This window comes from Schistosoma mansoni, chromosome 1, assembly GCF_000237925.1.
Source record: "Schistosoma mansoni strain Puerto Rico chromosome 1, complete genome".
Taxonomy (NCBI): Eukaryota; Metazoa; Platyhelminthes; class Trematoda; order Strigeidida; family Schistosomatidae; genus Schistosoma; species Schistosoma mansoni.
Window position 1 is genome coordinate 24,085,307 of NC_031495.1, and position 144,179 is coordinate 24,229,485.

Here is a 144,179-nt window from a genome sequence, read left to right on the forward strand (position 1 = left end):
AACATATTCTAGATCTTCTGTCTATATGAATTACTTTACCTGTAAGTTTTCTAGACTCTGGAATAATTTACCTCAAACTATCCGTATGTTAAACTTTCTCCCATTGTTTGTTCGCTCAATTAATGCCTTTTGCTCCTCTGAAAGTGCATTAAATGCTCTAGCGCCTGTAAGTGTATCTTACTCCACAAGTGAGATTATCGGAACTTTAAATGTTGAACCTCTTACTTGCTATCATTGTTTTGTTGTTCCGTTCTCTTTGCTTTCATCTTACTTTCTCTAGTTGTAGATAATTATCAACAACTCGCTCTGGCACTGGAAATAACCTTACAGAACAACGTTCATAAATCATCAGGCTATCCACTTAGGAAAAAATGAAAATTTCCCTGGTGTTGCATTGGCTTGCCGTGATATATGCCATATATAAACTACTTATCAATTACTAAACCAGCAAACACAAAACTTGCTTATATTTCATGTTTGTTCTCTACATTAAATGTTGCTTTTTATATCAATCTGATCATGCGTGTAAACTGGTGTGAATTCTGTAAGTATTATTTTCAGAATATATATTAATATTAACTGCATTTACCACTTTCCATGTACGTGCCAAAGCACATACACTGGAAGAACCGAGTGAATAGTACATATTCGCATTTCTGAGCATGTTTCAAAGAAACCGAGGCTGCGAGAGACCAGCTCGGCATTTACTTGACACCGGACACACCATTGACATCTCTCACGCTTTCAAAATTATTAACAGACAAAAAAGTACGGCTGCTCTCCGGTTTGATGAAGCGATCGCGATAAAAAACCCTAAACCGAATCTATGTATTGAAAATGAGACAGTAATAAACTTATTACTACCCTGATAATCCAATTTTCCTATGGATCTACTCTAGACCATCGGTTGCACGTCGCAACGCAACCTTCATAAAGCGCGCCAACCGTGATATTGACAATACGTTTCCCACTAAAACCATCTACATTCATATCTTCTATAATGTCAACCCAGTTGGGTAATTTATTACAGTGAGAATTGTAACTTCTGTAAAGATTTGATCTTGCCTGTTGACTGGCATGTCTCATGTAACAAGCTATCATTTGAGAATAAATTATTGTCGTTTTTATTCAATGTATGAACTCTCCAAATTCTATTAAATCATCGCGTAACCCATCTTATCTGTCTTTAATTCTATGAATCCTTTATTACCTCTAAAATTGTCACACAATTTATTATTATTATTCACAAACACCTTATGGATACATAAGTGCTGTGAAGAAACCATTTCGGGTTTCTTCAAAAAAACGCAATAATACACAATTTTCAATAATGTTAACATTACATATGCCATGTTTGAGAAAGGAAAGAAAAGGAAAATAAAATATTAATAATAGAATAGTAATAACAGTAATAATAAATCAGGTTCTGCGTAATTAGCAAGAATTTTGAATTGATTTTGAAGAAGGAAAGGAAGAAACTAAGGAAATAGAAATAAAGGAGACGCGGAATACGTAAATATCTTAACGCAGAACAAGACCAAACAACTATGTATGTATAGCAAAACGAGTAATAAAAATAAAATAAAACAGAATAAATTGATAAGTAAATAACTTATTATTGCAGTAAGATATCACGTTAGAATAAGTGTTTGTGCGTGTACAGTCATAGTTTTGGGTGATGCTATGAAAGTCTCAATTAAGCGCAAAAGATAATCAATATGTATGAGGTGTATATACATAGTGAAGATAAAACGAGTCTGATAAGTTGAATTCAGCGTAACACAAGTTCTTGTCTTAATCCAAAGCTTCGCAATCTTAAGAATAATATTTATTTAGAAGGGGAAAAAAAAGAGAGAAAAGAAATGAACACATGGTGAAAGGGTCCAACCATGATCATAATAGTGTAATGGATATAGACTTTTGAGATAAACGAATAATTTAAAAATAATAGTAATAACAACAATAATAAACCCTTACGGATAAATACGTGTAGATTTATGTAACAGTATACAGAGTGAAACCGGGTATTAGTATAAACATTAGTGCAATAATATCTTATCTTATCTGTTTCTGAACTCTGGTCAACTTTTACACCACTCATCCTTAATGTTTCTTTTATTCTAATACCTAATAACCTCTGACCTGTTCTTGCATATATATATATATAGTTGTCAATGATAATCTTTTCTCATTCCAATCTTTTACATTCACTTATGTCAATTTTCCCACACTATTTGTTATCTCAATGTAAAATTCTAATACATATTTCGTTGTGAGCAGCTGCATTAATATTTGTTCTGGCCTTATTTAAATTGAAATGTTGTTGAAAAAGGTATAAAAATCAAAAACAAGAACTGCATGATCGCTCATACCTAGGCCTTTCATATGACCGAGGTTTATGACGTCATCCTCTTAATGGGTCTATGTGATATGTGATGGACTGTGGAGTCCAGAGTGAAACATGTAGGAAACCGATGTACTCAATAAACGTACCTATGTAAAATTACTTCTGGTGAAATCTATACCCCCGTTTTTGGCCGAGTTGAAATAATTTCAATAAAGCTGATAACGATGGTCTTGATGACTAGTAGGCGGTCAAAATTCTGAATGTCGCTCTCTCCCTTTGTCCTCATGATTAGTTCGCATAAACCATTAAATTTATTGACGTCAGCTTCTTAAGCTCAAGGTAAATATCTTGGCCCTTATAATCATGTAATGTGTGTGGTGCAGTCACTTCAGGACACTAGTTCAGGTGAATCTGTCGTCTAGTTTGCATCTGTTCCAAGGATATTCATTTATTTACTTATTTAAACACATAAACTATGATACAAGTAGGCACCAAACAGATATGTTCTACATAAACCAATTGATTTGTGTCAGGGTTGTGGTACAACTGAAAATAATGGTCTTGGTGAGTAGTAAGTGATTCAGTAAGGATTCAGATCTACATTCGCCACATTGAGATCGAATCGACTGTTAATTTATACTTTATAAAATCACAAGATAAAACAGTTGTGAGAAGAGGGATCATGATCATTCAGTAAGAAATTAAACATGTGAACAGATCGAAAGTTTTGCAGAATAACGGAGGTTATAGTAAATAGTATCATGAGGAGGAGTTACTGATAAAAGGCCACAGTAATGAATACACTACGTGACATATGAACATGACGTCCATTTCCTCTTTAATTGACACAGTAATAATAATATATTTCTGCAAGAGCAGGTACACACCATTTTTACAGGCATGATCAACAAGTTACAACATATAATGGTTCGCAGTATGCATCCCAAGCAGGGTTGTTTGGTAAATATAATCTATAAAAGTTAATAGCGGTTCATTCGTTCAGACATACTGTGTATTCTTCAAAATATTTTCTAAAGGGGCATCGCATCCACGTTACACACCAGATCCAATCTCGTCAAAAATTGTACTAGGATTTTGGTCGTGCTGAGTATTTACGTAATGCAGCTTTTTAAGTTTATAGTTGTTATAAAGTAGACTTGTGGAGCGCCTGATGCGAACTATGACCTCGGTAAAGTGCCTACGTTGAGTTTGTTCCATTTGTTAGGAGTTCCTCAACTTCAACCTCAGGGCAAGATTCTGAAGAGAAAAAAAAGAGAAGAAGAGAAAAAAGAAACGAGGAGCGCAAGGCATTTGGATATGAACGATAAACAATGCCTAACATTTAGTAGTGGAACAGACAGAGGTATGGTAAATTATTAGATTAAATTGATACCAGCTCATGTAGCTAAAGTGAAATGTGATCATGGGCTCCAGATGACAGAGTGAAGTACTAAAGCATAATGAGTTGTGATATTTATCAAGGTGGAGTAGGTTCGAATAAAGGAAGGGAATTCAAGGTTGGAATGAGGAAGACTGTTTATTAGAACAGAAAGTGCATAAAGAGAGTAGAGTGTTAAGTAAAACAACAACCATATCCTTAACCGTCTGTTTTTTCATCATCCGATGCTGACACACAGTTTTCATGTAAAAGTCCGAGTTAGCATTCTTACTGTTCTAGTGACATTGTCTGCTAAGTTAGCTGACGGACCTGACAAAATTAAACGTAAGCTATAGACTGACAAAGCTTGATTGGAGTGTTAAGATGAACAGCTTCAGTTGTTAATAATTGGATGGGGAAGTCAGCAGTTAGCTGGTGATCAATGTATTCCAGCTTTGTGAACTTTTATAGTGTCCATGTTAATTCTGTTACCGAAAACAGGTGGCGTGGGCTATGTAAGATTCACAATCATTACTGAACATTCCCTCAATTCTTTTGTACTATAGAAATTGCAAAACAAAAGTTTCAACGTGGGTCAAATAGTATTTATCCTTTAGCTCTAGTCTAAACGCATATCAAGTAGACAGTAGTCCCCTTAATATAAAATGTAATGAAAGAGTTTGTCACTAAGTAAAGTTGCAAACAAAAACGGGAGTTGAATCTGGGTAATTCTGAAGTCTAGTTATTTAACTTTCTGAAAAAACTTTATGACTGGACATGAAATGTTTAGATGCGGAATATTGATGGTAATAAACACCTGTTAAACCAAGGGAAGTGGTGTTCAGATACTTAAGTGTCTCCTGAAACGTGCAGTTACCTGAATATAAATTATCATCATTAAACAGTGCGATGCCTAGACCATTCGGGAACAATTAAGAAAACAACGGATAACTTTGGAGATAAATTATAATTAAAAACACGAAGTTCAGCGAAGGGATCTCTTTTCAACGAATTTATTATCAAGCTGTACAATCATATATATATATATATATATATATATATATATATGAAAGTGTTTTTTTTTAAGTACTAATTCCGTGAGGAAATGTGAACACTAATAACCAAGATTTTAATACTGGATTACGTAATACGAATAATAACAATAGATTTAGTGAATATAATAAGATCTTTCATGGATACACTTCCGCGTTTGGTCGCCTCCATGTACATCTACCAGTTCACCTACTCTTGTGGGGCAAGGTACATCGGCCGTAGCCAGCGCTCGCTTTCAACTCGGATACGAGAACATATACCAGTTTGGTTCTACAATGGTGAAAAGAAAGCAGTTAGAAGTCCTATACTTGAACACCTAATCGACTGTAATCATTCGACGAATCCACAGTCTGATTTTAAGGTTGTCTATATGATTCGTTCAAATCTACCAAGATTTCTTCGTATCAAACTCCTAAAAACAGCCGAAGCTCTTACCATCCGTGGGCTCAAACCAGAACTATGCGTACAAAAGAAGTACGTTTTATAGTTATCGTTACCATGGCCTTATTATCATTGTCATTCTATTATTATTATTATTACTCTATTCCCCTTTACTTATGTCTTATATTCTCATTATTTTATTCATGAATACTCATCATATCACCTTATTTACTTTACACCTCTATGACCTTTAATGACTTTTAATTATTGTAACCGAAACATCTTATTCATCTTATTCTATTAACTAAGTCTATTGTTATTATTCGTATTACGTAATCCAGTATTATAATCTTAATTATTAGTGTTCACATTTCCTCACGGAATCGGTACTTTAACAACACATTTTCATATATATATATATACGATTGTACAGCTTGATAATAAATTCGTTGAAAAGAGATCCCTTCGCTGAACTTCGTGTTTTTAATTTTAATGTTTAAATGGGAATTATATGCCAGATAAATTATATTTTACTGACCCTTAGCCAAATTATTGTAGTGGCTGAACGAACTGGAAGAAAGATCAGTTATTATTTCAAGTCCTCAACATCAGAAAAATATCAGCATGCTTTAGTACAGTATGTATCCAGACCAACACGTTCTGGATTTATCAGTCTTTCGTGAAATCGGTCCACATATTTGTGCAACGTGACCAATAGTGATAGCCGTGCTTTGTTATTCATGCTATTAGTTTGCAATATGTTCTGTGATCTGGTTTAGCCTCATCCAACTGAATGTCAAGCAAACACTTTGCCCGTCAAGAAGAGGGCAGAACAATATACTGTGGACTGACAGTTGCTTTGAAAATACCCCCAGACTCTTATTTAGCGGCATAGCCATCATGAAATTTGCACATAAAACAACCAGTTTGACTTACGAATAGTATTGGAACAACAGCGTAATCATTTGTCGAACACAAAAGTAAGTAGCATGTACAAAACTATCCTCCAAGATGGGGAATAATTTACTTATCCAACGACACCAACAAACTGGACAAAGCACTCAAAAACCATCCAAAGGTGAGTGACTTCCGAAAATGCAGTAGTCAAGAACTTGTAAGATCAGTATCTGTGTTGATGCACTTTCTTTTCTAACAATCAGCCTTCCTTGCTATAACTTCGACATCCCTTCCACCATCTGAACCCATTCACCCTGTTAAATATCACAACTCATTGTTCTTTATTTCTGTATTTCCTTATCTAGAGTCTCTAACCACATCTCAATCTAGCAACAGCAGCTAGAATGAGTTTTGTCTTCTAGTCCATCACACCCTTGTCTGTCGCACTACAAACTCTTAAGCATTGTTTAGGTTTTATGTCCTACGAATTGTTGCTCTTGTGCTTTTTACAGCATCACGCTTTTAATGCACAGTTATGGAGCCTCTTTGCCTCGAACGAACCTGAAACCAACTTACTGAACGCATTTCTCAAGGCCACAGCACATACCATTCACCTCATATGTTTACTTCACAAAAACTACAAACTTTTTGAAAAGTCGTATGGCATGAATGCTTAGCAGGACTGGAAATCTAACACAATAATTCTGAGTTTGGACTTGATGTGCGAAATGGTGGTCGCAACGTGGACGTCATGCCGTTTTTGAAAAAGACTATAAAACCGGAACTCCCAGTGAAATACGCAAACCTAAATATTAACTACCTGCGCCATCTGCACCAACTTGCTACCCTTTATTTTTATTGGTATCATCTATTTATCAACCTCACTTGGGAAGCATCTTGTATGCGAACCAATGTTGTAAATTACAAAGCATGCCTGTAAAAATGACGTGTGCTTGCCTTGTCAGAAGAAGTTTACTATATTATATTATGCTCACTCATCATGTGAAAGTCAGTAATAACCTCTCTAGGCCTTTTGAAGTACACACTCGGGCTGGGGATGGAATTATGTATTTACATAAAGGGAAAGAAGTTACAGAGAGTGACCGTAACTGCATGACTGAGCCACGCCATACCGATTAAGCATTCCCTCACTCACCATATCTGATCTTCTGTAAGTGTTAAATGTTGGACATAGAACCTCTCAGTTATCATATGTTTGGCTTCCGAGATTGTGTGATTGAAAACCAAACTACTACATGGTCACTCTGCCTTGAGATACTTTTTTTCACACTGCAAATTAATAGACAGCACTCTGTCCAAAACAACCTCCAGGGCCACCAAGAGTATCAGTAGTGATAAACTCAGAAAGCTATTCATTACTGAGACTCTTAGCACTTAGTAGATCCTAACATTTTTAAAGACTTGAATCGTCATATCTCCATATCTCCTGGTCTTTATCAACCGTTGTTATTCGACCTTTGTCGAGATTTATCTGTGGTGTCCCATTTATTTGTCTCAAAACGCTGTACAGTTTATAATAAGGTCTTATCTGGATAAACTAAGGATCAAGTGGTGGAGTGATTGCTTGACTGCCAAACGAAAGTATTCGTTTTTTGGTTCGATCCGCGTGCACAGAATTCGAATCTCACTTTTCTTGACAGTATCGTTGTCTATTCAAAGGTATTTATCAGTCGTACTAAAAAAAGATATTCTTTGCAGTACTGTGCGTCACTTTCTACCAGGGAATCATTTTAATGCATAATGGGTGAACAGAAACGTATTTTGTGTCTATGACATAATTCGTTATGATCGAAGAGTGCAGTAAACTTTGCTCGAAAACACATGTTCGGTTATAACAGTTGTTATAACAGCGACTAAATATAGCTTCGTATTTAATACAAAAATACACAGTGGTTTTAACTAGTCTAACTGACACCGGCTTTGCTGGTTTATCACACTTGGTAGAAAGAAATATTCAAATTTCGGACGCTAATCATTCGTCAGTTACCATTGACTAGGCAACTAGAGGAAATTCTTCTGAGGTTTTGGAACTGTTTAATACAGTATCATCCGCATTCACACTATGATTATCGCCAGTTATGCTTAATAACTGTTGATCATCAAAAAAATATGCTAATAAACTTCTAAGTGGTAGAAAAGACACTGGAATACGTCCATCTTCAAAAGCTCTTGACAGGTTAAACCTTGTTACTTCAAGACTGAGAATTCATACAAAGTCCTAATCAGTAAGGCTAAGTCATCTTACGAAAAACAACCTGTCCGGTAGGCTATTTCTCTTATAATAAGAACGAAACAGAAAAAATCTACAGGATCCTGCCACTTTTATCTTCAAAAGATCTTTTAGCATTAGCAAGTCGTATAGTCATCAAGCTGGATTGATAATGAACCTACTTCTCCGCCTCGACTTAAAAATCAATTTTTCCTACAGTTTTTCACTGGCTTCTAGGTCGAACTATGTATGATGTTAAAAAACACAGAAAGGTTTTTATTTCTTAACTGTATTCGCATCTTTTTTTCATATAACATGTAAGAAGAAAGCTTTTATGAGGGAAATGACACATCAGATGATTCCAAAAAGAGGTAAGACATTAATGTACTGATGATCTTGAGCAACCAATTCAAATTGAGCTATTTACTGCGCGAATTTAGGACGTTGTTGCATGAACTTCTGGATTCGTAGTTAGAAGGGTGTAGATGCAGTTTTTCGTTCTTGGATCAGTGTACACTTCAATTTCGCTCGACCCATGGAATGTCCTAACTCCGCCTGAAGCCCCTGCGGGGGCTACTGCCAGTCTCAAGCCCGGATAAAGGAGGAGGGTTGGGCATGGTGTTGGCGAACTCATCCGATAGAAAAACAACTCGTCAATAAAACGCTGACCAGAAAAAAGTCATTCAAACTATGTAAACTCTGCTCCAATAGTCTGATGGTCTTCATTTAGAAGAATTATGACTCCTCATAGTGAAAGCAAAACTCCTTCGGAAGCTACGAGGAAGATGCTCCTTCTAACAACCAGAGCAACCACTTAACTAGGTAAATGGAATGTCCGGACAATATGGGAGACCGGAATAGTCTTCCGAATTGTTGCAGAAATGAGGAGATACAACCTGAAATTACTTGGGATCAGTGAAACACATTGGTCGCAGATTGGACAACAAAGATCAGCTTCAGAGGATCTTCTGTTCTACTTCGGCCATGAATAGGAAAATGCCCCACATGCACAAGGAATTGCACTTATGCTGTCCAAACAAGCACAAAATGCACTTATTGGATGGGAATCTCATGGACCAACGATCATCAAAGCATCCTTCAAAACAAAGAGGGAGGGCATTACAATAAACGTCATCAAATGCTATGCGCTTAATAACGATCACAATGAAGACGTTAAAGATCAATTCTATTATAGGCTGCAGTCAATTTTCGAGAAGTGTCCAACAAAGGACTTGACTACTCTGGTTGGAGATTTAAATATCAAGATTTGGATGAACAACATCGGATATGAAGACACCATGGGATGACATGGAGAAAAGAGAAAAAATGGTGAGAGATTTCCAAATCTATGTGCCGTCAACAAAATGGTCATAAGTGGTACTATGTCCCCACACAAACGCATACACAAAGCCACATGTACTTCACCGGATCACACTACGCAGAACCAAACCGACCATATCTGCATCAACAAAAAGTTCAGGAGGACGATGGAGGATGTGAGAACCAGGAGACAAGCCAGTATAGCATCAGATCAACACTTGTCGGTCGCCAAGATGAAATTGAAACTTAAGAAGCACTGGACAACGGGGCAGACAACATAACAAAAGTTTAATACGGCTTTTCTCCGAGATACTGACAAACTCAACAAATTCAAGATAGCCCTCAACAACAATTCCAGGCCTTTCATGACCTACTGAATGGAGCGGGAACTACTATGGAGAGCAGCTAGAAAGGGTTCCTGGAAGGGAGTTTCTGGGCCATAAGAAGCGCCATCACAAGGAATGAATATGTTGAAGACTTAGCAATGACGGCGGAAAAGGCTGCAAGAGAACGAAAAAAGGGACAATTGTATGGTACAACAGAGAAACTCGATGAAAATTATCGTAAGCCCGAACGACCAATGTAAAGCAAGAAAGGCAAGGTAATCACCAACATTGAAGAACTACGGAACGGGTGAGTAGAACACTTTAAAGAACTCTTGAATCGACCAGCTCCACTGAACTCACCCAACATCGAAGCAGCACTCACGGACCTCCCAATTGATGTTGTCTCACCAACAATTGAAGAGATCAGCATAGTCATCAGACAAATCAAGAGTGGCAAATCATCTGGACCAGTCAACATTCCAGCAGAAGCTCTGAAAGCAGACGTAGAAGTAACTGCCAAGATACTCCACATTCTCTTCAGTAAGATTTGGGACGAATAACAAGTACCAATAGACTGTAAAAAAAGGACTTCTGATCAAGATACCAAAGAAAGGTGATCTCAGCAAGTGCGATAACTACGGGGGCATCACTCTTCTCTCAATACCAGGAAAAGTCAGCAGGATATCGTTAGACAGAATGGAGAACTTCGTAGACGCCCAACTTCGAGATCAAGAGGCTGGATTCCATGGTGGATTAAACTGCCAAATGGTTCCTGGAGGACAGCTCCCTGACTCGTCCGAAGTAAAGACCGGTGTCAGGCAAGGATGCTAACTCTCACCCTATCTCTTTCTCCTGGTGACCGACTAGATCATAAAGACGTCAATATCTGGAGGGAAGCACGGGATACAATGGACAGCAAGGATGAAGCTGGACGATTTGGACCTCGCAAATGATCTAGCTCTTCTATCGCACACGCAACAACAAATATATGATGGCACGACCAGTGTAGCAGTAGCCTCATCAGCAAACGGAATAGCAAGATTCTCCGGTACAACACAACATGAACCAATCGAATCACACCTGATGGGAAAGCTTTGAAGGATGTGGAAACCTTTATATATTTGGGCAGCATCATTGGTGAACACGGTGGATCAGATCCAGATGTGAATGTGCGGTCGGCAAAGCAAGAGCAGCTTATTTACAACTGAAGAACATCTGGAACTCAAAACAATTGTCAACCAACACCAAGATTAGAATTTTCAATACAAATGTCAAGACAGTTCTACTGTATGAGGGCGGAAACCTTAAGAACTACGAAAGCCATCATCCAGAAGATACAGGTGTTTATTGACAGTTGTCTACGCAAGATACTTAGAATTCGTTGACCAGAAACTATCAGCAACAACCTACTGTGGAAGATAACAAACCAGATTTCAGCGGAAGACAGAATCAGGAAGGAGCGCTGGAATTGGATAGGACACATATTGAGGAAAGCAGCCAACTGCCTCACAAGGCAAGCCCTCGCTTGGAATCCTGAAGGCCAAGAGAGAAGAGTAAGACCGAAGAACACATTACGCCAAGAAAAAGAAACAGATATGGGAAGAATGAACAACAGCTGGAAAGGACTAGAATGGAAGGCCCAGGACAGAGTGAGTTGGAGAATGCTAGTCGGCGGCCCATGTTCCATTTGGGGTAACAGGAGTAAGTAAGTAAGTATGGAATGCCATAGTAGGGTTCCCCCAGTGTTCGGTACTAGGATCCCTTTTCTGGATTTATGTAGACGATCTTCCACAGCAGATATCTTCAGACTTATTACTTTTTGCCAATGATGTGAAACTTTGAATAGAAAAACGCAACCAAAAGGACATACTGGCACTTCAGGAGGATCTGACCCGACTTCAAACCTGACATATTCTCAAGAACTAAGGGTAGTATCTTACTATGACTTTTCTTTTTTTCTTTTTCCTCTGTTATCGATAATATGCCTAGGTTCCTTCCTGGAGGTATCAGTGATCCACTGCTATTAGATGCGGAAGTTCGTTAAGCGAAAGCTCCTATTACCAGTGGTCTGTCCTTCAGATAATTTACCGCCTCACGTAAACATTTTATCGTCATACAAGGTCACTTGTGATTTCTTGTCATTAGTCATTCTTGTCATTACATCAGCATTTTTCTTAATCTTGACTTATAATCCTAAAAACATTGTTTATGAAATTTTTTCATATAAATTTCGTAAGATGACTCACTCATGAAACCCAAACAAATCAGAAAAGGGGAATAAAATCGAACACGGAAAAGACATATTCCTTAATATAATGCGGGAGAATGGGACGAAAATGACCCCGAAAGTTCCGTTTTTCATCGGCAGCGGGAAACTAGAACGATATATACCCTTCTAGTCGCCTTGGGGTTGAAATGTCTCTGAATTCACAACGAATTGTCTACTTCTCACCAGAATGTACGCAGAATTGTTTGCCTCTGATCTGTGTGATGAATTAAGTCGTAATATCACAAATCTGTTCCACCCCAAAATAAGCGAATAAAAAAGAGAAATAAATGAAAACCTTGGGGAAATGCTAGGGAACTTCCTTAAGTAAATCGGTGTGAATGTAGACTACAATCCACTAAGTTTCCGTCGTTTTCTTCAGTCTTGGGCATGTGCGAATTTTCCCCTAAGTTTCGCCATTATGAATGAGTGTGCTGAGTTTGTTACCTTCCCCTGTTTTATCGCAAAACTAACAAAATTGTCTACTTTCTCCCAATATTAAAACATCAAATAGTCAGCCTATCGCAAAAACAGTCAATAATCTGCTATTACTTCTACATCACTTTCCCCCTTATTTCTTTCTTTTTGGCTGCTTGGGATATGCTCTGATCTTATATTTTTTTCATTGTTTTAAGGTAATGTCCTGAATTCAAATTCCTTTTCTCGTTGGCCAGAATAGAAAATGATCTGTAGCTTTTATAAAAAAGTATAAAATAGCTGATAAGAAATTCGATATTGGATTACTATCTCCTTTTTTTTTGTTTACCTCAATTGTTTGTGCTGTTCAGGTTTACTCCCTTTTCTCTGCGATATCTCCCTGTGGAAACGTTTCTTTTTGATGCAATCTTAGCATTTTACGAAATATTTCCAAATAACATATACTACAGTCTCCAGAGAATCTACATTGCATAGTAGTTTCACAACAAGTATCAGTAAACACTGCTTTTCCTGACTCAATGATTTTTTTGTCAGCAAGACTCCTGTAAACATTGCCTTAAGAGTAATTTCGGGATTCTCCCTAAGTTGTGCAAGAATTTTGTGGATTTCTCAATGAAGTTGATTACATTTCCGCAGAATTTCTGAGAAAACAATGACAATCTCAAAATTCCTAACACATTTTGACGATTACATAATAGTATCAGCTTATTCCCGTGGAAAACCCTAGGTCAGTAGGCATTTCGATATTCTTAGTTCTATTTTCCCCAAAGTTACTTAAAGCATTTTGATGGGACTTACCCTAAATTGACGAAAGTGTCACTGAGACCGGAAATTTGAGAGCCACTATAGCCTAAACACTGGACCCTTGAGTATACCTCTACTCATTTGATAACCATTATTATATTATCGACTCATAATCAGGTCTGCAGTTTTATCCACTCATATATACCACCTTCACATGTTCGAAATACTTTTCATAACTTAAAGTTATCCGGTCTTCAATAGCTAAGCGTTGAAAGGTTACTCCATTCAAATACATAGCCATTTAATGATATGAAATGATAGTTTTAGGGACAAGCTTGTGCATTTTAATTTCTCGAGTTTTATTTGAACACATAAATATTGGTACAAAGGGGCATCAAATACAAATGCGCTACACAAATCATCCGATTTGTGTGTGGGCCATGATACTACTTGGGTGCCCAAACAAAAACAGGTAGTTTTCTTAAGAAGACACACCCAGAGTCTTCGGTCTAAAGGTCTGATCTACAAGGCAGTAGGGCAACATCAGGAGATACAGTTCAATGGTAACCGGTGACCAATAACTGGTTCATACGCCATTTATTCCCTCAGGATCCTGGAGCTCATGTGGACTGTTGGTTTGAAATCAGTGTTTTCCAACTCCCCTAGGCGGACCCTCCATGTCCACCAACCCGGTTAAATCGCTGGACATTTGCTTTTCGTCCTCTCAATTTCGTAAACAACACCCCTCCATGAGAAAGTAGTGAGTAGGACTTCCCTTGCAGTTTTTCGTATGCATTGTTTCTGAGGTTCTCGTAATTAGCTTCATCGTTGTTGCGTTAATATTCACTTTAGCAGATATAATTTCCCTTATCTCTTATACTTACTTACGCCCGTTACCCCTTACAGAGGAGCACAGGCCACCCACCAGCATTCTCCATCCAACTCTGCCCTGAGTAATCCTTTCTAGTTGTTTCTATTTGCTGTTAATCCTTTCGATGTCTGCTTCCAATTCTCGGCGCAGTGTGTTCTTTGATCTTCCTCTTTTCTGTTTCTCTTCAAGATTCCAAGTTGGCACTGGCTTCGTGATGCAGTTTGATGGTTTCCGCAGTGTACATCCAATCTACCTCCAGAGTCTTTTACTAATTTCTTCATTCGGAACCTGGTTCGTTCTCTGTCACAGTAGGTTGTTGCTGATAGTATCCAGCCAACAGAAATTCAGTATCTTGGGTAGACAATTGTCTATAAATACTTGTACCCTTTTGATGATAGTTGTGGTAGTTCTCCAAGTTTCAGCTCCTTACAATAGAACTGTCTTGACGTTCGTGTTAAAGATCCTCACTTTGATATTGGTTGACAGTTGTTTTGAGATCCATATGTTCTTCAACTGTAGAAATGCTGTCCTTGTTCTGCCAATCCTTTCCTTTTCGTCCGCATTAAATCCTCCTTGTTGATCAATGATGCTGTCCAGGTACGTGAAAGTTATCATCTCCCATATGGTTTAGATTTTTCCTTGTCCAACTTTCTGTCCTCTGGTCTCGCAATAAACTATGCTCTGACACTGATATCAGGTTTTGGTTTATTCATTCAAACAATTGATAGTCATTTTTTACGCACTTATCAACATAGATTATTCGTGGTTGGCATTTATTGCTTTGTATTTTAACCAAGGTTCCCATATTTTATCAACTAAATACGTACTTGTGAAGTATCACCTCATCATTACCACTTCACTACTCTTTTTCCCTAAACCATTTGTCATAGTTTTTCTTTATATTTATTGACTACACTTTATGTTTAAAAGTGTTTTCCATCCTCAGCAGATCAATAAGGAATAAAGATGAAGTGTTGCTGCGAAATAGCTTTCAATAGAAATCGCAATGCGTGTATTTGCAGTGATTAATGACTGCTGGCTAAATTACTGAAAATTTGTAGAGTTAACGTTGCTTGTTAAACTTGTTTTCAGCATGCCCTCACATACCCTTCAGCAATACCAGTAAATGTCTTAAATTCAGTTTCGTAAGCAGACAAGTTGCAAAATTGGTGTTTTTCACTTTGCTCTAGAGTGTGTACATTAGCAGTGAGAAGCTATGTTGTGACGTATGCTTTAAACGGTTACATCAGGTTTCCTACTAATGGACATTGTCGAGAGAATTTATAGTAACTTTAGCCAGTACCAACAGACAAAAATCCACAACTAATGAGTTGAATTTCAAAGCTTTAGTTTTATGTCAGCCCTTTGCTCGGGTATTACATGCTTCATTCTCAGTTTTTAGTTTCCACTACAGTCGACCTTATTACTTCACTCCGTATGATTTAATCCTGTTAATTTCTTTCCATTATTAATATATGAAGTGTGAATACTTAGGTCGATGCATATTTGGTTCAGGTCTTAGGCTTTTGAAGGATGAATGGTAGTGAACAGAGTTTTACCAGCAGTGGTTACAAAAAACACATTTTTTTCGGAATTCCTAGTTTAACGACAAACTCACTCATACCATAGTCTGTCCAAATCTTCTTTGCTTATATAAGCACATTTGTCTCCTGCTTGTACAGAGATTTATTCTGAAATTCAATATTACCTCAGCTTATCTTAAGGTGCTATTAATAAAGACTATATTTTAATTGAATGCAGTTATTCACTTCATTAAATCAAGTTCTCTGTTTGTTTTAGGAGCCTTGTGTTTGCGAGATTTCGCATCCCAATTGGAGTTTAACAATTCTAAGCCTTTTTAAGCATGAATAATCAATATAATTATCAAGCCGATGATCGAATTCGTCAGCAACAGGCTAAAGTTCAGGAAGTAAGATTTCTTTATATTTGTTTGCAAATTACTTTATTTCAGGTTGTTGGTATAATGAAAGACAATGTGAATCTCGTATTGGAAAGGGAAACTCGTTTAGCAGAAATTGACACTCGAGCTGGTACGTTAATCTATCCACTTTATGTCTTTTGCACATCTAATCTCTTTCCATATAGTTCTCTCGTTTTCATGAAAGGTTTTTGGATTTGTAAATTGTACTTTTGAGCATACCTCATTTATTAAATCTCCTAAAGTATTTAGGAGATTGAAATAGATTAATATTCATATGATCATTAATTAACATTAATTTCCATACAGAATTTATTTATTATCATCAATGTCAAACCACATAAATGTCAAAATAAGCTCCAAAGATGTAATATGTCTTTACTCTTCATTTGAAAACTAGTTAAATAAGTGTACAATGTTTATTTATTTATTTATTTACACACATAAATATTGGTACAAAGGGGCACCAAATACATATGCGCCACACAAACCATCCGATTAGTGTGTGGGCTATAATACTGCCCGGATGCCAAAACAAAAACAGGTGGTTTCCTTAGGGGGCCACACTCGGAGCATCGTGAGGAGATGCAGTCCCATGGTAACCGGTGACCGACAATTGGTTCATACGCCATTTATTCCCTCAGGATCCTGGAGCACATGTAGACTGTTAGTTTGAAATCAGTGTTTTCCAACTCCCCTAGGCAGACCCTCCATGTCCACCAACCCGGTTAAATCGCTGGACATTCGCTTTTCGTCCTCTCAATTTCGTAAACAACACTCGTCACGAGAAGGCATTGAGTAGGACTTCCCTGACAGAGGCTATATACACGTGGCCATGTGAAAGCATTTGGAGAGGGAGAGCTGACTTTCCCCACTCTCGGCCGTACCAGGGCGTTTGGACGCAAGTGTTCTAACTAAACGTAGTTTAAATTTACGAGAATTCGTGTTATTTATTTCTCTAATCTTTGCATTTCACTGTTGGAGTTTGAATTATCTTTCTAGCCAACCAGTCCGTGATAATCAACATAGAGCCTGACATCACCCACAAAATTTCCTAAAGAATGCGGTTGAATATCATCTTTGGAACACGTTTCAGCAGTAGCAAAAAGAATGCATTAGACAAACTAAATACTTTCATTCATCCGGACACTGAAAAGGTATCAAAGATTACGAAATATCTAAGCTTAAGTCAGTGGTTATGGATAACTTCGGACACTCATTTTACTAAAATGACTTAATTGTTGTATGAAGCAAACAAAGAAGGCTGGATGATTTTTGAAATTTTGACAATCAAGGAATTAGTAACCAACTGATGTATTAACATACACTCATTCCCTCAACGAGGGTTAAAATGATAAGCAACTAACACTTGAAGAACAACAAAAATAAGTCTTCAGGTTAGGGTAACACAATTACTGATAACGACCAATCATATCCTATGTTTACAGAATAATTTGTTAATCATCCATGATTAAACTCTCGTGTCTCACTTTTTAAAGTTTTTAATGACAATTTCGTCTAGAGAGGTAACGCAAGATAGAATCGACAAGCCAAGAATCCAGCATCATTGAAACAAACATAAATAATTTACTCATAAATAAATATGCGTTTTTATGAGTTCACCTAAGTGAAAAGTAAGGTAGTAATTCAGTGATGATACTAGATGATTATCGTAGTATATTAAAAACAGTTAGATTTGGCTCATAATGGTATGTTCGCCGCGAGACCTAAATTTGTCGCGTGAGTTCGTCGATAGATAAAGTTGACGGATCTGAACGAGATAGATATCTGATACTTACTGAAATGATGTTAGTCAGTTGTGAAAGTCTCTTCTAAACTGTACTGAATTATTGTAAATCTACCTCATTTATTTATTACCAAAATTTCCGTAAATCTAACAGAAAATAGTCGAACAAGTTTTAGAGTTACTGCTACCAATTTTCTTAACATGCTGCTTATTATCTTTTTCGTAAATCTTAGTCATGTACGTAGTCAATTGTTTTCTCAAATTTGTTGTTTTTCACGTTCTACCGAATTCGGGATTGGAAAAGATTGGTTAAAATGAATATAACTTCATGGAATGGTATATAACCTTAAGTGTTTTAATTTCTCTTATTACGACCCAGCTATTTCGATTGCTTAGTATTCTTGGACACCAATTCACTCGACAAGTTCCCATATCAGAACACGGTTGAACAGGAAAGAATATATATATACCTAATAACAAGGGTAAATGGAAGCAAGAAGCACAATAAGAAAAAACGTTAGTATATTTATAGTTTTTACACAGGAAAATTCTAGAGTGTTTTCCAAGCACCGGCTAGCGCTGATTGGATAAGAATTAGCCAATCAGCGTGCACCAACACGATCGTTCATGGAACATGCTTTAAGCCAATCTGTTTCCCACTAATACCTCTCCTTTGAGTAGATTCGTAGGATCTGGTGCTAGGGTACAACTGCGACCGAGTGACTGGCCTGTGCTTTCGATTTGTCTATCGTTTAGGTAATAAGGAAGTTATATCACTCTTTGCTTGAACAAAAACGGACCTGTCTGTTCCGGACGTTTTGATTTCAAAGGTGTCTAGTAGAGCGTCAATAGGTATCCGATGTCGAGTCTCTTTGCTGGCTATCGAAGTTGCTTTCAATCGGCTAGCATGACGTACCCAAGCCTGAACCTAAACAAATATCTTTAGCAAATTCTGTAATAAATTATGTTTAACTCTAGGGTTAATGATAATCTTATTTTAGGTTTGTCCTTCAATGGCCATTTCTAATAATCTAACCGTTTGTCAGTGATTAGATCACATAGTTCAGATAATGTTTTTAATTTTATATATACATAGTAATGTCTCATTACATTCTTAGCCATAAAAACTAAATGTTGGTAATGAGAATTTGGCTAATGACTTACATATTTTTTTCTCTTTACAACGCTGTATTATTTGTTAGTAATAGTAGTTATTAGCCGAATAAGCGTTCACGATGAGTCATTTCCACCCTCTGAGCCAGTACTACAATTTTTGTTGAAACACTAATAAAATCAATCAAGGTGATCTTCAGTAGTTCAGATTTATGTTTAATGTTTTTTGGAAGAACATAAAATAGCCTACAAGATAGTTGTTTGTATAGGTTTAAGCGATGTCTTTCGTAATATCATTCCATCTAAGCCGCAGTTGGACGTATTTTCTGACCCGGTTATTGTTCTATATATTGTTCCTCATAAAAAAACTCATTTTATCACTGTCGGTTTATTATGTTGCCAATCCCTCCGTAGTATATAAGTTTTTGTGCTTCAACTATGTTAAGTTTCTACAAACTAGGTTGTTATTTATCTACTTTAATTCCTGGTTGTATTTATTTATATTTATTTATTTGAACAAATAAATATTGGTACAAAGGGGCACCAAATACATATGCGCCTTACAAATCATCCGATTTATGTGTGGGTTATAGTACTGCCCGGATGCCCAAACAAAAACAGTTGGTTCCCTTAGGGAGCCACACCCAGAGTCTTCGGTCTAAAGGTCTGATCTACAAGGCAGTAGGGCGACATCTGGAGATGCAGTCCCATGGTAACCGGTGACCGACAATTGGTTCATACGCCATTTATTCCCTCAGGATCCTGGAGCTCATGTGGACTGTTGGTTTGAAATCAGTGTTTTCCAACTCCCCTAGGCGGACCCTCCATGTCCACCAACCCGGTTAAATCGCTGGACATTCGCTTTTCGTCCTCTCAATTTCGTAAACAACACTCGTCACGAGAAGGCATTGAGTAGGACTTCCCTGACAATGTCTGTATACACGTGTCCATGTGAGAGCATTTGGAGAGGGCGAACTGTTTCTCCCTACCTTCGGCCGTACCAAGGCATTTGGTAGCAATAATGCCCAAATTTTCCTAGTAACACTTTATATTTCCCAGGTTTTGTTTTATTTATTTCTTCTCATAGGGGATTTCCGGGGATTGTGGGATTTTCACAGTTTAAATCACGAGCTGATCTTAGCTAGACCACCATTGCAAATCTGGAATCTGTGTCTAGTGTAAGACAGTTATCCACCTCAGGCAATGTATAAGGGTTTTACATTATCATGATTTGATTGAAGTTCGAAATTAACAACATTGGATGTCGGTTCAGTGATCTAGAGGTTTAGCGTTTGCGGGCGAGACCGTAGGTCCTGCGTTCGCTTTTTGGATACGAGGTCGTGGATCCACGTAGCTGGGGAGTCCCATACTAAGACGAAACGCCCGTTCAATTATTTCGAGATTTCGATGGTGATCTAGCTTAGACCAGTCAGTTTGTGATCTAAATTACGAGAATAATCCATGTATGTTATTTTCACTGCTAGCCACGTAGCTTCAAGTTAAAAGTACGATGTCTTTTATGAACTTAAGTGCATGAACGACTTGTATTTCATTGAAACTGATATATCCCTTATACTTCCCTGTTATAATTTGGAGAACTAAAGTGATACTTAATAGAACAAAAGTAATTTCATGATCCAATTCCTATTTATACTAGGATATGTCGTTCATTAATATATACCTTGGAACACCTAATAAATAGCGCTGGCCCAAACAAGTACAGATTTATCTGCTCAAATTTCACTAATACTATTTGTGTGAAGGAGAGTTTTATGACATTGCTACACATACCAGAATACGTGGAGCAAACCCCTGACCTTTGACTTGTTGATTAATCAATTATTTCTTTAGCCAATTGTTTCCCTATTCATTATATTTTTTAATCATTTAGTCCTCTAGTACGTGATCTGTCTCTATGATATTTGTTCACTTTAGTGTGAGGATAAATGGATATTGCTAGTTCAATTTGTCTTATAATACTTGAATGAAATTGGTGAGATATCGTTTTTTATTGTATGTAAACTGTGTTGTATCTTACCGAAGACTATATTCTGGTCACCTTCTGCACAGTAATTTAATAAATGTCGTATATTTTTCTTCGAAACATCTCATTCCTACATTGTCTTTTTAACTGAACTCATATGTATTCACTTAGTTTTTTTTCACGATTCCTTGTAGTTGGACATGTACTGTAGTTTTGTCTCTTGATTGTACTGTATGCTTAATTAGTATTCTTTTTCTTTTTTTAATACAAACTAATTTCCCTATACTTGAAAGGATTAGTTTTAATTTTACACTTAATAATCGGCTGTTGATGTTCTTCCCATATATTATATCATTGTTTATTATTTATTTACATAGTCTGTTGACGTAGATTAACTGGAAAAGTTTGTAGATGTATTAAGCAGTGAAGTTTAACCGAGTGCAAGAAAGAAACAAAACAGTAGTTGCACCTTATTCGTAACATTATCATTATATACATAACTCTCATTTTCTCCACTTCATACGCAATCAATTAGCAGGGGAAATGTTCACTTATTTGTCTCCTCAAGGCATGTTGCAATTAGTCTCAAAACTTTGAATTTCAATGCATCTTTAACGGTATACTATTACTTAACCTTTTCCTCATATTGCTTAAAATTAAAAACTGAAACTGTGAGTATGGAAAGATTATGCAAACTCGAATTAAATTCTACGTGTAAATATTGTTATTTTGAAATCCAGTAAATTGATTATTTCTTGATGTAGCCTATGAATTGTGACTCGTGATCATATGATGAATATATTTTATACTCAAAAAATGTATTCTGTACTCATTAAGTACCTACTACTTTATGAGAATCAGGAGTAGTCTCTTGTTTCGCTGAAGACCCGTTGTCTATGGCACTTCTACTCTTGACGGTAAATTACTCTTAAATGTAACTTATTTCTTCAAAAAGTTTGACAAATGCTATAGAAAAAAAAACGAATACTCTCTGAACCTACTTTTAGCTACTTCATAAGTAGTTTATGAAAACTTTCTAATTATTTCTAAGTATTTTATAAAATTGGAAGTTGTTTAAATCTAAATTTTTCATTTTCTGAATCAATAGAATACATGGTTCTTCAAAGTTTCTGTACTTCGTACCAGTTGGTAATAACGTTAATCTCTGAATGTGAAGTTCTTTTTTAAAATTTGCCTATACGATTTGATTAATGATCTTAAAAGTGTATTCAGAAATAAAATGATTGAGACCTATATTTTCTTTGTAAGCTTGTTCACTTTTAAGATATATTTCAAATTAATTTCCAGTTAATATTAAAGCCTGTACCTATCACCAACTAGTAAAAAATGTCTAATGTCAATTGGTATAGTTTATTAATACCTTTTCTGTATGTATGTAGATTTTAAAAGGTATTTTATGTAGACAGAATTATGTTGAACCTCTTATGGTAACCACAGTTTCCCATAAAGCGACATTTTTTCCCTTTAAGTTAAACATATGTAACCCTTCCATTGGAATCCCGCAAAAAATATTTGTCGTATGTTCATTTCCATGTTAGTAAGCAATACATTTTGATCAAAATACTTGGAAATTACTTCAGCCATTGTTTTTTTTCGTAACAATGTATCCAGTTTGTGTACAGACATCTAGTGGACAATTTGAAAATCATGGGTTAGTTCAGTAGCATATTACTGTTCAACCTCAACGGATCACCTCCATATACGTAATTCATAAAAGAAATTAGCTGTGAACTAGTATCAACTCCTATGCTTATATCATAACTGGTTGTCGAAGTATATTAATCACTGATTCCTGTACGGTCATTAAACTAAATGCTCAATTTTAATGAGGGTTAATTATAATGTCCTTAAATATCTTCACTCTGAGAAGTCCCTTAGAGTTTTCAGCATTAATTTTCTAAGGAAAGTCAACAAAGATGATGCACAAATTAAGTTTGTAATTTTCAACTGATTGACTTTGAACGTCTTGTATCAGAAAGAAATTTACAGTGTAACGTTACTCTACTTGGTCGCTTCAATGTATTTTAGGATTGGTAAACTAAGCTTTGATCAGTGCTTGAAACAGTTTTGGCTAGTATCGAGAAGTCACTTCATGTCTCAACCGCGTTAAATTCCATGAACACTGTTATTTTTAGTTGTTAACGGTGCAGTCAAATAATCTGTTTGAAAATAGATGCTTTCTTGTACGTACGTATGTTCGGAATCACTAACATTTACTCAACAGCAGTCATGTTATGGCAACTAAATTCTAGTATCCCATGGCACATTTTAAATGACAACCTAGTTTAATTATTAGACCATTCACGCTATTATGTATTGATCAGTACTGCTTATCTCATTTATTCACGAAATAGCATAAAGCGTTCATCCAATATACAGAACTCTCATTTTAAAAATATTTTTAGTTATTTGTAATATCCAAACTCATTTATTCGTCAGTATGAATTGTAGAGATTGTTAAATTTCATTGAAATTATGAGCGGATCAATGTTAGGCCCTGGGCTCGAGTCCAGTGCGCGGTATTGTGGATGTGCACTACTGATAAGTCCCATACTAAGACTAAACAGCCATCCAGTGCTTCCAGGTTTTCAATGGTGGTCTCACATTAATCGGTTTATGATTTCATTCATTTATATTTTGTAAGTCGTGTTTTTTTAGCGTCACAGAACAGTTACCGAAAATCAAAGAGCTCTCTGTGTAATGACTCACTTCACTGAATGATGATATAGTTGGCTAGTCAAACATCGACCAGATGATAAGCAAACGCTATTGACCAAGTTTATATTCCCTTTCCTAAGGAGCGAAATACTCCACTGGTTGAAAATGTGACCTTTTTGTGAAGGGGAAAATATGTTTGTTTATGAATAAGTTTACATATATGCTCTACTCGGTTTAATCAATAAAGCTTTCCTCTAACTGGATGTCCTCTCACCCAAATAACCGGTTGGGGTTGTGTGTATGAAGTTTATGTATCAGCGTCATAATCGGATACCCCGTAACACAATAGTGACTTTCTCCAGGCTTAGGGTCGTATTATAATGCATCTTACTGTCAAACTATTGAATTTCGATTCCATGCTTCCTGTTTATCTACCTCAAGGTGTTTGTAACCCTTTGATAAACCGAGCTAAGAACTTAAACAGGTGCATACCGATAAGTTTCTTAAATTTAGAAAACACAAACTTCTGGATCCTAACATAGTCAAATAACAATAATGCTTTCAAAATAAAAAATGAATATCTCAGTGTGAATGACAAAAATTAGTATTTCATTCAAAGTTCTAATTAAGAATAAAATAATTGTTTCGGTGTCATTAATGTCTGTGTCATGTATTTTTGCACTAAAAAACTTGATTCGTTATTTGGCTATAATAAATAAATTGCGTCGATAAGCCACTCTACCTGATAACTTGTTTGTAAATTTCTTACTAAAAAGGATGTATCCTATCATAATCTTGTTCTTTGTAAAATACACCGATTTCTAGGTAAAATAATTATTATTTTGATTTGACTTCTGACCATTCTTTTAGATGAATTACAAGTTCAATCCAAACAGTTTCAGGCAGTTGCTGGTCGTGTACGAAGAAAATACTTTTGGCAAAATATGAAGGTAAATTGATAGGGAGAAGAAAACCCAAAAGTTGTGTTAACCATAAGTTAATTGTCTGCTGAAGCTTTCTAATTTTTTACCATTTTAATAGAATGTTCCAAACCGAAATGTATCATTAGATTATAAACATTTTCTATTTGTCTCGAAAAAAAGTAGTCACTCAATTACAACGTAGAACTCCGTACGTACGTACATCAGTTCGAGTTGCCATACCACATTAGCACAGAGATCCAGTTGTCGACTCAAATGCCATAATGGTAAAAGAAGTAAGAATGTAAGCAGTAATCGGAAAGATTAGAGTTTGAAGATGTTATTCAAGGAGTATAATCCAGTGAAATAAATTTGGGAAGAGAAGAAAGATAGAGACATGAAGAATTCAGAAGATTAGAATTTGGTAGAACACAAAGAGTGTATGCACCTTCGCCATTGCAAACGGTTTTGAGCCATGTCATTCAAGGTCTCTAACCATCGATTGCTATCATCTCGCGGATCCCAGCCAGGTAGTATACACCTACCAACATGGCTCAATCCACTTGTCAGTGATTTCATGGATTTGTGCCACGTTTTGGTCTGGCTGCCCCTAGCTTTCTTCCAACCTATTCCTACACCATGAAACATTGCACGTCGGGGCAGTCGGTGGTTGGGCATACGTAACACGTGTCCCAGCCATCTCAACTGACGAAGTTTCGCTACTTCACCAATCGACTTGCCATTCTTACCTAATACCCTTTTCCTAACAACCGCATTACTTACCCGGTGGTCCCAGTATATACGAGCAATGCTTCGAAGACACCTATGATCGAATACTAGTAGCCTACGACTATCCTCTACTCTTACCGCCCATGTTTCACTGTCATAAAGTAGGATGGAACTAACTGCTGCGCAGTAAACCCGTCCTTTGGTTGCTAGACAGATATCTCGCCTACGCCTTAAATAACGCAATTTGGCGAAAGCTAGACGAGCCTTCTGTATCCGTGCTGAGATTTCGTCACACACCAGACCTCTGGGGCTGATGAGACTCCCAAGCTAAGTGAAGCGGTCAACACTCTCAACTACTTCACTCCCTATCATTAGTTCAGGTATCGATGCAACCCAATCCTGAAGTAACATTCTGCACTTCGAGGGAGAGAATCGCATACCGAACACGCCTGCATTGTTGCTTATAGTGGTCAGAAGACTCTGCATTTTGTCAGCGTCTTCACCAAATAGAACTATGTCGTCGGCGTATTCTAAGTCAACAAGTGAGTCTCCCGGTAAAAGTTCAACTCCTGGAGATTTAGATGATGAAAGTGTTATCTCTAAAAGCATGTCAACGACAAAGTTAAACAAGAATGGGGAGAGTGGACAATCCTGACGAACACCATTTGAGGTAATCAATTCTGATAACGGTTCGCCATAAGCTCTAACTCGACCAGTTGTGTTCGAGTGGAGAGCCTTTATGAGGTTAATGTACTTCTTTGGTACTCCTTTCAGTGACAAACACTGCCATAGAACCTCACGATCAACAAAGTCAAATGCCGCTTTAAGGTCGAGAAATACTACGATTGTGAGTCGTCTGAATGTGTGTCTATGTTCTAGGACACGACGTAGTGTGAATATCTGGTCTACATATATATGGCTGAGATCCAGTGTTTCTCCCTAACCTTATGGTTTACCGTAGTAGCAGATATCACTGCTGTTTCAACAGTTTTTTGGATGTCATTCCACGCTGCCTCGGGGTGGGCACAACTTACATGGCTGCCTAACTGTTTTTCTAGTTTTTCCTGAAATATATTCTTAGCTTGGCTATCATTAAGTAGAACCCTAAGAGGTTTCCTTGCAGTGTCTTTCCTACGTCCACTAAGACGCAGACAGATACGTGCTCGCACTAAAGCATGATCTGAATCTACACATGTGCTCCAGAATGAGCGACAGTCTTCTATCGAGCCCCCCCCATCGGTGGCTGATAGCGATGTGATCTAGTTGGGTCCAACGTTGGGACGAATTCGTGGGTCGCCATGTCAAAAGATGTTTTTCCTTGTGTTTAAAGTTGGTATTTGCAAGAAACAGGCGGTTATCTGAGCATAGCTGCAACAGACGGTCGCCGTTATCTGTTCTTTTAGCCATGACACCATAAGATCCACCTAGGTGTCTTTCCCTTTCGCTTAGTTTATGCGCTTAAGCATTGATGTCATCAGTCGCTATGACTACATCAGAGCGCCTGACTTTTAGAAGCAGGTCAGAACACTTTCTGTAAAGCTCGTCTTTTACCTCACCTGAGCTGCAGTCAGTGGGAGAGTAGGCAGAGAAGACGAAGAAGCAACGACAAGTGTCCCTCTCTTTCCGAGTCCTTACGATTCTATTTAATCGGAAAGCGTACAATTGATTGTCTACTGGGATCCAGTCTTAGAGAGCTAGTTCTTCCCTAGAACTAAATGCTATACCTACGGCAGCGAGGCCACGGGAAGCAGCATCAGGGCTTCCAGATACACGAAGTGTCGATCAAGTTGGTTCGTTATTATGAAATGGTGAGGTCAAATAAATGACGCTACTCGGATCCTGTATGCGCGTTTCGAAGACGCAGCACACATCTATGGTGTAGGATTCTAAAGTCCTAGCTAAGGAAGCCTGTTGTCCTATTTGGCACAATGTTCGGACGTTAAAAGCTCCTTCATGTAGTTTAGAGCGTGCTTTCAGGAGACCAGGAATAACGTTTCGTGTACTCGGATCGTTTGCCCTAGCGGTGCGAGGTGATAAAAGAACATGAGGAGGGTTATTCGTGAAGATAAGAGAGTTATTAGGAGGTGTATGAAGGATTTGAATGTGACCAACTTGATCTCGTGTGTTGTTACGGGTATGAGAGCTAATATCACTTCCCGGCTGGCCACACCGTGTAAGGGTATTTCTTGAGGGACCTGAAAAGGAAGTTGGATTAATATTGGTCTTAACGACCTGGGAGCGTGACCGCAGAGTTCAAGGGACAACTGCTTGAGGCCGGTCACGCACGAACTTTATGTGGGAGGTTTTTAACGTGTTAGCTCCGTTCTTCAAAGGGCTTTACCGCTGTATACGGAAATCCGTGAGGTAAGGTGAGGCGTGACATTTTTAGGGGTGACCTTTTCTAACCCCTTCCTTCCTTATGAGAGGGCAGCATCGCTGCAGATGCTGGTTTTCCTAGGGAAACACCTGCTGCCACACCCCTCTACAGTCAGCAGTACGACTTCGCCCTCAGACCTTGAGTTGCTGCTTCTAGTCATACCGTTCTCCTATCGACCTGCCTGACATGGTAGAACCTACAGGAACATATGTTCTGGCCAGTATAGCTCGGTTGGGTCATCACGACAGGCATACCCGACCACCACGTCAAGGTAGCAGCTACGGTCGAGCGAAAAAAGTATTAGATATTCTAGTTCCGTACTGTCTAACAAAAGTATTCTAGGCTACAGTTACTACACGATTAGGTACTACCATTGCCAGAAAAACGAGATCGTAAAAGTAGATATGATGCATCGACTGGGTACCTGGACACAAAGAATTCGACTGGTAAGGTTATCGAACTCTGTTCCAAATAAGTATCGGATATTCGCCTTAATGTTCATAACAAGCTATTAGTGTTTAAACGTTTTATGGCTGCTGGTTATCACAGATCTACTTTTTTAAAGGGTACGTCATTGCCTTATGCACAAATGGTTTCATTAAAAGTCTGCAAAGGCTATCATTTTTTTGGGAAGTAACCAATTCAGTTTTAACACCCCGCTATTATCTTAACCTTCACGTAATGTATAACATTTGGGAATAAGAAATTTAAATGACTCGCTTTTCAAATATATCCTTACGGACTTCAATAATTTTATTTTAAACATGATTTCTGTTATCACCTTATACATTTGCACGATTCTATGTGGACTTCGTTTATGCTCTTTCTCATCTTAATTTCAGTCTTTAGCTCTGTAGCCTGTATCTGTTGAATCTCCGATTCATCTAAAAAGTTTACAATTAGTTTCTTTCTGAAGGTAGTATTTCATTGGTGTAATCGACGTTCTTATTCTTTAGTCATATGTATCGTTGAAACTTTTCACTGATTCCGAAAATACCTCGGAAATTTACTGATATCTTGAAACCCCCATAAAAAGTAAATCAGGTAAACTGATCACACACAACCACTTCACCCGCATTATTTCAAATCATGAGTCAAATTCTGTTGGGCTATTTAGTCTGACCATTCCTTCTCAAATTTTCATCGATAGCATTGTGAAAACATCTCCAAATAAAGTATGCGGTAATGGTTTAGTTTTGTTAACAAAGTATGTAGATGACAACTTCTTACTGTGCAATGTTTTGTAGCCCATATCAATCGTATTTTATTAGCTGACAATAACCGTCTATGAATATGAAGTATACTCTGTTATATCAAAATGCTTCTAAATAGAAGGGATGAAGCTGTGTCTGTTCTTATTCTCAAGAATAAACTATGATAAATAGTTGTTAATGGATTGTTGTTATGAGTTAATGCATTTGAGTAGCTGTATGGACAGGTAATGTAGCAGAAGGCTTTGGTCTACGTTTATCGAAAAAATGAGCATCTCATATCAACTTGAATCCTCCTTGATGTTGTTCCGAAGTCAGTTTGAACATAAATCATCGGGTACATAACACTGCCTTACAAGTAGATTCGCTCTGTGACTATGAAGCCTATTCTTTCTAGACTGAAAGTGTTCAAAAAAATCTGTTCCCAATTATCAGTTTTTTTAAGTAATAATCTTGATCAGTGACAAAATTTTTAGTAATCATGAAATTCACCAACTAGTTTTCGTCAAAAATAAATATCATTATTCTGTCGGCGATATCATCATGAAGTCATTTAATTCATGACGTTCTAGCGGCTTGAAGATCAACCAAATGCTCTGGTAGGGCCAAGAGTGGGGAGAGTCAGTTCGCTCTCTCCAAATGCTCTCACATGGACACGTGTATACAGCTATTGTCAGGAAAGTCCTGCTCACGTCGGGGTGTTGTTTACGAAATTGAGAGGACGAAAAGCGAATGTCCAGCGATTTAACCGGGTTGGTGGACATGGAGGGTCCGCCTAGGGGAGTTGGAAAACCCTGATTCCAAACCAATAGTCCACATGAGCTCCAGGATCCTGAGGGAATAAATGGCGTATGAACCAATCGTTGGTCACCGGTTACTATGGGACTGCATCTCCTGACGTTGCTCCACTGCCTTTTGGATCAGACCTTTAGACCGAAGACTCTGGGTGTGGCTCCCTAAGGAAACCAACTGTTTTTGTTTGGGCATCCGGGCAGTACTATAACCCACACATAAATCGGATGATTTGTGTGACGCATATGTATTTGGTGCCCCTTTGTACCAATATCTATATGTTCAAATGAATAAATAAGTCTGATGATTCTGGGAATGGAGTGAAGAGACGAGCATACGGCAAGTCTATCAATACAGTATCTTAAAATGAAGGTTAGATGTATTTGTTTTAAAATCTGTTGTATTTTCGTAACTAATTGGTCAGAGTTGTGGAGATCATGCTACTCAGTCGTTTGAGATATTATCAAATACAACCGAAAATCATCAGTGGTTATCATGTTGAAGTTGCTTTTGTGTTTAAAACAAAGTGTAAGGACTACCCTTTTTAGGGAAAGAAATCAATCTCAATTGCCTACGCACATAGATTGTAGTCTTTTTGTTCCTTTTAATTACTTTATCATCTCTTTTTCATTTGTCCTTAAATCTGCAACTTCTTTTTTGTGTTAGGCACACTTTAATAATATCATAATTTTGATATTTCATGAGTATCATAAGTAAAGTAACCAAGGACTGACTTAATAATTTCAAATAAACTGAGAATTGAGTACAATATTAGTAATCAAATAATAGTGTATTTGTAATATCTCAATGAGTACAAATTTAGATTTCTAACGTTTCACAACTGTTTAAGTAGCTTCTGCAGAGTATATTTAAATTAGCTTGCAAAACATCAGTTATTCTAGTTTCTACTCATTAGAATATCACAAATCAATCCTTATTCGATTATTGTATAGGTGTTATTCGGTAAATTTTTGAGCCATGATTTCAATTCGGAAATTGCTGCGTCACTAACACCTCAGTCAGTTTATACTTATGCTTGATTTGTCTGTTTCAGATAGGGTTTTTATGTGATCTTTAAACAAGCAATTAACGCATTATTTCAGACTGAAACTTTTTCATCAGATAAAAAGGCTGATTAGTTAATTCGATAAATATATCGTTTGATTGTCTTACTTAAGGGTTCTTGTGGAAATATAAAGCTACTAATTACTAGATCACAGCAAATACACACCTCTGTCCTTGGTTCTGTTTCACCATAGTGTCATGAACTTACATGTCACCTTATATTGATTTGAGTAATTACTTTTCAATTGTGAGTTCGAAAGCCTATATCATAGATTCTTTCAGACGAGAAATTATTATCCCTTAAGCAATGAGCAAACCTCTTAGTCCGCTACACGAACCCTTACGTGCTCACTGACTCACTAATTTTTAAATGTAAGCTTAAGTTACTGCATTTGTGAATAATATACGATTCTGTTTATTTAGTTATAAGTAAGTATGTTGTACAGTTTGACATATTTCCTTCAACAAACCGATGTTTTGTACGTTTGCGTTTCTTAGAGTTATCATTTTATTTTTGTTTTTGACGATTATTGATCATAAATATCGTCACTGAACCAATAAACAGAGAGCGTTACAGTGTAAAATTTTGCGATGATTGGTTTATTATGTAGAATGTTTTAATTGATTTATGTGTTTGTCTATAAGTTGCGTATGTATCTGCTATTCTAATTTACTTTTCATGTTAGTATGCTTAAATAAACTATTTAGTTTATTTAGGCGCCAGATTCATAGCTTTTTCCTAATTTAGTAAAAGCAGACCGTACATGTTGATTGAATCATGTTAAACCGTAAAATGTCTAGTTACATAGAAACTTGGTTATTTCTGTTTGTGGATAAAAATTAGTTGGACTGTTCGGTTTTTAGGTTTATGTGGTGTAAACTAATGTTTTCTTCATATGTATTAAAATGTTCTCTTTACTGAAAATAATTTCCTGCTAGATTAGCCTCATAGGACATCTTAATGCGTAATGGAGTCGTCGAAACTAATTTTATGAATTATGGTGGATTCTCCCCTACTGGGGAGATCTTAGTTTGTTGGAATCAATTTTAAGCATACTTTCTTTTCAACCGAACGGATTCGGTATTGAATAAAATGTTCCTTTTTTATTTAAAAATAAAACATATATACTTCAATAGAATGCTGTAACTCAATTAATTCTGTTTCTACTTCGTATTCCCTTACAAGTAATAATCAGTATATCATAATAACTTAAGCAGTACAACAAATACGGCTAACAGAAAAATTGCTTAAGTGCAATTAAAATCACTTATTTTGAATTCATCGGGCTCGGCAAAAATCTTTCCAACGGTAAGTGTGCGTGACTGGCCAAAAGACGGCTAGATTTCTAAGGAATGAGACATATATATATATATATACTATATGAGTAGGTATACTTCTTAATTCAGTTAGTCGGCTGTACCAGTTTGTTTCTTATCTCAGTATCAGACACTGCACATCACAACTTTCTTCTAGGTTGTAGATTTTAGCCAATTATATAACCATAGAAATTGCTCCTTATCTAGTATCAGTTACAAAACTATTTTGTATGCTATAAAAAATATCTTGTCTCAAAAATTAACATCAATCGTAAGTTCCCCAACTAACAAGATGTTATCATATATTACAAGCTGTACGTAATTTCAAAAGTATTCACCGAAGCATTAAGAACTTGTTTATGATTCATAATTCCCTGCCACAGTACATACGTAATAATAAGAACTGATAACTTAGAAAATATGTGTAAATCCTATTTCTACTACTATTTTCATGCTCATGGATGGATAAACTAAAATGTAGATTATTATCAGAAGGGGTTTTGTGGATATTGTAGTAATTTTAATAGTTGAGATCATGAATCAATTGAAGCTAGACCACCATGAAAAACCTGAAAGCACTGAACGGTCGTTTCGTCCTATTGCGGGACTCCTCGGCAGTGCGCACCCACAATCCCACCTCGTGAGATTCGAACCCAGGACCTACCAGTCTCGCGCCAGAGCGCTTAACCACTAGACCACTGAGCCGGCATCCGATGGTGTTAATGTCTAACTTCAACCAATCCACGATGTTGAGCACCACTAGTGTCTGGTTCTCCTATGGGGCGGGATTGAGCTGTACTGTTTGGGTTGTCACGTGAAAGTCTGGATGGTGTCTGGTTCTCCTGAAAACCAGTGCAAATTTACCCTGGCCCACAAGGGTATATTATATAACTGTGAAATGTGGCCACTTTTAGACCGTTTAAAAAATCTACTTTCATTTGCATTTCGCTAGAGAAAAATAATTATTTTTGCAATAGAAAATAAAAGTGGTTAAAGTGTACGATCTTTAACACTGATGTTATTGTATAAATAAGTTCAAAAACCACCCTTCTAACATTATGTAAGAGAATTCCACCATTTAAAAACGGAAGACAGTACATTGCCTTACGAAATGTCGACTAGTCTTTAAAACCTCTCGAACTTGTGAAATTCACTGTAATATGATTAAAAACGTAAAATTCTATTATCTAACCTGTTTCTAAACTTTCTTATAAATTAGTCCTCTTGCACTGCAGTTTTAAACTTAAAAAATACAACTTCCATAGATATTTTGGTCAACAATGAAATTTTGCAGAAACATTTCCTGTTTTATTTTATTGTAGATGTGGTTTGTTATGGGAGGATTAGCTGTTGTAATTGTTGTGGTTATTATTGGTGAGTTAGATATGTGCTCTTTCAATAGGTCAATCAATTTTTGTGACTAGGTATGTAATATTTCAATGTGAGGATCTCAGACTATTTGTAAATTGGAAAATAGGCTAATTTGAAAAACTCTACAAGTGTCATAACTCAGCCTGTAGCCCTTTTAGGGCTACTGACGGTCCCGAACCCGAGTAAAAAAAAGGAGGGTTGGGCGTGGAGTCGGCAGCCCGACCCCGTAGAAAACACCCTTGCTAAAACAAACGCTAACCAGAATAAACAATTTAAACCACTTATACTGTCCTCTCACTTGAACGAAGAATTATGACGCCTCATGATAAAAGCAGAGATTCTTCGGAAGTCAAAAGGCCGATGCCCCTTCTAACAACCAGGACAACAGCCTTTGTAGGTACATGGAACGTCCGGACAATGTGGGAAACCGGGAGGATCAACCAAATAGCAACGGAAATGAGGATATACATCTTGGCGCTCCTCGGAATAAGTGAAACACATTGGACCCAAGCTGGACAGCAATGACTAGATACGAGAGAGATGCTGCTGTACTCCGGTAACGCAGCGGAAAATGCTCCACACACTCACGGAGTTGCTCTGATGCTGTCAGAGAAGCACGAAATGCACTTGTAGGGTGGGAATCTCACGGGTCTAGAATCATCAAAGCATCATTCAAAACGAAGAAGGAAATCACAATGAATATTATCCAGTGTTATGCACACTCCAATGATATCAACGACAACAATGAAGATCAGTTCTACGAGAGGCTGCAATCAATCATAGCGAAGTACCCAGGAAAGGATCTGACAATTCTGATGGGAAATCCAAAAGTCATAGTCGGAATGAACAACACTGGATATGAACATATTATGGGACGACATGGACTAGGAAAGAGAAACGAAAATGGGGAGACATTTTCAAACCTATATGCATTCAATAAAATGGTTATAGGCGCACAATATTTCCACACAAACGCATACACAAAGCTACATGGGTCTCACCAGTTCACACTACGTAGAACCAGATCATATTTGCATCAACAAAAAATTCCGAAGGACAATGGAAGATGTGAGAACCAGGAGAGGAGCTGACATAGCTTCAGATCACCGCCAACTAGTTGTGGTCAAGATGAAACTGAAGCTAAAGAAACACTGGGCAACTGGAGAAACAGTATTACAAAGGTTCAATACAGCCCTCCTTCAACATACTGACAAACTCAACGAATTCAAGATAACTCTCAACAACAGGTTCCAAGCCTTACAGGATCTACAGAAAGAAGAAACGACGATAAAGTGAAGGTATCAAAGAAGCATTAACTTCAACGTGTCACGAGCTGCTGAACCGCAACAGGCATCATCATAAGGAATGGATCTCTATGGACACCGTGGACAAGATTCAAGAAAGGAAGAACGAGAAGACAGCAATTAACAACAGTCGAACAAGAATAGAGCACGTCAGGGTACAAGATGAATACACAGAAGCAAACAAGCAGGTGAAGAAGAGCATTAGATCTGAAAAGAAGAAATACGTGGAAAACCTAACAACGACGGTGGAAAAATCTGCAAGGTAAGGAAATATGAAACAACCATATGACTCGAGGAAGAAACTGGCAGGGAGATATAGTAAATCAGAGAGACCCGTCATAGACAAAGAAGGGAAGACAATCACAGAGGTTCAGGAACAGAGGGAAAGATAGGTAGAACACTTCGAGGAACTGTTGAATGAACCGGCCCCATTGAATCCACCGGACATCGAGGGAGCACACACAAACCTTCCTATAGCTGTCACTCCACCAACGACCGAAGAAGTCAGGATGACCATCAGACAAATTAACAACGGGAAAGCAACAGAACCTGACAACATACTAGCTGAAGCACTGAAGTCCGACATATAAGTAACTGCAAACATGATTCACCTCTTATTCAAGAAGATTTTGGAGGAAGGACGAGTAGCGCCGACCGACTGGAAAGAAGGATACCTCAACAAGATAACAAAGAAAAGATATCTGACCAAATGTAAGAATTACAGAGGCATCACACTCTTGCCAGAACCAGGAAAGGTTTTCAATGGAGTGCTGCTAAACCGGATGTAAGACGCAGTAGGCGCCCAACTTCGAGATCAACAGGCTGGATTCCGTAAGGATTGGTCGTGTACAGACGGAATCTCGACACTACGGATCATCATTGTACAATCAATTGAACGGATCTCGTCACTACACATCAACCCGTTTAATTGTAAGAAAGCATTTGACAGTGTGGATAGGAAGACTATAGGAGAAGTTCTTCGACACTATGGTGTACCTAAGAAGATCGTCAATGTCATACGGAATTCATACGACGGACTAGACTGCAAAGTCGCGCACGGAGGACAGCTGATAGACTCATTCCGAATGAGGACTGCATTCAGACAAGGCTGCCTACTCTCCCTCTTTCTCCTTCCTCTGGTGGTTGACTGGATTATGAAAACCTCTACATCTCAGAGAAAGCATGGAATAAAATGGACAGGTCGGATGCAACCGGACGATTTGGACTTCGCAGATGACCTGGCCCTTCTATCCCATACACATCAGCAATGCAGGTCAAGACAAACAGTGTAGCAACAGCCTCTGCATCAGTAGGCCTCAACATACACATGGGAGGAAGGAAGAGCTTCAAATTTGACACAGAGAACACCAACATACAAATTAATAGTAATGTGACAGGTGTACTGGTGGTAATAAGAATGATAAAAACAGTTTGAATAGATAACAAAGAAAGTAGGTAAGAGCGGTTAAATGCACATCAAAATAACAATTGGTGGAAATTACGTTGTAAGAAAAGAATATGTGAATAATCATTTTAACTTATATACATATATCCCTCTGTTTGAGTAAATGCCACTGGTCGATCAAAAATGACAAAGACTAGCTGCCTAGAGTGTGTGGATCACAACACAAAATTAATACTGACCTACCGTATATTAGCAGTGGTTATATATCAGACGTACGTTAACAGTTCGCCAGCAGTGCAATTGGGGTTTCTTTTTATTATTTTGCCTCGTTTTTCCGAAAACTTCGAATGTCTTGGTTGATCCTCTTACCAGTAATGCTTATATAGCCAGTCTTGGTATTATTCTTTGTTTACGATCCGGTATCTTAAGTTCTAGATTTTCAGATAATCAAATCTTGTCGATGATATCATTTACTTAAGCTGTGCAACCATATTCATAGCTGACTAACAAATAAAACAATCTGTTGGAAAATAGGAGGACGATTACATTATATCATGTGTAAAAGAAGACTCCATAATGATCGCGAATTTGATAATAATAATAATAAACCGAAATGTGTGAAGATGATAGAGCACTTGACGAGTATGAGAAATAATTAGAAACGTATGTAACCAACTCAGATTTAAATATTGTAATTCATCCACCCTATCGAGTATGATGTATATGTACACAGTCTTGTGAAGGGCATTGATATTACTATGCCGCACAAACTAGTGTAGTAGCAGCGCGTCCTCCGTTGTACCATCAAAACCTATCACATAGTAGATGAACTTATTACGAAAAGCACAATGACAAATGTGCGCACCATTTCACCAATACATCTGGGAACTGGACTGCTACATACTAGAGTCTGTATACACTGATTTGTTTTTTCATAGGGCTTTAGTTCATCGTTTATATTTTCCGTACCAATTATGATAAATACTTTGATCATTTTATAAAATTACTTAAACGTCATAAAAATAAACTATAACCAATATCTTAACTGGTAACTGTTATTCCGTTGGTAAACTAATATTAAAAGTAATACACCTGGAAGAAAACAAACTTCCCAACAACTAAATATACATATTGTGTAAATTTATGATATATTGTCTCATTTGCTTCTGCCTTTCAGTTTGGTCCGTATCTAACAAGCATAGTTGAATTAATACATCCCCAAACTGCCCGCGAACTGAATCTGGAACATGAGCTTTGATTATGATTGCTTTATTTATAAAAAAAATAACTTATGATCTCAGAAACACTTTTTAGTCTTTGAAATGGGAGATAAATGCAAATTATTGATCTTCAAATTAAATGTTCTTTGTCTTCTTATGAAATTTCGACGCAGATGGACAAATTGATAGATTTAAACATTCTTTACAGTTTGGATTCACTGGGCGACAAATTTGTTGGCCAAAACCGACTAGTAACCAATTAATTTCATCCCAGTGTTCCCTAAAAGCAATTGTAATTAGATAATGAGCGTTTATGCTTGATCATAGAGTCTAATAATTTGAATTTTAACGCGAATTCCTGGTTTTCTGTATTACATTTCCATGTAAAGATCACTGGATTTAATCATTTTGCCACATCTTCCTTTCATGGTTCATACAATAACAACAAAAACATATAAGTGCCAAATCATTTAGAAAATTTATGTGATTACTCCAGCTCTGAGGCCTTTTACTCAAAAATAATGGGATACCTTGGAGAGATTTAAGCTTGCCAAAGGCTGCAATATCAGTTACTTTTGTCGTACATAACTGAAGAGGTCAGTACTCTTTAGTTCCTGGACTAGTTCTTAACGTCTAAAATTTCACGAGACTAAAACAAAGATAAGTTATCTCCATGCATTCTAAATAACAAAAAACTCAGTTGTCGAGCGCTTGGTTTATGGTTATTTTTAACCCTTGATCAGTGTTATCAACCCTCCTAGGACCAATATTTTTTTCCATCATCTAATACTTAACAGCACAAAAGTTTTAACCATAAAGAAATCCCTGAAACAAAATGATTCCATCTGTCATGCAAAGATGCATCAAGTTGGACCTTTTAGGCAAAATACCATCGTAACCTCCGTCTAATGTTGTATTGCGGAGAGTGATTAAGGCAGCTAGCAGTGTGTGTGGTGAATCTTTTTGGGTTACTATTAATATGGTTGCGGATAGACATCTAAAGTCTTGCAAACTCCTGGCAGGTGTTATCTTGTCAGATACTAACCACCCACTCCATTCATATTTTTCTCCTTGTAAATCTGGTAGGATGAGATGTCATTGCATTAGAATTCGTGCACGCAAGCAAAAGTATAAAACCTCTACAATACCTTATCTGGCAAATATACTATGTGACGAACAGGTCGTTAGAGTTGACCTGGCCAATAACTTGTATTATTGAACATGCTTCTAGTTGAAGATGTTGTACAGACTTAGCTCTTAAAAAACATTTCATTTAATCACAGGTAGTTCACCTACTTAACTTTCGTGTATATATATGAAGTTATCAGTCTCTTCCAATTTATTTTTTAAAAATCTTATTTAAATACCTTGTGTTGATAATCATATATTTTACCGAAAATATGGTATTGAATGAAGCCGTCAATAGTAAAACCATAATAATTGTTAATCCAAAATGTGCTCGACTTATTTATTTTATAATGTTTCACCAAGCCACGTAGGACTGGTAATACTAACCGCCTGCTAAAACGCGAAGTAAGTGCAGCAGGTGGGGCCCGCAACTATTATTTTCCGTATCCACTTTGATGTGTAAAGAACTTTGGATACGCTCAACTGGTGTTTATATATTCCCAAATAACAAAACATATTAGTAAAATAATCAAATGCTCAAGTTTCGTTTTGACTTGATGCCTCCCTACTTTTAATCATCTATCTACTTGTCCAGATTAAAGCAAAGATAAAATTCTAACGAAAAAAATAACAGGTTAGCGCGATACGGTTTCCCGCATACATAAATTACAACTCTTTAGGCATTCACCGATTATATTCCAATTACTACCTTGGAAACCATTCCTCAATAGCCAAACGAGTTTCTTCTGGAGTTTTGGTTGGTTTTTTGCACCATTTCAAACGATTGACGATTCGATGTACATGCGTATCTACACCGATTCCAGTCACTTTTTTCCACGCACACTGCATTGCTAAATATGCCATTTTCGGACCGACACCTAGAGCGGTCAACAGAAAATGTAAACACAGTAACCAGGCAAGGTGCATAACTCCTCAACAGTCTCTGGTATGTCTGAGTTGTATTTTTCCTTCAAGATCTCGCACGTTTTCTTTATATTCAAAGCTTTTGTCTAGGAAAAGCTCTGGTGAACTTAGATGCTACCTTATAAAATCCCACTGGGTATATCAAATCCTGCAATTCTCCCGTCTTCATACTTGTCAATGTTGTAAGCGTGCACCCTCTCAACTTTAAGCGCTCCATTGCAGCTGACGTAACTTGATCTTTTGTCTGGCTTGACAACATAAGACTTATCAGCACTTGTAATCTGAATGTCTGCGATTTTAAAAATATTTAGCAAATGTGATCATACTTTAGGATGTTCTGTCTCATCAGCCAATCTTTCGCAACCCATTGAGTCTACTGGGGCGTCGCGACTTTCGCGCATTTTTCGAATATTGCTGAGTTGGACCCGCCAGTTAAGTGGTTCCCACTTACGTTTCATAGGCTCCGAGACACCGTCTTCAATATCGCCTACGCCAACTTGCTCTTGAGATCGGACTCTCTTCGTCATTCACCTTATGATGGGTTACCTGTAGTCACAAATAATACTCTCTTAATCGATTGTTAAATATGCATACTATCGAGTAAATGGAATTAAACAGCCACTAGTTTTAATAAAGGTTGGTCAGATAAGATTATCCAATCAATGTTTTAAAATGGCACCGACAACATTTCAGTACATTCGTGGAATTATGAATACACATGTACAACGACATAACGGTAGGCTGACGTTACGTACGAATTTAACTACAGTTTAGACATTATTTGTAGTTGTGATTTGTCAAAGTAGCTTTGTCACTTAGTGATGAACGACCAGCAAGTACTTTAGTGAAAGGTGTGTCATGACGTCTCGTATCGTTCATGATGTAGTAATTTACAGTACGTATAAGCTCGATAAGTAGCACTCACCGAGGCCGTAGCTACCAAGTGTTTTAAGGAATTGTGATTCAGCACATTGCGGAATCCTATACAAATGACTTGGACTCTATCTATCTAGTGAATTTTCCATTATAATGAATTACCCGGGACGAGTACTTACTCGTGTTTTCGTTTTCTAAACAACTGGAATTATTGTAGTTACTTGGATAGACATGCATTCTTGATGGGTCATCAGTCGCCTATGTTAGGGTGTACTTTTTCAGTAAGACATTGAGCAAGTATCGGTGGTTTCACTGGTCAATAAGCCAGAATATATTCCATATGGTTACTGTTGAACAACTACATCCTGACACAAAACTGGACTGAAACACGAACACAATGAACAAATATGATACTTGAAAAGTTTCTTTGGTCATAAATTATCTCATACTGTTTCACATACAATTCAAGTCGGATAATACTGAAACAGGACACTTAGTCGTGAAGCGTATCGTAAGTTTCGAAAAGAGAACGTTGTTATGCAGATCTCATTCCTTGTTTGACTTTAATTCCAGTTACTGCTTACTATAAAACACAAATTAATTAGGCCACTTCAGAAATCTGTATCAACGTGAAACTGATAACAAACAACAACGAACGGTGAGATTTATAAGTGTGAAAAAGATCACCCAATTATTATGTCATTTCATAAGACATCATGAAGTCAGTAAAAATTACTAGCGTGATTTTAGTTTAAGACAATTTGTCACTAAAGGTGGCACTTTTACTTTAGCCTCAAGGATTCGTAATCGGACCACGCTTCCTGGATCAGTTTAATGAATTTTAAAAGCTGTGACCCAACTGATAACTGAATAGCCCAAGGCAGAAGTAGCTGATAATTTCTTGTTGCCGATATATTACAAATAAGAAATAAAGACGCAGAAAATTGGATGAAAAGCTTGCGATACAAAATGTAATTCAACGCGAGCCAGCGCTAGCGGAAGGCTCACGGCGACGCATCCGCACCAGGTCACCATTGAGTACGTCTTCCTGCGAATCCATCGCAACGAGTAGCTAGTTTAGATTGAACACTTATTAACACAACGACTATCTTCGGAATATATCTTCGAACTCCTTCTTTCCTGACTTGTGATTCGACCGAATTTGGGATTATTCGATCAAAAAGGCGTCACATACAAACGTTTTGTCAGTCACAGAATGTACATGACGTGTTGAGTGATGAAATCGACGTGGTCTGTTACAGTCAGTCATAAACAACATCAGACGAAGAAAAAAACATATGCATCGGCTCAAGCTGCTACACCTCAGTAACACAATAAGATGAACACCAAATTCACAGAAGTAGTTACTTCGATGGTAGTAAATATATGTATACGCATACACAAAGATTGGATATTGGGATATTATAAAGCGAGAAAGAATTACTTTGTAGAAAGAAAGGTATAAAGGAATTTTAATCTCATGGTTTAAGGGAAGACAAAGGATGTATATGCCTATATCATTGTGATCCCTTCTGAGACGTCACCAAGCGACGTTAACCCCTGGTTATGATAGTTGCACGGACCCCAACCAAGCAGTCTGCATCTATCAGCATGACTCGGACCAGAGGTTAGTGACCTCAAGGACTGATGCCACGTTTTGGTTTGGCCGCCCCTAACTTTCAACCATTTCCAACACTAGTCAGCATTGCGCGTCATGGTAATCGGTGGTTGAGCATGCATAATACGTGCCCCAACCATCTCAGTCGGTGAAGATTTACAACTCCACCAACTGACTTACAATCATTCCCTAATACTCTGTGTCCAACCTCACTATTACTTACCCGGTGATCCCCGAAGATACAAGCAATATTCCTAAGACACCTGTGATCAAAGCTAGTAACTTACGAGCATTCTATACCCTGAATGACCACGTTTCGCAGCCGTAAAGTAGAACAGAACGAACTGCTGCACAGTATACTCCTTCCTTAATTGATAGACGGATATCTCGCCTTCGCTATAGGTAACGTAAGTCGGCAAAAACCAAATATGTTTTCCGAATCCGTGCAGCGATTTTGTCAGACACCAACTCATTGGGACTGATCAGACTTCCAAAATAAGTGAAGTTTTCAACGCGTTCGACTACTTCACTCACTATTCAAACAGTATTGTAGCTGTAAATAATTCCCCAAAATCAATAGCTCATTAAGTGTTCGACATTGGATGCTGACCACGTTGTTTAAGTGGACTTGTTTAGCTGAAGGCTTTCGGTCATGCATCCGTACCAGATCACGTTGCAACACGGCGTGGGACACAGCTCCTACGTTCATTAACCAGCTTATAGTTAAGGTTCCTCGATATATTGGAAACGAATCAAATATATCTTTCCTGCCCCTTCTCGTCTGACTTCTGGTTTCTATTTGACTGGGAACGAACGATAATAGAAGATACTACTGGTGGCTAGTTGTAAAAATAGAATATCCGTGGTATCCTCAGTGGTGAGACCGACGTGATCTGGTACACCAAGTTAATATACTGTGAGTCTGTTCCATTTTGGAATATTATTATTCATTGTTATTCTTTATTTGAATTTTATATATTGTGATATACTTTTTTTTTCTCGGATATATTTTAATTAGACATTTTCCGTCATCTATATTACTATGACGGAACACTCTCCTAAGGTTCTTAAGTTTAAGTCTATTCCCCCTATTTCGATTCAGTTAACGCCATTTTGGCCCGACAATATCGAGTCCTGGTTCTGCTATGCAGAAGCCGATTTTTGTATGCACGGAATCACGGACTCGCGCACACGATTCCTCGCGGTAGTTAAGGCGTTACCGCGCGAGTTTAACAGGTACGTAACACCTAGTATGTTTACTAGTGATGTTCCCGAACCTTACGAAACGCTTAAGCTATCGATTTTAAAACGAGGAGACCTAACTGATCGACAACGGTTAGACCAACTCCTTAACAATATCGGCTTGCAACATGGTTCTGCGACGGACATGTTGCTTAGAATGAGAGAAGTCATCGGCCAACGAACTTTCGATGATGGCCTATTTAGACAACTTTTCTTGTCTAAACTCCCTCAACAGGTGCAGGCAGTGCTTGTTTCATTTCAAAACAATGCCATAGATGAACTAGCTGCATCTGCCGATCGAATCTTGGAAATCACCAAATTCTCTAAGGCCGAGGGTTTTTCCATCAAAGAAAAACCCCAATCGACCTCGACTGACATGGCCGAACTATGTCACACGCTTACAAGATATCTTAGAGTTCGTAATGACCGTAGTAGGTCGAAATCCTCACGTAGGAGCGTTTCACGTAAGAGATCTGTCTCTCGTGGTCCAGAGACAGACAACCCCGACTGGTGCTGGTATCACAACCAGTACGGTAAATTCTCTAGAAAATGCAGGAAGCCCTGCAATTACCCGAAGTCTAAGGCGACTGACACGAATAAGATTTCGGGAAACTTCCCAGCCGGCACGCGTTAACGGCAACCGTAGCCGGCGAACATAGCCGTCTGTTATACGTCACAGATGTGACAACGAAAGTTCGCTACCTCGTCGACACTGGCGCAGAAGTTAGCGTTCTTCCAGCAAATCCCGACGACAGACTTCGCGAGTCTGTTTTAAGTTTACAGGCGGCAAACGGAAAACCGATCGCTACTTACGGTAAAAGGTACGTCTACCTTAACGCGGGTTTACGCAAACCCATACACTGGATTTTTGTGGTTGCAGATGTCTCTATGCCAATCATTGGTATAGATCTGTTACAACACCACAATCTACTCATCGACACACGCTCACGAAGGTTAATAGACGGAAACACTAAGTTATCTGTTTGCGTAACTGCTTTTTCTGGTTGCAGGTTATCCCCAGTCACGATTAAGCACACCATAGACCCCTTGTACCAATCAGTACTCGACAAATACCCCGGGATATACCAATCGCAATCGAAATTGCCTTGTGTAACCAGCAATGTTACACATCACATCTCGACTACAGGACCACCTGTATTTTCGAAAGCCCGTCGACTCGCTCCCGAAAAACTTAGGTTAGCCAAAAACGAATTCGACCATATGATAGACTTAGGTATAATTCGACCATCGAATGGTCCATGGTCATCCCCATTGCACATGGTCCCTAAAAAGGACAGCAATGATTGGCGGCCAACTAGTGATTATCGGCGTCTGAATGCTAAAACCATTCCTGACCATTACCCGCTGCCTCACATTCACGATTTGACAGCTACCTTGAAAGGTACAACTGTCTTTTCGAAAATCGACTTGGTTAAAGCTTATAACCAAATACCGATGGCACCTGACGACATTCCTAAAACCGCCATCATCACTCCTTTCGGTCATTACGAATTCTTGCGAATGCCTTTTGGTTTAAGAAATGCGGCTCAAACCTTCCAAAGGTTTATAGATGACGTCTTCCGAGGTCTCAACTTCGTACATGCATATGTTGATGACTGCCTCATAGCACGTCCGGACAGAGAATCACATCGCAAGCATCTGGACATTGTTTTTGATCGACTCCAAAGGCATGGCATTACTGCCAACATTCAGAAATGCCAAATCGGAACAAACTCTTTAGACTTCTAAGGGCACACTATTGATGCTCAAGGCATCCGACCCCTTAGGAGCAAAGTGGCGGCCATTCTGGATTACCCAGAACCGACCACGATCAAGCACTTACGAACTTTTAACGGACTTGTAAGTTTCTATAGACGGCTCATACCCAAATGCGCATCCCTTATAAAACCGTTAACCGATCAGCTTCGTGGAAATGCAAAATCAATTAGTTTAGACGACACAGCCCGTAAAGCATTCTCCACAGTTAAGGAACACATCGCTAAGGCGACCCTGCTTGCTCATCAGGACATTTAAGCGCCCATTAGTATCGCCGTAGACGCATCCGACTCAGCAATCGGAGGAGTCTTACAACAATGGGTTAACAACTCATGGCAACCTTTAGGATTTTTCTCGAGACGGTTGCTAGACGCGGAATCTGGGTACAGCACGTTCGGTAGGGAACTCCTAGCTATGTATTGTGCTGTACGGCATTTCCAAAATTCCATCGAAGGAAGAGAATTTACACTTTTTACCGATCACAAACCTCTTACCTTCTCTTTAAGTTCATCTTCAGACAAGTACTCACCGCGAGAGTCTCGACAACTCGACTACATTTCGCAGTTTACTTCAGATATACAACACATTTCTGGAGCAAATAATGTAGTCGCAGACGCCTTGTCTCGAATAAGTTCCTCGAACAGTTTCCAAGGAATCGACCTTCCTAAACTCGATCAGCTTCAAAAAGAAGACATTGGTCTTCAGCATGAGTTATCCTCGACAACTCTTAAACTAAGTATTAAGCAGATGGGAACAGGTAAGGAAACCTTACTCTGTGACACATCTACAGGTAGGGATCGTCCAATAGTACCAAAACATTATCGACGCAACGTCTTCAATACGTTGCACAATCTTTCTCATCCAGGTGCTCGTGCAACAGTCAAACTTATAGCCGAACGCTTTTGTTGGCCTGGCATGAATAAAGACGTGAGGGAGTGGGCACGCTCCTGTGTAAGCTGTTAGAAATCTAAGGTCATAAGACACAACAAATGTCCCTTAGGCTCTTTCAAAACCCCTGACGCTCGTTTCGACCACGTCCATCTAGATTTGGTAGGACCCTTACCCGACTCAAACGGATACTCATATCTCCTAACATGCGTAGACCGTTTTACTCGATGGCCAGAAGCAGTACCGATTAAGGACATAACTGCTGAAACCGTGGCTCGCGCTTTCGTCGAACGATGGGTAGCAAATTTCGGCTGCCCTTCCACAATCACTACAGACCGCGGACGCCAGTTCGAATCTGGACTTTTCCGTTGTCTGACCACACTATTAGGAATCACGCGCTTCCGAACGACCGCCTACCACCCACAAGCAAACGGGTTGGTAGAACGTTTTCATCGACAACTAAAAGCTTCATTACCAGCTTCAAACGTTTCACAGTGGACAGACGCCCCTCCACTCGTCTTGCTAGGTATCCACAATGCAGTGAAAGCTGACATTGGATACACGACATCTCAACTCGTTTACGGAACGACACTCCGACTCCCAGGAGAATTCGTGGATCCTTCAGCTTCTTCATTGAACATGGATCTAAACTCTTACACGAGTAGGCTTTCAAACGCTATGCGTTCAGTTAAACCTGCTCACACTCGACCTCAATCAACTGATGTTTTCGTTCAACCCGAATTACGACATAGTACACACGTCTTCATTCGTCGAGACTCACATCGACGACCCCTCGAATCAGCATACGAAGGACCCTTCAAAGTTCTTCAACGCGAACCTAAGTACTATGTAGTCGATAGGAACGGTACGAACGATAACATCAGTATCGATCGACTCAAAGCAGCGTACTTAGAAGGAAACCCTAGCTACGTCGATTTTCCTTCGGTACAAGCAAACGACACAGCTACTACACTCGTAGTATCCTACACGACAACCGACACACAACTTGATACTTCGTCAACGTCGATAGATAAACCTAAAACAACGCGTTCTGGAAGACAAGTGAGATTTCCAGAACATCTTAACGAATATTGCACGTAGGACATAAGCTTTATCTTGAATTCCCCTTTCATAGTTTATTATAAAAAATTTTTCCTAATATGCTCATTTTGTTTATTTATATAAAAAAAACAAAAAAAACAAAACATTTTTATTTTTCTTTGGCGTATATATATTTTTTTTTATATATTAAAAAAACCAAAAAAAACCCATTTTTTTCCAATCGCTTTTACGCTGTTTGTAAGTGTATTAGTTTATTCATTTTTTTCCGCTCATCTTGTGTCCTTACACAAGTACGAGTGTATTTTCGACATGCACTCACACGTTTTATTTTTCCTCTTTTCCAGGACGGCTGGAAAAGAACGAGGAAGTTTCCCAAGGAACCGAAATTTTCATTGTACTATATTTCTTTATTGCTATGTTGTACATTTTGGTCCCATAGTTTAAGGAAAGACGACCAGACGCTGCTAAACGAAGCAAGCTATCAGAAGAGTGTTTACCAACGACAAACTCGTTGGGTTTAAACTTCTGGCTGGTCACGTCTTAGGGGCATCACTACCTCACTAGGGGGGGGAGTGATCTGTAGCTGTAAATAATTCCCCAAAATCAATAGCTCATTAAGTGTTCGACATTGGATGCTGACCATGTTGTTTAAGTGGACTTGTTTAGCTGAAGGCTTTCGGTCATGCATCCGTACCGGATCACGTTGCAACACGGCGTGGGACACAGCTCCTACGTTCATTAACCAGCTTATAGTTAAGGTTCCTCGATATATTGGAAACGAATCAAATATATCTTTCCTGCCCCTTCTCGTCTGACTTCTGGTTTCTATTTGACTGGGAACGAACGATAATAGAAGATACTACTGGTGGCTAGTTGTAAAATTAGAATATCCGTGGTATCCTCAGTATGAATGGTACATGTGGTTTCATGAAGACTTTTTCAGTATTCGTATTCGGTGGTAGCATTCAACTTTCGACCAGTCAGTGACTAGATATTGTTTAGATAGAACAAGTTGCCTATCATAAGCGAGCTGCTATATAAGTTGAAAAATAAAAATACATAAAGTGAGAATAAAAGAGAGTAGATAAATGATAAGCTTTCTGAATACGTTTAGAGAATTCGTTTGAGGTTTACGTTTCGATGAAAGACACTGCCACAAAACCTCTCGGTCTACAGAGCCAAATGCTGATTTGAAGTCAACAGAAACCATCCTTGTCGGACGTTGAAAAGCATGTCAGTGTTCTAGAACCTGACGAATAGTATATATGTGGTCGATGCAACCACGACCAGGTCTGAAGCCAGGCTGATTTCCTCGTGTTTGTAGTTCACGAGTCTTAGGCGCCCGATAATTAGTGAGGCTAGTATTTTAGATACTACGTTGGTCGAACTAAGCCCTCTATGGTTATCACAGGATCATTTGGACCCCTTCTTATTTATTGGGACAATCAGTGGTTGAGACCAGACAGATGGGATTTCGTCTGACTCCCAGATTTAAGCTAAGATATTGGACAACGTAATCGCTAAAACTGGACCACCATCCTCAAAGATCTCTGTAGCTAATCCATCAAGACCAACTGTTCTTCCTCGTTATATATTAGCTATAGCACTTTGAACTTCAATGAAGTCAGAAGGCCTCCTTCAATGTTCCATTCAGGCTGTTTGGGAATGGTGAATAGTTGTAGAGTAGCTGAAGACCAGCTGAACTGCCACTTAATGTGTCCCACACACCGTTCTAAACGTCTGGACTGAAAGCAGATAAGTGTCGTCTTTATCCGAGATCGTTTCACTTACACTTGACTTCTTAATTCCGGTTTTTTTGTCAGTCTGAAGAGTTGTCTGGTGTCACCTACAGCTTCCACCTTTTCCATCTCTTTTGCTTTAGTTGCCCACCACTGCTAATGGTCGTTCCTTAGACTTTTGGTTAACCTAGATCTGATTTGCTTTTGCTCATTATCGTGTTCGGAGCTAGATGGAATGAATTTACGAGAATCCATCGGTGCAATAGACTTAATAAGTATCCACTGGTTTTTCGTGACTCTTTGGTTCAGATCACTGATAAATGTGGCTGCTGTTTTCACAGGTGCTTGTATATCTTTCCAAGCAACATCTGGGTCAGCCTCGTTTTCAGAACTGCCCAAGTGTGACCCCAGTTGTCCCTAGAATCTACTTTTGGCTTTCTCGCCATTGAGTTAAACTCTGATGTGGTTTTTCTGCGTCCAGTTAGAAGCAAGAAAATACGTGCTCGTATTACAGCATGATCGGCGTCCAACCAGGCAATGCAGGTGTGACAGTCTTCTATGGAGCCTCTCCAACGATGACTTATGGCAACGTGGTCTATTTGAGTCCACCGTTGGTTTGGTGCAGGTGGTAGCCATGTTAGACGATGTCTCTCCTTATGCTTAAAATTAGTGCTTGATAAAAATAAACGATCATCTGAGCACAGTCGCAGCATACGATCACCATAATCTGTTCGTAGAGCCAGAATACTAAAATACCCACCTAAATGTCCTTCTGTTTGATTCATGCTACCTAATTGGGCATCAAAGTCAGCCACTACGAGAACTATGTTTGAGCGCTTAGCTTTTTGAAGAAGTTTCAGAGAGGTTTCTGTAAAAGCTATGTCTCACTTCATCCGGGCTACATCAGTGGGCGCATAGGCAAAACGACGAAAAGGCAACGACGTGTGTCCCTATCCTTCCGAGTTCTGATGGAGCCATTTAGCCGGACAGTTCATAGTCGACTGTTGACGGGGATCCATCCTAATAGTGCTTGTCCTGCCCTCGTACTCAGTGCTAGTTGCCCACACCGTGGGAGAGTTCTTCTGGAGGTACCTGAAAAGGCAATTGGATTAGAGTTAGTCTTGATGACCTTGTAGCATAACCCCAATGCCAAAGGTACAACTGCCTGAGGATGGTCACATACGGCCTTTTGGGGTAACCTTTTTGCTAACTACGTAATTATTGAGAACTTACCGCCAGAGATGGACATCAGTAGGATGAAGCGTGCATTTATAGGGTTGACCTTTTATGACCACACCTCTCCCTTGTAAGAAGGCAGCATCGCTGTTATGCTGGTTGCCCGAGGGAAAGGCCTTACTGTCTCACACATCTGTGTAGTCAGCAGTACGTCTTCAACTTTAAACGTTGGACTTGATCATTTTAGTCTTATCGCTATTCAACTGACCTACCTGGCATAGTAAAGCCTTTAGGAATTGCTGTTCCGGCCAGTATAGCTTGGTTAGTTTATCACAATGACCAAGCCTGACCTCTAAGTCAAGGCAGCATCAACGGGCGGGATCTGTTAAACGAATGATTTTCCATTGTGTTTTATTACAACTCTGGGAGCTCTTTCCAATCATGTTCATCTTGGTTTAATAGGACTCTTACTGCATTCAAATGGATGTCTCACTCCTTAATGTGAATGAACAACTCTGTTGGCTGCCAGTAGCTGTACTTATCAAAGTGAATACTACTGCATTGGTGGACCGCGGATCCGCCGAACAGTGACCAGCAAACTCTGACTCTCCTTTCACTAATATACCGACCATGGATGTCCGTTGAAATCTGTGCTTTTCCGTTGTTATGATAAACTACTAGAAACCATAGGACCCCAAACAACCACCTACCTACTACAAGTTTACGAGTCGGTGGGACGATTTCGCCGATAATTTGAGAACTTTTACTTTGAGCTTTAATCGCAACCCATTGTACTGACATCTTTACACTTGTGTTGCTTGGAATATTCTGTTCAGTATGGTTGACGTCGGGTTCGTTGCAGTCGACACTTCGATTTCCAGGAGAATTCGTGATCTGTCCGTCTTCTTCAATGAATGTGGTTCAGAACTGCACAAACGAGCTTACAAACGCTATCCGTTCACGTACACTTGTTTTCATTTGACATCAGTCAACTGATGTCTTCATCCAACCAGACTTAAAACTTAACACACGCCTTCTTACGATGCGACTCATTACGCAGACCTCCGTAAGCCGCATGAGAAGGATCCTGGGGAGTTTTTTATTGCAATGCTGGACACTATTTCACCGATAAGAACGCTGGGACGCTTTTTTGATTCCTCACATATGTCAGAATGATTGATAATTCTTTCACCGATAAACTTCTTGTGTGTGTTATGTGTTACGTCCAATTATTTGTTTTTGCCCATTCCAACTATTGAAGTACTGGCCGTCGATATTCGCAAATTACGAACCCAAGTAGGCAAGAGAACCAAAACTCCAAATTTGATACCAAGTTTATTCGCAATTCACAAATAATCGACCAAAGTCGTTCTAACAACAATAATTATAACAATTACAAAACAAACCTTCAATTTTGTAGGTTCCCGGAGCAAAAACTCCCAAATACCAAACCAATGACAAAAGAAACCAAAATGTCCGAAAAGAATGATATAAACAAACAAGTCCAAAGGTTAAGTAAAACAAACACATCCAAAAAACACAGTAAATTGATGTACAGTAAAAAGGTTTTATTCGGCCAAATGTCTTCAGTTCTCCCGTAACATTATGAGCGGATTTTTGCAAAGTGTGATGCATCAAAACTGATGTTTTCGACCGAACAGTTATGCATTTGTCAAATGACTGTGTCGCAAACAGCTCTGGACCGGATTTGCTTTATTCCCTGGTTTCTAGTTGTTCATTTCTTTTCAGTCCACGTAAGGCACGTCTGTAGTGGCATTGGTCCCTAATCACAGTCCTAAAAGCTGGGCATGAGATAACTGAGAAAATATGCTTTCAACACGTATCACTAAGAAAAGGTCAATAATGGCGAACACGTGAACACTCATTAGAAATCCACTTCACCGGACGGCATAGTTCGGCGTTGCAGGCGTGGTCATTCTTGTGTGACTCATTACTATATTCATAATAAATGTGTTGTTGTATCTCCAGCATTATACGTCCTCCATCGTATTCTGGTGATTGTTACGATACGATGAGTCAATGGAGAAAATGATGTGACTTCCACTTATGATTTCAAAGATTGGGCAGTTACATCATGGCAAATCTACAATTTTAGGATTAGGTCTATTGTTGTAGCAGTACTGATAATGACATAGATCATAATTTTACAGGTCTACCCGTACATAGAGTACTTCAGTTTAACCAACAAACATATTCTTAGCCACTAATATTTGCTTCTCTCCTCCCTTATAACTGTGTTTTGTTACGTATCTGCCTAAGGGACTTGTCACGGTGAATCCTACAACATTTGAAACATTTTGATCTCGCCTTTAAATTGGTACAGCAGGTGAAATCATTGTTATTCGTGTATAACTTATTGTTATTATTTTTTTCAGTATGCTGACAATACTAAAAGCGTAAACATTAAGGAACAAGCGGTGATATTTTAAATGCAATATCATTTTTTATGAATGTATTACCCATAGATACCTTTAAATACACATTTGAGAGATCAAAAAGTAGAAGGTATAATTCTTGTTCGCATCATTAAAAGGTTACTACTGAGGCCTATTACTGACGTAAAATTCAGTACTGATGAGGAAATATATCGGTGAATTGATGGTGCCTTAGGTCATTGATCATCATGTCACATATTGACCGAAATCTTTCTAACTATACTAGAGAACTGAGTGCTGACGAGTTCTCATTCCAATTTAGACATATGTACAATACGCTTGTTATTTGTAAGGTCCACAATGACCTCATGAGAATATTGAAGAATCCAGTTAGGCTCACCCATCAAGGAAGTTCACAGCAGATGAAGAAAATGGGTGAAGAGTTGTCTTTTAGACGACTTACAAACAAAAAAATTTAGGTCTTTTAGAGGAAACTCAAGCATGAAGGGGTTAGGAACTGGCCGATGCACAAATTTAACTAGTTTCGTCTCCTGTGATATATAAAAGATGTTGTTAAGGCATTCGAGTATGTAGTCGAGGCTATAAACTTCGTAGACGCAGTTGTGGAAGAAGCGAATTCATGGTGTTACACTTCAAATGTGACTACGTATCCCAGAAAGTTTTCAAACAAGTATTTGGTGAGAAAAGTGAGGCAAATATAATTCTTGTGACCAAACGTCCCCATTTATACATTTCAAATGTGATGCACCCAGCGAAGTGGCTATGCCTAAATCGCAAGGAGCAATCTAAATGACCAGTAATGCAAGGATACTGTAATTAGTGTTATCTACGCGTCCGATCATCACTTTGAGGTTGGAACGGGATTACTCAATGCAGCCACTTAGTTTTGTATTTGTCAATTTGACGGCTCTTTTAAAGTGAGTTATATCAACTGATATTCCTCCTATTCGCAAACGCCTCTCAGTGTCATTCGGCAAATGTACACTCAAGAATAAAAACGGCCTAACCCCATTCTATTTAGTACATAGGAGCATCCATTTGAACCAGGTTGGAATCCTACCAAATCAAGATGAACACGTCTGGAACAAGCGTCCGGAATTACGATAGTGGAAGGGAAATTGATTGCGACCAATCATACTTGATTGCTGAGAGCTCACACTAAAACGTGCCTCACTCCTTCACGTCCTTATCTTATCAAGGTCAGCAAAATCATACTGCGATCAAGTTGATGCTCGCTCAAATATCTAAGTGAGTACGATCGTGCGACGTATTGAAGACATTGCGCTGGTGATGCTTCGGCACAAGTGAGTGACCACAACTTCTAGATATGTTACATCGTAAAGTACACTTCCTTTTCCCTATATGCTTGTACTCTTACTTTTAAGACTGTCGACGACAATTCGTGCTGAAGATCGATGGTTTCTTTTTGAAGCTGAACGAGTTTGAGTAGGCCGATTCCCTACAAATTTTCCGAAGTTATATGAAACAAGGCATCTGTGACTGCATCGTTCGAATCGGAAATATGCTGCACATCTGTAGCGAATCGCAAAATGAAGTTCATTTATCGAGACTCATGGAGAGAGTACTTGTTTGATGAAGACCTAAGAGAAGAAGTTGTAGTTTTAGGATCAGCTATGTGACTGGATACTTGGTCTTCAACTGGGAGTTAAAAGGACCGTATATCACCTTGTAAAACTGGCAGTTCTCTCCGGAAAGCGCTGCATGTCTGCTTACTGTCCCGCGGCCATATCGATATGAATCCCAAGGGTTTCCAAGTACTTTTCACCGGTTGCTGCAAGAGTCCTCTGATTGCTGAGTCGGATGTGTCTGTAGCGATAATAATGAGTGTTTTCTTATTGAGGTGTCCAGGGATAGTTGACTTGGCGATCCTATTCTTCACTGTGGAAGGTGCTACCCTCACACTAGACCACAAATGGTGCAATATTCCTTCCCATGAAATTGTTCTGTCAATGTTCTCATGAGAGACGTGCAATTCGGTACGAATCGTAGATCAGAACTTACTATGCGGTCAAATGTGCGTAATTTACGGAATGAAGTTGGTTCTGAGTACACCAAAACAACTATCATTTTATTTTCGAGAGGAGTATCGATATTATGGCCACGAAAGTTAAAAAAGTTAATTACGATTCGGCAATTCCGAATGTTTACATTGGTGCCGCGTTTTTGAAGCCGTTGAAAAGTAACGTCCAGATGCTGATGATAGTATTTCTTATCCAGATCTGCAGTTAGATATCATTGACATATGCGTGCATAATGTTGGGACCTATGAATGGATAGCTGACAGATTTTTTCAAAGTTTAGACAGAATCTCTTAAGACAAAAGACAGAAAAAATATTCGTAGAGTTCACTTGACTAACGCAATCGTAAGTACATTCAAGTGTTCCTACTAACTAATTTCGTTCGAAATCATTCACAGAAACTGACCATTTTCCAGACAATATTAGGTTCAAATTGTGATGAGCGGGGTTTTAAAACTACTCGGTACTAGTGATGTACACCTGTGAGCTTTGTGGTCTTTCATTTAAAACAGAACAGGTATACAGGATTTATTCTGGTCGATATTTTTTAACAGGAAAGTTATGAACATGACATTAGTGAAAAACACCACAAAAAGTTTGAGGAAAATGAGTTCAATTATGGACGGCAACCGTTAGTATAAATCTAGTCTTATTTAAGTTTAGATCTCATTTTTGTTCTATATGCTATTGTGGAAACATACAGGGCTATAAGTGCTGGATCAACCACACACAGAATTCTCGTCATAAAGCAAATTTGAAGTATTTCTATGAATTTTATGGAACTGAGTGAGTCCTACTTTTTATCAAGCACCAATAGTTTTTCAGAATTTAGTTTTTAAGGGGATTCATGGGTAATTACAGCGTGCTTTTGTGAATAACTTTTCAAAGGTTGAGTACGTAGTCTAACGACGAATGGAATTTTGTTGACTTCATTAATATAGAACCCACTAATATATGAGATATGTCCTCACTGTATTACAAAATTCACTCACAGAGACTGACTTTTGGAGGAATCTTTCCATGGTGTGAAAGTTTGTGGCTTAACATACCGATACCATGATTGCGGTAGCATTTTGCTCAGCCACTGAGTCAACCATCGATGAACCATATGACCAATTACTGGAATTTTAAATAGTATATCTTTGGTACCTGAATCTTGTTGCACCTTACATGGATGTTTTCCCACAAAAATAAGTGAATAGTGCTATTATTCGTATCGGTAATGCTATGGGCGCCATTCTGGCTGAAAATTTCGGTGAGACTATAATGTGGACGAGTCAATCAAATTTAGGTTAACAGGTCTTGGATTTTGGCACGGGATTCACTCACTCATTTGGTTAAATAAAGTTTTCGCATTTAGCTGATTTTCGTTCGTGATGAAAAACCCAATCTAATGCCTAACCCTAACCATCAACTGCAAATCATTATCTCTATTCTTCCCACAGGTTCATAACCCTCATTTGGCTTTAGTAAATAGGTGGACATTTTCAAGGTCACTCTGGTGTTGTGTAAAGGTCGTCCATATTTCATAGTCTCACCAACATTTCGTCAATGTTTAACCCAGTAGAAGTTGCTGTTACATGAACTGTCTAACATATAGTACAAAATTTGGGTTGGAGTGTCTTTTGTTATGTGAAAGCAGATACTTTAAAGACCTAGATTCTTCTAACCACTTTAAAAGCGGTGGTGACACTTCACAGTAACCTCGAATATCATTTTTCGGTGATCAAGAGTATCAAAATTGACTTACATATTGTGGGTAAACAAAAAAAGTTAATGGCTATTTTGTAACTGGCGATTTCGAAACTGCTTGTGATTGCCTTTCGAGATTCAATGAATATTAAATTCGTGTTTTCCTTGTGATTGAGCATCATTGTTATCTATATCAATGTACTCAGATTTAAATTAACTTGTTTTGACTGTCTAATTGATATTGTTTGGATACTATTTTATAGCCCCAAAACTGTGTTAGTACAAGAACCAGTTCAGTCCAGTCGCGAACCTAAAACATGTAGGTTTCTTTATGTTAATAAATTTAACCTTTATTATATACTTGCTTAACATCTCGTAATATTTATACCTCATGTTCAGAAATGATAACAAAATGTTCCGTTATACCGTATTTCTCTTAAGGGTCTCGCAATTGCATTACCTGAAAGATAACATGGTACATCTGTAAGAGAAGTCTCCTCTTCATTTCAAAACTGTTGTATAAACTACGTTTATATTCCTTCCTGAGAAATTTGTTCTTACTGCATACAAATAGGCTTGTTCATAGAAGTCGGGTGGCAAGAATAGATATTTGGCGTTGAGTACATTAAGAATATCCACCTAGACAAGTCGGTAAATCTTGATCCTATACCGGAAATAAACAAAGCTGTACTCATTTAGCCTTATCCAACTTATTTATTTGAACATAAATATTGATACAAAGGGGCATCAAATAAATATGCGCCACACAAATCATCCGATTTATGTGTGGGTTATAGTACTGCCCGGATGCCCAAACAAAACAGGTGGTTTCCTTAGAGAGCCACACCCAGAGTCTTCGGTCTAAATGTCTGATTGACAAGGCAGTGGGGCTACATCAGGAGATGCACTCCCATGGTAACCGGTGACCAACGATTGGTTCATACGTCATTTATTCCCTCAGGATCCTGGAGCACATGTGGACTATTGGTTTGGAATCAGGGTTTTCCAACTCCCCTAGGCGGACCCTCCGTGTCCACTAACCCAGTTAAGTCTCTGGACATTTGCTTTTCGTCCTCTCAATTTCGTAAACACCCCGCCATGAGAAGGCAGTGAGTAGGACATTCCTGACAATGGCTGTATACACGTGTCCATGTGAGAGCATTTGGAGAGGGCGAACGGACTCTCACCATTCTTGGCTGTACCAGGTCATTTTGGGGCATCTAATACAATTCTCGGCGTTGTCATAAGCTGAGACAGCATATCGCCATAGCGAAATAAAATCGACATGAGTACTAAAATAGTCGGAATAATTCGAGGCTAATAGTCAACATGGGCTCCAGGATCCTGAGGGAATAAATGACGTATGAACCAATCGTTGGTCACCGGTTACCATGGGAGTGCATCTCCTGATGTAGCCCCACTGCCTTGTCGATCAGACATTTAGACCGAAGACTCTGGGTGTGGCTCTCTAAGGAAACCACCTGTTTTGTTTGGGCATCCGGGCAGTACTATAACCCACACATAAATCGGATGATTTGTGTGGCGCACATTTATTTGGTGCCCCTTTCCACCAATATTTGTTTAAATAAATAAAAGTTGTAAATGCGTCTGGCTTTCAGTCAGTATATTCCAGGTTGAAACTCGGCTCCACCTACTTCGGTTTAGGCAACCGAGTAATATCACTAGCTTTCATATGGGAAGCGTGACTCAGATCTAGGTACATGGTGAATAAGTTCAAAAAAGGGATATATTTTACGTAGATCCGTCAACTTGTAGATTATGATTTTAGATCTAGGGCCCTAAGTATGATCTTAGGGAAGTGCATATTATGGTTTAGGAGCCTCAAATGTCACTATTTCCACGCAAGTCATAATTCAAAAGAGTGAGTAACTCACTTTACAAATACATACCTGCAAATTTTAAATTTTATCGTTTACTAGTTTATTTCCCATCAGTATATATCTCACATGTTGGACGATGTTGGTCAGTGGAACAGAAGCATTCAATTTATTTTCTAAATCCTGAGCTTCAGTAGGGACATATTTGCTAGGTTGTGCGTTAATTATGACCAATTGCTGATCTAATTTAAGATTACAGCCTTTAAAACTGCAATTTTCTAAAGTTCTACGATGCTTTTGCTTTAATCAGGTCAAAAATCTGACCTAGTCAGCAACGGTTTTCGCACACACAATGGGAAACGTTCGTCTGATACCTTCCAATCATCACATAACAAGTGTAATAGAAATATTTCTTCTACTCAGTTATCTAAGAAATCAAAAATTTCAAACTGTTCTGATGTTCATGAGGGTGGGATGATGTTAAACATTGTAAGTAATTTCCTTAGTGTAATTGTTAAGTGTCAGCTGCACTCAATTATAATTTCCGTTGCATATTTTTATGACAAAGTAATGACAATTTCTGATTCAAGTTGAATTCTTGTTGTGCTTAGGTCACTCTTGTTACATCTATTCTCTCTTTTCAGTTAGAAACTATTGATAAAGATTCAGTAAATACACGTAAGCAAGAGAAGCAAACTCAAAAGATAACCACTATTAACTCTAAAGGTAAACATCAGAGTGTATCAAAGCGGTTGACTAATGAATCACGCTACAAAGTAAGTAAATCTACTAGTTTCAACCGTTGTGATTCTAAAAAAATGAAATCTGGACGGGAGACTTATTCCCCTGTTTACCCCGAAACACTTGAGTGCCTACCAACCTCTGTAAAACCAATTACAATTCAACCTCCTAACGAAGACACAAATAAAACTGGAGAACTCCAGTGTATGGAGAAAGCATTAATAATTTCTCAAGAACTTCAATCACTTAAAATCAAACAAGATGAACTGGAGGAAAAATTACGGACTACTGAAACTGAGTTAAATTTGGTGAGTGTTAGTTGCATATATCTTATCAAAGTTTTTATTGTGTATCTTAGTTACAGTTTTTATCTCATTCTGGGTCCAGATCAATTGCTTCTTTACAATCGTGTCGTTTATGTAATTTTACAGATAATATGTATACTAAGTGTCGAATTTTTCCGTAGTAAAACGGGACAACTGTGTTTTACTGTCGCACTATAAAATGCCTATTTCCATTGTTTCAGCAGTCGGAGTGTTGAGCTTTAATCATAATATCTGAGTCGTCTCTACTTTATAACTTCACAGAAATGAAATCTGAGTTCTAATCTATTCTACTGTGAACTGGACCTTAAAGTTAAACTCAACAGAAGTAGTATCACACAAATTATCACCTTTATGTGATATTTCTTCCTCTTTAAATGCTTTAAGGTAAACAGAACACATCAACGCTTCATTTAGTGTTATTATTTTCAGAGTTTAGTTCAGATGATAAAATTACTTTGAGGAACTCAGACTCTTCTATCTGTTTGCTCAGTTTTATTATTTTTCGCGACGCCAGTGTATAATATTTTTAATATGAGAATAGTTTGGGATTTCTCAAAATTAGTATCTAACTACCTTCACACTTCAATTGTATTCTCTTCTTAGGAAAAGATTTTCCGGTCAGACTTTACTGGCTGTCTATATTATAAAAAGACGAACTATAAAAGCGAAATGTCTTTCATTTCACACCTAAACAAATTTATCGTTCTTCAGTATTTTTGTGGCTTTTTCTAAAGATTTAAAATTCTACTTGTTTATAAATTATAACTACTAGGAAATTATCTGCCGCATATATTTAAATTGAAAAGAAATAGATAAGCTTGAACTTAACTTTTACCATGTTCAGCTTGTAATATCCAAGTCGTTTTTTTAGCTCTATGATCATACTGTAATTGATCGATATATATAATGGTATTTTATTAAAGTTACTTAAAAAGAACGGTATTACTAAGTTAATTATATTTTTTCCCATATAAAGATGGTCTAACCTTGACTTTAATCAAGACATTAGGTGGGAAGACCACTAATTGTCATGTATGAGCGTTTTGTAAAATTTTATGTTACATTCATTTCATTCTAGTTTATCTCTACATTGCTCTCATCACTACTTAATTTTTGTTACGACCCTACTTTTTAATATTCATGCTTGGTTTCGGTATGGAATATGAAAGGAAATCGTAGAAAAAGACAATGTAGCAAGAAAGCTATTGAGTTGTGAATAATAAGTAGTGTTATGGAAGTTAAGCAATAAGTTGTAATCTGAATATGATTTAAGGTACGCTTGCCTTCGACGATTGTCTGTTTATAACTACATATGACAATATTCCAATTGTTTTATATATCTATTTCCTTGCTCTTAATCCAAATTTTTACATTTTAATTTAGGTCAAAGCTAAAAGGCGTGAGTTGAAACAGGAACGATCCAATCTACTACAAGGTATGTTTTGGATTTTTTTTGAGTGTGAACATATTGCTAATTTATTTAAATGCACATCTGGTTCTGTGAAATGAACCAATAATTTTTATGTTTAAACAAACAAAATGACAGTTTCTTAGTAATACTTATTTTTATCGATTGTTTCATTTCTTCAAGAATTTCTCAAGCAAAAACAATAACGGTGCCGTTCTAATTAGAGTACATCAATAAAGTATTGTTTGTCAGTTGGTGCATAATCCTACCACTATGTGCCATGAATTTATGTATCATCTTAATAATGCGCATTTGATACGATACCAAACGATTAGACCTAATAGTCGGATCTTAATTAAATGGAAAATGAGTGACATAATTATGCTATTTTATCATGCTTGTTCTGTACCATAAGCCGGTCACTTTATTTCTTGAAAGGTGATTCATCTGGCTAGTGATCTTGTCTTTGATTTCTGATCGTTCGGGGCCTACATCAATAATTCACTTTCGTGAATAGCAATCGCCCCCGAATGCCCTGGTATGGCCAAGAGTGGAGAAAGTCAGCTCTCCCTCTCCAAATGCTCTCACATGGACACGTGTATACAGCCATTGTCAGGAATGTCCTACTCACTGCCTTCTCATGGCGGGGTGTTTACGAAATTGAGAGGACGAAAAGCAAATGTCCAGAGACTTAACTGGGTTAGTGGACACGGAGGGTCCGCCTAGGGGAGTTGGAAAACCCTGATTCCAAACCAATAGTCCACATGTGCTCCAGGATCCTGAGGGAATAAATGACGTATGAACCAATCGTTGGTCACCGGTTACCATGGGAGTGCATCTCCTGATGTAGCCCCACTGCCTTGTCAATCAGACATTTAGACCGAAGACTCTGGGTGTGGCTCTCTAAGGAAACCACCTGTTTTGTCTGGGCATCCGGGCAGTACTATAACCCACACATAAATCGGATGATTTGTGTGGCGCATATGTATCTGGTACCCGTTTGTACTAATATTTATGTGTTCAAATAGATAAATAAATAGTATAGCAATTATTTTACTACCCTATACCGTTTCGTTTATCTGTCGCTTAACCTTTTATACGTCGATCTTAACAATCGACGATTCGTTCGTCGGATCATCGAAAAATCTCCTCTATAACATAGCCGTAACTGATTTCCGAGATTTTGTCTAACCATGAGGCATATGTAATAATCCAGTGTTTGGGGTTTTATGTGAAAAATATTTATTAGATGATAATTGGTAATCTCCGTTGTTGTCTTTGACCAGTCATCAAGACCCTGGGATTCTTTATTGGGTCCTATCCAGGTGGACTGTAGTAGACGTCGAAAAATTTTGGTGGAGTTGTTTACTTTCTTCTGAGTTGTCTTTAAGTCCGAACTAAATCGTGACGACCTATAGAGTTAGTAGAAATTAGAATCGGTTGTAATTGTCACATCCATTTACTACTTATATTTTTCTTCGTCATGGATATCTTCTTGTACCTACATTTGTTCACGCTTTTTATTGTCATTCTTACCAGGTACAGATTTGTGTACTTGACTTCAAGCCATATTCTAAGTGTGGAGGCTATTGACACTATCTAGTTGCCCATACCAATTAGGTCAAGCTAGGTTCGAACTTGTGGCTTAACATCTGAAAGTCGAATGCTTTACCCATTGAGCCACCTTTCTCTAGTGTTATTTCTTTATTTTTGTACACGTGATGTCTTTTATTGCTATAACCCATCAAATTATTTAGATTATGACTATCTGAAGCATTTGTCGCTCGTAAAATAGATTTGATAAGTTTGATTCTTAAATAAAACAGATGTTCGATATCTTAATCACAGAAATCTATATCTACCACAAACTGCTAGCCATATCAATTACTATTACAGTTCCATACTACAGTATTGACAAATGTGGTTTTGATCTGGTAGTTTTTTATATGAATTCGTTGAAACTAACAGTTGTCTAAATTATAAAACGTTCTTCAGCACGAAATACCAATGCAGTTTATCTAACTCTCTTATTACTCGCTGCAGTTTTCTAGTTCTACGTTTTCTGTTGTAGTTTGGGGGACAATTAAACCAAAAGGTAAAAGGTCGCATCAGTCCATGAAGTTATAAACCACTTAGCTGAGCCATGTTGGTCGATGTAGAGTACCTGGTTGGGTCCGCGCTATTTAACTAGTATCGATGTATTGTGTAAGTTTGCAACATCATAAAGTCAGAAGCAAAGCCTGTCTTCTGTGCTACAGAAATGTGTTGTGTCCATTAATATAGTGGTTGCCAATGGCTTGTGTTTCGTACGAAAAATATAGTACCTGTATTTGTAAAGCGTTTCAAATTACTTTTGCCACTGATCATCAGTTTATATTATCACGTTAACCAATAACGTTTCTTCTAAACAATCTTCTTTTCCACATAACTTTTACTCAATTCGTTGTCAATCTTGCGGTATGCTGTTCATGCATTTAGTTCATAAATCTAACAATCAGATTGGCGTGTATTTATAATTTAGTCATATTTTTAATTCCATCATGGCTACCCAATTGTCTTATCTTAATCATATTTACCCAGTGATTATTTTATCAAGTATTCATTGTTTATCTTCTTTTCCGATCACTTACGTAGCCACACGGTTAAGTTTTTTCCAGTAAATGTTTCTTTCATCTTTCGTTAAAATAGGACTTAATCATTCGGACTCTGACATTGAGAGTCACGTGAATACTTCTCGTTCTAAGCCAACCGATATACGACAAAATGTCTCCTTACCAATTCAAAAATCGCATGTGAAAGTTGTTGCTTCTATAGCTCCTTTGGATACACCTGATGTTGGAACATCGCATCCTACTCATTTCATGCCAAATCCAAAAGCAGTAAATAAACAACAAATTGATATACCGTCAAGTTTATCGTCCGATGTAACAAGCAATCAACAACCAGGTAAACTTTAGTTTCCTATTTTGTAATTTATGAGCTACATGTGTCAGTGTATGCACTTTATATAGATAAGAAGTTTGTGAGTTTTATTGAGTAGTTAAAATGGGATCTGTTTGCTTTTTATTCTTTTTTATCCCGATGTTACGAAAACTTCCATCTGTTCATCTGTCTTTTTAATAATTAGAATTAAACCAGTCTAAAAGTGCTATCACATCCTCGCCATCAGTCCCTGAAACTACTTTCAATGTTCCTACAACCTTACGTGTTCCTCCGAGTGATGCCTCTGCAGCTCAACAAGAAACAGTATCTGATCCATTTAATCCAATACCTACCAGTTCAAATTCTAATGGTGTTGATTTAGAGCGTCTAGCTTTAATACGTCAAGCTCTTCAATCACCAAACAGCTGGCAGTTCACCTTTGATGAAGTTGATCAAATGCTAAAGCAAGCAGCAGCTAAGAATTCCGCCAAGACGGTTAATCAAAATGTTGGATCGTTAGGACACCTATCTCAAACAAGACCTACTTCAGACTTACCACTGACAGTCGAAGGTATACTAATTATTCTTAATAGCCTCATTGTTATACTAAGAATTCTTTCTGTGTACTTGCTCTCTCCCAAAGACCTGAATAAATAGGGTTTTTTTCCATTCTTTACTTTAGATAAAATCACACCTCCGATAAAAGGTGAGCCAGTCATCTACCCAACAGCAAAGATTAAAGAGCAATCAATAAATTCGAATGAAAAAACTCACACCGTCACATTCGATTCATTTAAAACTACCGACCCTCCAAGCCTACCACTCGTACCCTCGATTCTTCGCATGTCACCTCCAAAACAAGTGAATAAATCCCATATATCTTCTTCCTCTTCGACATCATCATCATCATCAGATGATGATGGTGGTGATAACGATAATCATGAGAAAACGTGTAAAGACAAGAAAATTTCATTTCCTTTTAGAGCTAAAGTTGAAACTGATATGAGTTGTCCTCTTTTGAAATCAGAATCCAAATCTTCAGGAACATTATCCAATAAGGGTAATATTAAAATAGGTGAATTTCATGCTTTTGGTGGCTGTGCTACTGCTGTGATTGATATGGCTATAAACCCGATTACAAATGTGGCTTATATTGGAGGACAGAACGGTACTATTGTTGAATGTGACCTAAAAGTAGGGAACTAAACCTGAGTATTTTTTTTAATGAGTATTTCGAGTTGTAGTTTATATTGATGTATTATATACTGTGTGATAAAATGTATTTCGTTTCCTTTATTTTCATATATATTATCTCATTACTATTTTTCATTACACAAAGACTATTCCCCAAATGCCCTGGTACAGCCGAGAATGGGGAAAGTCAGCTCTCCCTCTCCAAATGCTCTCACATGGACACGTGTATACAGCCATTGTCAGGAATGTCCTACTCACCAATCGTTGGTCACCGGTTACCATGGGAGTGCATCTCCTGATGTAGCCCCACTGCCTTGTCGATCAGACATTTAGACCGAAGACTCTGGGTGTGGCTCTCTAAGGAAACCACCTGTTTTGTATGGGCATCCGGGCAGTACTATAACCCACACACAAATCAAATGACGATTACTACTGAAAATATTATTCACGCTTTAATTAACATTCAGACAAATCACAGAGACAATTATTTGATAACATTTTGGAAGTCTGATCAGTCCCAATGAGTTGGTGTCTGACAAAATCGCTGCACGGATTCGGAAAACATATTTGGTTTTTGCCGACTTACGTTACCTATAGCGAAGGCGAGATATCCGTCTATCAATTAAGGAAGGAGTATACTGTGCAGCAGTTCGTTCTGTTCTACTTTACGGCTGCGAAACGTGGTCATTCAGGGTATAGAATGCTCGTAAGTTACTAGCTTTGATCACAGGTGTCTTAGGAATATTGCTTGTATCTTCGGGGATCACCGGGTAAGTAATAGTGAGGTTGGACACAGAGTATTAGGGAATGATTGTAAGTCAGTTGGTGGAGTTGTAAATCTTCACCGACTGAGATGGTTGGGGCACGTATTATGCATGCTCAACCACCGATTACCATGACGCGCAATGCTGACTAGTGTTGGAAATGGTTGAAAGTTAGGGGCGGCCAAACCAAAACGTGGCATCAGTCCTTGAGGTCACTAACCTCTGGTCCGAGTCATGCTGATAGATGCAGACTGCTTGGTTGGGGTCCGTGCAACTATCATAACCAGGGGTTAACGTCGCTTGGTGACGTCTCAGAAGGGATCACAATGATATAGGCATATACATCCTTTGTCTTCCCTTAAACCATGAGATTAAAATTCCTTTATACCTTTCTTTCTACAAAGTAATTCTTTCTCGCTTTATAATATCCCAATATCCAATCTTTGTGTATGCGTATACATACATTTACTACCATCGAAGTAACTACTTCTGTGAATTTGGTGTTCATCTTATTGTGTTACTGCCTCAGCAACATCGATCAGACTGTGCGTCCACTCTTTGTGTTGTACCAAATTCTAATCTTCTGAATTCTTCATGTCTCTATCTTTCTTCTCTTCCCAAATTTATTTCACTGGATTATACTCCTTGAATAACATCTTCAAACTCTAATCTTTCCGATTACTGCTTACATTCTTACTACTTTTACCATTATGGCATTTGAGTCGACAACTGGATCTCTGTGCTAATGTGGTATGGCAACTCGAACTGATGTATGTACGTACGAAGTTCTACGTTGTGTCTGACTGACTGACAAATTATACCGTATATCTTTGTCAGGCCATATTTTTAATTCATACTGAGCGAATGGTTATTAATATTTAATAAGCAAATCATAGGAAAACGACGTCGAGGAAGTAACAGTGACTTCTATGAGCAACAATATTGTGCTATGTTGTCTAGATACGATAAGTTAACAAATGTCATGTTGATTCTGTGAGCGAATTCTAAACGGGAGTGGTTGTCACTTTCGGCTACCCACACCGTGGAAGAATATTTTTTCAGGCATCCGGAAAGGCAAGTTAATTAATGGTGATCCTAATGACCTAAGATGATGACCACAGAGCCCAATGGACAACTGCTTGAGGCTGGTCAAATACGACCTTTACATGGGAAGCTTTTGATGTGTTGGTTCCGTAATTCAAAAGCCCTTGGAAGTCGGAAACGGGGATCCATGGGGCAATATGAGGAGTGATATGTTTAGGATCGACCTTTTGTAATTCCTTCATTCCGTAGCGAGAAGGCAGCATCTCTGTATATGTTGGTTGTCCGAGGAAAAAACCTTATTGCCTTCGCACCCCTTTGTATTCAGAAGCAAGACGTCGCCATCAGACCTTAAGTTGCCGCTTCTAATTTAACTGTTATTCAATCCATTTTCCTACCATGGCAGGACCTAAAGGAATATGAGTTCCAGACAATATAGCTCGGTTGAATCATTGAAATAATCAAGCCTGACCACCACGTTAAAGTAGCAGCTACAGCCAGGTACCAAGAGAAAATCATCTGCTTCAGTTTAGGGACCCAAGCAGTACCTTGGCCTACACAAATCAAATGACGGTCTGACCTGAAAAAGCACTGTCTCTCAAATTCGTATTCTCACAAATTGTATTTACAATTATTTGGTAACATTTGTTTATATCTCATATACTATCATTTATCTATTCCCTTGAATTCCCAATTTCGGACTTCCTTTACTATTCAACGCATAAAGCAGGTAGACCATAATGGGAATCCTGTCCTATCCGAACATTTTCAAGTCAATGAATGATCGGAAGTTGAATGACGACGACTAATAGGAATTCCGAATCAGTCTTTATAAAACCACATATGGCATTCATACTACAATCTGTTCCTGGCTAGAACTAACTACCGACACACTCATCGACGATGTGCTACATGGCGCCCTTCCCTTACATCTCAAGCATTGACTCAGATTGATCACATCACGATCAGCTACCGCTGGCATGGTTGTGTACAAGACTTCTGCTACTTTTGGATTACTTATTTGGACTCTGATCACGCTATTGTCTGCTTTAATCTTACGTTTCAGTGGCCAGTAAATTCATCATCCTAAACGGATCAATGTCAGCAAATTAGTTGCGGCTTCTGTTGCAACTAAATATCAAACCGAGCTAGGTTCAAGGTTAGCTACCAGCTTACCGAAAAGTATAGATGAGCATTGGTTGTAGTTGCGTGACGCCGTCAAAACGGCGAGTAAGTTTGCTTGTGGCTTCGCGAAACGTCCCGCTTATAAGCGCTGTGTTTCTTCGGGCTTCTCACAGCTCATTGAAGTCCGTCAGTCTACTCCAGGTGACCGCGAGTTTGACCACACACGAAGACTGTTACGTAATGAACTTGGGCGAAGCTTGCGTAAGGACCGAGAAGCCTGCTGGTCGAGACGTGCCAGCGAGTTAGGAGCAGCAGCTGCATCTTGTAACTTCCGGAGGCTCTTTCAACTCATCCGAGTCACTGACAGCGAGAAGTTTGGTGTAAGTGAAACAAACTGTGAAGACGATGGGATGCCAATCATTAACATCTATCGACGTCTTGGACGACGGGCAGTTTTTCGATGAGCAGTGCAACCGGTCTGCTGCCTCAGCAACATCGATCAGACTGTTCTACCCTCCATGGCCTGTGACGACTGATCAACCAAATGAGGTGGGAGTCCTCAAGGAACTCGACCCCTTGAAGCGTCACAAATCACCAGGCCCAGATGACTTACCTCCGACCTTTTTTAAAGATGGTGGCGACTTTCTGGTTAAGAAGCTAACTGAGTTGTTTACAAAGGTCTGTCGATTAGAGAGTGTACCAAAATTGTGGAATGAGCCAATAGTCGTCCTTATATTTAAAAGGGTTCATGACGTTTCGCTAACGACTATCGAGGGATAAGTCTTCTTCTGATCGCGTCCAAACTATTGGCTTCCATCACTCTTCGTAGATTGTTCAAAACCCGAGACAGATTGGCTTGTAAGGATCAGGCTGGTTTTCGTTCTGGTCAAAGATGTTTTGGTCATACCTTCACCCTCCGCCCAATGTTAGAACACCATCATACTTATCACAAGCCAGCAATCGTAGTGTTTCTTGACATTAGGGCCGCCTTCGATTCATTGGATAGGACTGTTCTCTGGGATTGTGTATTAAAGGAGAGTGTGTCTGAGAAGCTTATTAACATCTTAAAAACCTCATACACAAACACCTCAGACAGAGTGAGGACATACAACCACCTTTCCCCATTGTTACATTCAAGCAGTGGGGTTAGATAGGGTTGCACAATCGCACCATTCCTCTTCAACTTTGGTAGCAATGACGTTCTGGAGACAGCTCTGATGGACGTAGATAACGGTAGTATGGATCTGTTGCCTGGAGAAAGAGTTCTCGACCTTGAGTATGCAGATGATAATGTCTTACATTGCGACGACATCCAGGTCATGTAATTCGCACTTAACTAGTTGTTAATCATTGTCCTTAGCTATGGTATGTGCTTTCAACCTTCTAATTGCAAAGCACTTTCACGAGACTGGCAGGACCCTGATCCTGCGCTCGTCGTGGGTAGTGAGCGGATAGGAGTAATCGATAAATTCGTGTATCTGAATAACTGCATAAGTGCTGGTGGTGGAGTGAGTGATGAGATCAATTCACGTAAAGTAAAAGCCAGAGAGGCTTATGCCAATCTGAACCATCTTTGTCACCTTCGTGATGTTAGTGTAGCTGTATAAGGTGGAATCTACAACGCGTCGGAAAGAGCAGTTTTGCTCTATGCTCGTGAAACCTGGTCTCTTCTAGTTGAGGATGTTGGACAACTCTCTGTGTTTGATAATCGTTGTCTCCGAAGGATTGCTGATATCCCATGGCAACATCATTTTGATAATGCAGAGATTCGGCAATGCATGTTCGGGGCCCAGTGACGATAATTCAATTGGTATTACCATTTTGAAACACTGACTTCGGTGGCTTGGGTGTGTCCTACGAGTGTCGTCCCAATGAATTCCACGTTGTGTATTATTTGCCGACGTTGAGACCGGTCGCAGAAAGCAGAGGTGGTCATTGTATGACATGGTGTCGTGGTATGAAAAAAAGCATTAGAGGACTGGCTTCTGTTGGTCCTTCACGACTCCCTGGTTGAGGTCCTAGAGATGGTGCAACACAGTGACTCGTATCAAAATAGAAGCTAGTGGCGATCCTTCTGTAACTTCCCTTTACTTTTTTCATAAAAAAGAAACTTCTTTGCCTTGAAGAATTCTTTCTGTTTGTAAATCTCCTCTCCCACTATTATTCTTTCCCTGTCGTACACTTATTTCTTTTCGTTGTCCCCTTTTTTCGTATACACACTTTACATTCCCTATCTTTTCAAAACCGCATTGTTTTCTTGTGGCGCATATGTATTTAGCACCCCCTTGTACCAATGTTTATGTGTTCAAATAACATAACTAACTCTTAGTTTTGAAATATCACTTGATGAGCGTTAGTATGGAATAAACATCAATAAAATTAATATTCTTTTGGTAATAACATTATCACTTAATATAGATATTGATAGCTAAACTGTTTGATTTATTCTTCTTATCTCTTATTTTGACATATGTGGTACATAATACATGCATCATATCACTTCCTCTTTTGATTTTCGTATTTCTTTTCAATAAAATAATAAACTACTAATTGGATCAGTTTTTAACGTAAGGGTCTCAGTTTTCCACTTTATTGATTGATATTATGGACTGCATTGGGACAGTCTATCGACTCAATGCTATCAGCTTTTCAACTAACTTCAATATTCCTGATAAACTATCATTACTGCTTATTCCTCAGCATAAATTTCAGGAGTTTTCTTTCAACCTAATCAAATTTCTAAGAGTTTGATTGTACCAAACTTATATCTTTTTTGTAAAATTAATATTCTTAGAATCAATTATTCTGTTATTTTGAATTTTATTTCTCACTTTACAGACTCACCACTGTATATCTAAACTTCCACCTAGAGATGCTAGCATTACGAAATTGTGCTTAGATCCTAATGGTGAATCAATTTATGTCGGCTATTATGACCATTATTTTGGTGAATACAGCTTACAAGTTAGTAGTTATTTATTTGTTTCTCTATAAAGGATTTTTATGTAGGTTTTCCTGTTTTCTGTTTTTCTTGTAAGATAGACACAAATTATCTTGATTATTTAACACTCTACCTTTGCTATAGAAAATTTTATTAAAATATGTAGTCTTCATTTATCATTGTTGTTGTTTTAATGAATTATATATATTTTTTTCATTCTAATCTCACATCTGGGTAAAATTAAATCCAAAGAAGTGCTTCGAGAACATTCATTTACTTCCCTCTTCTTTTCACTGGGATATCAATATCAAACGAATATAAGCTTCATTTTTCTGTCCGTAATTGTACTTTGAGAGGAAGCGTCATTTGATTTCTGTGACTTCTGTAATGACATGAAATTATACATGAAGTCGAACATCTCTTGAAATACTACCTTGTTTGACCTTTGAATGGACCATTGACAATGGTTTATTTAGTTTGCAAGAGGGATGCTGAAGTATTCTGTTCAATAGTCAAATGACCTTTTATTGAATTAAAAATGAACTGATTCTGCTCACTTTTTTCAAGATTGTACAATATTGTATACTCTGCTATTGATAACCTGTAACAGAAGTCAGTAGGTCATAGTCATCCCAAAGCCCGGGATAAATGTGAATCAGTTGCACCACATCAGCACCGCAAGTTAAAGTGACGAAAGTCGATTCTATATTTCTCACAATTATGAGCTGCTGACACTGAAGGTACCACATAATCCTTATCTATTTCATTTTGTGTTTTGTTTTTCTACAGACCAGTTTGCTGGTACATAAGAATATTTTTTCTAGTCGTATCGCGGCACTAGCAGTTGCCCCATCACCTGAAGTTCCATTTATATTTTTGGGCCTTTTTAATGGTGACATATTGCGTTATAATCTTGGGACACATGCAATTGGTTTTCTATGCCGACACACAACTGGTTGCTACCAATCTGATTTTCCAAATGATAAAACAAAAACTTGTTTAAAACAGCAATCACAAACTCCGGACTCAAATGAATCGGCTGGTATCACTTCACTGTGTCTTGTTCAGTCAGGAATCTCTTTACTATTAATTGTTGCTGGTTTAGTAAGTTTTCTTTTTTTACAAATTTGACTAAGTCCTCTGTAATTGATCATTTCATTTCTTCTGTGTAAGTTAAATGAGTATTTATTCGAATGAACAGCTAGGTCGAATTGTGTATTTTATTTTTGGAGGTAAGAACTTCTTATATTTGGAATTAATAGAACAATAAATTATCATTCTAATTACTACCGTAACACTATGCAGCTTGTGATATTTTTCCCAACTTCTGTATACCAAAACAAAATATGGGAGTTAATTTCGAATACGTCACTCTACATGGTAATAACAGCCTTTTAAATAATTAATCTTATTCCATCTATCTTTTTTATTCCAAATTTTAGGACCGATCTATTTCTATTCGTTCAGCCAGCGATGGTACATTGATGTGTTGCATCCAGAGTTCTGTCCAAAAGGGACCGCCACAAGGTATATCATGTTTACCCAAAGGTTCATTCTTCTCATCCTATTCTGATCGTTCCATACGCATTTATAATTGGAAGGTAATTATAAAAGTGGATGAATTAAGATTATGTTTGACTATTGTCAGTTATTCTGTTGCAAAAATTTTCATCCGGCAGAACATTAGTAAATTAATCAAAGAAATTGCATGTTTAACAAAAATGAACAAATTTGCCCTTACGTAGTAATATGTTATTTTCGTTGCTCTACTAAACTTGCAGTTCCTCAATGACTTGAACATTATTTCTATAACAAGTGAAGTGAGTTGAAGTCTACTGAGTTTGTAACTGTGAGACTTTATTCTGCTTTTCACATGAACTGCAATCAAACTTGAGTATCTCGTAAGAATATACTCCAGTAACCTCAGTTGATATAACTTAATAACCTAATCTTGTTGTATGCTTCTTAACTCGAAAGTGATAATAATTTTGTCTGTTGCTGGTGTTTTTTTTATTTTTTGCCACAGCAAAGATGTTAAACAGTTAGGCCACGCTTTCTGAAGACTGTTTACTAGTATAATCCTATTCAATTCTGTCATAGATATCATATCTAAAAAAGAAGCCCCAGTTCATTTTTTTATAATTTAACTTAGATAATGTAATCCACTAGGATATACAGATGGTGTTGTTGTAGTAGATGAAGACGCTGGTTAAATACAGGAACTTCTGAACATTTTGGGTGGTAACATGAGAGTGTTGATACCTAGTTTTACGGTAAATAAAAGCATTCGATCATTCTAGATGGTTCACTTATTTATAATTTTTAGATCAACTCTAGTGAATGATGAAATTTGCCATGTATACACAACTGAGCCATTTAGCCTTTTTCAAGTATCAGTTACAGGATATTCTAAGATGAGGTCAATTTTCAGTGCCTCTTGAAGTTTCCAGTTGACAAGAACTTCACAGTTTTCCTCACTGTCAAACTGAGTTTTTGAATGGCTTCGAAAATACTGAAGTAGTATGAACAGTCTTGTCGGCATTAGGGCATTACCACGAAAACTATAGGTTAACGATTATTTAATGCTGATATTACACAACTTCTCATTCGTTTATGGGATGTATTTCAAAGTATCGTAATATGTTTTAGTTTCATTAATCAATAAAGCTGTATTTTAGTACCTAAAGGAGTCGACTTTCTGGTTCTCCGATTCGGGTTCGAATTCGGTTTTGCTTACTTTGAACCGGAGATAGTATATTGTCAATAACTATATCATTAAAAGTATGTCTGATAGTTCAGTGTAGAAACTTGAACCTGGTTACTAAATTATGTTGAAATTATTGGTTAATTTTCGTCTTTCATTGCTACCTGTTCGTTGAATCATATATAGTATCAAGAATTGTCTTGTTTTTATTTTATTGTTCTTTTTCTTTTATCTTTCAAGACTGGATCTTCCGAATTGACTTTCCATGTTCATAAAATATCTAGTTCTTGTGTAATGCAACGCTATATTGCTGTAGGTGATTCAGAAGGCGCAGTTCGTGTTTACAAATTTCAAGTAAGTTGAAACAGTTGATGAAAATTGATTTGGTTTAATAATGCATTTCATTTAATATATTCATCCTACCACTAAATCTCAAATAATAGTATTTCCTATTGGTTCTACCAACATCAAACTTTGAAAATTAAATAAGCTTTTTGATTGGTTAACCTTGACTCCCTTAACCATGTAGTATTCATGGTGGATTACTTTTCCTACTCAACTATTTTCCCATTGTGCTCATCTTCTAAATTAGAACAATATATATAAGCGAACAAGATTGTTTTCATTTCGATCCTCATCAAATTTCACTCTAATATATATACATATACAAAATTACTAGACCAATCAAGACACTTTATGAGTCAATGATATATAGATAGATAGTGATAAATTACATAACTGAACATGATAAGTAAAAAGTACAAATTGATAGTGTAATGACAGGTGTACTAGTTGTGATAAAAATAACAAAGGCTTGAAACCATGTCTCATCATGAGAAATAGGTCAATAACTTGAAAACTATAGATGCTGAAATAACACTCATAAAAACCATAAGATTACGTAATAAAAAGTGTTCACATGATAGGACAATGAAGCGTATTTTCGAAAAAAGGAAAAAAAGCGGATGAAGGAAAATAAACTAACAAAGAACATGAAAAATAATAATGAAACGTTTTATTAAAACTAATTCAAGCAAGGAAGAGATTAAGATGTTACAAATTTCTTATAGGTACAAAGACTTGAATCGCTAGCTTGAATTCCTATAGCTTTTGTTGTGTGCGAGAGTTGAGATCAAACCCCTTATGGAAAACTAGTAGGAATACGATAAATCACCGTGAATGACCTATTTCTATCTACTTTTAGTGGCCCAAGATCTGACTCCAGTTATATCGTATGTTGATTGTTATTAAAATATACATACCGTCAACCCTAGTATAAAGTTATCGACTCAAGTCGCGTTAGTGAATAACGGAATTAAGTAAGTCAAATACGAGAATGGATTTTTGAATACATATATTTTGTACGTTCATTGGTTTGAACAGACAATCAGAGTAACAAAGCGAAGAGAAGAGAGCGAAGCGAAATAATGCTTAGTGAAGGGGTGTGAGCCAACTAGATTTAATAAAGCGTTAATCAATGTCTATAGTCAGACAAAAATAAGCTGCAGATATCTGATGAGTAAGATCAGATTTGCACATACATACGCTCATATATAATCAGTCAAGATTGATAAGCTAATAATTAATATGGTCAAAATTTGACTCAAGAAGGATGAGTAAATTGGCTTGTCCAGAAACTGCTGCAAATGCCCTGGTACGGCCGAGAGTGGGGAGAGTCTACTCTCCCTCTCGAAATGCTCTCACATGGCCAGCGAATATATAGCCTCTGCCAGGGAAGTCCTACTCACTGCCTTCTCGTGGCGGGGGTGTTGTTTACGAAAGTGAGAGGACGAAAAGCGAATGTCCGGCGCTATAACCGGATTGGTGGACACGGAGGGTCCACCTAGGGGAGTTGGAAAACCCTGATTCCAAACCAATGGTGCACATGGGCTCCAGTATCCTGATGGAACGAATAGCGGACGAACCTGTCATTGGTCAACGGCTACCATGGGACTGCATCTCCTCACGATGCTCCACTGCCTTGTGGATCAGACCTTTAGGTCAAAGGCTCGGGGTGTGGTCCCCTAAGAAAACCACCTGCTTCGGTTTGGGCACCCGGGCAGTATCACAGCCTACACATAAATGAATGAAATGATGAACTCTATTGATGATACTATTCCTGCTCATATTAGAAGCAAGACAATTTACATTATTATTATTATTATTATTACTTACCATATCGCTAATTCACCCCCTTTTATCCCCAATTTGTGTAACCTTACTTTTCAACTTATGCAGCAGCTCGCTCTTGGTGGAAAATCTGTCCTATCTAAACGATCTCCAGTCACTGTCTGGTTGAAAGTGAATGCTTCCACCGATAATGAATGCTGAAGCAGTCTTTCTGAAACCACGTACGCCGTTCAAGCTGGCTTCCTTCAACGTTCTCACACTAATGCAGATCAGACAACAGATAGGGCTGGCTATGTCTTTGGAAGGTCTTAATGTTGATGTTTGTTGTCTATCCGAGACCCGTATTCAAGACTCTAGTGAAGTACTACAAATCCGCTCTCCATCTGTCGCCTCGAAAAGCTTGTTCCACGTGCGCTTATCCGGGGACCCTGTGGCATCTTCGTCTGGTCTTGCTGGCGTTGGTGTCGCACTAAGCGCTAGGGCTGAGGCAGCACTAATCGATTGGATCCCCATTAACAGTCGGTTATGTGCTGTTAGATTAGAAAGTTCCATCAAAGTGAGAAGAAACCGGCGTGAGAAACGGTGTCTTTTCGTCATCTCCGCCTATGCCCCGACAGATTGCAGCCCGGATGCAATCAAGGATGAGTTTTACCATCAGTTAACTGTTCTTCTCCAGAAAGCGCGTTCGACAGATATTGTAGTATTAGCCGGAGACTTGAATGCTCAGGTCGGGCGTCTAGGCACAGAAGAGAGTCGTTTAGGTGGCCGATGGGGACTTGTTGGTCGCAGGACAGATAACGGGGACCGTTTGCTGCAACTGTGCACAGACCACAACCTGTTTCTGGCCAGCACTAACTTCCGGCACAGTCATCGCCGGTGTGCCACCTGGCGTCCTCCCTCTGCATCCCAAGCCTGGACTCAGATTGGTCACATCGCGATCAGCCACCGCTGGCGTGGTTGTGTACAAGACTGCCGCTCCTTTTGGAGTACCTATCTGGAGTCTGATCATGCCCTGGTCTGCGCCAATCTCACCTTACTTTTCAGTGACCGAAGGATTGACAGCCATCAACGGATCAATGTTAGTAAACTGGCTGCAACTTCTGTTGCAAGTAAGTATCGAGCGGAGCTAGCCTCTAGGCTAGCTACCATCCCACCGAAAAGTATAGATGAGCATTGGTTGCATCTTCATGACGCCATGAAAATGGCGAGTAAAGCCGCTTGCGGCTTCGCGAAACGTCCCGCTTACAAGCACTGAGTTTCTTCTGGCTCCTTACAACTGATGGAAGGCCCGTCGGTCTACTCCGGGTGACCGTGAGTTTGACCACAAACGAAGGCTGTTACGTAGTGAAATCGGGCAAGGCTTGCGTAAGGACCGAGAAGCCTGATGGTCGGAGCGTGATAATGAGATGGAAGCAGCAGCTGCATCTGGTAACTGCCAGAAGCTCTTCCAACTCATCCGAGCCACTGGCAGCAAGAAGTCTGGTGTGCGTGAAACAATCTACGAGGATGACGGGATGCCAACCACTAACATCTGTCGACGTCTTGGACGATGGGCGGAATTTTTCGAAGGGCAGTTCAACTGGCCTGCTGCTCCGGCAACATCAACCAGCTTGTCCTGCCCCCCATGGCCGGTGACGACTGATCCACCAGACGAGGCGGAAGTCCGCAAGGAACTCCAACTCTTGAAACGTTACGAATCACCGGGCCCAGATGACTTACCTTCGGCTCTTTTTAAAGATGGTGGTGACTTTCTGGCTAAGGAACTGACTGTGTTGTTTGCAAAGGTTTGGGAGCTAGAAAGTGTTCCAACATCATGGAATGAGTCAATAGTCGTCCCTATATTTAAAAAGGATTCACGTTGTTCCTGTAACAACTATCGGGGGATAAGTCTACTTCCGATTGCGTCCAAACTATTGGCTTCTGTCATTCTTCGTAGGTTGTTTAAAACCCGAGAACGATTGACTCGCGAGGAGCAGGCTGGTTTTCGTTCTGGTCGAGGATGCATTGATCACATCTTCACCCTCCGCCAAATGTTAGAACACCGTCATACTTATCGCAGGCCAACAATCGTAGTGTTTCTTGATATCAGGGCGGCCTTCGATTCGTTGGACAGGACTGTTCTCTGGGATTGTCTATTGAAGAAGGGTGTGCCTGAGAAGTTCATTAACATCTTAAAGGCCCTGTATACGAACACCTCAGGCAGAGTGAGGGCATACAACCACCTTTCTCCCTTGTTCCATTCGAGCAGTGGGGTTAGGCAGGGTTGCCCGATCTCACCATTCCTCTTCAACTTTGCTATCGACGACATCCTGGAAACAGCTCTGATGGATGTAAGTAATGGCGGTGTGGATATGTTACCTGGAGAACGACTTCTCGACCTCGAGTATGCGGATGATATTGTCTTACTGTGCGATAATGCTCAAGCCATGCAATCCGCACTTAATCAGTTGGCAATCAGTGTCCGCAGGTACGGCATGTGCTTTGCACCCTCCACGTGCAAAGTACTCCTACAAGACTGGCAGGATTCTCATCCTGTACTCACCCTGGATGGTGAGGAGATCGAAGTAGTTGAGAAGTTCGTGTATCTAGGTAGCTATATAAGCGCTGGTGGTGGCGTGAGTGATGAGATTGATGCACGTATAATGAAAGCCAGAGCGGTTTATGCCAATCTGGGCCATCTTTGGCGCCTTCGTGATGTTAGTCTGGCTGTAAAAGGTCGGATCTACAACGCGTCGGTGAGAGCAGTTTTGCTCTTTGCTTGTGAAACCTGGCCTCTCCGAGTTGAGGATGTTAGACGTCTCTCTGTGTTCGATCATCGTTGTCTCCGAAGGATTGCTGACATCCAGTGGCAACACCATGTTAGTAATGCAGAGGTTCGGCATCGTGTGTTCGGGCGCAGAGACGATAATTCAATTGGTGTCACCATCTTGAAACACCGACTTCGGTGGTTTGGACATGTTTTACGAATGTCGTCCCAGAGACTTCCACGTCGTGCATTATTTGCCGACCCTGGGACTGGTTGGAAAAAGCGGAGAGGAGGTCAGTGTATGACATGGTGTCGTGGCATGAAAGAAAGCTGCAAAGGGATAGCTTTCGTTGGTCCTTCACGACTCCCTGGTTGGGGTCCGAGAGATGGTGCAACACAGTGGCTCGAGACGTTATCAGATATGGCTCAGAATAGAAGCCAGTGGCGATCCTGCTGCAACCTTTTTTTACTCTCTACATAAAGAATGGTTCTAACTTTCCTAACTGAAAGAGTCTTCTGGTTGTACACTTCAGTCCGCCTTATCTTTTCATCCCTTCTCTTCCTACTTTCATTATTTTCTGTGGCGCATATGTACCTGGTGCCCTTTTGTACCAATATATATGTGTTTAAATAAATAAATGTCCAGAAACTAGAATAAGCCATGTGAGCTTAACATGGCAACCGACACTACAACCACATGACCGCTATCGATAAAGTGGAATGGAACAGAGCTGCGTATTGTTTTGATGATACCCTATCCTGATCACGAAGGGAGATGTTCACTGACTCGTGGACTCAGTTATCTGGTTGTACGTCCGATAGAGATTTCTCCATAGAATCAGATGAAATCATAAATACACATAGCTGTCGCGGAACCAGGTAACTTATCCTTTAGCAGAGGAGTTACTATGGCTTAGTTTGAAAACGATAGATAGAGGTTAGTCGCGCCAAACCTTGTCTTCATCGTTCTACCCAGTCTATCTAGTAACAGCTATACCTCCACTAAATTACAGCCTCACGAAGAGAAATTTCATACTGGTCGTTGGTGTCTCTAATTTCCCGTTCATTACATGTTAGTATTTCCTCATAAAACCTTGTGGATAATTGTTCTCAATCAACCTATTATGAAGCACTTTTCCTATGCACGCTTCTAGTGATAGAAACACTTTCTTTTCTGTTTAACAAAACATTGCAACTTTCTCATTAATACGACTTGGACTGTTAGCTTGAATTCCTATAGTCTGTGCTATGTGTAAGATTCGAAACTTATTATTTTTATTTATGTAATCTATTCCACTGTTATCACTGATTCATAATTTGCCATGATTGGTCTAATAATTTCGTATATGCATATAATATTATTGTATATTAGAGTAAAATCTGATGAGGATCTAATTGAAAGCAATATTGTTCGCTTATATGTGTTGTTCTAATTCACAATATGGGAATTAAAAAAATATTAATATAAGTGGCCGTAGAGGATTTCGAAATAAACCCCATGAAAAACAAATATTAACATGTGTAATATGAGAATTTTCAGAACATTTTTTCTGGCGAAAAGTAACTGAATTTTGTAGTGAATTACTTGTAAGGTATTAATTGATAATTTTAGAAATCCCATTACATTCATGTTATTACTTACTTACGCCTGTTACCCTTCGTGGAGGCCGCTCACCAGCATTCTCCATCCAAATCTGTCCTGGGCAATCCTTTCCAGTTCTTTCCAGTTGTTATTCATCCTTTTCATATCTGCTTCTATTTCCCGGTGTAATGTGTTCTTTGGCCTTCCTCCGCCTGTAGCTCTTCTAGAGTTACTGCCGGTCCCAAGCCCGGGTATAGAGCAGGGTTGGGCATGGGGTTACCGACCCCATCCCGTAGAAAAACTAACTCGCTAAAAAAACGCCAACCAGAAAAAAATTCATGTTATTACTCGCTTCATTTTAAATGACAAGTATCCTTACCTATAGTAGCAAAACTCATCACTTTTGCTACGTGACATATTGTTAGACGAACAAATTATTGTTGACGGGATATAATCTCTCCGATTGCATTAGGATACATTTTTCCATTCATGAATCGAGTCAAGTGAAGCGTTCATGGAATATTACACAAGGGACATAGCAATAATCTTTATTTCATGTAAAGTTTTATTGTCCAATATCTAGTACATTTCTTTGAAGTAATGGAAAAGATCTGTAGCTCGTCTGGTTGCTCGCAGTAGTATTGTGTTCTTTAAGTTGAATGGTTCAATTGTAAATTTTTATTATTGTCAGAAATTTTTATAATCTTCCCCACCTCTTTTCATATATATGTGTTTATGTATCACTATTCTGATACTAATTAGTTTTCATAAAAAAAAGAATTCCCTCTAATATTTGAAAAGATCCATTGTTTATTCTTATAAACGTAAATTTGAAGTTTAGTGTAGACATAAAGATTTGTCAATATTTTTCTACCTTAAACGGAGTGAATTAATAACAATTTTTCTATCCAATTATGAAATAAATCGTTAAGGTCATGACATGAGATTACTACAGTGAAAAAAATGTTTGTCCGTATTAAATATCATGAATTTTTTGTCCCCGTAAACTGTTTAAACTTGTATTAAATTAAAAAGGTTGCTTATTCTCCGAAGGATCAACTTACACGAAATCATGAAACGTCTGAATTTCGATTTCCTACTGGGAATACTGCAAAAATATTATTAATCTAAAAGATTGTGTTTAGTTATTCATCTTATTGTGATATAATGCAACACAATCATGTCTTCTAAAAGGCGAACTTTCTAAAAATCTAATTTTGAAAAGGTTAGATTTTAACCTGGGAATTCTGAGATTCCTCTTCAATGAGTAGGTAGGTAGTTGCTATCAGGTCACGGCGTTTGAAACTTCCTTAGCTTTAGTAAACTAGAGCGTAATTTATTTACTTATGTAAAAATATAAACATTAGATATCGTCGCAATGTAAGACATTATCATCTGCATACTCAAGGTCGAGAACTCTTTCTCCAGGCAACAGATCCATACTACCGTTATCTACGTCCATCAGAGCTGTCTCCAGAACGTCATTGCTACCAAAGTTGAAGAGGAATGGTGCGATTGTGCAACCCTATCTAACCCCACTGCTTGAATGTAACAATGGGGAAAGGTGGTTGTATGTCCTCACTCTGTCTGAGGTGTTTGTGTATGAGGTTTTTAAGATGTTAATAAGCTTCTCAGACACACTCTCCTTTAATACACAATCCCAGAGAACAGTCCTATCCAATGAATCGAAGGCGGCCCTAATGTCAAGAAACACTACGATTGCTGGCTTGTGATAAGTATGATGGTGTTCTAACATTGGGCGGAGGGTGAAGGTATGACCAAAACATCTTTGACCAGAACGAAAACCAGCCTGATCCTTACAAGCCAATCTGTCTCGGGTTTTGAACAATCTACGAAGAGTGATGGAAGCCAATAGTTTGGACGCGATCAGAAGAAGACTTATCCCTCGATAGTCGTTAGCGAAACGTCATGAACCCTTTTAAATATAAGGACGACTATTGGCTCATTCCACAATTTTGGTACACTCTCTAATCGACAGACCTTTGTAAACAACTCAGTTAGCTTCTTAACCAGAAAGTCGCCACCATCTTTAAAAAAGGTCGGAGGTAAGTCATCTGGGCCTGGTGATTTGTGACGCTTCAAGGGGTCGAGTTCCTTGAGGACTCCCACCTCATTTGGTTGATCAGTCGTCACAGGCCATGGAGGGTAGAACAGTCTGATCGATGTTGCTGAGGCAGCAGACCGGTTGCACTGCTCATCGAAAAACTGCCCGTCGTCCAAGACGTCGATAGATGTTAATGATTGGCATCCCATTGTCTTCACAGATTGGCCTGACAAAGGTATACGGTATAATTTGCCAGTCAGACACAACATAGAATTTCGTACGTACGTACATCAGTTCGAGTTGCCATACCACATTAACACAGATCCAATTGTCGATTCAAATGCCATAGTGGTAAAATTAGTAAGAATATAAGCAGTAATCGGAAAGATTAGAGTTTGAAGATGTTATTCAAGGAGTACAATCCAGTGAAATAAATTTGGGGAGAGAAGAAAGATAGAGACATGAAGAATTCAGAAGATTAGAATTTGGTAGAACACAAACACACAGCCAGGTAGTATGCACCTACCAACATGGATCAGTCGGCTTGTCTGTGATTTCATGTTTTTGTGCCACGTTTTTGTCTGGCCGCCTGGTGCGGTCAAATGAATGACGCTACTCGGATCCTGAATGCGCGTTTCGGAGACGCAGCACACATCGATAGTGTAAGATTTTAAAGTCCTAGCTAAGGAAGCCCTTTGTCCTATTTGGCACAATGTTCGGACGTTAAAAGTTCCTACATGTATTTTAGAGCGTGGTTTCAGGAGACCAGGAATAACTTTTCGTGTACTCTAATCGTTTGCCCTAGCGGTGCGAGGTGATAAAAGGACGTGAGAAGGGTTAGTCGTGTAAATGAGAGAGTTATTAGGCGTAGGAAGGATTTGAATGTGACCAACTTGGTCTCGTGTGTTGTTACGGGTATGAGAGCTAATATCACTTCTCAACTGCCCACGCCGTGGAAGGGTTCTTATAGAGGTATCTGAGAAGGAAGTTGGGTCTGTGTTGGTCTTAACGACCTGGGAGCGTGACCGCAGAGTTCAAGGGACAACTGCTTGAAGCCGGTCACGCACGGTTTTTATATGGGAGGTTTTTAACGTGTTAGCTCCGTTCTTCAAAGAGCCTTACCGCTGTATACGGAGATCCATGAGGTAAGGTGAAGTGTGACATTTTTAGGTTCGACCTTTTCTAACCCCTTCCTTCCTTGTGAGAGGGCAGCATCACTGCAGATGCTGGTTGTCCTAGGGAAACACCTTACTGCCGTCACAGCTCTGTACAGTCGGCAGTACGACTTCGCCTTCGGACCTTGAGTTGCTGCTTTTAGTTTTACCGCTCTTCAACCGACCTGCCTGACATGGTAGGACCTTGAGGAACTGTTGTTCCAGTCAGTATAGCTCGATTGGTTCATCACGATAAGCATATCCAACCACTACGTCAAGGTAGCGGCAACGGTCGGGTTGTAATTTGTACGTGACTAGTTGTTTAAACATTTAATCTACCATCCCACATGATGCCATCACTTATTAACTTTATTAACTGCTATAATAATCCTCTGAGTCGCAATATTTTATGTCTTGAAAAACATCCCAACTAGACCCCAAAATTTTTTTTAAATAGCTGGCGTGTTATTTTAATTTAATATTTCAAAGCTTATATGCCTATCCATTTCTACTTTATAATCAGAAAACTATTCAACTGCATAAAGTAAGAGTACTGAGTAGCAAAGTTCATTTCGAAACAATATAAAAAGCACACGTACTTCCATACACTCTACTAAACTTTGATTGACCCTACAGAACACACTGAAAGTACACTTTATCCACAAAAAATCTGGATGTGGTTGGGTCAGTTATCAATATTCAACACTATAAGTGTTAGAAAATGTATTTCCGTTAATTTTTATTAACTGAGAATGTGGAATTGGATTTTTGTGTTCATATAAGGAATAGGTCGCATAATTTCTCTATTAATCTTCGTTTCTGATGGGTACAACACAGAAAAGGTTAGCCATTCTGATGTACAATGCAAACTTTAAATTCCATACTAAGATTGTACATCATCAAAAGTCAGCAAATAGAAGCGAAGTAACATTATTTTGAATACTGGTAGATAAAACAAGATTACATTTACACGAAATATAATGGTTATAAATGAAACGAAAACATTTTCCATTAATCTGGTAGTTCCTTTAACTGTATACCTTTTTTCTTGTATTCTCAATTTCATTTGTAGTCAAATGGATTACCTGTTACACGACCAGTAAAAGTCTACTTCATATCTACTCGAGGAGCAGTTACTTCACTTGCATCTGTGGGAGACACTGTAAGTTAGTTTCAAGAAATGTACATGCTTCTTATTTTGATTACAATGCTAATTGGTTGAATCGCTTAACTTTCAGTCACTGACTTCAAAATCACCCAAACTTACATTGGTTTTAGCAGTCTCTTATTATTGGCGGCTTTCAAACTTTGAGTGTATTCCACATCAAATTTAGTTAGTGATTTACATAAAATCATTGTTATATATTGGTGGCTAAATCTGTAAAGTTGTTCTGAGCAGTTTTTCAAACAATGTTTGTGTAATTCGCTTATGATGCTTGTTAAAATGCTACATTCAACCTACTGATGTGTCATACCTTCTTATGGAAGATAACTGATATCTACCCACTCTCTTTGGTTTTAATGATTAGAATATACATATTTGTCACCAATATTTGAATATAACGATGACACATAGTCGTATTCTTTAGTTAAAGTATATGGTAATTTATGTAGGAGGTATGTCACTTTGTTGTAAACATCATCTGACTTTTACTCATACTTTTTTCTATTGTATTTAGCTAATCGCAGGTAGTTTAGATGGATCTGTTACTGTTATCGTAGTTAATGAACCAGCTTCAAATTACGTTTGTTTGGTGAGTTATGACAAAATATCTTCATTATTTTACTGAACAACGATATTGATATATAAGTAATTTTTATGCTTCACAGACCACTAGGTTCGCTATGCTGTCTACTGTGGAAGTAGATTTAAAAAAGTCTAGAAATGAAGTTCATAAAGTGATCAACTGTTTTATGAATTATCGTGCGTTTTACGCTTCTTTTTCAGAGTCCGTAGGACGATGGTTAGTGACTAAACAATCTATTTTGAATTCGGTTGTAGTCGCGCAGAAATACATGATTTAACTTCCTTTAAATCTTAGTTTCAATGCCGTTTCCTACTTCTCATCTGTTTCTTTCACGTTTCGTTTTAATTGCTACTAATATTATTATTTCATCGCTGTTTTTCGTCCCCATAATGGCTTCCTACTGCACTAAGTCCTGCATAGTATATGGTTGACCAACAATAAATAGGTATTTTACTGTCCTATAGTGGCTAAGTGATTTAGACAATAGATCAATAACCGCCCACTCATAGCTGGAAATACTATGATTTAAAACAATCCTACATTTTGTAATCATAAAGAGTTGTGAAAAGACTCAGTTCATTTGAAAAGTGTGATCACTCAATACATGCATATATTCTGATCACAAATCTGCCGAGTTGTGCGAAAACAGGGTAAGTTCATCTGAGGACAAATAGAATGGAAAAAATAACAGGGTTTGCCGTGCTACTAATAGCGAAATGAAATTAGTATTATAATCATGAATACTTAACAAAAATCAATTGTTTTTGAACCCATGTAGCTTTAGTGTGGGGATCTGTAGGAACATCAAGTAAAAAGTCACTAACTACAACGCATAAGGTTGCTTGAGGTATGACCATAAACACGACAAATTATATTTGGGACTAATTGTGTTGAGATGAACTGCTCACCTTTCGATATGTCTGATCATGAAATCATACTATACAAACACCAGGTAGGAAGTCCTTATTTGACTACTGAGCTTTTTATCCTTTAATGGTGGCTAGTGGTTATTTGAAGTTTACTAGATAAGTAGCACACAAATTTTTATTCTTTCCAAAGGTTCTTCCTACCCATATCTCGAATCTATTTAAAAAGTTATGGCGTTAAGTTTTGTTTGACTAAGCTGTAAATGAGTTTTTCTATCCAGATTATCCGAACCCATTACGTTCACTTCGCTACTAATTGCTGATATTACCGAAATTCTGAATCTCTGTTCATACATTTGGATTTTTTCTTTTCTGAATATTTTATTGTTCAAATCAAAACTGAAATTTGACCAGTTTCGTGTGAATGTAGCATAAACTTGTATGTTTACTTATTTAAAACTATTTGAAGTACGGAAAAAAATATGGAGAAAACTGTGGTATCGGCTTCATGGATCGTCGTGACCTTATCCATCATGTGCTTAATGAACACATTAAATTTGAAAGTAATAAAACAGTAATGTGTGGATGGAGTTCTGGTCGTTGCAGGGTTCGATTCACTGAAACACAAACTATGAAGGTAAGTGTAAACTGAAATATACAAGTGGTATTTATAAATTATACCCTCAACCCATGAATCGGTCACACAGTTACAAATTCCAATCATAGTCCTTTCGATACATCGACAGTGCTGCTAGTTTTTATCGGTCTAGTCATCCCCTGATAAATGTATTGACTGTTACCATTCTCATGGAATACAGCTTATTCCCATTCGAAGAAAAATGTCTCCTACTTGTTTCACAGTGAAATCATTCTCACTTTATTTGAACATGGTATAATTCGATTTCTATTAGGTCCAAAGTGGGACATTTCATGAATAAATGCATGTAATACATTTACTAGATAGACTTCAAGTTGATAAAATGCTAGAGACTTAATTTTAAATGACAGAACCTTTCATGTACGTAACCCATTTAGATGGGCTTTTTGGTAGCATTAAAATTTGACAAAAAATGAGTCTTTTATCGGAAACTAGAACAAATCTCATATTTTCATAGTGATCTATGGAACCTTCGGCGTACTACATCATCTCTTATATCTAGTTGTTCTTAGGATAATAAGGTCAAAAACAAGGCTGAATAAACCAACGATTTGTACTGTTTCAGCAATTATTATTGGTATTCATCGCTTGATGTGTTTTGAAACCGATATAGACGAGTATCTTTGTAACTTGATATATATATATTTACTTATGCTTAAGTAGTTTGACAAAAACGGATACCCTATTATTTTTTTGTATTTATCCATTACTTAAGAATTCTTAGAATAGGGTAACGGATACATGACACACTCTGACAAACTGAATTTGCAATTTATTTTTATAAATTAGACTAAAGATTACTGCTGATTAGTAATTCTTGTCAGCGATATGCATCTTTCATAACTTAAAAACTTTATATTTTTTTTCAGTCCATAAGCGATCATCTGTTGACTCACATACCCGACTAATTGATTGTATTCAGAAAAAAACCCTGGCAAATTCAGATCATTTTTATTGTGAATTTCTATGTACAGCAGAAAAATTATTGGATTTGGTTTTATGTATAGTCATAATAAAAAAGAGCGTTTTGTACATTCTCACTGACGGTTTTTTTTCCAGTTTTATTGTCCAAAGTTCGCCATACGAGATAAGATGTATTGTTCGAATGTTTCAAAGTTAGACTTCAAATAAAAAAATATATTGTTTAGCATGGAAAATAATACTTATGTAAATGTACTTGTCTTTTCTTACAAACAACTGATCACTAAATAGTGATAATCGTATTCTGTCAATCGAATGTTTATTTGGGTACTAGTATTAGCAACTAGACGCTGCATGGACTGTCTTAATTTTAGGCAGAAAACCCTGAATCAATGCATCGTACTAATTGGTACTCGACACCAGGACGTACTTGTAATCCTAAGAAAGCTTATGTTCCATAGTGCATTTGAACTCGGGCTCCAAATTAAGGATACATACTGACAATTTCTAGAAAATGAATACTATGTCTTCTAATTTACTGTACTACCGATGAAAAACGACCTTTATATTACATTTAGGAATTAATTACCTTAATAATGCAGTTTTTGTAAACTAACAGGATCATCAAAATATTTATGCTAAACAAACTGTCAGTGTTGGACTGTGAATACTAATTGTCGCAAAAGTTAATTCACTAGTACCTCCAGAAAAATGCAATGACGGATTGTAATACACAAGTAGACACGTTTGTGAGAACTACATATTCTCTTCCGTTGCTCTACATTTATCTTAACAGACTTCGTTGCACATGTTTCAATAATTGATCCTGAAAGCTAGATGCAATCTTATAATGAGTAACTATTATCTTTGCTACTCAGGAGCAGATTTACACAGGGAAAGTCTATCTGATATTACAGAACAAAAATAATTTAGAAAGATATAAATTCAGAGAATCTGACTTTTTTGGTAACTTATTTGTGTTGCTGACATAACAGATTAACAATGCTGGCGAAAATCAGGATTGTGATATTTTAATTGAAAACGAATAAAATATTGATCACTTTGAAGTGAATACATCAAACTGTCGGATCTTAAGACACTCCACTTGTGAAAAGAACAACTTAACATTAGAAATATTGTTGAAAGATGTTAAAATCATCAGAACTACTAAATCTACAGGGATAGAAACTCTGATCAACTAAATAGCTCGTAGCATAGTTTTCCTTAAGCATTCTCTCACAAAACCCTTTACCGTACTATTAACTATTTTTACACTCACTAACTCTATTTAAATCGCTTACTTGCTATGGTTAGATGTCAGTAAGTAAACAAATAGACAATGCAATCAACTCAACATCGCATACTTCAAAAAACAACCAACGATTAGATGTGTTTACTGGAGTGTAGTTCATCAGCATATAACTGAATGAATACATTGGAAAAATCCATCAATTTAAAATTATTTGCGTATAATACCAGAAGATCCCTTTAAGTTTTACTTTAAACTGACGACTGCATTAAACTACTCAATATGTATGTGACGATTTCAATTTACATCCAAATACTATTTTAACTTATGAACGTTATCATCTCTCTACATCACTTCTCAGTGAAGTGTATTTGTTTAAAATAGAGTGTCGTTAGATTCCCTACGGAAACATTCCATTTCCGTAAACAACCTACAACAGGTGAATTCTACACGCTTCTTATTTTTGTTTTGTATTAATTTGCATTTAAAAACATAGTTATCTATTGCTAGTAGTTACTTTACTATTATTCCTTTCGATGTGGTTGTTATTCTTTTGCTTGCTAATTACAAAACATCTCTATACTAGTATAAATCGACATGTACTCAATACATTCATACATTCTGTGAATATGAGTAACAGGAACAACTGTAACATGAAATCCAGTTAAAGGGTGATTGAAATTGACCATACCTTATTACTTGGAGTTGGTTCATATATGAATTTATCTTTTTCCACTTGTTTATCTTTGACGTTATTTGAATCAGTAATCCCATCTGTGTTATTTTTTGATAACCATGATAATTGAAGGGGTAAACTTGGAAGACCGACTTTCCCATGTTCAGATGCTTTTATTGCTTTTTTCTATAACGAAAAACAAATTTTAAAACCTTAACTGATATTGGAATGATTTGGCCTACATTACATTGGTGAAATAAATTTACGTGAATAAATAATATTCACACGTCTTTCGTATTGTGGAAATCGTTTTTACCGCATAACGACTGATCGATGGGTAAAATAATCTTCTTGCCTCGTCGGCTAAAAACATATGTTATGTTGTTAAATCTATTCTGTATGATGGTTTATCTCCAGACATTTGAGTTCATTAGTATATTTCGGATATCATGAGTTTCTCTCCTAACTACGAACAAATTTATAATTGTCTTCCCTTCAGACGCAGTGTAGATTATATTTTGTTTTCACGACTAACTAAATTACCAACCATTTTAGTGAGTATAGTCATAGAGGTAGTTATAATATCTTATTCCAATAGAGACCAAACCAACTAAATGTTAGTCAACAGTTTTTGGGTTCAGCTTTGCTAATTTCAAATAAATGGCACAGTATATACATATTATTTTAATCTGTATACCAATTACTTATAGCATAAAGCATATTAACTGCAGATAGAAGAGTTTACTTGAAAACTTGCAGATTATAGTGGCTTTCTTCGCTGAATTCTCTCTTTCTTATAATGGCTATATTTTGAATTTTCCATAAATCAAAGAACTATGTTGGTTGAAGCAAGAAGATTTGTCACAAACGCATGATATTGAAAATTCCCATTTTGACATTTAATAAATAAAGAAGGAACGAATATAGCGTAATAACTATATAATGACATAGCGGTTATAAACTAACAATCAATAATTAGAAGAGGATTAATGATAATCAAAGTAATTATTCGAAAATCAAGCAGTTGCTACGTTGCACAATATATAAAAAGAGAAGAAAGAACTAACAAAAGTATTCTGATGAATGGTCATCGGTTTATTGATAGTCAATCAGAAACTGAATAGTGTTCATGTGATAACCAATATAAGCGTTTGGAGACTTTAAATAACTCAACTTGGAGAGGAACATTGTAATTAACTCATCCTTCTGCACGCTTTGTACAGCTTCATTTTCTAAACCTATATGTGCCATCTACTTTATTCGATTTTATGATTTATTTTACAAACTTTATGTTCCTGAGGTATGCGAGTCTCTGCATTGTTTAGCTGTATGTTGTATATGGCATCTTTCTCATCCCCTCTTGTTGTTTTACACATAGATTATTACTTATTGATGTCAGAGATCAAATAAGTATTAGGGGTTAGTAAGATTATATGTCGCAGCAATCCTTTTCAGTTATTTTCATTTGCTATTCATCTTTTTCATATCTGTTTCCATTTCTCGACGTAGTGTGTTCTTCAGCCTTCCACTTTTCCGCTTCCCTTCAGGACTCCAAGTTAGGGCTTGTGTCGTGATGCAGTTTGGTGGTTTCCGCAGTGTACATTCAATTCACTTCCAGAGTCTTTCCCTAATTTCTTCATTTGGGACCTGGTTTGTTCTCTGTCACAGTAGGTTGTTACTGATAGTATCCAGCCAACGGACATTCAGTATCTTGGGTAGACAATTGTCTATAAATACTCGTACCTTTCTGATGATAGTTGTGATAGTTCTCCAAGTTTCGGTTCCGTACAATAAAACTGTCTTGTTATTCGTATTGAAAATTCTCACTTTGATATTGGTTGACAGTTGTTTTGAGATCCATATGTTCTTCAACTGTATGAATACTGTCATTGTTTATTCAACCATTGCCTGCATCAGATCTACGTTCATTGATGATGCTACCCAGATACATGGATGTTTCCACTACTTCCAGAGTTTTACCATCGAATGTGATTGGGTTGGTGTTCTCTGTTTTGTATTTGAGGATCTGCCTGCTGATACAGAGGCTGCTGTCACTTCGGCTGTCTTCACCTGCATTTGTTGGTGTGTATGGGATAGAAGAGCCAGGTCATCTGCGAAGTCCAAGTTGTATGCAAACTGTCCATCGTATTCCGTGTTTCCCTTAAAATGTGAAAGTCTTTATAATCCAGTCAAGCACCAAAAGAAAGTAAAAGGGAGAGAGTAAACACCCTGGTCTGACTCCGACCCTTACTTGGAATGCGTCTGTCAGCTGTCCTCAATGCATGAATTTGGGAGATAGGATGTATTAAGCTTTTGTAATGCTTTTCCTCGAGCTTATCACTTCATCTATGGCTTCGTTTTCATCTTGGCTACATTCAGGTGATGATTTGAAACTATGTCTACTCTTCTCTTTGTTCTCCTGTTCTCCATGAGTCCCCTGAATATGACAATTATGTAAATGTGGTCGATCTGGTTTTCTGTAGTATGGTTTGGTGAAACTCATGTAGCTGTGTGTGCGTTTGTAGGGGAATACTGTGTCACCTATAACCAATTTGTTGAATGCACACAAATTTGCGAATTACTCACCATTTTTGTTCATTTCTTCCAGTCCATATCGTCCCGTGATATCTTCATATCCAGTGTTGTCCATTATGACTTTGGCGTTTAGGTATCCCATCAGGATGGCCAGGTCCTTTCTTGGGTACTTCATTATGATTGATTGCAGCCTCTCATAAAACTGATATTTATCATCTTCATTGCTATCATTGGCGATTGTACAGCACTGGATAATATTCACTGTGATCTTTTTTGGGAGGGGGGCTTTGATGATCTTGGGTTCATGAGCTCCCCATCCATTAAGTGCTTTATGTGCCTCTTTGGACATCACCAGAGCAGCTCCTTGAGTGTGTGGAGCCGTTTCCTCTTTGTCACCAGAGAACAACAGCATCTCTCCTGAACCTAATCTATTTCAAGCTTGAGTCCAATGGGTTTCACTTATCCGAGAACGGCCAAGTTGTATCCCCTCATTTCTGCTGCTATTTAGTTGGTCCTCCCGATCTCTCACATTGTCCGGGCGTTCCATGTATTTATATTAATCATCGCTGTGGTTGTTAGTAGGAGCATCGCCCTCGTGACTTTTGAAGAATCTCGGCTTTCACTATTAGGGGTCATAATTTTTCCAAATGAAGATCCTTTGGCTCAGGGGACAAAGTTTAAATGATTTAAATTACTCACTCAGGTTAGAGTTTTCTTAGCAAGGTTGTTTTTTTACTGGATGGGGTTGCTAACCCCATGACCAACCCTTCCCCTTTATTCAGGCTTGAGATCGGCAGAACCCTAGAAGGGCTACAGGCGGAGAAGTAGTTATAGTACTTTATTATCGGGTTGATCAAGGCACAATGTCTTTGAACACGGGAACCAATTATTAAGTGTATAACAGGGTAATCGAAACACTTAGTCACAACACAACAATTCCATCTTCTAGCGTAATAACAAACATGGATAAAATTCTTTAAAACTCAACTTACTGCTTCATCATAGGTGGAAAACTCAGCAATGGCACTGCCACGCTTACCAATAACGAAAGCTATCACGTCACCGAACTACAAATAACAATTAAACGTATTCAAGAAAATAATTTAATAAAGGGTATTTCATCTGTCTCTTAAACGTAATAAGCAGTTTGGATACTCATTCATCATGTGGTAAAGGCTGCTAACTGAACAGTGCATAATATAGTTAATTTTCCAACAGTTAATACATGTGTATATTGAAAAACAGATCAATTGCACAGGAAAATATTTACCATACTAAGATTTGTCTTCCTAAGATATTTAAATTAATATAGTTTAAACAAATTTGCTTAACTCTGTCTAAAGTTTGAGTGGAAGGTTACAATATTGTTTGGATTCAACACGGAAAATGCAGCCCCAATTACAGCATGTATGCGTCTTACGCACAGATGGAAATGGTTTGAATGACGAAATCCTTGTTTATTTTCACTTGCCTTTGAGTGCTGCTAAGCAAACTAACAGGAATGTGGCAGGAAACAACTTCTTTATTCGACTACAGGCGTAAAGTATTGGAAATATTTCGAAAGTGTTATGTGATTTTCTTAAAGAGAGCAACGTATCGAGTAACGCATCTTATTCACGTTCATGATTAAGGATATCATACGAATTAACATGCTAAATAAAGTTTTGGGACTTATTTCATCATATGTAGAGTCTAACTACAAAATATTTATACATTCAAATGAGCCTAACTAGTTACCAAATATTAGGTAGCATATGTAAGTCCGATGTAAGTAATGTACTGCGTCGCTGCTAAAGCTTATATGCAGGAAACTGTAAGGATGAGGGTTCTGATTGCCGAAATGTATGACGGGGTTAACTGACTCTACAAAATAATAGTCCCCAAAGTGAATGATAGTTGAATAGACGGGGAAAGCGACCATATACAGTTCTCTAATTCATGTCCTTTTTCAATGAACTACCGTTTAGTCAAACATAAGCAACGTAGGACCTAGCACATATATGCATAGCTTGAAGTTCCCATACAAAAACGGTACAAGATAAAATTAACACAATTAAACACCATGCCTCATAACTTCGGACACTGGCTTAGAAATCCCAGTCTCATGAAATAAAATTTACGAATTCAAATAGATAAACCAGATGGTTTTTCAATAGTCATTACTTTTTAAATATACCTCTGATAAGCATGTTCTTAGGAATGATTCTGTGTAGCAAGCGTTGGCCTGAAAGTTTTCTCCGTAAGCCCATTTTATCTGTTTAAGACAAAAATAATAGTAACTAGTAAACAAAAGCATAAAGGTAAGAACATTTTCATATGCGTACGATTTTTTAAGGCAGTAGATTGCAATTGCTCCTTACTTTTAACACCGAACTTTAACAAGTATATTAGAGTATTATACAAATGTACTGCAACGGTTATGTGATGTTTGTATATCTGTATTACTCAGTAATAGTAACTTGTGTTTAATTGCTTACATTATCCATTTTTCACTGGCTTATTAAGATATAACACTTATTTCACTGGTGCCCACAATTAGTACGGACTCAAAAGTATTGAAATAATTTGTTTTTGCGTCCCTCTTAAGAACTACGCTGGTCAGGGTTTAATAATTGGGATTCTCAGGTTTTTAGCAAGCATCAGTAATCAATAAACAAATCATAACTCCTAAAATGAAGAATAATTTCTTTTAACCCCAATAGTGTTTGTTTTTAGCAATCCTCCGAAGTCACAGTATTTGTTCTCAATACTCAAACGCAGCAAGACCATTTCCAACTAAAACCATAACAAGCATCATTGTTTGAAAATGTTATTTTATCGTGAGCTGAGTAGTTGTGCACTATAAGAAATAACACCTACAATAACGTGTCGGCTACAGAAGAATAGTCAGTATAGGTGCCAAGATTCGACTCTCAACGAAACGGAGCAAAAAGAATATTATCTTGAAGCATGTGTGTTCAAAACTCTAAATTGATGAGGATTCGTAGGAGTAAAGACGAAATCTAGTGGTTTAATATTAGCATGAAATTCATCAATGGCGTTCACGAAATGTTTTAAAACTTACTCTCACTACAGCCTGATCAGACTTAGTTAATTTGAAATTTATATTGTCAGTTTCATCATTCGCAGGTTTTCGTTTCCTTTCAGCTTGCCACTTCATTTCTTCAGTATGGCGTTCCCAATCCCTGCGAATCTGGTCGGCTGCTTGTTGTTTAGCTACAGCTTCAAACTGCCTCTTCCGCATGGCCATGGCAGCCGCTTCTCTTGCTTCTAGCTCTTAGTTTAAAATGAATAAGGATATTTTGTATCGGTAAGAATTACGTTAAAATATAGCGACTTTATACCCCAGTTATGTAGGGTAAGAAATAACAAGCTTTAGTATTCAGCACAGCAGATACAAATAGCTTCATCAGTATATCAAAACTACTTTGAGCAATGAAGTCTATAGATATCCCTTTTTCTCTGTGAATACAGTGATCTTGAGTGCTGTTAGAGGTATGAGGATAGTTATCACTTTCCCGTTGCCCACACCGTGGAAGGGTTCTTCTGAAGGTACCAGAAAAGAAAATTAGATTAGAAGTGGTCTTAGTGACCCCAAAGCGTGACCGCAGTGTTCAAGGGACAACTGCTTGAGGTCGGTCACACACGATCTTTTTGTAGGGGATTTTTGACGGGTTAGCTCCGTACTTGTTGGGACCTTACCGCCGGAGACGGATATCCGTGGGATAAGGCGAGGCGTGCATTTTTAGAGTCGACCTTTTCTAACCCCACCCCTCCTTGTGGGAAGACAGCATCGCTGTTATGCTGGTTATCTGAAGGAAACACTTTACTGTCGTCACACCTCTGTAAAGTCGGCAGTACTTCGCTTTCGGACCTTGAGGAACGATTGTTCCAGCCAGTATAGCTCGATTGGTTCGTCACGATAGGCAAGTCCGACCACCACGTCAAGTAGCAGCAACGGTCGGGGTATAATTTGTACGTGATCAGTTTTATAAACATTTAATCTACCATCCCACATGATGCCATCACTTATTAACTTTATCAACTGCTATATTAATCCTCTGAGTAGCAATATTTTATGTCTTTTTCTCTATACTGATTTTTTTTATTAAATGTTAACTTGGGAATAGAAGAAATAACAGCAACAAAAGTTTGTCGATAAAATTATCACAAAGTTGGTGCATACGTAGATTCCCTACATACTATCACAAGCCTGAGTCAGCTAACAGCTAACTGAAAACAGTAACAGTTATGACTCAGTTTCGTCACTTCAAGAATCAAGTGAACTTCACAGCTAACCCGGGAAATACATACGAAACATCTATTGAATCTAACTGAACGATCCTTTTGATTATTTGATAACAACACTGTCACACACAAGTATACTAGATGATGGGAACTCGGAATGTCTAGCATGAAGCTGTAATATATGCGTCTTTACTATAAGGAAATGACTAGCGAAGTTTCCGATCCACCCCTTGTTATAACAGTCCTAAAGGCCGTTGATCACTAAAAAAGTGACAAGAGCCACTTCGTACTGACAGAAAATTCAAAAATATCCCACCAATGAATTAAAAGAGTAAACAACCAAACATTGGGTGATTGCAAATAAACCCAGTAAGGTTAAGGAATTTTCGTCGTATTTTATTAACATGTGTACCAGGTTACTTGTTTATACATCTAAATATACAAGCAAATGCGGTGAGACTACAATTTAAGAACGACCTTTGAGCAACACTGGAGTGACCTTGAGTGTCAACTTGCTTACTAGAACTAAATCAGGGTTATAAACCTGTGGGAAGAATAAAGATTATGGTTTACAGATGACGGATTACTGCCTATACTCTTACTACCTCTACCACTATAAGATTTGATTCGACAACTGCATCTTCGTGCTAATGTGGTATGGCAACTCGAACTGATGTATGTACATACGAAGTTCTATGTTGTTACTGACTGACTGGTTAGGGTTAGGAACTAGATTAGGGTTTTCATCACGAACTGACATCAGCTAAAATGCTAAAAGCTTATTTAGTTAAATGGATGAATGCATTTCGCGCCAAAATCCAAGACTAGTTATCCTATATCAGACTCTTCCATAAATTATAGTGTCGCCGCAACAGCTTTATATATGATTTGAAAAATCTGTCGTGCTGTGTGACTAGCAAAGTAACATTTTGGTAAATACTTGATATACACTTTTCAAGATAAGTCTACTCAGAAAAATTTACATAGGCGGCACGCATCAGGACGAATATAACAATAAAAACAAAAATCAAAGGACAGGACTTTATAACTTACCTTCTTTAAGTTTTTTTCGCGACGAGTCCATAGATTCCATTCTTTTAATAGCCTCTCTTTTGGCCTTCCACTTCTGATCATATTCTCTCTAATTCACATTAAACATAGAAATATCTTAATAAAGCCTTATGCATTAATGGAAATGATTACCATCAACAGAAACGTGAGACATGTATCGAATTTACATAGCAAAGTACACAAATTGATAAGGTGTATAAATCATTTAAACAAAACTAGCGTTAAGTTTGATTCTGAATGAAATAAAGTACGTAAGCCATCATTTTGAATTTTAAAGAGGAAGGTCATATCGATACTATGTCTGCACTATAATTTTAAACAAAAGAGCTTTTACGACTCATGTTATATACTGTGCGATTTTTTGCTTTATGGGGAATACCTATCCGAAGATAAGAGAAAAGCTGAGTTTACAAGTGATATATAGGGTTTTCCTCGACTAGAAAGTAGAAGCAGGTGAAGAAGATGAACTAATCTCGTGAAATAGGAGGGATGGTGGTCTGCATATCATTCATCGTTTGTGGTCTACTAGAATTTACTGTCACTAACTGAGAGTGATTATTCGGGCACAGTCCCTTAAGTTTGACTACATCCCTAAGGTTTCAAACTCCAGACCCTATACTGACACAACCAATATACAAGCATATATACAGATGTTTTTTTGTTCAAGTGATGCATTAAACTAAGATTTGATCATTTGGACCTAATTCCCGATAACTAGGCTTCATACACAACAATACCTGATAAAGTGCTGAGTAGCCAAGTAATATAGCTAGGACGCCCACAAGTTGACTGAGATTAGCATAAAAATTTAACTCTAAATACAAAGTTTTGACTCCTTCGAGGCGTATAAATCATGAAATTAAGCACTCATGCGCTTCGCCACAAATGTTAGGGTCAAGATTTCGAGTTTCAGCGAGGGTGACTCAGTCTACATCAAACTGTTTTTTTTTCATATAAACTGGACATTTATAGGTATCGACGATGGTATACAGTACACAGTAGGAACTTGATCATAACTGTGATATACTTTTGGCATTGTATGTTGTTGAAAGATAAAACTTCATCTTCTTTATCTTCTGAGTGCACATAACAAAAATTAGTGTGACTCATACACTTACATTTTAATGTCTGATACATGCACCTCAGTAATCTAGATGTTATACAGAAAGTAAATAGTGAGATAAACCCCCAGGTCATGATGACGTCCTAAAACTTGAAGGATATTGTTTTGCAGAAAATTGGAACGACCTAGTTACAATAGCCCCTACATCTAGCGCATCAACACATACATTAACAGGAAACAAGATGTGCCCATGAAATCATCAAATGTGTTTTGGCGAATAAAATAATGCTTGTTTATTTGAAAATGCTTCCCATGACTATTAGGTTGACATTCTAAAAGACAGCCCGAAGTCGAAATGAGATATAAGTGATTAAAAATAGTAAAATTTGAATGAGATCACAATAACCCTACCCTTTTAACAGGATCGCGCAAAATTTCAAAGTAAATAGCTAGTTGCTGAAATGATTCCTCTAAGGAAATAATTACTAAGTATGATTACATACTTGCCAACGGGTTGTCTTGATTTTTATCAGGATGTGCCTCTCTTGCCTTCTTCTTATACGCTCTCCGGATATCCTTGGTTGTACAATCATCCCTGAGACCAAAGTACGCGTACAAATCAACATCCATCAGTACAAAACGCTGTTTATGGCTTAGTACTCGACACTAAAGTAACTGATGACATTGAAGTTGCGCAGCCTCCGAGTATCCCGCTTTATGTTTATGCAGCATTTCAATATCCTCATGATGAGCTTTTCTAGGTAAATTTGTTTCTTCAGGCTTAAGTCTTGATGTAAGACTTTGGTTTCAGGCATGTTTTCGAAGTTACAATGATATATGAAAAATCATGCGGTCTTATATATTAACCACACACAATACTTTAAACTATGAAACTACAGGCATGTAAATTTAAAACTTTTGTGGTGTGCAGAATATTTTTGGAGAAGCAGTGTTATCTAGCCTGCTTCTCTATTTACAAGTCTTTTAGTGTGAAGCTTCTAAGTATTGAGCATTTAGTGTTTAGTGCCATGTCAAGCTAACAAGTGTTATTCTAGAATCTGGACCGACCAGACTATTCTTTCTTCTTGAGTCCCATCTTAACTTTGCTAGTTATTCGCGTATTAACCTTCACTGTTTATATGTTAGTGTGCACATGCATTGCTTATCCTACTCAGCACATGTCAGACTATAAATATTGAATCATGTTTGAACAAATAGGGTTGGATCATTCTCATTCTCCACCCATCTTTGATTTCTCGCTTTTCGTTCTGAATGTACGTTCGGGTCAACGAGTGTACAAGATATACGTATTCGAAATTTTTTTCGTATTTGACTTATTTCATCCCGTTATTTTCTAGCTTGAATTGAGTCGGTAATGATGTACAAAGAATGCCCAAATGTATATTTCGATAAAATCATTCGTATGATCAACCGAAGTCACATACTGGGCTACTAAAAGCAGCATAAAGTGTTAGGTTTTAAACTTCCAGACCTTGTTGGGCAAAAATAATTGACGTTAACCCCTTAATATCCTAGCCTAGGTTGTAAAAGTTAGGTCTTGATTGTAGAATTTTGTAACTCTTTTATTTCCATTGAAAACTAAACAATCAAATACTCACGAATTATGAATTGAGAGATTAAAGAAATACTCTCAATAAGTTTATCACATTCTTGTTGAAAAAGAAATGAACTGCAAAGGATATAACTATGTAATCTTCAGAATGCTTATCAAATACCTTCTCTTGGGGTTAATTTTACATTCTGAAGACCGTAATCATGATTCGCTGATCTGTAATCTGTACACATCCTATTTCTAGCTATGTAGTGCCCTTTCAAAATGATCTTTATGGCATAACATCATAATCGCCCGTCAGCGTACAGAGGGTAAAAATAAATCGTCACAAACAATTAACACTTCTCTATTCAACATAGGGTGTAATTTTAATGTCTCAATAAGCTCAGTAGAGTCTGTTCCTCGGTAAAAGTACCTTGTTAAAATCACTGTTCTGAAATCTCAGGGGAATTCTAGTCTTCCTAAGCCAAGAGAGGTTTAAAGGGTGGAATTTTTCCCAAATAAAGCCTTAATTAAATGGTGGGGTGATGCTTAATTGCTCAGGGTTCGAGGTATTTAAATCCTTGGAGAAGAAAACTTAGGACAGCCTAAGCCTAATTATGAAGTAAAATTACATGATGTGACTGTTTGGTAAGTTTGCAGTTGTCCTAAATTATCAAGGTGAAGGAGATTGGTATAACCTATGATATTAGCAAACAAATTTGTTAGGAATATGTTCTAGATTAAAGTAGAAGCTTGGTAGTTACATGCTACAAATAGACAGGTGTACAAAAGGATATAAATTCTCAACGTTGTTCAAATTATCGAATTGTGAAGAGCGAATGTTTGTATGATATGTGGGTGAAGTTCATACTATTTGCTAGCAATAGAATGAATCTGTTGTATTTTTGGTAACTGATGAATCCTTTGTACTAGGTAGATCATATGATACGAATCCCATATATTATACGTCAAGTTGTGTTAAGTTAGTTTTATCTGTCTTAAATTCCCATATTTCGAGAATTATTAGTTAAGAAATCAATCTGAGTACTTCTAGTCATCGTATTGGCATCGCTATGGACCCTATGATTGAGCGGTTGAACGTACATTCAAATTTTTATACTTTCGAAGATAACATGGAAAAATTTGAAATCTAGAGTATAAAGGTGAGAAAAGTTAACGATGATAAAATTGGAGAACTGCTAAACTATGGGGAGATAACTTCAATCCACCCGTGTCTATGGGACAAAACATGTTGTTAAATTACGGCTCCTTATGGTCAAGTGGGATGTCATAAAAAAATGGTATTTATGCTTATTTATTGTGCAAAATATCTCCTCAAACCATGTTTATAGCGTTGAATTGGTTTCACTTCCAACCAAGTAATTCTAATACAAGCAAAACCAAACAATTCTACCAAACCGAAGCCTGCTCATGACCCTATGAAAGTAAAAATGAGCTGAAATAGCGCCGATGAAAAGTGGAGACAGCCACTCGGTTTGAACGGTTTGAATCATATATGAGGGGACTGGTTCCGCAGTACTTGCGGCATCTCCCAAATATCTTACAGAAATACATTCACCAGTGAGTGTATTTCAGCAATATACCTGTTTTACTCTTGTATTTTCGCCTTGCTATTTGTTTGTTTTAAACATTGACATCCAACTTATCTAAATGGGGCAAGGAACAGGAGTAATGCATATGAAATCTACTAAAGGTTCTTCGAGGTTATGCTGTCCCTCGAAATTATGCCTTGGTGTAAATTCTGTAATTATTACTAATGCACAACCTGTGAGTATCGGCGCAGTTTTGGAGCGGAAAGGTAAACCAGCAATCTGTGTTTCCACAAATGTACTGTTGCTGAACAAGATTATCCAAAACTCAGAAAGAAGAACCAGCTGTGTTTCAGACTGTTAAAAGACTGTAGATATTTATTTGGAAAGCAATTGACTATTGTTACTGATCATGAAGCTTTAAAGTTCATTTATCATCTTGAAAGATCCCCATCACGTTCTCAGCTGCCATGGTATTGCTTTCAGTACCTATGACTATACGATATAGTACATAAGAGCCAAGGAAAGTCACCATGTCAACCACATTTCTCGGCAATCCAAACAATATAAACCTAATAATATTGCAGACTGTTCGTTAACACAAGCTTAAACAGTGAGAGATCCATATCTCATTAGGGAAACTCGTAGATACTTCGGATGTATACTCAGTACTATAAGAAAGGTTGGAGTATTAATATGAAACGTAGATTTCCTGTCTATTTTTCAACACACGATGCATTGTACACTGCCCTTGACGGTACTCGGCATTTAAATGATCGTGTTGTTATTCCTTCTTCATTACGTAAATCTGTCCTTGTAAATCTTAATAGTGGACGTTTGGGAGTTGAGAAAATTAAATCTTTGGCAAGGCTTGTAACAGCTCAGGTTGGTTGGTTAAGAGTTGACCCCAAACAACCAGGCATATGCTAAAACAGTATTGTTCAAGTATTCATTCACTTCCTTACCTTTTGTAAGCGTTATATTCCCTACTATCTTATATGGAATGTTGAGAGCCTTTGTTTGTCTGAACAGATAATCCCACGCTCCACTGTGACTGCGCGAAGATCGAAATAAAGACCTATTCACTACTTCTCTGGTTTCTTCTATCAATAGCACGAGGGTTACCTTAAGGCACGAAAGTGGTGAGCCCTTTTTGAACACAATTTAACCTCATTTCTGTTATTAATCTTTTTTTTTTTACTTAACCGTAAAAGTAGACCGGATTATCCGTAAACTAAGTTGAGTATATAACTAGTTTATTCCGTATTATCTTAAGTTATTCGTGTTATAGTAACCATTTTTCGTGCTAACTTTATTGCTATATTTGTCACATACCTCATGTCAGACTCAATAGAAACCCATAATCTGGAGGATTTGTCACCAGTGGTGATAGACACTGTTATAACTACGAAATCCCTACTTCCAGAATTTGATCGTAGTGATCCTGAGTTGTGGTTTGCTCAACTGGAGCATTATTTCACAAGACACAATATCAAATCTGAAGGGATTCGCTATAGAGACTTGTGTTCTATCCTTCCTCCTTCAGTTGCCAAAGAAGTCCGTGACTTGATTTTAGATCCACCATCACCACAACCATACACCATCTTAAGACGAGAGATAATAAACCGTTTATCATTATCAGATAGTCAAAGAATCCAAAGACTTTTTCAAGGTGAAACACTAGGTGATCGGTCGCCGTCACAGTTTTTGCGTCACCTCCAAGTGTTAATGGGTGATAACACGGTGGGTGAAGCAGTCCTAAAACAAGGATGGATACAAGCTCTCCCATGCTACGTCCAACACTGTTTGGATGCACAAGATCCTGAAACCTCATTATCTCATTTCAGCGCGTATAGCCGATAGAATAATGGAGAGAGGTCCTCCAACTGGACCAGGCACAATCAATCACACACAAAAAGTAGAATCACCAAAAGACCCCGTCATAGAAGGACTCATTGCGAGTGTTAAGAGTCTCACTGAGGCTGTCACCAGAATGCAAATGGGTCATAGAAACAGGAGCAGGTCACCACAACGACCACGATCCAAGTCACAAAACAGGTCACAAATGTCCAGACAACCTGGGCAGTTTTGTTGATACCACTGGAAGTTTGGTGTCAACTCAACCAAGTGCATGCAACCATGCGCCTGGCCTAAGCATAATTCTAAGACAGCGGGAAACGAGTAACCCCTTCCCAGGTCGCGACGACTGAGGAGGGGCGCCAAAACAGTCGCTTGTTTTATGTTAGAGACAGAAACTCTGGCTTGAATTTCTTGGTGGATACTGGCGCTGCTCTTAGCATCATACCTCAAAATAAAACTGAGATTAGTCGAGAAACATCAATTACACTTCAAGCTGCAAATAAAACTAAAATTTCGACATTTGGGCAGAAAAACTTAACCCTAGATTTGGGGTTCAGGAGGCAATTCCCTTGGGTTTTCACGGTAGCCGACTTAGATCTGGCAATACTGGGGATGGACTTTCTAGAGAGATACGAATTTCTAGTTGACACCAAGAGACGGCGATTAACACTAAAAGAAACTTCGTATTACACAAAAGGCAAAGAAAGTCACATCAGCTCTCTTAACTTGATTCAAACCCCTCCAGTAACAACAGCGAAATTCCAAGATATACTCGCGGAATTTCCAAACTTAACTAAACCAAACCCACAGCCTTCTAAAGACAAACTAAAAGTAAGTCACACTATCAAAACCGAAGGTGCACCGGTTTTTGCAAAACCCAGGAGACTAGCACCAGATAAGCTCAAAATCGCTAGGGCCGAGTTTGATTATATGCTACAACTGGGTATTATCCGTCCCTCTGATAGTCAATGGGCATCCCCTTTGCATATGGTCCCAAAGAAGAATGAAGGTGACTGGCGACCGTGCGGGGATTACAGAGCCCTCAACCGTCAAACCGTACCAGATAGGTACCCAATACCGCATATCCAAGATTTCACAAACGGTTTACAGGGTAGGAACATATTCACTAAAATTGACTTAGTCAGGGCATATCACAATATCCCAGTGGCGGATGAAGATATCCCCAAGACAGCTATTACAACACCCTTTGGCTTATTCGAGTTTGTACGCATGCCATTCGGCCTGAGAAATGCGGCACAGACATTTCAAAGATTCATAGACAATCTACTTCGAGATATGCCATTTGCGCAGGGGTATATAGACGACTTGTTAATTGCCAGCCCCGATTTGCAATCACACGAACAGCATGTAAAAACAGTGTTAAAAAGACTGGATGAACATGGAATAAACATACATCAAAGTAAGTGTGTTTTCGGTGTTCAAACTTTAGAATTTCTCGGTCACACAATAAGCCCAGAAGGGATTAAACCGATCAAAAAAGAAGTAGACACCATTAAACAATATCCCATACCTAGTTCTCTAACACAACTGAGAAGTTTTCTAGGTCTAATTAACTTTTATCGCAGATTCATACCAGGTTGTGCACAATTAATGCAACCTTTGACAGATTCACTAAAAGGAAAACCAAAAGAATTCAAACTGTCTTCTGACGCTGTCGAAGCTATTAAACAGCTTAAAGATAAACTAGCTCAAGCAACTACGTTGATGTATCCGAATTCTCTTTCCCCACTTGCTTTGATGGTGGATGCTTCAGATAAAGCAGTAGGCGGTACCCTTAACCAACTGGTTAAAAACGCCTGGAAACCAATTGCTTTCTTCTCAAAAAGACTCGCTCCAGCAGAGACAAGGGATTCTACCTTCGGGCGAGAACTTCTTGCAATCTACCTAACCATTAAACACTTCCGACACATGTTAGAAGGGAGGGAATTTATAGTCTTTACGGATCACAAACCACTAACGAATGCACTAAAAGCAAGAGCTGATAAATACTCACCTCGAGAAGTCCGACACCTTGACTATATATCACAGTTCACAAGCGATATCCGACATGTCAAAGGTCAGGACAATCAGGCGGCAGATGCTTTATCTAGGCTAGAAATAAACGTGCTACAGCAGTCTACAGTAAACTTCGAGACGTTGAGAAACGAACAAGAGCAGGATCTAGAATTACAAAACCTGCTTAAAACAAACAATTCAAGTCTTAATTTAAAACAGTTCCCATCACCTGTCGATGGTATTCTAATCTACTGTGACACGACCAAGGCAATGCCGCGACCTTTCGTTCCCAAAAGTATGCGAAAGTTGATATATAATAACTTTCATTCTTTGTCTCATCCTGGCGCAAAAGCTTCAACAAAACTAATCAATGCCAGATATATATGGCCGAATTTACAGAAGGATGTACACAAATGGGTTAGAGAGTGTTCAGCATGTCAACAATCAAAGATAAATCGTCACACAAATTCACCCATAGGTGTTTTCTCGCAACCAGATGCACGTTTTGCCCATGTGCATATCGACTTGGTAGGTCCTTTACCACGTTCAAACGGTTTTAATTATCTTTTTACATGCATAGATCGATTTACCGGATTCCCTATAGCCATCCCGATAGCGGACATCACAGCGGAAACAGTAGCCAAAGTTTTCATGCTGAACTGGGTAACCATTTTTGGTACACCCATAACAATAACGACGGATAGAGGAGCGCAATTCGAATCCGAACTATTTAATAACTTGGCTAAACTTCTAGGCTCCAATAGGATACGCTGCACTGCATATCATCCTCAGGCTAATGGGATGGTAGAACGTTTTCACCGTCAGCTAAAAACCGCTCTTATATCTCACTCAAACCCCAATCAGTGGACAGAATTCCTACCGTTAGTTATGTTGGGAATACGAACATCTGTCAAAACTGACGCACAGTGTTCAGCTGCGGAACTGGTTTTCGGAACAACTCTGAGACTACCAGGTGAATTTATTAACCCTAATACTAACAGTCAAAAACTTAATATAGAAAATTATGTAGATCCACTACGAGATCACATGTCTAAACTTAAGCCGATTAATACTCGTGAACAATCGCGCGCCGTATATATACCTAAAGACCTAAGCAATTGCACGCACGTATGGATAAGATGTGACAAAATAAAAGCACCACTCAGTCCTCCATTTGAAGGTCCTTTCAAAGTCGTCTCAAGAAAATCTAAATATTTCGTGATAGAAAAACATGGAAACATCGACACAGTAAGTATTGATAGGCTAAAGCCGGCTTATCTAGATCATGAACCACCATACGTGTTGTTAGATCGTTTAACTGACAAATCCATTACGGAATCAAAATATAAAGATGATAAATCTTTACAAATGACTAAAACGGTTCTCTGGGCACATCCGATTAGTCAGTCAAGGATGTTGACAGTTTCGACTGCAGGATAAATCTAACCACGTAGCTAATCAGACCCTGCATCTACTTAAAAGTATTTTGTTTTCTTCATTCCGCCTCACATACAACTCCCCAGAACTTTTACCTTTGATATATAAGTGTTATGTTAAATATTTTTTTTAAATACTGGACACATAAGCTAGGTATTCCGAAACGATGGCTGAGGATTTTATTCAAACTCGTACAACTTACACTGGCAAATACAACGAATTCAAAAAGCAACCCAGGCGAGTTTTATAATTTCTTTTTCTGGTTAATTAACTATACTGGCTATACATATATACCATATGAACTAATTCTAAAAATTTTCGGTCGAAGATATGTTTAGTAGCTTGATACAATTACTATGGTCAAGTACTTATTAAAGTTCTCATCATTTTTTTTTAAATTTCTGACATTGAAGAATCAATAACCGTGAAGATATGGTACAGTACGTTACTGTAAGGATACTATCTTAGCCGCGTTGATTCCACATACCTAATTTTAAACACAACGTATAAAAGAACTGTTAAGTAATCATAACATTGAACTGACGATATGACTATCGTAGCTATGTTAACGTTAAACCAATTATTATTAGTGGCCCATACAAAACCCTGGAACTTAACACTAGCGTTATAAAAAAGACATGTTATGTCAATAGCTTATATATATACTTTTTTTCTCGGTTTAATAATAACGTAAAAAGAGTATTTGACACAACTGTACTTGATCCGCATACTCAACACAATTTTTTTGCTTCTTAACCGTATATTCGTTTCCGTTTTGTGGATTACTCTGATGCACCCTTGGTTACGCACCTAGTTGTAAAAAGCGGTCATCACTGGCTCAAGGTCATGCACTTGATCGATTTTGTTAAAGAGCCCAACTTCTAGCAAGTTCACCCTTTTACATATACGCATTACAAAAGAGTTTTTTTGTTGTTGCTGTTTTCATGGTTATTCGTGCACAAGATATCTACACTATGTTTATTTCCTTCCAGAATACCAATCCGTTCTGGAGGCCAAGCACTTACATGAACGGAACAATTATCAATTGCATTTATGTATTTCCATTTTGTATCTTATTATTTTAGGCAGGCAGTGGAGCAGTTCTTCAGGTTTGCTTGATTTTCACCATTACCTTTGAAGTAGACTCTTCTTTACTTTTTACTTGAGGGCGACTCAAGAGGCAGGTGAGTAAACACCTGATAGCCGGTCTGAGCATGGAAAAATCGTACCTCACCAACATGGTGTTGGGTAGCCCGCTCGCGGCACTTCCTCAGATATTCTTATTCCACATTCTCACACTTTCTCTTGAAAGCACGCAGCAAACCGTCAGCGATAGTTGTAGAAAAGATCACATGCTACAAAGATGACAAGCTGGTAAATGAAGAGACATCCATGGACTATCATTGAAAGCGTTAGTCGTAACTGATTGTAAGTCAAATAGTGAGCGAGTTGATAATTTCGCCTTGGGATGAGAAATAGAACGAAGGTGTTATCGATAGATAGGTTAATCGAACCGACGTTCCTACGGAAGTCGATTCTAGGGGGAAGCTAATGTAACAGCTCAGGTTGGTTGGTTAAGAGTTGACCCCAAACAACCAGGCATATGCTAAAACAGTATTGTTCAAGTATTCATTCACTTCCTTACCTTTTGTAAGCGTTATATTCCCTACTATCTTATATGGAATGTTGAGAGCCTTTGTTTGTCTGAACAGATAATCCCACGCTCCACTGTGACTGCGCGAAGATCGAAATAAAGACCTATTCACTACTTCTCTGGTTTCTTCTATCAATAGCACGAGGGTTACCTTAAGGCACGAAAGGCTCACATGTTGGTGACCGGAGACAAGCGCAGATATATGTCGTGCACCAAGCAATTGTGGAAGATTTCATAAATCAAAAAAATCATGCTTTGAAGCGAAATCCATGGCCAGTATCGTCTGAGGCCTGACAGATGATTCATGCAGACCACTGTGGTCCATTTCTCAATAAATGCCACGGACATGTTGTGATTGATTCATTTTCCGAGTGGTCTGAATTTTCTTTGACAACCCCACGAAATTCTGAATTGACAATCCAAGAGATAAGGAAAGTTTTTAGTCTATGAGGTTCCTATGATATTGATGACTGATAATGGCTCTCATTTTGCCTCAGGAACAGTTACTACCTAGGTGAATGGCATACGCTACAAATATCTGGGAGTTGTGGTGAAGCTATGGTTCGAAGTTTAAATATCAATGACTTGAGTACATACAACCGATAGGAACCAATTGAGTCTGTTCCGATTTTGGTTAATAATTCTAATACTGATAGGTACATTTTTGATCATATAGAGTAATAACCCAATACACAGCCGTACAGACGCAGAGTGAACCTGGAGAGAAGACATACCATCGATCACGGGACTTCGGATTTCCATTTAAGTTATATATGTTGTGGTATTTCTACTGATTGATAAAATCCCGTTATTTGATAGTGCACATAATACGAATTCCGAATATAACTTATTCCATTGTGCCCTTCCACTTCCATCCGCCTTTTAATGTGCTATTTCTGGAGTTCTTAGGCAATCGATTTGAATATTTCCGATCATCGTAAAACTTTGATCTAAAAATCTCCAGATAAATTGTGGTAACAAACAACGATTAGCCGTAAAGTGAAAGAAAGTGTAGTTGGTGCAAATAAATAGAGGAAAAGCTGTTTCGTTAAATTCAAGAATGCTATAAACAAAGTGCTAAGAAATGTCAGTAAATTTTTCGTTTTTGTCACTAATTGTATTTTATTTCTTTTTATTCAACTCACAACCCTCCAAGCATTGAGCAAACGCCATAACTGACACCTAGTGGGTATTTCCATGAAACCAACATAAAATTGAGAACATTAGTCTGTGCAAAAGTGGGAAAATGAAACGGCAAACTACATATTGTTGAATGACTGCCGCACCAACAACTATATAAAGTCTGATTCTAAGAAAATGCTTTGACCTATAATCGTAGGTAGACTGAAACGATCGATGTCACCATCAATGTCTGCCAGTCAGTAACCTCACATTACCTTTTACAATGATGTTACGTGATTTTAGGTCATATAACTTGTGTCGAGGACGTAGGCGGATTCACATTTGTAGTTGCTTCATGCATTGACAGTGAACCTACAACTACTTAACACACACCGAGGTTTATGGCGTACATGTACACGTACAATTTAAAATTTTAATTTAATTGCTTCGAATAACAAATATGAGTAATTTTTTAGTTACATATTGGCTTGTACCTAACGACAACTTCACGAGTTCCTGTTTTATACTCGTTTCAACCAACTGGCTACTCACGATCACCTTGTCAGATATCATCCATTCACAAGGCAATATGTAAAAATACCTGGCTATAGAGACTTGCAGATGGCTGAAAGATTTCAACAAAATATGTTAAGAATGAGCTTAGGCAGTCCGTGGTGAATATATGTTATGGTTAGCTGCCACAATGGTTGATGCCCTATTTTAATGAAGGGCATGTTGTTGAACAAAGTGACTATTATGAGTACCATTTCAAAAACATGGTACCCTACCTGATATTGTACACTAGTTCGGCGGCACATCAAACTCTATAGAATTCCTCTATGCACTTTTGCAGACATCCGATCTTGTTGAAACTAAAATTTTCAGCATCATAAATGAGTGTTTACGAAACTATTCATTTAGACATCCTTACAACCGAACAATTAAGCGGTGAGACCAGAATTTATGGACGACCTTTGAGCGAATCTTAAGTGACCTTGAGAAATGTTAGTCATTCAGTAAACAGTCAGCATAGAGAAAAAATATATTATACAAAAACAAATAATTAAAGTTGATACACTTTTTTTACATGGTCCAAAACTTATCAAGATTAGAAAAAGGTTCAAAGGTTCCAAAATCGTAATGCATAAGGTAGAGAAACTCATCCATATGGCTCCATAATAGTTGGTCTCTGGAGCCGTGATAAGGTCACAAAAACCCTCTCAGCCTCGACCACATGGCTTCATTATTGCTTGTGTACTCCAGTTGTATAAGTTTATTTTTATTATTGATATGTCCCTACAATACTCAACCACTGAACAGCCGTAGCTTTAGTAACATCTGGGAATATTGCAGCCAATGTTACTGATGCTTTTATTATACAGTTGGCGGCAATTATTATAATACGCCTCAGTCTCAATTTGGATGGAGCGATAAAGCTTCCTATTGTAGCGAACGTCTTCCTTCAACGTATATCACATCGAAGGACAACATCACGGCAGTCTGCACAACTTCTACAAGTCACTTAATTACCACAATCACAAATAAAGGAACTTCTTAGTCGTCTCATTTGTTTTAGCCGCCTAATCATCAAGTCTTCTCTAAAATTCTGTGTAAACCGATCGCACATTAGCATCAGGCACTGAAATTGGCGCTGTGACCTTTAAATCCTTCAAACTCCTCTGATTGGTTGGTCCATAAATTATAGTCTCGCCCAATTAAGCTCCTTGTCTTATCATCACGACATTATCATAGACTACTTGATGAAAGACGCACCCATTACTACGAATAGGAAACTGATCATCCAATGCATGTCTACCTGACTGTCCCTTTCTACAATCATCTCATTCCTAATAAATTTGGGGGTTTATCTGTAATTTGTGTTCTTCATTGGTATTTTCAATTTGCATGACATCACTTGCAGCTTTAAATCTAGTTCTACCTAACGCTAAGATCGTGGTTAAGATTCGATTACGCCAATTTCACGAAGCAATCTGTTAGTTGCACGATCCAAACCAGATTTTTTTAAAACATTTGATTCATATTTCACATAAATATGTGTTTGAGCAATTAACTACTTACTCCATAACTTTCTCTTTTGTTTTCTTTCCGGGTCATCACGCAATCATAGCCATTAATTTCTTGGGGAAAGCGTGAAGCCATTTATTTCCTATTCAGACTGATAGTCTATCCTTATTGCATTTGTACAAAAGTACTGAGAGAATTTTAGGTGAAATGGGAAGTAGCAAAGAGGCGTTTTGCTTAGGCCGAAAAAGTCTCGTCAATCTTTTAATTTTACATTTGAAAGAGGAATTTGTGGCCATTTGACATAAGATTTCCGTATCAAATATAATTCGAATCGATTTTGTTAGTCTATATTACATTGAGCCTGAACACGTCTCACTGACAAACACCTTGGCGCAAAAGTTAACTGAATACCTCCAACTTTATTAAGATTTCCCAATAGGTTTATAAGTAAGTCTTTATAAATAGCCGGCTGTCACCGTTTTTCATTAGAAATACGCAACAAATTTTGATGATAATGTTAAACGTCAGAGGTGCACTTGAAACGTAAACCATTCACCGGATCTGCAGATGGGGCAAAAAGTTTGGTTATCATGATGGCAAATTAATCAACACTTAACTTTGTGTATTCCGAAGTCCAGGTTGTCATACATCTGAGATTGTCCACTCTCTAAACAACCAATTCCCGTAACACAGCCACTCAACGAACAATTTTAGTGTAATCTTTAAACTCTGAATGTCGTGGAGAACATTCACTCAATATCTTCTCCGGTCAAACAATTAAATTTGTTCACTGCACATAACTTTCAAAGAAGTCATTGGATGCTTGTAATGTTGTGTAATACGTTTACTGGAAAACAGACTACTCCTACGGCGAGGTCGTGGGCGTTAGGAAAACAAGCATATAGTTTAAAATAAATCATGACAAAAAGACTTAGTATATAGCTCATTTTAATTATGGATTGGACACCGTACAGCAAATAATGATATTACAAATATGTATCACAGAATATTCATCTGGCCTTGACCCTTGAGACTTATGTCAGTATTAGCTTTTGAAAACCACCTGCTAGTATACATCACAAGATTCGGGTATAAAAGCTTGAAGATAGGCATTTGTGACAAAATATAAATATGTTAGTGTATTACATTGAGTTTCATAAGGAATCATCTCAAATATTTGTGCTATTCCCTGACCATAATATAACTCTCGAATTTCAAAATCAAACTGAAAATAGCAAACAGTTAGTTGCAAACGTTTACTAAACTTAAAATTTACGTATTTTCTTTTGTATTCCTAACTGTTCAACGCCGTTTTTATTTACACCTATGTCCCCAGTGTGCGTCTAGACAGATTTGACCATGTGAGTAACCTCCAACCACAAAACGGACATGCTAACCAGATTGTTTGGTTAAAGATCAAGTGACTATGTACCAGTATCCTCGGTTGAACACATTATTGAAACACATTATTTCTGCAAGTACAATTAAACATGAAAATCAGGCGGCTAAAGCTTCTGTATTGAGGGTTGCACATAGATTTCATGTATCATACTGCCATTATGTTAATTAATTACATTGATTATGAAGTACTGTTCAGATTATCTGCAGTCTGTGGATATCAGAGATGGGCAACTAATCAAAAATCATGAGGGACGAAGGCTTAAGACCTAAATTCCACGAGTAAAAAGATAAGTAACTGAGAAACGCTGTTAAGTTTGAGACATCAAAATTATCCAACCTGTGGGGAATAAACCAGAAAGAACTCATAGTAGTTCAAAGCAGTTCATGCTTCTTTTAGTCGACTGTAGTTAGGCAGAATTCATACATTCTGTGGGTTATGGATGTGCAGGTTCACAGTTTCAAGCGTTAGAAATATCTCGAATTCCACGAAAACATATTAGTTCACACTTGCTATGGTTAAATGGTAACTACTAAGTTTCACTCCGGATAGATATGTAATCGAAGTCGTCTAGAATTTTAAGAGGTAATAACGGCCTTGTTTAACGAGAAGCCTCTTATGTGTGACCTCATCGAAAACTTTCTGGAAGTGGAAGAATAGAACTGAAAAGAGGAACTTGTTGTCTCGTTGTTTATTCTTAGCATTCAGGTAGTTAACTAGGCATATATCTCATAGCTCAGCCGTATATGTGTCTGTTCTTTAGAAAATTTTAATCCTCCGTTTTTAAGCAGCTATGTTCGACTCAAGTTTTTCTGATAAATATCGAGTAGTAATTATAGGCTTCATACCATGACTATCTGTGTGACCGTCTTTCTTACACGTATTGCCTGTGCATTGGAGAATATTTCTGCCATCATGACTGATAAAGAATGATTGCTGAATCTATGAGATTGGGTAGTATCTATTCGAGACAGTACATAAGAGCATTTAGATGTTCTATGTTTTCAGCAACTGTAGGGTGAAGCGTTGTCGAAATACTGTCAGCATTGTAACAGAATACGCCAAATAGGTTATCGGCAGTATTTTCCTCAAGTAAGGTTCACTGATTAATACTTCCCAGTTTATTTAGGAGGTTCACCAAATCAACATTTCAGTAGTTTCTTTGAGAAGAGGTGGTCTCACTTTTACTTGTGTTTTTCACACGAATACATCCTAAATAATATACTGTACTAGTTATTTTTCGAGTGTGTATCAGAACTTATTCGATATCTTACTCTTTAGTTTACAACGAGCACCGCACATATCCATGAGTGCTGTCCCACTATCTTGGTGCCCATGATGATCATGATGCTTTTAGGGTTTAGGATGACTGGGTTGTCTCAGATTTTAAAATGTTGGACTAACAAAGTCAAAAACCAAACAACTGAAATTCATTATCATAAAATTCTGACGTCAACCATTTTTCTGATATGGTAATGAATTCATGCTCTTCTAGGCCAATTAAATTTATAGACTCCAACATTTTGTCTAGCCTGCTGATAGAACTTGTGTTATAAACCGTTAGTCCAGCGAAATACTTTTCCGTCTCACCCGAAATTTGTGCTAATGATATTGTTCTGAGGAATAACAAAAGCTCCATCTTCAAATCATTCAACTGGGATAAGGAAATCACCAAAATTTTCACTTGAGTCACAGTTCTTTACCACCATCTTTAAATATTTCTCCATAGCACTCAGAGTGCTTTAGGAATCGTTTTGTCAAGTCTTGGGTGAATGGTTTTTCTGAACGACAATGTATTTCAATGCCACGGATGTTCAGTACTAGACAACATCTTTGTCCGTAACATCTTGCCATTAAATGGTCCTAAGCCCAGTCAAACGAGGAGTCAGAAACGTTTGAGCTTAAAGATATATTTGGAGGATAGTAGATGTGTTAGGAATTATATGAGCTAAGCTTACTAGCGAAGGATTAGTAACACGGAGTCCCTGAAGCTTATCTGGTGGATGTGCCAAACCTAGCCCCTTCAACCAGGGAAACCACATGTGAGGACAAATATTTTAGATCCAGTCAGCTTATGCAAGGTTTTCAATAGTAGGTTCCTCTTGCAAGTCACTGATGTAGATAATTTGTGTCAAATGATTTTAGGCCTTATCGAGTTGGGCGGAAACAGTATGGACAGCCAGTCAGCGTCGAAGTCACACGCCGGGGCTAGTACCTAATGCAGATCACCCTTTCATCATAACCATGTACTATGGCTACTTTGATGACTGTGCAACACCAACGGTGTTATTACGGAGACCAATCGGTATGCTTAGGTATAAGGAACAGAGTGAAACTGTAACAGCTCAGGTTTGTTGGTTAAGAGTTGACCCCAAACAACCAAGCATATGCTAAAACAGTATTGTTCAAGTATTCATTCACTTCCTTACTTTTTGTAAGCGTTATATTCCCTATTATCTTATACTGAATGTTGAGAACCACCACCTCATAAACCAGCTCATAATTTGCGACTAATTTATACCTGTCAGTTGTCCTTGATCTTGACGAGAATCAGTGAATTGTTCGATATCCAGTGGCTTGACTGTCGGAAGGTTTGGCTGGGACCCAGTGTTATTCTACTAGCCCTACGACACTCTGTCACCGTATTCAACGGCCGCTTGAATCGGCACCAAACACGTTGAGGGTAATCACGTGCTGGAGGTTGTCAAACGATGGATAAGAATCCTCCACGTATTCCTGAGTTGTAAGGTGGATGGGAAGGAGGATGCAGCAACTGATCGGGAAATAACGAGTAATAATAGATCTGAAGACGTTGGATTCATCGATGCTTAAATTTATGGCTTAAAGTTAGTTGAATGTCAAATAATTTACGCTGACGATGATAAAAGAACTATAAAGTTTTGAAGTTCTATCAAGCGGTATTGCAATATATTGCACTGACAATTGATTGAGTTCCTCAGATAAGCCATGTTCAGTTTACTGTGTAGGGTCGGTGAAATGTCACTGAATATCGAACAGATCATCGAACCCTGTCAAGGTCAAGGATAGTCAACGCACACCAATCAATGATACGCCATGGACTGGCCCACGCGGCAGTGGTTGTACTTTCGCTTCTGTACTTTCGTGGTTGTACCTTAACTAATATATTCTTGTAATAACGTCCTTTGTGTTGTACAGTCTCCATAACATCTATGGCCCCTTGGTACGTCGATGGGGGCAATCCACGTAAGGTGCTGGTCGCGAGGTGTGACTTCAGCGTTAGTTGTTCGTCACCATTCTCGTCTAACTCTAGTAGGCCCCCAATCATTTCGACATAGACCATCAACGTTGATGTTCTACAACCGCAAAAGTAACGACACTACAGTAGTAGTACAATATGTATATTATCAATTGATCTCGATATTTGCTCTATCATTGACTTAAGGTAGAAATTCAGTCAGTGTCGTCGATAGTTTACTGTTTATTAGTGTCGAATTCTTTTTATACACAAATTTGGCAGATTAACTGGAAGCGAATGACTGTGTCGCTATACCATAAATTGAACTAGACAGGTTGTAAGTTCAGTGCGTGAACGTCAGATTGGTATCAGTTACCGATTTATCACCCGATACCAGATGAATTTTTCTCGTGCTACTAGTTTTATTGATGATTATATAAAAGGTAGAAATACTAATGGGAACAAAGGTTGAAAACTGCTGCATATTATTGTGATAATCAGACAGGATGGTTGTGTTTCACGGATAATTATAAAGTGGGTATAGACTAAGTATTTTATAGTCACTGATTATATATATATATATAGAGAGAGAGAGATTTAAGAAATGAAGCTTTAACAGGAATATACTTATGATCAAGTTTGGGCTCTTCATACCACCAAAAAATCTAAAATCACTAGACTTTCGACCGTTAGATTTTTATAGAATCACTCTAATACCATACATTGAGGATATGAGTTTATTTTCCTTTGTTATTGTACACTATCTGCTTGACCTTAAAGTTTGTTCATGGCCTCGAGTCCATGTGGTTTTTTAGTTCGTTTCAGTTTTCGTTATAGTTTACGTTCATCACGGCACATTGCTAACGATCCACGCTTGTTTTTGTCCCAGAAACTACCTTGCAAGACACGAAACATTTTTTATGCTTCTTGTTCGTAGCTGATTCCCATTTAGTACAGTTTCATGCAGACATTTTTTCTGCCATACCCAGGCAACTAATAAAGGGGAAATAAAAGTGGAAAAAGGGGAGATAAAGCGGACAAAGGCGTACGCGTATTGCACAATTGTGTACAGAAGACACTGAAGTAACTTAGTATTTTCCTATGCAACAATACAAATAACGCGTCTATAGTTCATTCTAAAATTCAAATACTGAACGTGATACTATGCCTCAAAATTATGAGTTTTATGATTATCTGTACAATCTTGCTCTACCTTGCATCTATTATCCGACATTTTCTAAGGTTCGGTACCTTCATCATACTTACTTTTAAAGTTATCTAAGAGCAATTCAACTCTGACTAATGCTTTAAGAGCAGCATTTGTACAGGTAGTAGAATTGGCATAAAATCCATTTTTATTTGTTCATAAAACTACGAACCATTGAATTTGTAGGTGGAGAATCAATATCCAGGATTTGGCGAACAGTTTATCATTCGCTTGTTACAGCGTCTTGGAGTCAACGATGATATAAATCTTCCAGAGACATACCTGAGAATTGCTGGTTTACACACTCAACGTCAGTTCTTATTTATCAAGTTTTTTAACGTATTTAGTTTGTGAAAGCATGGAGAATAAAGGGATTAATCGGATCGAAATTTTTGCCAACGTTTTGAAGTTGTGTTTAAGTAAAATACCGGACGAGATATCTAGTAATAACGGCTTTACCAACCTAATAAGGTACGTCATTTCCTTTACTAGTTTTTAGAGAGATTACAGAGATAACAGATAAATTTTTGGAATCGTTACACTGTCATGATAAACAGATCTTGCAACGAAGAGCGCTGTGCAATCTTAAGTTTGAGTTTATTCGGTCATGTAAGCGATTCAGCGAAACCTTAAAAGCATATAACCGTGATGAAAAGTAAGTAATCCGGTCATGTTTATTTTATTTTGGTCAGATGATGTTTATAAAACCATTATATTGTAATAGGAATACTTATGCACTACCATTTGAGTTATTTTTTAACCAGATTGTGAATGAAAGCTCTACATGATTCAACACTATCAGTAATGCATTCCGATAATTCCGCATGCAAAACCTGAAATAATGCAAACAGTTGATTTCATAGCAAACTAGAAGCAGCTTACGTAAGCCTATAGCCATGTTATTCCAGCACTCCAGCTACCGACAAAAATTTGACTAGACAGCCTACAATAGTTTGCGTGGTCATACTTTTCCTTTATTAACTTAATTCATATGAAATAAAGTACAGCTAAATAGCAGATCTAGCATGCATTGCTCAAAACTTCGTTGGTATGATGATCCCAACAGTAACTACGTACAGTAGTACTGTCATGTTATACCCTCCCTAAGCTCGTTAATTGGAAAAAACGGGTTTTGCTTAGTATCGATGTTATTATTGTAGCTGTAAATCACAAAAAGCGGAACATTGTTTTAAATAAATTGTACCTATGATAACCTGGACACTAATTTCCTAACCTTTAAACACTAGGTGAAGTAAAAGAGTTTATTAAATTTATTTTTTTTTTAAATATCAAAAGAATAAAACCCGAATGTGTTTGTAATTTGAAAACTATTAGCTAGTCCCATAATGTAATCAAGACGGTAAGTTTCGCCCCAATAACTTTGTGGTTCGAAACTCATAGCCTTGAAAAGTCAGCTGTCTTGTTAACCCTTACACCTACAAATCGTTTTGCTACTGTTTCCTTTCTTTTGTTTTGTAAAGTGACAAAATTAGTAATCGCTTATGTAAAGTAAGTGGCTCCATAAATCAAAGTCAATCATCTGTGATTTGTATTTTGCATCTTAGGGGTCTACAGAGACAGTGCTATCATAACTGTAAAACTAGCTAGTAAAACTGGTTGACTGAAATTGGTGGCCTACTTGATAATCTGCTCACACGACTGATCTCTGAGTCCCTATCGGATAAGTATCAAAGAACAGAGCCCCTGAATGATGTTATCGAATGCTTACAAAATAAATAACGCCACTATCCGTACTCAGTCAAATAATATCACTGAAATACTTATTAGATAAATGATAAGAATGTAGGTCATAAAATACATTTGACTGTCTTGGGAAGTTTCCATAATTCGAAGATAGCTATACATTTAAGAATTACTGTCCCATTAAGCTGCTAAACTATTAATGACCTTTATTTTTACCGAATTTCTATTTTCTTAAAAAGTTAATTGCTTTAAAAGATCTTCCTTTGCAAATACGACCAACAAAATTATCTCTGGAAATAATATCAGCCACACTTTTCGAAAGAAACAGATGAGACGACTTGACTTTGATTATAAAAATCTTAAACCGTTACTAAAATGGAATCACTGCTTTTATCAGTCCAGGAATAGGCTTTCCATTTGAAGTCCGAAACTACGTATTTGAGTGAAGAAAAGAATGCATAATGAACAAAGGGAAGGGAAAAAGATTTATCCTTTAAAATCTACTAAAGGTGTAATAGTACTTAGTTGTCTGCCATCAAAAGTACTTGAAAACAATGCTGCCTGTATTGTGAAACGAACAGCCGTTGAGATTCACCTAAGGAAGTTAATTTGGTTATTAGTTAGGTCAATAGACATTAAAGTACTGACAAAAACGTTTCCACATAAATTACTTAACTGATTGGTACACTATTAAGAGTCTATAGAGTCGAAATGTTTGTGGGTATCAATGATTACCATAAATGGATCGAATTTACTTAGATATTGCAAAACGCTCAGCTTTCATGGCGGTATTGCATACTTCGTTAGTTTTGTCAATTATTACAGTCAGAAATATCCGATTATTTTGTTGGCAATTTTTTGTTAGATCTTGTTTTGCTACTAATACTTAGTAGTTATTTTTGTTTAAAATTCTGTACCTAATGTATTGCGTTTGAATTGTCATTTTATTATCAGCCAAACCTCAGTTATCTTTCGAGCGAATCAACTAGTTGTATGTACAAACACTATTCTTGATGCTCTTCGTTGTGATAAATGACGGTGTGACGACCAACCCGGTTCGAAGTTAGTTGAACACCTCAGAAATGTTAGGAATCCCAGATGGTTTTCAAAGCTATCTGATGTATTACTTGAAACCTCAAAAGAACATAAAAGCGGGTTGGTCACGAAACCAATATTTAAAATGACGCAAAACATATTCTCTGTATTTTTATCTCTTTCTAAACGGATTATTCATTTTTTTATTATTGTTATCCCTTTATTATTCTTGTGTTTTGTAATTGTCCCGAACGTGACCATTTCATTTTGCGATTCTCTCTCACTTCTATTTGCACACGAAGAATGGAGTGTTAAAACTAGAAACTTAGGTAAATTCTTCGGTTATTGTCGAAATAATTGAATATAATGCATTTTATTTGGAAGGTAATAATACATGATTACCTAGCAGTTAATATGTATCCATAGTTTTGATATATGCTTCATGCGCTTTCAACCTGTTTACTTTAGTAACCTGACTGAAAGCCCCTATTAAGTTTGTTCGGTTTATGAAACTTCAAAGTCATTTATCATACTCTATAACTTTCCACTTGTTTCTTTTAAATTAAAATATCAACAATAGTTGAAGCAGAGTTATTCATTTTTTCTAATGCTAAGTACAGAATTACTGAATGACTCAAGATGCTAATCGTACACCATGAAATTCGATCGTATTTAACTGTTTCAGTTATTGATGATTTAAATATGATATTCGAGCATATTTTGATCATTTCGATTATTGTTTATTTCAATATAATATTCGGGTGTATTTCGACAATATTTGCTATGTATTCATTCAGTATGGTATTTATGTAAAAACTAGTTTTCTAAATATAATATCATTACTTGATTGATAGTTTCATTTCTTAAACACACAAAGGCTGTATTTAATGTCTTTGAATACCAATTGACAACTAAAGCTTTTGGCAATAGAAAATTCTTCCTCAAGACGCACCTTTAAGTAATTTTTGTGTTCCTTGGAAAGTTGACCATGTTCATAAGTGACCTATTTGGTGGTGGTTGTTAGAATTTGTGTAGATTTCAGTCATTAAAATAATGCCTTAGGTTTAAGGTAATAGACTTTGTGGATAGCAAATGTTAGTAATCATCATTTGATTTTCTAATGTTTATAGTTTTAAAGATAATCGTGACTTCTTATGGATCATTCTCGTGCGTAAATACTTTATTATGAAATTAAATTGTTCAAAATTTATAGTTCTTTTGGACGGCTGACCAGATACGAAGTCTTTTGAACATCTTCGTTGACTATACATAAACGTTATAAGTAGCAATTACATTTATAGTTTTATCTTTACTACACAAAAATACTACTTATTATTTTTCTACATGGTTCTGTAGAATTTATTTTCCGTTATAACTTATTCAAACTCGCACCACAAGTTGTATTCTTATTAAGACAGGTAAATCACACCGGTGCATGCAGTAAATAGAGCATTCGTTAGTCATCTACAACGTAGTATCAGTCACATATATGCATCGGTCCAAGTTGCCATACCTCATTAACACAACAAGATGAACACCAAATTCACACAAGCAGTTACTTCAATGGTAGTAATATATGAAAAAGGTTGCATATAATGATATGATACAGGCAGAAAGAATTAGTTGGTAGAAAGAAAAGTATAAATCAATTTTAATCTCACAGTTTATGGGACGACAATGAGTGTATACTCTTATGCCATTGTGATCGATCCTGAGCCATGTTACCCGGAGGCTTTAATCACTGGTAATGATAGTTGCGCGGACCCCAACCAAGTAGTCTGCATCTACCAGCATGACTCAGACCATAAGTTAACGACTTCAAGGACTGATGCCACGTTTTGGTTTGACCCCCCCTAATTTTCTTTCAACCATCTCCAACACTAGTCAGCATTGGGCGTCATGGTAATCGGTGGTTGAGCATGCATAATACGTGCCCCAACCATCTTAGTCGGTGAAGATTTACAACCTCATCAACTGGCTTACAATCATTCCCTAATACTCTGTGTCTAACCTCACTATTACTTACCCGGTGATCCCCGAAGATACAAGCAATATTCCTAAGACATCTGTGATCAAAGCTAGTAACTTACGAGTATTCTGTACCCTTAATGACCACGTTTCTCAGCTGTAATAGAGCACATTCCAACTAAGATAATAATTGACTGAAAGCAAGACTAATGTTAGAGGAATGCTATGGCTGAATGATGAAAACATTCACACACACTAAATGATAGTTACAGTGACTAAACAGTGAGTCAGCAGATTATTGTTCTTACTTACGCCTGTTACCCCCCGTGGAGAAGCATAGGCCACCCACAAACTCTCCCCATCCAACCCTGTCCTGGGCAATCCTTTCCAGTTATTTTCATTCGCTAGTCATCTTTTTCATATGTTTCCATTTCCCGACGTAGTGTGTTCTTCAGCCTTCCACTTTTCCGCTTCCCTTCAGGACTCCAAGTTAGGGCTTTTGTCGTGATGCAGTTTGGTGGTTTCCGCAGTGTACATTCAATTCACTTCCAGAGTCTTTCCCTAATTTCTTCATTTGGGACCTGGTTTGTTCTCTGTCACAGTAGGTTGTTACTGATAGTATCCAGCCAACGGACATTCAGTATCTTGGGTAGACAATTGTCTATAAATACTCGTACCTTTCTGATGATAGTTGTGATAGTTCTCCAAGTTTCGGTTCCGTACAATAAAACTGTCTTGTTATTCGTATTGAAGATTCTCACTTTGATATTGGTTGACAGTTGTTTTGAGATCCATATGTTCTTCAACTGTATGAATACTGTCATTGTTTATTCAACCATTGCCTGCATCAGATCTACGTTCATTGATGATGCTACCCAGATACATGGATGTTTCCACTACTTCCAGAGTTTTACCATCGAATGTGATTGGGTTGGTGTTCTCTGTTTTGTATTTGAGAATCTTGCTTTTTCCTTTGTGTATGTTGAGGCCTACTGATGCAGAAGCCGCTGCTATACATGTTGTCTTCGTCTGCATTTGTTGGTGTGTATGTGATAGAGCGGCCAGGTCATCTTTGAAGTCCAAATCTTCTAGTTGATTCTGAACTATCCATTTTATTCCGTACTCTTGTAAGGTGTCGAGGTCTTTCCAGTCCAGTCGATCACCAAAAGAAAGGGCAAGAGCGAGAATAAGCAGACTTATCTGACTCCGCTTCTCACTTGGAATGTTGTCCTCCATGCACGACTTTTCAGTGTAGTCCGTCGTATGAATTCCGGATAATTACGATCTCAGCTACCCACTCCATAGTGTCGAAGAATTTTCCATAATATTCTCTTATCCACACTGTCGAATGCTTTCTCATAGACAAGGAAGTTGATGTATAGTGACGAGCTCCATTCAATTGGTTGTACAATGATGATCCGTAGTGTCGCGATTTCGTCTGTGCACGACCGATCCTTATGGAATCCAGTCTGTTGATCTCAAAGTTGGGCGTTTACTGAATATATCATCCCGTTCACCAACAATCTTTTGAATACGTTTCCTGGTACTGATATTAATCTGATGCCTCCGTAGTTTTCACACTTGCTCATATCTCCCTTCTTTATTATCTTGATAAGATATCGTTTTTTTCAATCTATCAGTGGCACTTGTTCCTCACAAGTCTTCCTGAATAAAGTGTGAAGCATGTTTGCAGTTACTTTTATGTCAGACTTCAGTGCTTCAGCTAGTATGTTGTCAGGTTCTGTTGATTTACCATTGTTAATTTGTCTGATGGTCATCCTGACTTCTTCGGTCGTTGGTGGAGTGACAGCTATAGGAAGGTTTGTGTGTGCTCCCTCGATGTCCGGTGGATTCAATGAGACAGGTTTATTCAGCAGTACCTCGAAGTGTTCTACCTATCTTTCCCTCTGTTCCTGAACCTCTGTGACTGTCTTTCCTTCTCTGCCCATGACGGATCTCTCTGGTTTAGTATATCTCCCTGCCAGTTTCTTCCTCGAGTCATATGGTTGTTTCATATTTCCTTACCTTGCAGATTTTTCCACCGTCGTTGTTAGGTTTTCCACGTATTTCTTCTTTTCGGCTCTAATGCTCTTCTTCACCTGCTTGTTTGCTTCTGTGTATTCATCTTGTACCCTGACGTGCTCTATTCTTGTTCGACTGTTGTTAATTGCTGTCTTCTCGTTCTTCCTTTCTTGAGTCTTGTCCACGGTGTCCATAGAGATCCATTCCTTATGATGATGCCTGTTGCGGTTCAGCAGCTCGTGACACGTTGAAGTTAATGCTTCTTTGATCTCTGTCCAGTTGTCCTCCATCTTAGTTTCTTGTTCTTCCAGCAGATCCTGTAAGGCTTGTAGCCTGTTGTTGAGAGTTATCTTGAATTCGTTGAGTTTGTCAGTATGTTGAAGGAGGGCTGTATTGAACCTTTGTAATACTGCTTCTCCAGTTGCCCAGTGTTTCTTTAGCTTCAGTTTCATCTTGGTTACAACCGGGTGGTGATTTGAAGCTATGTCAGCTCCTCTCCTGGTTCTCACATCTTCCATTGTCCTTCGGAATCTTTTGTTGATGCAAATGTGATCTATCTGGTTCTCTATGGTGTAGTCGGGCGAGATCCATGTAGCTTTGTGTATGCGTTTGTGTGGAAATATTGTGCGCCTATAACCATTTTGTTGAATGCATATAGGTTTTAAAATGTCTCCCCATTTTCGTTTCTCTTTTCTAGTCCATGTCGTCCCATGATTTCTTCATATCTGGTGTTGTCCACTCCGACTTTAGTGTTTAGATCTCCCATCAAGATGATGAGATCCTTTCTTGATCACTTAGCTATGAATAATTGCAACGTCTCATGAAACTGATTTTATTGTCGTCGTTGCTATCATTGAAATGTGCATAAGGTTGGATAACATTCATTGTGATCTTCTTCTTTGTTGAGGATGCTTTGATGATTCTGGATCCGTGAGACTCCCGTCCTACAAGTGAATTTCGTGCTTCTCTGACAGCATCAGAGCAACTCCCTGAGTGTGTGGAGCATTTTCCTCTGCGTTACCGGAGTACAGCAGCATCTCTCCCGTATCTAGCCTTTGCTGCCCAGCTTAGGTCCAATGGGTTTCGCTTATTCCGAGAAGCGCCAAGATGTATATCCTCATTTCCGTTGCTATTTAGTTAGTCCTCTCGGTCTCCCACATCGTCCGGACGTCCCATGTATCTATATTGATTGTTGTTCTGGTTGTTAGAAGGGGCATCGGCCTTTTGACTTCCGAAGAATCTCTGCTTTTATCATGAGGCGTCATAATTCTTCGTTCAAGTGAGAGGACAGTATAAGTGGTTTAAATTGTTTATTCTGGTTAGCGTTTGTTTTAGCAAGGTTGTTTTCTACGGGGTCAGGCTGCCGACCTCACGCCCAATCCTCCTCTTTTATCCGGACTTGGGACCAGCAGTATCTCTAGAAGGGCTTCAGGTGGAGTTATTATTGTTCTTACCGGAATATAACTTGAATACGTGCGAACAATAAACAGTAAGATATTTAATATCCAGCAACTAGCGTAGGTTTAGTAAAGACTATTGTGTAACAAATTAACACAAAACACCAACTAGAAAGATTAATAACTGGTAATTATCGTCGATAAAATCCCTTATAATAATTTACTGAATCTCATCGGGTCAGTGTTCACTAGTAGTAAATTTCCTCTGATAGTTTGTATTCATGGGATCGCATTTATTGGGTTATGTTTCTTTTTGGTGAACATAAATTTGGGCTTGGGATTATCTTTCAATTTTATTACAGGGTTAGCATTCGTGCGTAGACGGCTATCACAACCCCACGTAGATTGTTCAACATGGTATATATCCTCTTTTTCAGTACTTATTTTATTCAATCGCCCTTTCTTAATTTGGATTATGTCAGAACTTAGTCTTCATATTTTGGCAAACAAATAATCGTTGTATAAAAAATTAAACGAGGTGTCCAACTCTAAAATACGATGCTATAACGTATAGCGGCTGGTGGGTTTGTGCCAAGCCTGTATATGTTGTGTACTGAGGAAGTACTCAAAGAGGTGTGTAAGAGAATTAATAAAAGAAAACATGAGCTGATGGCATTAGTCCTAGAGCGTACAGTTACATCCAATAGTGTGAGCAATTGACATTATACGGGGATGAACTAAAGATAATCTGGTAATTGGAACTACAAGTTAACGACAGTGAGGTTCAAAGTGGGTTATAGAACCTCATTACATAAATAGTAGTGACGGGGTATTGCAAAGTCATTCACACTTCCTGGTGGTGTTCAGAATCAGTTGCCAAATCAGAGACAATATCAATCCGAAATTTTGTCATTTATTATGTTTAATGATGTAAATTTCACGACATCCTATCAAGTGTTGGTTGTCAAAGTGATGAGTTCGAGGCAAGCTATTATGCTAGTCAGTACGATCAATAGAAGTGAACAATATTGGAGTGGGTAAAACGATATTCCAAGTATGATAGATATGTATAGTTGTTTTAGTCTAGACTAACTTTCTACTTTATCAATTCGACAAACCATGGTTTCGGCATAGTTCATCCCGTTTTAATCGTAAAACTCAATGAAATACATATAATTAATAGGGACTGTCAATTAATTTGACGATTTATTATCTTTAAAATCCAAATGTGTTAAGATTACAAGCTACAAAGTCATCACAACTAATTAATAAAATTGGATATGTAGTTTTATTTAAAAGATGAAGGAGATCAAACGAAGAAAAGGAAATTCTTTGCACCGAATCCCCTTTATTAAATGACACTATGCGTTACTCTAAGTTTTCGTTTGCTCGAAATGTTCGTTATTCCATATATTTTCGACATGTTGGAAGGGTTCATTAACAAAATACCTTATGGATAAAAATGCATCTCTAAATTGTTTGAATAAATCGAAGAAACTGTCTCGTTGAAACAAAAGTCCAAACAGATGATTTACAATCAATTATTTTTTGGTTGTAAGGTTAATCTTATCGATCGAAACGCCAAACCTAAGAAGTGAACCAATTTAATAGCAGTATATGTTAATCATTTTATATTAACCCTAGTTCCTTACACTAGTTCATGATCATATTTCGACCCTAGTAATTGGTTAACTTTTCCAAGGTCACTTTGACATACCCAAAAAGTCATTCATATATTATGGTCTCACCGTTTCGTTATGAAATGCTTCCACATGGGTATTGTATTTTAAATAAAGTTATAAACATCAATAATCCATTCCATAGTGATGTCGTTCACCGTTCATTTTGTACATAAAACTTCCTGTTTATGTTTGTATTATTCTATCATTCTTTACGTCTTTACAGAGTGGTTAAGAAGTCATAATTTTTAAATGTGTAGAGGCGTAAATGTATGTTTGTCTGTTTAGATCGTCATGAAGAACTTGATAATTTTTTGTGGTGGACCAAATGGAATCGAAAAAATGTAGTTCGAAAAATATCATAGTAGGTATATATATCAATAGCGGGTAACAATAAAACTGCAGTAGTCATAATAACTAGTTTACGTGCTTGATCGATATTAATATTGATGAAAGGCTCGGAACTCTACAACTTCTATTTATCCTAGTTATACATGATTTAGGGTTCGACGAGCAACGACCATGTACGAAGCGCACAACTTGAACCAGGAGGACATCTCTTTGAGATACTGATAAAGTTTGTTTCGTATTGACTAAGCGATAGTTTTAGTGAGAACCCAATGTATTCAGGTGTTTTAGTACAAAAAATATAATGGTACATGTAAATGAAGTATTTTACACCAAAATTTTAATATGAATATAGGAAAGGAGATTTGATGATAATTTTCATGAAGATCACCCATAAATTATGTCTTTACCAATCTGCATAAGTTTTAACTGTTATCACTGACATAAGAATATAATACGGTACAAGTAAATTACTGTTAAAATAAAGATTGCTTCGTAATTGAAATCCAAATTATAGACGGTCTGATAATTTTGGCACATTGCTGCCAGTATCTGATAATTTTTATTTTCCTATGAACGTTTTACTATTGTTAAACTAATTAGTTAAATATATATTTGTCTAGCGCTGTTCTTCAACGCATATATTTTGGCTTCTTTCTAAACTAACATTTATTTTATCCATGGATAAATATGCCAACTTTTGAAATCTAGACTAGTTGTGAACGCATATACATGAAAAAGAAAATTATTAACCAACATCTGTTATAACAATAAACGAGCAGTATTAAGGCTTGATATTATGTATATTTTTGCGATTAAGATAAATAGATAGATAATTTCAAAAAGTAACAAGGTCAAATGACTTATTTATTCTAATAATAAGTTTGATAAAATGATTGTTGTTCTTGCCATCAACCACGTTATTTTGTGTTTTCACTTGATGTTCCTAGTGAGTACTTCGGATTACTGTTTAGTCGGCTTTTAATTGTATTCCCCCAGTGTTCAAGTACATACTGGCCATTTGTTTTTTAAATACAAACACTGTAATGCTTTTATGGCAGTTATGAGACAGCCTGTTTTTTATTTCAGAGATTTCAGAGATCGTCTGAGATAGGATCAAAAAGGAAGAGTTTATTCACAGTTGAGCATTCAGAAAAACTCAACATTCATTGAAATCATATACTGAAGTTAGATCACAATTGAAGACCTGAAAGCAGTGAATAGCTGTCTCACACCAGTATGGGACTCTTTCAGCAGTGTCTGTCCACGACCTTGCATGCAAGAATCAAACCCTGGACCTTTGGTTTTTCGCGCGAACTCAACCTCTATAACAATGGACTAGCATCCATACTAGGGTCTCATACTGGGACGAAACAGCCGTCTAGTATTTTCAGGTTTTGATTGGTGGCCTAACTTAGATCAGTTCGTGATCTCAGTGAAATTCAAAAAACTCCACAACCCTATACTCAAAATTCAACTATAAACGATTTTATTTAGTTTGAGAGAAGAATTTGATCAGTAAAATGGTCCAGACGAAGATTAACTTACTTGCTACTTAGTCATCAGTCATTGTAAATATGTTGGTCCTACAGGAAGGTAGCTAGTCGCAACCCGAATAGCTCACTAATAACATTCCAGACTGTGACGGTGGGTGATATAGGTCAAAATCCATAAAAGGCATCCATCCCCTAAATATTCAACATAAACTTTGTTGGCAAACGCCAACTTGCACGAAAATTAAATTTCGTTTCCCATTGATACTACCCCTTGGTCCACCTAACTGTTCATAAGGTTCAATGAGTATACTGTTTTTTAGTAAATTTTAAACATTATGCTATTAACAACTGGATCATGTTCTAAACTCAAAAAATATTGATTTTGAAGTGCTTCAAAATGACTGGGAAGCAAGTCAATGGATTCAATAGTTTATGCACTTTTGTCGGACAAAACTAACCAATTAAATCATATCTTTATTACTTATATATAATAATCATCGTTTCATTGCACAAGACGGTGTAGCTAAAGTTCGTATGTTACGAGGTATTTTTGATATAATGCATGATGGAACGAAAAGGACACTCAGTAAACCGTTCATACAAGAAATAAGTTCAGATTCCGTAATGCATTGTTTATATGTTACCATTAAACTAGAATCCAAAGGTTAAAAATTCAAATAATTTATTCAGATGGTATGCAAACAGATAAAAAGCAAAGTGCTCTTTTGTTGTAGAAGATAGTTGATAACTTAATAATATAACACGAAATAGTTAACAGACATTTTATAGAAAAATTAGTCAACAAAACTACTGTGTATTGAGAATTTATGAACGTTATGCCGAAGTCATCATCTTATGGCAGCCTTATATAAAGTAGTTTGTTGGTGAATACGAAGTTTAATGGAGAATGACTAATGAGATTACCCTACATCAAATTTTATCAAAGTTGACTGATAAAGAAATCCAATATCGTTTTGACGTTGAACTGTTTTCAGCTTGACTAATGATTTTTCTCTATGGAAATCGATTAGTATGACATTTGTCATACCAGTGAAATGGAGAATTCAGATTTGAGTTTGCTTAGTGGGGTTATAAATATCTAAAAGAAGTTAAGTTTCAGGAACTTAGAAATATGCTAATTAAGACTCAGTTTATTTGATCAATGTTCCAGAGGTAAGCTTAACATGAGTGCGTGACAATAGCAACACTATTAACGCAATTTATAATAGTACTTTAACCAGATAAAACAGGTGAATTAAAATAAATACTTTTAAAAAATAATTGTTTCACCGACTCAACTTTTTTTTCTAGATCTTTCTAGTACTGAACAAAATCGATTGTTTAATTAGTTCAAAAACGAGAAATCTATTATTAAGTGAGGTCTATTATGAGCTTATTCTTTAAAAAAAAAAAATAAAACGATTCATAATTTTAAATGGAATGTAGTTTGTACTTGAAATAGAAATATCAAATAAGCATATACTCCTTAGTGAAATGAAAGGCTTTTATAAACTATAGAACTATAATATTATTTCAGGAAGCTAGACTGATATGGTATGAACAAAAGTTGATTATATCATTAGTGTACAAAAAAATAATGATTTTCACGCTAATTAATATCAGATAAATCGGTACATACATCTTATTTCATTTAAAACAATTTTTTTTAAAGTCTATCACTTATACTAATTCAGTGTTTATCATTCAATCTAAATATATCTTATTATTTTAAGATAATTACTATATTTGATATTTAAGACAAAATATGTGGCGTAGTCCAACTGGTGTATTAGAATTTTTGTCGTAAACTAGTTATTTGGTCATCATATATGTAGAACATGTATAGATGGATGTATCATTTATACTTTTTCTAAACAATTACATTACCAACAGTTATGTACATATCTAAGCTATACAACGTAATACAATAGTTGAAAGAAGTAAGTACATATATATGTATACACAGTGAAATAAAAGGATTATGAGCTTGTGTTTTATTTGAAATTTCAAAAGCTAGGTGTAGCCCACCATAATTATATGGATCAATGACAAGGGTGCATTTATTCAATATAATTTAATTAATGTTTACTTCAGTGGTTTTTAAAGAATTGTTTATTTTGAGGATAGTTTTTAACAATGAATAACATCAGTTAGAATATCAATAAAATACCAGAAACCACTGAGCTTCTATTTTGTCCTATTTTAAAATATATAGACTATCTGAATTTCATCCAGCTGACGAGTTCCAAATAGGACGAAACGCGCGTCCTGGATTCCACTGCTAGCCACTATCCATATTTACTTACAATGCTTGTGAATTAAGGCTATATCGAGGCAATACGCACAGTATGCACATATGCCAATAAGAGACTGATCAATTGAAGTCCTAAACATCAATGGGAAGATTCAAACAAACAATACTGAGTGAATTTATCTGAATTTCATAGGTTTAACTAAAATTAAGAAAGATTCGTTCAGCAAAGAATTCTCTTTACGGCGAATTCATTTTCAAAACTGTACAATAGTAAATATATACTTATTTTTCAGAATGTTAATAATTACAAAAATGATAACAAAATCCTGTTAAACATGATGACAGTGATGTATAATAAACAAAGGCATTGAAACGTTGTTGTTAATAATAGTTTTATTGTTGATGACTTGAATACTCATCATGAAGATAGATAGGGAAATTATAATTGGGAAAGGGAGACTCAGAATGTAAGATAAAATGTTGAAATTAAGAAGAACTGTAATCAGAAGGATCCTAGAAACAGAAATAAACTAGTTAAGGGTGAAAAGTCTGTAGAGAAGATAGAAGGGAAGCAGATGTATGGAGAAGAAAATCACAAGGGATTAAGACCATGGTAGAAGAAGAGGTTGTACCAGCTTCTTTTAGACACATAATTCTGGTTTTCCCAGGTGTATGGCTATAGCTTCGATACTTAAGATGTAATATAACTGCTTTTGGCGGGCTTCTGCTTACCTTGTAGATGACTTTGAACGCTGAGTTAGCTTAAATTAAGTTACCTGTGTTCACAAGGTGTTCGATTATTGAGCTTATTATTGACCCATCTTCGCGTTTCTTCATCCAAGGTGGATAATGTTCTCGAATTCTTGTTGATAAAATACTCGTCGAACAACCTATGCACCTGGCTCCACGTGAACAGATTAATTGATAAATGCACATAGAGTTTGTCAAATGAAATGATTTATCCTTAGGATTTTTGATGAACATTAATCAGCTGGAGAACAGTATTCGCAAATCGCTGTGTAGAACGTTCTTTGGAGAGAATCGAAAACTCCCCTCTTTAGGATGTCTGTAGCTATATCACCTTTGAAATCTATGTTCATATAAAGCGTTTTATTTTCTACCGAGGTTATTTGTCCTTTATATGGTTTGAGTTTAATATTCTTGTCAATAAATATCGAAGTATAATCGTTTTCAATACGTATTTATATGAATTCGCCGAACCAATCTTATTTTATCTCACAATGAGTATATTTCGTTTGCTTAACTAGAATTGTTGAATATTTTCTACAAGTAATAGCTGCGTAATAATCATCCAAAAGTGAGGAAATCTCATTTAAATTCCTTCATATTTTTACAAAAGTATGCAAAGAAATCAGTACTCTTTGAATAAATGATTACCAACACTTTACCACTCTTTTTAAACGCAGTTAATAATATATTTAATCAACTTGAAATAAAACAGGAAATTAGCAGAACGTTTCAAACAAAATTCCATTCGATAGTTGGATGATATTTCTTTTCCATTAATGTTAATTAAATTATTTAAATTACCAACAAGACGAAACGGCCGTCCAGTGGTTCCAGGTTATCCACGGTGGTCTAGCTTCAATTGACTCATGATTTCAACTATATATAATATCTCATTGGTTGAAATGTCAAAAGTTATCTGGTATTCAGACACAGCTGAATCTTCTAAATTTCTCTGAATCGGTGATAAGAATCTTGGTTTATTTTATGAATCGCATTTTGTTAAAAATAGTTCACATATATTATTTACGCTTCGACAATGAAACAACAGGACACAAAACCAATGTATTCGAATTATGTTCCATTGAAAAATTCACTTGAATTTTAGATAAATTTACATAAATATTTTAATATTAAATTTAAAGGATTAATCTGTTCTTCAAGAAATCGATGTTTATACTTTTCAGTCAGAAAGAGAGTAACTACTATGATTTGACATTTTTTTATGGTAATTACTATTAATTAGCTTAGACTTGTTCCATTGAGTATGCTTGGTCCATCATATGATTAGAAATAGATCAGCATGTTTCAAACAATAAATACCAAGAAATCAAAATAGTTAATCAACTTCTATACCCTTGAATAGAACAATTTCTCATATTTTATAAACTAAGGTATTCAGGAAAGGTTAATCTGTGGACAGTGAGCAGTTAATAACTAGTCATCTATTGCATACCTCAAGTATAGAGATGAATATTCTCACCATTGCGTGAAGGATTCAAATTGATGTAAATTCTATTATTTTTTTCTGGTAAGTCAATTTAAGGACATTATCAAGTATTTCGGAACGAAAAGATTGAAAAGGAAACATTGCTGTGTTCACATGTATTTACTCAGTAACAAGAAGACTTAGTCATCCAGTAGAGTAAATAAAATATGTATCATTGGAAAGTAACTTCCATTTATCGTTGTCATGGTTTGAATGTTGATTTTACGAAATATTTAAATTATTGATAATGTCCAATAACGTCACTGGGTATATCAATAAATTTAAGGAAATTAAGATTATTGTTTTATGTAATAAACTATTTAATAAAAGTAATATAATTATAAGTTAGCTGTCAAGTGACAAATGATACATTGAGTATGAAAATAAAGAACACAATACAACCAATTATTATTGAAATTCAACTTGTCTTCTGTATTCCACTACGCGCTACATTTTAAAAATTTGCTAGGAACTCGTATCCACAAGTAATATCAAGATATTGGTTCGGGATGCACATACATGAAGGAGGGCAAATTAAAAACAACCTTATATATTGACAGGCGATTAATAAAAAGCTTTATAAATACATCTCTCTGTTCTTAACCATTTTCACCGTATCCTTAGATGCACTCAAACGAACAAATTTTTAACTAACTGTTAAATGACTCTATTCTTTGTTGTATCATACAACAAATAGAATTATTTAATAAATTTAAAATGAACTTTTATTTGACTTTATACATTCGAAATCTAGTTCCCATTATACCTCCTCTCTGACGTAAATTTTTAGAGATTATTAGTTATCAGCTTAAAAGTAGGTTAATAAGATGACAGATATAAAGGTGAGTTTGGAGCGTGTATTTTTATGTTTTTATCAGTAACTATCTTCTATATTTTTTAACTTCGTGTCAGATCTAGTTCATTTATGAAAACAACACGAACTAAATGACTGTTGATCATGATTACTTCCACTCTAAAGCTAAATGGTTTTATCATTTAGTCAATAATCGTGACTTGTAAGCATGTCTTCATTTTCCCAGTTAAACTTCTATTAATTGAGTATTTAAATTTTCGCCATTATTCTGAACACGGTAATCTGAGCTCATTAATTCCTTATCGGCTAACAAATATTCCATCTAAAGTATAGTTCTCGTTGTCAGTAGTTATTCCCACTGAAAATTATTTTAAATCTAATCATAAACATACTAAGTTTGTATACTTTGAGGAAAATAATTTGGTACTTGGTAAATGGCATGATATTGTATAATGATCACGCAGACCTACATAAACGGTAAATTAAATTTTCAAAACACCATGTGTCTTTAGTAATATACATATGAACCAACTTCTAAAAATGGAAGAAAAATTAAGTGAAGTGATATTGTGAAGATTTTTTATTTTATTCAGTTGGTGGTATTCGTCACGGATTAGTTTGATTCAGGATACCAGTGTATTCAGTAGCTCTTTCATTCCTTTGGAAAGGAATGAACTGGTAAAAGAGCATTAACATATATAAAAATAAATCTTAGGAAAAAAATTGTGTGGTGACAGTTTTTAAATAATATTTCAAACTTTCTCTATAAGATACAAAACTGAATGAAAATTTATCTTTGTTGATGTTATAACGTTCGGTCTTTTCCGTCCACACGAATGAGACGCTAATCTGCCTTAGACAAATTTCTACACTAGATACCCTCCCAGTGTCTGTTTTACAGGACCTCAACACAACTCACGTCAAGAACATGTGATTAGCCTGATTAGAATGTAAGTGTATTTCCACACCAAAAACCGACAACACTCACAATAATAAGGGTAGAAGAATATATAACTCATCTAGTACCTGTCAGATTATCTACAAGTCTGACCAAGCAAACAACCAATCATTACCATCCTCGCCCACATATCAATTAAATTGAATATCCAACGATGAATGGATGACCAAGTCGTTTACTCGACGGAAAAATATTGTAAACTTTCAAAAGTTTTAATCAAAAGCCTATAGAATAAATATTCTCTAGGTAAAAGTTATAGTATTAAATCCAGTTTAGCAGTAAATAATTTATTTCTGAGTTAAACAACAAGGATTTAAAAACAGCATAATATATATTTAGGTCTTCTCCAAGTTTTTAAATATGATTCCCTGTTGAAACTAAAACTTTAGATTATTTCCTTTTTAGAAATTATTACTTTTCAAGCATTGGAGGCCACAAAGTATGTACAAATAAATTTGTTATGTTGATGTGATTTATATCAGATATTATGGTCAAATCACCCTTCATTCTTAGAACTAAAAATCAGACTGATTCGCATTATTAGTAAGGGTTCATACTATCACGTTGTTGGTATTCAGGAGTGAACTATGTTCAGTCTTTATTGGTTGTTTTACTATAGTAGTTTTATAACACGCCTTGGAAAACATATGAATTGTGGCTAGCAGTGTAATCCAGGAAGCTAGTATCTTCATATTAGCGATTTGTCAGTTTCATCAACCAACACTCTATTACTGATGTTCACACGGAGAATCGAACCCAGTAATTCCCATTTTAAATACTAACTTGTTATTTCTCTGCTCCCCATGTATATCTGAAAAGTGATGTTTATCTGAAACGATGGTTCAATGTAAAATTAATAAACGATTTGAATATAAAGTAAGATAAGCAATAAATAGATTTTTGTTGTACGTATCTTTATTATGTGACCTAACATAAAACTCATTAAAATTAGTAGACAATGGCATTTAAAGGTTAACAGCTTATAGACAGTGTCACCGAAATAAAAGTGTTTCTGTTTGTGACAAAATAAATATACCAAGAGGTTAATTTGTTATAACCCCATTCGAATAATCAGTAATTGTTTATTTTTTTCACTTACGATATTTAAGGCATTTAGCTAATAATGTTTCGATGCTAAGTTGTTTACTAGTTAATTATAAAACTATTCAAAGTTGAAGATGTCTTATGCCACTCACCGGACAGTCGTTTTATATAGATTTATTGTCTATTTTGAAGCACAATCAAATATATTTATGTAATAATAATTTATTTGAATGAAGTACTGTTTACTACGAATTTGTAATTTAACTATATTTTTCCATAACTCAAGTTACGTTATAACATATTATTTGAATAAGAGCCTCTATTCATATGCAGAATTTAATTATTCTGTTTTGTCCTACATCGATTAAATATGCATTAGAATAAGGTCAAGGCATTAGATGATGTGTATTACTGGGTTTATTTATGTAACACTAACAGTGTAGTGAATGAGAACACAAGTGGTGACAATCAAGTGTGCTTAAATACAACATAACATTATATTTTGTTAAAATCTGAGAACCATATAGTAAATACTTTGTTTGCAAAATATCCATCAGTTGTCTCAAACTATGTTGTTTCTTCGCCTCCATATCAATCACTTTCTGTTCTCGTTCTCTCCTCTTCGATTTTCTCAACCTTCTACCGTCAGGCATTTCACTTTCGATTGGTGATACATACTACTTATACCCATCGACATCAGGAGCACACATCAAAATAGTAGTAAAAGAAGTAGTTTCAAGTATGTTAATATAATGTAGCATTTTGAAGCATGTGAATATCGACCGAAACAGTTCCTTTACTCATGTATTGAGTATACATTGTTACCATTGTCTACGAGAATATTGTTAATATCTAAGGTTTTATATTTTAATGAAAGGCATTTCGCATTACCCACTTTATCATACAAAAATAAAAAATTTCGTTTTAAAATGACTTGATAAGATAACATATAATACAATAAATTTTGTTATCCATACAATAATTTCCTAGATATAACGTTATTTTTTAGTGAATAACCCCGAGGAAGTGAAGTTGAATAGTCTAATTAGTTCTGAAACTCATCTGCGTTCCCTCTAGTTTGTGTTGGAATTGCAAATAAAATATGAATTCTGTTCTATAGAAAAAATACAGCATACCATAGAAGTCCCAATATTATATACTTTCAAAATATTATTGAATGAAAAAGGTTACACAAAGAGATCATTGGACAATTGAAAGTTACCATTTCTATCGTATCAGTTAATATAAGTCAATCCGGTTATCTGTAAAATATCTTTCTTCTTTTTCATTAATTGTAATATTAAAGATTCCCATTGTGAAAATTAGAACAACATATGTAAGTGAACAATTGTTTTCAATTAGATCATCATCAGGCTTTACTCTAATATACATGAATAATTATATGAAAATTTTAAACCAATCAAGGCTATCTGAGTCAATAATCACAATGAAATAGAATGCGTCACCGAGCATTATAGGTAAAAGTACAAGTTGATAGTGAGAAGATAGGTGTACTGATAATAGTAAGAATATTAAATTACGATAACAAGAGTTCTATCAATAGTTAAACATAGGAAATAGAAGGTCAAACGTGGGTAAATAGACTAGAATAGTAATCACAAAACATTAAAATCATTAAGTTATAAAAAGTATGTAAGTAATTAAATAGTGAAGAATAAAAACGGAAAGAGTCGGAAAATTACAAACAAACGATGCCCACCGCTGAGAAGTCCCATAATAGGACGAAACGGCCGTCCAGTGGTTCCACGTTTTCCATGGTGGCCTAGCTTCAATTGACTCATGATTTCAACTATGAAAGACAAATGATAACAAAATTAAAATTTTTGAAAAAATAATAATTTTGATAATGTAATAAGAAGACGAAGATTATGAGAACTATGTTCTTAACAAGTATATGTGTGATCAGATTGTTCGAAATGTATTGCGCTAATATATCACATAGTTCTGATAATCTTCATCTTATTTATTTTATTTAAACACATAAATATTGGTACAAAAAAGCACCAGATAAATATGCGCCTCACAAATCTCACTCGATTTGTGTGAGGGCTGTGATACTGCCCAGGTACCCAGACTGAAGCAGGTGATTTTCTTAGGGGGCAACACCCCGAACCTTTGACCTAAAGGTCTGGTCCACAAGGCTGTGGAGCATCGTGAGGAGATGCAGTCCCATGGTAGCCGGTGACCAACAATAGGTTCATACGCCATTCGTTCCTTCAGGATACTGGAGCCCATGTGCACCATTGGTTTGGAATCAGGGTTTTCCAACTCCCCTAGGTGGACCCTCCATGTCCACCAACCCGGTTAAAGCGCCGGACATTCGCTTTTCGTCCTCTCACTTTCGTAAGCAACACCCCCACCACGAGAAGGCAGTGAGTAGGACTTCCCTGTCAGAGGCTATATATTCGCGTGGCCATGTGAGAGCATTTGGAGAGGGTAAGCGGACTCTCCCCACTCTCGGCCGTACCAGGGCTTTTGGGGGCTCTTCTTATTACATTATCGAAATTTATCAAAGGGACTAATTGCTTTAAATAATAATAATGTCATTCGTTAAGTTATGTCCTGTCATGGAAAGGATAGGGGGGGGTTACGAATTTCTTCTGTACACATAAATTGGGGGTGAAATGTACGTATTCCTATGGCTTCTGATATATAACACAAATTCTATCAAATAATCATTTTAAACTTTTCTGTACAAACATAATTAAATTCCCTAGTCTCTTGTATAATATTATTTTCTTGAAGCACTTTTCAAAATTCAATTCATTATGTAATAACTAGATATAACAAATATTAAAAAATTTCTAATTTCTTGTTACTATTCAAAAATAATCTACAATGTTTCTTTAGACTTTCTCTTTTTTACTATTAGTTATCTATGTGTCCCACACTTTTACTTTCTCTTTTGTTTTTCTCTTTTTAAAAACATAAACAAACACAACACAAAACATTAACAGTTTGTAAATATTTGAAATTTTAAACTTTAGAAATTTCAATTATCATTGTTATTTTTAGTTTTTAAACAATCAATAAATTGAACAGTAAACACAAAGACAAATTGTCAAATAACGAGAAAAATCAATAATAAACGGATAAGAAATAATCTGATAGTATTCAAACAATCTTAATAGATTTTATTTTTTTTTAAAATTCCCTAATAATTTTAATAGAAAACATTTTATCTTGAATATTTGATTTATTGAAATCATTTAATCGATTTTGGGTTGGTCTAGGTATGATTTTAATGTTATAACTTATAATCTGTAAATGAATGAGAACCTGATTTAACTACGTGTATGTTTTACAACAGAATAATATCAATATCATACTGATTAAACAGATGCTGAGTATCACAAGGGGGTTTTGTGGAGATTTTAGTAATTTTATATAGTTGAGATCATGAGTCATTTGAAGCTAGACCACCATGGAAAACCTGAAAGCACTGGGCCAGTGGTCAGTCGGTTAAGTGCTCTGGCTCGAGGCTGGTAGGTCCTCGGTTCGAATCCCGCGAGGCGGGATCGTGGATGTGCACTTCTGAGGAGCCCCACAATAGGACGGAATGGCCGCCCATTGCTTCCAGGTTTCCCACGGTGGTCTAGATTCAATTGACTCATGATCTTAACTATATAAGATTCTGATTGGATATTTTAACCTACACTGTTTATATCAAATCTACTAACTCAGTTACTATATTCGTTTAAACAGTCGACAGATTACATAAATGTACACTCCCTCAAGTGAATGAACTCAAATATTGTTTATTATTGAAATAGTAATCCATGATTAAATAAAGTGACTTCATTTTAAGGAAAATATGTCTAAATTATAAGATAAAATAAGACAAAATGAAATTGTTTTACTAGCAGAACGTCTTTATTTTTTATGGTTTCATCTTTGAAAACTGTCAAGGTAAAAAGCAGTTGAATTTAACACATATCATTCCTCTGAATCCCTTCCACTGACAGTACAAACTGATTACCCAAATATTGAATATGATGTGTGTGTGGTACTAAAAAAATATCAGTTACTTGATACTCAGTAACGACAATTGACGTGGTTGGTTAGAATGTTTCATTACATACTTAAATGGCCCCTGTAAAGACATTACATTTACAGTGGATGAGTAATCAAATACACCAATGATCCCCTATTTCGCTTGCTAATCAAGACAACTACTATACTTTTTAAGATCACTATTATAAGAAAATGCAGATACAGCAACCTTTCCATAATGACTATAAAGTATATCAAATATAGATTTAAGATGACAATCCACTCAAAACAGCCACCTAGAAAATCCACAGCCGCAAAAAATATACTTTTGTGAAAGATTTTTTGCTTTCACAATCATTAAAAACACAATTTAACTCTATTTTTTCAGTCATCTTTTTCAATCTTTATTCTAAAAGAAATTATTTTGGTTAGGTCTGAAAGTTGAAAAACTTCAAAGTGCAACCACTTATAAAATATATCTTTCGACCTATCTTTATCTTAGTTTCGTAATGTAACACATCAGGATTTATATTTGGTGTTTATCTTGTAATCAAATTGTCATTGTAAACTTAACAGTTTATTTTATTTCGCTACTTATATTCCTTTTTATATCTAAAAGAAATCCATTTGGTAGGCCATATTGTATTCCAGTGTCTTCAAATGAACATTGTAATTAATTCGAGATAAAACAAATTTGTTATAGTGAGAGATTATTTAAAATTAATTGTTTAAATTACTTACTAGTGGATTGTATATGATGTTTCGATGGCAATACTTGATCTAATTTTCTATTCAGTTTACATTATGGATCTTCTGAAACACTTTAACCAGGGGATTTTTCAGAACATTTTCACCAAATAAAAATATCCTAGGATGGGCAATTATTTTGTGTTTAACTTAGTTAATTATGTTTTCTAAAACGACTAATTTCAGGAAATATATCATATTAAATTCCTAAATAAAAAAATGCTTCATTCTGCAAACTGTTATTAGCTAAGACAATAATGTGAATGAATGAAATGAGAAAAATAAGGACGGATTCAGATTGATAACATGAAAACTGGCAACCTATATAACTAATTTCCTTCAATACCCTATCTCTCGGTGCGCAGCAGAAATATTATAAGGCAAATGTTAGCCTGTTAAAACATAGAATAAAAGCTCTGTACTTATCGATATAGATAATTTTCTTCACAATATGGACGTCAGTAACGTGCAAGTTCGAGGCTCTGTTGTTCCTCACGTAGTCACAGAAACGGAAAATGCATTTCTGAATACATTGTATCTGGTAGCGTCTCCATCACTGGAAGCGTTAAGGAGCGCCATTAGAACTTATGAAATAGCAACGTACTGCCATTATGCGGTGAGAGATTCTCATTTCCATGGAGATCGGAAGCCGTATATTAAATTTGTATGTTGGAGAAAGAGCTATAAAACACCAAGCGGTTCTTCGCAACGGATTAGACGAAGGAGGTAATTTGATTAGTGTTATTATATTGTTCATTGAGGACTTCAATGGACACACAATGTCCGGCCTTCATCTTTTGTAAGTTTCTTGAAGGTTATTGGACTGTTGTTCGTGGGAATGTGCATCACAATCACGAGTGCAATTCCCTGAGGTACGACTGTAACACATGGATGCGCCGATTAAGGGCGGCGGAATTGGAAACAGTGAAGCCACTGCTGATATCTGGAACATCAGCATTCAATGTGATACACTACGCGTACCAATCATATGGGAAACGTCTTACAGTTCAAGATGTTTTCAATATGCGTTACAAAGTGTTCTTGTGCCGCGTGCACCTTCTTCGAAATGTCATCAAGAGGGTAAGCTTTCCTTTCTTAACAATTAACCCATTCATCGTATTTGTAGAGGCTACGATCTGATCTTCTTCAAATGTTCTACCGTCTTATGCTAACAAGAAATGTGGAAAGGTAAATCGAAATATGCTTTACAATGTATTGTAGCTTCCAACGGTATGTGTCATTTATCGAAGCAGCAGACGGGAATTTCTACCAATATTTGAGAGATCAGTTATTGTCCAAAAAGCACAAGTGGTCGAACGCTTTTAGACCAGCTGCAATGCTTCTAGATCAAAGCAATACAAATTTCGTTGAGACGACCCATCGAATTTTAAAGTTGCATAAGCTGAACAGAAAAACATCCGTGTTCAGATCGATATTTAGTGTTCTGCTTCGCACTGGATATTGGATAGAGGCTAGAGTTCAAAAGTACTCCACTGAATGCCGTAGCAGAGCTGTGCTGGGTCGCGAGCCTCAACTACGTCGTCTTCAGGAAACACTTACACCTGCTGCATGTAAACTGCTTAAGCGGCACATGCGTGTTCCTGTTACTGACTACGTATTGTCGGGGGAGTTTTTCACGGCCGTTGATACTACAGGAACTTACACAGTCTCCAAAAGTCCTATTAATTGTTCCTGTTTCTTTTATGTAGAACACAGAGTCGTATGTCGTCACATCTTGGCATATTGTTCGCACGATAATGTCGAAGTTCACAGAGAAAGCATTGGTGACAGATGGCTGCATTCCAACAGCTACGTAACCACAGTAACATTTGGCAATGAGTTACCGGTACAAGTCGGGCAGACAAACGTCCAAACATCGATTCACTACTTGTGTCGGCGTATGTCTGCTGAACAGCATACCGCTCTACTTAACTATGCTCATCAGTTGCTTAACGATGGAATACCTACTACCATCACAATGCCCGTCGTCCGAAATACCACAGGCACCAACCGTCAACAGAACGTAGATTTGGATGCTACCTTAAATGATGACGAGATTGAAGTAATATCTATGAACTCAGAAGAGTTTACGGACCGAGACAATGAAGAAGACGAACGTGCGCACAATGGCCGACTGTGTGATATTTGCCATCTATGTCAGCCGCCCAGTGAAATAGCTGATGGAAGTGCTTGGATTTTTTGTCCATGCAACGCTATGTTTCATTCGTTCTGTGCATACGACCCAACAGAAGTATCACGTGGGTTCAACTGTCCCATGTGCGGCGCTGTCACGGACTCATAGTGGAGTCATCGATCAGGACCTAAGGAGCTGTGTAGAGACCGAGTAAAGGCCCTTTTCAGGGCCACCCACAATTTGATTTAAATTTTGTTTGAATTTCTTGTTTCCATTTTAAGGAGGAGTCATGAAACCATCAATAATTCATTTCACATTCATATGATTTGGTTACTAGGTACAGTAGAGAAATGTAGTAAGATCAGTTCACTAGTACAACAAGATCTTTTCTATTGCTAAGGTCAAGTGAACAGACACTGATCGGTCATCACAATTCCATAGTAATGAAGCCGTAGATTAATAATGATCATCGCTCACTTTATTACCTTGCCAACAGCTTTTCAGGTTTTTCAAATTTAAGGTTTCAGTAAACGATTCCGTGCTGAAAACAACGTCATGTAATGAACACTAATCTGGCAACAAAAGTATATGCAAAGATGTGTACGATCATTCCAATCTCTTTTCACTTAGCTACGGTAGACGATTGTACTGAGATCAGTTCACTAGTACAACAAGATAATTTGTACTGGGAAGGTCAAGTGAACAGACACTGATCATTCATCACAATTCCGTAGTTATGAAGATGTAAAATCACTTTTTCTAGATTAATAATAATACATTGATCATCGATCAATTTATACTTTTTTCAACAGCTTTTAAGGTTTTTCAAATTTAAGGTTTCAGTAAACTAATCCGTACAGAAAACGACGTCATATAATGAAGACTTACATGTCTAACAAGTCATTAATAATAATAATAATAACAATAATAATAATAATAATAATGGAACATACGAAATGTAATAAGAATGTTTCTTATGAGATTTATCACTGCATCGAATAATTCGATACAGTGATGAATGTCATTTAGACATTTGATAAATAAATGAACAGTTTAACTTAACAGATTGAAATACGATATTCTAAATACATAATGGTTACTTGATACAATTGACCTTATTCACATTAAGTCATATAATTGAAATAGAAATTTATTTCGTTAGACATAGGCTTGTTCATTGACACTTCATTCAACCTATATTACACATATGCTTGTCAAAAAAGGTTACTTTTTTCAACATTCAGCGATTTAGTGTTTGACAGTATAAGAGGAGTAATTATTATGTCTTTGTGACGGAAAATCTACAAACAGTTTTTCATTGTTCGTCTAGTATGTTTGAAAAAGGGAACTGTTGGATTTGGAAATATAAATCTAGACTTTCTAATTTATAAACGTTTACAATGTTATTTACAAAGAAAAATAAAAAATTCAGATCATTATTTTGAAAGGCTGTGCACTTAAAAAAACATTGGCTGTTAACATTAGCTGCCAAGAAATATTATGCCCACCTCACAAATACAATTACCGTATTACATGACTGAGTACAACACTAACATGTATTTTAGGTGA

At 37.2% G+C, this 144,179-nt stretch overlaps 6 protein-coding genes across 8 annotated transcripts; 4 read left to right on the forward strand and 2 right to left on the reverse strand.

The window, feature by feature from the left end:
- Nucleotides 1-12,015: 12,015 nt before the first annotated feature.
- On the forward strand, nucleotides 12,016-37,556 carry Smp_006720.1 (putative synaptobrevin; the record flags this gene model as incomplete). Of its 2 annotated transcripts, XM_018793751.1 has the most annotated exons (5): nucleotides 16,116-16,181; nucleotides 16,224-16,302; nucleotides 24,584-24,663; nucleotides 33,447-33,498; nucleotides 37,382-37,556. In XM_018793751.1, the coding sequence occupies 5 exons, from the start codon at nucleotides 16,116-16,118 to the stop codon at nucleotides 37,408-37,410; spliced, it is 306 nt and encodes a 101-aa protein (XP_018648233.1). In that variant the 3' UTR covers nucleotides 37,411-37,556. The 2 variants fall into 2 exon arrangements, with proteins under 2 accessions (XP_018648232.1, XP_018648233.1); XM_018793752.1 differs by lacking the exons at nucleotides 33,447-33,498; nucleotides 37,382-37,556 and adding an exon at nucleotides 12,016-12,052 and having other exon boundaries at nucleotides 16,052-16,181; nucleotides 24,584-24,995.
- Smp_006710 (putative endonuclease III) lies at nucleotides 37,461-40,857 on the reverse strand. Its single transcript, XM_018793753.1, has 6 exons — nucleotides 40,814-40,857; nucleotides 39,803-40,022; nucleotides 39,595-39,765; nucleotides 39,466-39,562; nucleotides 39,262-39,430; nucleotides 37,461-37,704 (listed from the first exon to the last, which is right to left on the reverse strand). Exons 2-6 carry the CDS (start codon nucleotides 40,001-40,003, stop codon nucleotides 37,560-37,562), a joined length of 783 nt encoding a protein of 260 aa, XP_018648234.1. The 5' UTR covers nucleotides 40,004-40,022; nucleotides 40,814-40,857; the 3' UTR covers nucleotides 37,461-37,559.
- A 13,911-nt stretch (nucleotides 40,858-54,768) lies between these two features.
- Smp_006700.1 (hypothetical protein) lies at nucleotides 54,769-86,235 on the forward strand (the record flags this gene model as incomplete). 2 transcript variants are annotated; one of them, XM_018793755.1, is made up of 19 exons in its annotated part: nucleotides 54,769-54,827; nucleotides 54,865-54,941; nucleotides 54,974-55,096; nucleotides 56,266-56,321; nucleotides 58,151-58,329; nucleotides 58,485-58,518; nucleotides 58,567-58,889; nucleotides 60,291-60,342; nucleotides 63,004-63,261; nucleotides 63,443-63,808; nucleotides 63,920-64,431; nucleotides 70,200-70,325; nucleotides 71,092-71,406; nucleotides 71,745-71,903; nucleotides 73,247-73,360; nucleotides 83,756-83,845; nucleotides 84,363-84,437; nucleotides 85,767-85,934; nucleotides 86,209-86,235. In XM_018793755.1, the coding sequence occupies exons 1-19, from the start codon at nucleotides 54,783-54,785 to the stop codon at nucleotides 86,233-86,235; spliced, it is 3,099 nt and encodes a 1,032-aa protein (XP_018648235.1). In that variant the 5' UTR covers nucleotides 54,769-54,782. The 2 variants fall into 2 exon arrangements, with proteins under 2 accessions (XP_018648235.1, XP_018648236.1); XM_018793756.1 differs by lacking the exons at nucleotides 54,769-54,827; nucleotides 54,865-54,941; nucleotides 54,974-55,096 and having other exon boundaries at nucleotides 56,027-56,321; nucleotides 58,485-58,889.
- Nucleotides 86,236-86,888: 653 nt separating this feature from the next.
- On the reverse strand, nucleotides 86,889-98,391 carry Smp_006690 (DNAj-related). The gene is made up of 8 exons (XM_018793757.1): nucleotides 98,222-98,391; nucleotides 98,130-98,188; nucleotides 96,638-96,725; nucleotides 94,401-94,612; nucleotides 93,513-93,590; nucleotides 92,329-92,403; nucleotides 88,817-88,987; nucleotides 86,889-87,076 (listed from the first exon to the last, which is right to left on the reverse strand). Exons 1-8 carry the CDS (start codon nucleotides 98,346-98,348, stop codon nucleotides 87,017-87,019), a joined length of 870 nt encoding a protein of 289 aa, XP_018648237.1. The 5' UTR covers nucleotides 98,349-98,391; the 3' UTR covers nucleotides 86,889-87,016.
- Nucleotides 98,392-102,161: 3,770 nt separating this feature from the next.
- Smp_125830 (hypothetical protein) lies at nucleotides 102,162-102,686 on the forward strand (the record flags this gene model as incomplete). The annotated part of the gene is made up of 1 exon (XM_018793758.1): nucleotides 102,162-102,686. One exon carries the CDS (start codon nucleotides 102,162-102,164, stop codon nucleotides 102,684-102,686), a length of 525 nt encoding a protein of 174 aa, XP_018648238.1.
- A 13,656-nt stretch (nucleotides 102,687-116,342) lies between these two features.
- Smp_006680 (hypothetical protein) lies at nucleotides 116,343-119,773 on the forward strand. Its single transcript, XM_018793759.1, has 7 exons — nucleotides 116,343-116,636; nucleotides 116,684-116,795; nucleotides 116,828-116,881; nucleotides 116,947-117,070; nucleotides 117,108-117,231; nucleotides 117,260-117,415; nucleotides 119,419-119,773. Exons 2-7 carry the CDS (start codon nucleotides 116,718-116,720, stop codon nucleotides 119,498-119,500), a joined length of 618 nt encoding a protein of 205 aa, XP_018648239.1. The 5' UTR covers nucleotides 116,343-116,636; nucleotides 116,684-116,717; the 3' UTR covers nucleotides 119,501-119,773.
- Nucleotides 119,774-144,179: the final 24,406 nt, after the last annotated feature.

Excerpts from the sequence above, each read along its gene's own strand:
- Smp_006680 (XM_018793759.1), top strand. The coding sequence starts at position 116,718 with ATGCCTCAAAATTATGAGTTTTATGATTATCTGTACAATCTTGCTCTA. Across the intron at positions 116,796-116,827 it reads ATTATCCGACATTTTCTAAG|TTATCTAAGAGCAATTCAAC; the intron begins GTTCGGTACCTT and ends TTACTTTTAAAG. Across the intron at positions 117,416-119,418 it reads GCATATAACCGTGATGAAAA|CCAAACCTCAGTTATCTTTC; the intron begins GTAAGTAATCCG and ends TTTTATTATCAG.
- Smp_006690 (XM_018793757.1), bottom strand. The coding sequence starts at position 98,348 with ATGGATGTTGATTTGTACGCGTACTTTGGTCTCAGGGATGATTGTACA. Across the intron at positions 96,726-98,129 it reads TGCGCGATCCTGTTAAAAGG|AGAGAATATGATCAGAAGTG; the intron begins GTAGGGTTATTG and ends AATGTGAATTAG. Across the intron at positions 92,404-93,512 it reads TAAGAACATGCTTATCAGAG|TTCGGTGACGTGATAGCTTT; the intron begins GTATATTTAAAA and ends TGTTATTTGTAG.
- Smp_006710 (XM_018793753.1), bottom strand. The coding sequence starts at position 40,003 with ATGACGAAGAGAGTCCGATCTCAAGAGCAAGTTGGCGTAGGCGATATT. Across the intron at positions 39,766-39,802 it reads ATGAGACAGAACATCCTAAA|ACATTCAGATTACAAGTGCT; the intron begins GTATGATCACAT and ends TTAAAATCGCAG. Across the intron at positions 39,563-39,594 it reads ACCCAGTGGGATTTTATAAG|ACAAAAGCTTTGAATATAAA; the intron begins GTAGCATCTAAG and ends AGCTTTTCCTAG.